The following is a 144,179-nucleotide window of genomic DNA, read 5'->3' as shown; positions in this document are numbered from 1 at the left end:
ACATATTCATGGTATCTGTCATTAGCTGAGGGCACAGTTTAGAGATATTTAGGGAATATAACAGTTAATTAATTCCACCTTCTGCTCAGCCCATAGTCTGAATTTGAGGAAGGCGATAGGAAAATCTAGAAATTAGTTTCAGCGAAACTATGCCAACAAAAAGAAAATTAAGCCAAAAGCAAGTCAAATGCGAGGCAAATGTAATGAAGACAGTCTGGGAAATTATCGGATGAATTAAATGATTAAATACAATGACTATTGGCGTGGAAGATCTTTCTGAACTGAAGAAGCCAATCTAAATTCTCTTCTATGTTGATAGTTACTAAACTTCTCTGCTTATGAAGCAGATGTGCTTGATTCTCCTACTTTTAGTTCGTATTTCTTGTATCTAAAACCAAAAATGAGCACCTATAAAACCAAATAGAATTGCTTTCAAGAAGATGCAACCCAAAGTGGAAGTCTTGAGTTTTAGTGCTTTTGAGAGACATGCCTCTAATGGAACCCTGCATTGTTTTCCCCTGGCTCGGGCACAAACGATGAGTAATACACTCAGGGCAGCCTTTAGGTGGAAAATACAATCCAGAATCCCAGATAAATTCCGAGTTTTAAGAGAGTGCTCCAAATGTAATGAGGGGAGGTACATTTTGATTAAAGCACTAGATGCCTAGGAATGTTATAAATATCTGCCGAAAATATGTATGCAAACATATCTTCATATATTAATCGAATATTTGTCGATCCCTACTATATGCCTATGCCAGCGTGCTAATAGAACTAGAGTTTCATTTGTTTCCCCAATGTGCATGCTGATTCCACAGAGATGAAAAAAAGAATAAGGAGTGGAGGGTGGGGACTAGCAAAAAAGAGGAGAAAATGGATCACGCAGCGTGCAGTCGGGTTTATTGCCTCCACAATGCAAGTCATCCTTGGCAACAGTCTTTCACTTTCAGCAGAGGCAGGTTGTATAGGTATGTCCTTGGGAAAGTCAGCAGCATCTCCTGTTAAAATAATCTCTCCTATTTCTGGAGCCTGTGCTTTGAACAGCTTCTTGGGGGGCCTAAAGGGTTTGCTTCAGCTTGTCTTGGTTGGCCTACAAAATTCTGTGTTACAGAGAATCTCTGTCTCATTCTGTGTCTATCATAAATATAGGTATTGAAATATTCTTCCAGGATGTATTGAAGGACATGGTGGAATTTGGCTAGTACTTTTCAGAACCAGGATATAAACCGTAGGCCATGATAAGATGGCTGGGATTGTCTGTAAGGCAGAATCTTGTATCTGTTTATATGTGGCTGTAACTGGAATGGATGGAGAACCAGCACAGGGCATAATATAAGCCATCTTTGGAAGTGTCTGACAATACTAAGTATTCTTGTTGGCCCAGGAAGTAGCATGGAGTCCATGTGGATATTGCCAACAGAGTTCAGGAATCAGGAATGAAGCTAACCCTCTGGGTCTTCTATTGTCCTAGGTAAAAATATCACAGTTATTATGACAAAGGGCATCGTCCTATATGCAAGGCTTCCAGAAGTTTCTGCAGATCATGATCAATATTTTGCAGAGTAGGGTCTTAGCCAAAGTGCAACTCTGAGGTCTGGGCTCTCCTTTCCCTGGTATGTTAACTGGTCATTTGGCAGAAGAAGTCCTTCCTGAGTGTTGGGTCCTTTGGAGGATATAGAAGAGTATTTTCAGGACTTGAAATGGGGAGCTTAAATGCTTAAAATTGGGGATGGGTGGTGATGGATCTCTTGGCTTGAAGAGACCTCTGCCCTTCCTTACTCTTTCTTTAGAAGGGACAGAGAACAGAAGCAATTTAATCTTGTAAAGTAATACAAGAGACACCGTATACTTCTATTTCATGAAAAGGTATTTTTGACTAAAGACAAAACAACTCTCATGACAAAATGCCACTGCTTTTACTTTTAAAGGCCATTTAAAGGCCAAAATATTCAAATAGTTAAGCAAAGAACAGGAAAGAAAGAAAAGAGATACAATCAAGTGGCCATGTCTACTCCTTTAGCAGTGACATCTGGAAAGGCTTGGCTACCAGTGATCGATTGTCTGGGTAGGAGGTGGCCTAATAGTCTGCTCAGGGGAAGAGCTTGCTTTAACACACACACGCACAAACACACGCACACGCACACACACACGGATAAGGGCACCTGAGTGTCTCAGTTGGTTAAGCGTCTGCCTTCAGCCCAGGACATGATCTCAGGGTCCTGGGATCGAGTCCCGCATCAGTCTCCCTGCTCAGCGGGGAGTCTGCTTCTCCCTCTTCCTTTGCTCCTCCTTCTCCCTCTGCCCCTCCACCCTGCTCATGCTCTCTCTCTCACTTTCTCTGTCTCAACTAAATAAATAAACAAATAAATAAACTCTTTAACAAAACAAAAAGAAAAACAAAACAAAGATCTTGCTTTAACACACATCCACTCACACTCATAATCAGTCTCTTCCCTGTCGGCTATCCCCCTGGCCATTTACCCAAGGAGGACTTCTATACCCCAAAGTTCAATTATCACAGCATTGCTGTTTGGAGGCCTCAAGGCCCATACCAAATGAAGTAATGATCCCATTGGTCTACAGATTTCGTATACACTCCCTTTTCAGACTTATCTAAAGGACAAAACAAGAACAGATATATTTGGTTGGCAAACCAGTTGTCAGCCAAGTTAGCCCCAAAAATAATTTTTAAATTTACTGAATAGTTACTCTACATCTAGGCATACACAGTTATCTGTAGGCTCTAAGGAAGAGACATTTGTTATATGATATTTTTCCAGGAGGAAGGGGGAGCCTAAGACAGAAGTCCTCAGGTTATCTCCCCACATTATGATGTAATACCTCTTGACCTGGTTTCCAGCCTATATTAGCACAGATTAGATTTGGAATTCAAATATGTCAAGGATTGGACTCACTTTATCAACTGTGAGCTTTAGCTGTCCTGGTTTATGTCACCTTCCTCCTAAGAGAATAGTCAGATTCCATGTTCATTGAGTTCTGGATCCATCCAAGTTTGGGTCTTCGCTGCTTAGAAGTTTTTGATTTTTAGAAATGTCTTATATCCCGCTGGTAAATTTACCTTGGTCAAACCAGCCTCTTTGAGAAGCAGGTGTAGGGGCCAGTAGTAAATTGTTCCGGTGTTGGTGTTGGTATTGCTCTGGTGTACCACCGTGGCACTGGAGACATCAATTTGTTGATTTGTAAGAGTTGCATTGGAATAGGCTAAGCCCAAGGTAGGTGAGAGCAGGTTCTTTAATTCCTGTAGTTGATTTAAAGAGGTCTGTTATTAGAGAAACTTGAAAGGAAAAAATGGGGAATGGATCTTTTAGTCGATGCTTCTGGCACATCAATACCACATCCCTCTGGCCCATCTAGTTTCAGTGCATCTGTGATGGACAGTTCGGTGCATACTGCTGACATCCCACACCAAGTGCCTTTCTCAGGGTCCCTCTGCTTTGCTGACTTTGAGATTTCTCTAAAACTATGGAAATCTGCTGAGCTTCAGCTCTCTGTAATCCATATGCACACTGGGTTAAGATTCCTGGGGACAGCCCTCAAATAACTCAGACAGGGACCAGTATATAAATGTCATAGCTCCCCCTGTCTCCTGGTGGGACAATTTTGAGTTGCATCCCACACAGATCCTCAAAGAATCCCCAGGGGATTGACGCTTCCTGTCTCCCTCTCCCTCCTCTCTCGTTTCTACTGCCTGGAATCACCATCCAAGTAAACTATGTGCCCCTGAGCGAGTTCTTGTCTCAGGCTCTCCTTGCAGAGCGTCTCCTTCAGGGCCTCTCCAGGGTGTGGATACTTGTCTGGTGCATCAGTTAAAACCCCTCCAGTTGAAAAATGGCACAAAATCCAACAAAACATGTATTTTGATAAATGAGAACATATTGGCTCATTGACCTGAAAAGTCTAAGGACAGAATTTTGACTTTAGACACTAACTGCAATGTGGGGATTTCAAACCTAACATCAAGATCCAGCATTACTGTCTTTTGTCTTGGTTCTACTGTCCTCCATAGGTTGGCTTTATCCTCAAATAAGATCTCCCTCTGTGGTCGTAAGGTGACTGTAGAAGTTCCATGTCTTCTCTTCTTTAAGCTTCAACTGCCACTAGAAACAGCAAAATATCTTCCCCAGAGGTTCCAGAAAGCTCATCATGTTTATTTCACTTTGTCTGGATCACATGCAGATAGGGAATTGGATGAGCCAAATCTATATGTGGATATGTAATCAACGGAATGGGTAAGGGATGGTTTCCCAGAGGGAAAACTCGTATGGTTGTCAGAATAAAGGTAAAAGGTTGCTGGGTGGCAAAATACAACTAAAGTCCATTACAGTTCACTCTTCTGGGCTTCTCAGAACACACACACACATGCACAGGCATGCATGCTTCCTCCCATATCTTGCAAAGTCCCTGCACCTCCTTAAAATACATACACCACTTCTCCAAAAGGAGATATTCCAATTCTAATCCAGCACCAAACCCAGGATCTCTGGAAGATATGCAATCTTGTCAATCAAGGCAAAATGATCGTTTCAGCAACCCCTCACACTCAATACACAATGGTGGGGCAAGAACGAGATACCTGCCGTAAAACCATTTGGGAAAAGCAAGAATTGGAAATTACTGAGTGGTCACTAATCCAAAGCAAATATCATGTTCCACTGGACAGGAATAACAAGGCTTACTTCCTGGCATTGGATTTTGATCCTTGGTTAGCCAATCTGGACAGCCTGGGAAGTTCTCCCTCATCTGTTTTCTCCCATGGCTCATGGTTTCTCCTTCTTGGAAGATCTCTTTACCCATTATCCTCCATAGTCATATCTGAGATGGTCTTAAGAGGTTATGCCTAACTTAAAAGCTATACTCTATCGACTCTTTTCTTAGTGACAAGAATTTAGGCTGAAGAGTGTCTTCAAAATCAAGCAATCACAAACAGTACTTGGCTTAGGCTTGTATTTTTATTGTAAGCCCTCACTGAAACCACAAAAAGTATCCAGCACAGTCTAACACCTGGAATTCTTCCTACCAAGTACCCTGGTGTTACCTTTGGTAGTCCATGGTGTGAGTGCCAACACACAGCAGGTGAAAATATGGCCAGCATGTTTATTACTGCTTAATTAGTATTGTCAGCTTTATAGCCTGGGATAGAGAATTCCTTCTGACTTCCATTCAGCATTGACCCAGCCAATTCCCTATTTCAGAATCTGCTACTGGCTAATTCTTACTGCTGGTCCTGATTCATCGATCACTCATTTATTCTGCAAATATTTCTTGAGTGCCTATTATGTGTCAACCATTGTTCACAGTTCTGTGGATACAGTCAAGATCCTGCTTACATGGAACATAGAGTTAGAATTCATTTTCAAAAGACACACACACACAAACACACACACACACACAAATCCAGCCCTAATAGGATTAAGCCAAAAATGTAATTTATTAACTAAGATAACTGAAAAGTTCAGGGGTAGTAATGGCTTCAAGCATAGCTTTGTGTAAATGCCAAACAATGTTGCCAGGACCCAGTTTCTCTTCATCACATGGTCTACTGGCTATGATCTATTCTGTGTTTTGGCTTTATTTTCAGACAGTCTCTCTCTTCCTGATCACAAGATGTCTACAGAAGATCTAGATTGTATATCTTCCAGGCTTTAAGCCCAATAGGATTTCATTTTATTCACTCTGATTGAGTCATATTGGGTCCCTAGCCAGGGAACTGAGACATGCTGATTGGCCAGACCTGAGTCATATGTTCTGCAACTCAAAGGAGCCAAAACAACCAAAAGTAAATGGAAGGAAAGCGGATTAGGGGTGGTTCCCCAGAGTGATACTGGGGTGTGGTTATCAGAGACAAGTGAATGGATACTGGGCAGCAAAATGCATCCACCAGATCCAGAGGAGTGTGGACGTCCTGACTCACATGCACACCCAGTCCAGGAGCCCCAGGAGTTGACCAGGAGTTGGTGGTGCTACATTCAGTTGGGAAATATCTGAATCAGTGATTCATAAGGGCCAGTGAGTACATGAAGTTGAAGTCCCAAGCTAGAAAGTGATTGAAAGAAAGTATGGGTGTTGCTTGTGCCAATGTCTGTCCTGAGCTTGTCTGCAAAGTTTGTTCCCCTTCATCACCCTCTAAGATCTGGGTGAGGTTGTATGTCCCAAAAATTCAGTTTTACAAAGGCTTGGTCTCCTCCAAGTTGCTTCAGAAGGTTAGAGATTGGAGGGGAGGGAGTAGTAAGGCTGTAATGACATATTACCAGGCTTCTCAAGTGATTGCCAAGAATTACTCAAAGCTCAAGAATAAGAGGGTAACAAGATGAATGTGACACATCTTTTCAGAAAATATATTTAGCCCAATAAGAAGTAATTTAAAACGTTACTTATATATAATGGAGTAGGATGCAAAATTTACATTAATTTTATGATAAACCATGAACTTCAAAGAAAATTTCAAGCCTGCTGGGGATACTCAAAGGAAAATCACTTGCATAATGGAGAGAAAAAACCCAACTCTTTTCCCCAGACAGAGATTAAGAAGCATGATCCTTATCTAAGAAGTTAATCCAGCCTTTCTAAGCAGAAAATTCAGTACATTGGCAAGGTCTTTTTAGTAGCCAGGGAAGCAGCCATTGAATACGGCTGAGTAATGTGCCTGTTTATTATCCCCAACAGACCCACTGAGAAACCATTTGAAATCCAAAGTGAACATTCATTGTGAGTAAGTAGGCCTTGCAATTACAGAACTGTGAGGACAGTATTAATCTCTTTCTTTCTGCTAGACCATCAGGAAAATAAATATGCACTTCCACAACTCATGCTGGTGGGCAGGGCAGAAAGAACAACCTTGAGAAGTCTGCCATGACAGTGTCCGAGAAGAGTCTGATATAGGATATTTTGGAGCAGAAGTACCAAAGTCCACTGCCTGAACAACTCTGGGGGACTTGGAGTGGCAAAGACCACCATAGCCCATCCTCCCAGAGCCCCTGGGATATTTCTGGACTGGCTGGCTAAGACTCTGGGAAAGTACTGCTGAGATGAGAAAGGTGGGTCCTGGGGCATAACATAAACCCATCATAGGGTTTCCCTCATTCTCCTAATGGCAGGGAGAGAGTAAAGGTGAAGCTTAGGGGAAGGAGGCACATGGTACAGAATTTGAGGATCGCACACAGAAACTCGGTGTATCAGAACAAAGTCCCTTGTGGGAGGCTGACCATTTGGCACGCTTGTCCTCAGAATTGCACACCCCAGGCAACGTCAGCATATGGTTTGCAATTCTTTCTGCCAGAGGTTGTCCTTCCCTTGAGTTTTTCCGAGCCCTCCAATAAAATCTGATCCATCCATACATCTATGTGTGGAAGGCTGTAAAGACAAGCTCCACAGAGCTACCAAGAGGGGTGTGAAGCCTGTCTCACTGTAGTAGAAACAGTTTGAGAAATGAGGTGACTGCCCAGCTCATCATTCCCATGGCGATCTTGCCTTTGTCCTCCTTTCTTCTTCGAGGAAATCCCTTTACTCTTAACACGTGGTCCACCTGTGTGCTTCATGGTGCCACCCCATGCCACACGGAGTTCAGGGGAAGCTCTTGGCCCAAGCTAGGCTCTTCCAGCTGGACCAGGATGCAAGCCAGGCCAATAAGAACCCTTCCCTAGTTAGAAGAAGCCCTTTCTTCTTAAAGGGAAAAGTTGGAAAGATGTGTGCCCAGTGCTACCATTACCCATGATTCTAACACTAAGGAGAACAATATTTTAGGAAAATGATGGCGGGTAAAAAGAAGTGAAAGAGAGGACCTCGCTCTTTCTACCATTACTTATCTGCATTAATACATTCCCCCTTTCCCTAAGCTGCTTGATATTGGATCATTATCACTTGAAAATAAAGATCCTGTTCAATCAGTGTCCTTTATACCACACGTGTACACGGATACACACGTGCACACACACAGTCAGTGGATTCCAGACTGAGACCAAGGGTGAAGAAAATGGAGTCTATAGTAGAAAAGACAGACACATAGCTCCAAGACGCCACAGCAACACCTTGAGAGCAGATGGAAGACATTCATGCCTCTTTCCCAAGTAATGTGGAGAGAAGGAGCTTTTCAGGTGGGAGAATTCACAGCTTAGATTTGCAAGTCCCAGAGCTAGAGCTAGAACCCAATCTTGAAGCTGCGTAGACTAGACCTCATGCCACTACACTAAGTGGGCCCCACAAGTGAAAAGGAATTTTGAATGGTAGTAAGAATAGGTTTATAGATATAATTTCTCCAAAAAATTGTAACAATCATTAAAAATCTATGTCGGATTAACTTCTACATCTAAGACATCAGAGTAGATCCGGTGTTCCATGATATGTAATTGTTATCTAAATAAACTTTGGCATTTCTGAGAAGTTGCTGGTAAGAATCACTTTTCAGATATTAAAACCAAGATACTGAGAAGAATTCTCTTCCTGAATATGTCCCGGAAAATCAGAGCTCCTATTCTATTCCAGAAGAAAGGTAATTAAGGCAGGTTGATATGGACTGAAATGGGTTGCCCCCCAAATTCATATGTTGAAGGCCTAGCCCCCATTGTTAAAGAGAGTGTCTTTGGAGATGGGGCCTTGGGGAGGTAATTAAGGTGAGACCATGAGAGTGGACCTTCATGATGGGATTAGTGCCCTTGTAAAAAGAAGGATTAACTCTCTCTCTCTCTCTCCCTTCCTCCCTCCCTCTCTCCACTATGTGAGGACACACCAAGAAAGCAGCTTTCTGCAAGCCAGGAAGAGAATTCTCATCATGAGCCAAAGCGACTGGCACTCTGATCTTGGACTTGCAGACTCCGGAACTGTGAGAAATAGATTTCTGTTGTTTAAGCCAACCAGTCTATGGTGCTTTGTTATGGCGGCTCTGGCGACTGACTCAGAGCCCGAGACCACGGATACTGCAACCTCCCTGGTTTTCTGGTTTCCAGTGTGGAATAGTGAGGTAAGTCACCAGATTACTTGCTCCCTTTTCTTTGAAAAAGAAGAGATGGGAATGGATTGTGTCTGAGGGTCTGGATGTGGTGAACTATGAAGGTCTTTATAGAACCCTGACACCATCCTAACCATCCACAGTGACTTTTTATTAATAATAATTTTTTCTTTTCTTTTCTTTTCTTTTCTTTTCTTTTCTTTTCTTTTCTTTCTTTCTTTCTTTCTTTCTTCTTTCTTCTTTTCCTTCCTTCCTTCCTTCTTTTTTTTTTTTTTTTCAGAGAGAGAGAGAGAGAGAGAGCACGGGGTGGTGGGGAAGCAGAAGGAGAGGGAGAGAGAGAATGCCAAGTAGGCTCTATGCCCAGCATGGAGCCTTGATGCAGGGCTCAATCTCACGACCCTGAGATCATGACCTGAGCAAAAATCAAGAGTCAGAGGCTTAATGGACTGAGCCACCCAGGCACCCCATTCATCACAATTCTTGACCTAAAGAATAACTTCTGAGATTAGATTTTTTAAAAATAGGCAACATTGTTATAGATAAGATTCATTTTTAAGAGAAGGAAAAAAAATCCTGCAAAATTAGAGTCACAACCTTAGATTCAGAAAGTTCCTGGCCACTGGCCTATTCAGAGCCTGTCAAAATACTACCTTATATCCAAAAGTCTGTTTTTATTCTATTGTGGAGAAGTAAAAGGTTGATTAAAAAAAAAAAAGCCTAAGTTCTAAAAAATGAGTAAGTTACTTTAGTCAAAAATCTTTTTGTACAACCCGAAATAATTAAAATGGCATGGATAGTCTGCTCTTGTAAGCTTGTGTTTTTGAGTCATTCTCCTGACCTTGTGTGCTCATTTTGAAGTGCAAAAATTACTTCTGAAAATTGGTTGTAAACACAAGCAATGAAGGGGTAACCAACCATAAAAGTAATTAATTAAAAGAGTTCCCACGTAGTTGCGTGCTTTCTCCAGTAAAAACACTTTCAGAAAATTGCTTACATTATAGACTCAGATGCACTATTAGCTAAATCTTAATTTAAGAAAATTATAACCACGTACAGTTACCCTAAGAAGTTAGCATCCGTGTGGCGGCCACCCCTAACCAGCAGAGCTAGTTTTCTGGAAGCCCCAGGGTATGGCTTAACTGGGAGAAACGTTAAGGCAAAAATAAGGTGGGAAGGGAGAAATTGCAAGGAAACATGTGACTGCCATCATAATAACACTTTATATGCACAAAAATCAAGCAGAAAGACCACATAGGGGGTAATTAAATTACCAGTGATATTTTTTATTGTGGCAAAAACACATAAGAATGTCTCCTCTGAACAAATGTTTCAGTGTGCAGTACAGTATTGCTAACTATGGGCCAAATGATGTACAGTAGATCTCTAAAACTTTTTCATCTTGCAAATTTGAAAGTCTGTCCTCACTGAACAGCAACTCCCCATTTCTCTCCCCTGCCCCAGCCCCTAGAAACTGCCATCCTACTTTCTGTCTCTATGAGTTTGACTCCTCTAAAGACCTCATATAAGAGGAATCATACGGTATTTGTCCTTTTGTACCTGGCTTATTTCATTTAAAAAAAAATTTTTTTTTGTTATGTTATGTTAGTCACCATACAGTACATCCTTAGTTTTTGATGTAAAGTTCCATGATTCATTATTTGCGTATAACACCCAGTGCTCCATGCAATATGTGCCCTCCTTGATACCCATCACTGGCCTATCCCATTCCCCCATCCCCTCCCCTCTGAAGCCCTCAGTTTGTTTCCCAGAGTCCATAGTCTCTCATGGTTCATTCCCTCTTCTGTTTATCCCCCCTTCATTCTTCTCTTCCTTCTCCTACTGATCTCCCTGCTACTTCTTATGTTCCATAAATGAGCGAAACCATATGATAAGTGTCTTTCTATGCTTGACTTATTTCACTTAGCATAATGTCCTCAAGTTTCATCCATGGTGTGGCTGTGTCAGAAGTTCCTTCTTTAAGGCTGAATAATATTCCGTGGTATGCACAGACCATGTTTTCTTTATCCATTCATTTGTCAATGGACATTTAGGTTGGTCCCACCTCATGGCTATTGTGAACAATGCTGCAGTGAACGTGGGAATGAAAACATCTCTTCTAGATTCTGATTTAAATTCTTTTGGAGAAATACCCAGAAATGTAATTGCTGGATCATATGGTAGTTCCATATAATTTACCAATGAGATTTTATGTATATAAATCTATGGTAATGGTTCTAAGATTAAGTTATAGTTATCATGTTCTAATAGCTAGAAGCCTTTCATAATTCTCCTTCTCCTGCTTTTGGTGAAATGCTTGTTTTTCTTTTTTACAGATAATGAGCATGTAGATTTTTTGCATTTTTGTCACTAATGTTATGAAGTGAAATGTTTCAACCTTGCTTTGATTCTAGAGACACAGAGCAACTTGTGTGTTTGAGAGGCTTTGTGTAGCCCTTGTGCACGAAGGTATTTCTTCTTCAGCCCCTTCCCACTACCCAGAGTTACACAACTTGACTGGCCCAGCATCCCTTCAAGGCAAATCAGGAGCTGTCAGCAGCTCTGATTAATGTCTCAGCTCCCTCTCTCCCACAGACAGGAGAATATGTTCCAAGTCCCAGATTAGATTTTCCTCATCTTCCTTCCTTTCTCCCAAGTTTTAGTGGAAAAACCTCTCTTCCTGATCTGCCACTCCCTATATATTCCTTTCTATCCCCAACCTCCTGATTTTATCCTTTTCCAATGCACACACATAAAAAATAAAGTTCTTGCAGTCGACACAATGCTATGCAGAAGTAAACCCCTGCATAAAGCAACTGTGGTGGGGAAGGAATTGCTACTTCTTTCTGAAACTGTGTTTGTTTTTTGTTTTTTAGAGAGAGAGAGTGAGAGAGAGAGAAAGAGAGAGCATGTATTGAGCAGGGAGAGGCAGAGGGAGAGAGAGAGACTCTTAAGCAGTCTCCACGCTCAGCAAGGAGCCCAATGTGGGGTTTGATCTCATGACCTCAGGCAAAATCAAGAGTTGGATGCTTAACCGACTGAACCATCCAGGGGCCCCTCTTCTGAAAACGTATCTTAAAGAGGTTAGTTGAAATTTGAAAGTAAGCAACAGCCATGGATGTCTACAAGCAACTGCCTAAGCTATTAGACTAGGTGTTAATTCTGTTTTAAAGATCTCAAGAACCCACCAATAACAGAAGTATAGAAATTGTGGCAGACTGTATTTTTCAAAGATGACCACAATGGTATCTCTCATCCCACACCATTTACCTGCAGTTGACTTTGATAATCCTCCCACAGAGATGTGGAGTCTATGTTCCCAGCTCTGAAGCCACCATGCTGGGAGGAAGCCCAGACTAGCCCATGCAGGGAGACCATATGGAGAGTCTCTGAGACTAAATGAAGAGAGATGTCCTAACCCCAACTATCCAAGCTCTAGCCACTGTCTGATTAAAACCACATGAGAGACTTGAGCCAGAACCATCCAGCCAAAACTTCCTGAGTTCCTGACCCACAGAAATCACAAAAGATAAGCCATGAAGTGTTGGGCTGATTTGTTACACAGCAATTGATAACTGATACGGAATTACTTACCTTTTCTCTTTCCTCTTTAATAATATTGTCTCACATAATCTTTCTTAAGATTGAGCGTGGAATGGCCTTGATGTTTACTCAAATGATTTTTATTATGAAGATAACTAGATATGTATTTAGGGGTTAAGAGGGCTGACTCTGGAGTCAGTCTGCTGGACTTGATCCTAGCTACCACTTATTAATCACATGACCTTGGGTAACTTACTAACTAGAATGAAAACATCTACCCTCAACTCCATTTCAGCAGACCCCCATTGTGTGGCAGCCATGCAGTTTTGTGGGACTCAGTCTCCCTCAATTCCATGGGTAGACTTCCATGGGTCCATGGAGCCAGACATGATCAAATCATCCCCCCAGGCACAGTGATTATCTCAAGCCTAACCCTATCAGCACTAGGATTAGCTACAGAAATTGGGTTGAAGCAAAACAATCGTAGCAAAGCCAGAAGGAGGTGTGGAAGTGACTCTTTCCCCCTACGTGTGAATGAGGAAACATGTAGTCCTGGCGGATGAAGCCGCCATCTTGTGATCCTGATGGAAGCCAACCAGAAAATGAAGCTGACACATAATAGGGGCTGAGCCAAAGTAATTACAGAGAAACTGAGCCGGATCCCTGGCCAAACTCTGTCTGAGGCTCACTCTCCCTCTGGACTTTTCAATGATGTGCTTTGACAGAGCTCTATTACTATTTTAAAAACATTGAGTTGAGTCTTGTTACTTAAGATTTACCTCGCTGTGTCTCGATATCCTCATAAGTAAGATGGGGATAAGACTACTACCTTCTTCACTGAGTTGTGTAGGAAGCAAAGGCAATAAGACATGTCAAGTTTTTAGATCAGTGCCTGGCACAAAGAAATGAGCTTAATAGAGTAATATATGTGCACACTATAAAGCTAGGACTAAAGCGACAGGTATAGTTCTCATGCAACTATAAATTAAAAACAAATTTATAAATTAAATTCAAGCACACAGAGGCCCTGAAAGTATATGGAAGTACTTGGTTACAATGTAGCCATTCTGATGATTCTGAATATGCTAATATTCATTTTCTTATAATGTCATAGAAATTAAAACAAAAAATAATAAATCATCACCAAGAACTCAGGCATCTCCTAGAACACATACACAATCCTAGCAGAACCCAAAACGTCATTTCATTACAAATCCAGGACATTCCTACTGAATGAAGGAGCATAACAAATGTGATTTGAGATCTTTTCTAGGGAAATTTAGCCAGTTGAGTTTTTTGCTTTGTATCCAGAAATCCTTGAAATCAAACTATCATTCCATGCAGAAAAAGTCTCCAAAAATGAACTTCAAAAAATTGCTTGAGAGAAAATTTAGTTTCACACTGCATTTCCTAACAATGGAAAAGGTGTTATTAAAATTCTAACATACAGTTCATTATACTGATGAATTTCACACCATTTTCCTTATTGAAAGATAGGCCTCAGAAGTAATGCCAGCCTTTAGGATTTTTTCACACAGTTTCACAACAAGCCATTACATTCAGAGGACCACCTGACAAGCACCACACAGTTAAAGGCAGCTTAAGTTCAATTACACGTCCATGGTTCTAGAGCCAGGAGTTATTCACGCTGAGTAAATAACATTGATTTTGTTTATTTCATTGTCTCTGTGATATATTCCGAGGCTTGAGCAGCTGGTGAATTTTGTAACTTGTTGAGATATTTTTTACTCATATCTACAAAGCTGCATTCCACTGAGTTCTTTTCTTTCTCCCAACTATAGCTGTACTTTCTATGAGAATTCTCATGGTGAAAGTTTCCAGTGAAAGACAATGGTGATATAGATGAGGTTTATGTTTGGTGGAAGACCAACCTCAACCATCACTCTTTTGTCCACATGATAAAGGGGGAGGAGTCATTTGATCCAGGGACATTCTTGGCAGATCAGAAATGCTGACCTGGGGTACAAGAAAGATTCTGTTTTGATAGCAGACTCTGGCTTGAGTCCAAGCTACATAACCAGGAAGATTCAGACTCGCACCGTGTGCTGGACCACAGAGGCTGCTCCATTGGAAGTCTACTGGCAGGAGTGCTGACATGTAGCAAAAAGCAGAGTCTTGGGCAGACATGCAATCTTGGGCCCAAGTTGAATCTGGGTCCCTGAGGTGTATCTGTGACTCTCTTCTGGAGAGAGGGGAAATGTTTAAAAGAATCCCTCTTGCTGGGTTTATTTTTTTACAGTGCAACCCCCAGGAACGGGCTCTATGAAGTGACCGGGACGATGTCTGCAGAACTCCTTTACTTCCTGGGTGGCCGCTATGCCTGCCCCAGTTACCTGTTACCATATAAACGAACGATCCAAAATGTAATGACTTAAAACCACAATTAGCACTCACAATTTTGTGTCAGGAATCTGGGCAGGATTCAGCTGGGCAACACTTGTGTTCCTTGTGCTGTTGCCTGGGGTCACTAGATGCTGTCCAGTCTGGGTCTGGAGGGTCTAAGAAGACTTTGCTCACATGCTTGGTGTCTTGATAGAAATGTCTGGACTCCTGGGCTCAGCAGGATCCATCCCCTTCTCCATGGAGTCCCAGGGCCTTTCCATGGGGTCTTTCCAACAGAAAAGTTAGACTTGTTCTCTGACATCTCAGAACTCCGAGAGACCAGAGTGCAAGCTGTAAGCCTCCCTAAGCCTAGGTCTGGAACTGCCATAGCATTGCTCCTGCCATACCTGGTTGTTGGAGCAGACATAGGCCAGCCCAGAATCAAAAGGAGGGGGGGTAGACTCTAACTCTCAATAGGAGAAATCCCAAGGGAATGATAGCCATCACAATATCCTCCCTCTGCCCAACAAGCACAGACCTGGAACCCGAAAGAGGATTGAGGTACCAGAGAATCCTAGCGCAAGGGCACTAGTAACGGAATGAAACTTGAACTATCTTCTTCCTTAGGAGCTGGGTGGTTGGCCTCAGCCAGAGCCCATATTTGAGAGGTCGTGCTCTTCTTTGTACCTCACTGGGACACTCTACATGTTCTTATCCTTGCGTTGCTTCCATTATTCTCCAAGGCTCATCTGAATTTTCTCTGAGTTAAACAGATCATGGGCCTCTCCGGCAATCTTTCACCTGCATAGAGGCTTAACCAGTAGAACAGGTCTCTAGCGTCTTTTAAAAAGCCTCACGAATATTCAAGCAAGGTTTAATGAAGTACCATCAGAAAAGCAGATTTTTTGGCCACGCCTTGGCAGCACAAGGATAAGAAGAAGGAGGAGGAGGAGGAGGAGGAGGAGGAGGAGGAGGAGAGGGAGAGGGAGAAAGAGGAGAAGAAGAAGAGAAAGGAGAAGAAGGAGAAGAAGGAGAAGAAAAAGAGAAAGAAGAAGGAGAAGGAGGAGAAGAAGAAGAGAAAGGAGAAGAAAGAGAAGAAAAAGAAGGAGGAGGAGGAGGAACTTCATGTTTGAAAAAATATATAAATATTTGGTCAGCTTCTGAAGAGCATTTCAAAGAAAGAATGTTTTGTCTAAATCAGAATCTGAACATAAAAGTTCAAAAGATAACATGCCTGCTTGGCAACCCCATCTTCCTGATGGAAAGGCAAACAGGCAAAGGCAAAGCTTCTTATTCAGAATGGGTTGTAAACACTAGGCCCTACCAACATGCTAATTTGAAGATTATTTTATTACTGTGCACTTTTTGGGGCTAAATTGGAAACATCTGTCTTCCTGAGAATTAACTGGAAAAAGATTACAGCTGAGCCTGAGATGGCAAAGCCCATTTCAATGGCCTCCTGCTGAAGATAGGCATCCCTATCTCCTGGATGTTGGAAGTGTGTTTTGTGTGGGTGCACCCCATTATTTCCTAAACTGTAATTAATAACATACTAAAAGTGTCTAATGCACCCAGACTCCTCTATATGAAACATAGTTAATTTTTTTTAATTTCCATTTTTCAAAAAAAGCATCTGGAACCAGGTAACCCTAGGCCTTACTGATTTATGCATTCAAATTAATCATGTTCTATTGACTCGATATCTAGACACTCTGATTCTCCATCTACTTGATTCTCATTGCCTTGAACCACAGGAAAGCCTGTCTTTTCCCAGAATCCCCCTTTCCAATAGTCTCTAAAGTCCCCATGGAAATTATACATGTACCCAGATTGTTCCCTAGGCTTTCTTCCTATCTGTCTCAAGGGAGCTTATTTATAGTCTGACTGTCACCTGCAACTCTCTAGACCCTCTTTTCCTGGGTCAAAAGCCCTCTTCATCCTTCTGCCCCATGGGCTCTCTTCTGCCTCCTTCATGTTGCCTCTCCCACCCCTACCACTGATCCTGGAACCCCTTCACCTCCCACTACCCACACGTCTTCCACATCTCCATCTTCTCTGAATCTCCTCCTCTGACCTATGGGAAATGCTTCCTCATCCTCATGACCTGCTCTTGCAGAGGGACTTCCCCCACCAGAGTTGTTGAGTTCCTAAGCTGGATTTGGTTGTTTTCTTATATGGAAGCCCTCCTCTTCCTAGAAGTTGGGGTGAGGTCTGCTTAAAGGGGAGCCACTGAGTTGGGGATGGGTTGAGAACAGCCTCACCCTATACCTGGAACCATTCGTGCCTTGATCAACTGAGCTGTGCTATTCATCCTGTTAACTCTTCCAGCCTTCTTTCTCATCTATTGTTGGTTATGTTTTTCTCGGCAGCCAAGATGTTACTCCTAGAGGCTTCCTTTAGGGACTCCCCAGTCAATAATGGCCATTAGACTCAAGCAAAAAGGCCGTCATCCTGAGCCCCATGTTTTAGAGGGCTCGGCTTCAGCTTTCTAGACATGTTCCACCTCAGATAGGGAGGAGTCAATAGGACCAAGGAATCATGCTCACTTAGAGACTATGGTCTTCCATGCTCCCAGTACCCAGGATCCTGGAATCCCTGCCCAAGTGACCCCATGGTATCTGGAGTTTGCACACCCTCTTATCTGGCTGTGCCTCTAGTACATGCAACCTAGACCTGGGAGGTGGACCAGAGACAACTGTTTGAGGGACACTGTGGACAGAGCTTGGAAATGGGGTCTAGGGTGTCCGCATATGTGAATTTGAACCTTCTTGCAGTGACAAATAGAGCTGTTTGTGCGAACAGAAGCCGGGCAGCACACAGACCACACTGGCTCTCCCACACTGTGATGTTTAGAAGGGCAAGTCCAAAAAGTCTAAGAATTCTGAATCTGATCTTAGCTGTCCAGGTCATTATGAAAGTACATTTGTCAAAGTTGAAGAATATATTGTATTGGATAGCTTGTTAGCTTAATTTATAATTTTGAAATATGTGAACATACAGTTGTGGGCCTTCATTGACTCCCTTGTCCTGATCCTGGCCCACGTCCCTTGAACAGGTCCACACTTGCTTGAAGCTCATCTGTGGATAAGGCTCAACTTATTTCCTTTGAGCTCCTGAATCACCACCAATCAAGGGATGTAGTTGGGTGTCTACCTGTAACAGGATACATTGTGATACCTAAGATGATACCCAGGATTGTGTGGTTGAGGGAACGTGATCAAGAGCACCAGAGGACCTCTAGGGGGCAGTGTTGCCTAACCCTCAACCTTGGCCCAGTTGAGGAACGCTGGTATATCCAGAAAACTCAAAAATGGAGACTGTGTAATTCACCTGCTCCTCCCAGATTTTTCATGCTGCAGCCAGGTGAAATCTTGGCTATTTCTGAGACTCAGTGTTACAAGATGAAGTTCAGTGGAAGAGGAAGGGCCAGTTTCTCAGCCTTCCTAAGGACAGATCTGAGCATCACTTCTCCTTTTCAGGAAAAAATACCCCTCTCCATCTCCCCCACGCACCCACCCACCAGGAAAGACAGCGTAGGAACCAGGCTCCATAAGGACACAATGGGCCCCAGAAGGGAAAAATCTGTTGAGCAATAACTTTCATTCACCCTTTGGTCAGACAAACTCCATGGTCCTGGGGCTCTGAGCTCCTCCAGAGTCTGCCCTAGGTATCATCAATGCTAGCTGCTCTGGGTGAAGTGCCAGGAGGCCCATATTTAAAGGAATCACCCTTCACCTCCTGTGTAGACTGAGCTATGGGTTGATCTAAGCACCAGCTACAGGGACGAAGCACAGAAATGGACCGCAAGTACTATATCAGGGCCTTGGAAACAGGGGATCCTATTGCTCTTCCGAAAGCTGACATGAGAAGTAACTTTTCCAGGCAAGTTATTCCCACTAGCCTCAATTAACACCTCCAAGAGCGTGGGGTCAAGTGGGAGCGAAGAGCCATTGGCTGAGCATCTAGTCCATCCCAGACACAACCAGCACTTGTTTAGATAACTCCTTTAGTCCTCATGGCAACCAAAGGGCTGATAGGCACAAATCTATGTTTCCTACTTTACAGGTAGGGGACCAAGGTCCAGAGAAATTGTAACAGGATGTTAAAACACGAATTTTACCCAAACATGAAGACGACACATACTCTATTTCAAAGAAATTTGAGAAGCAGCAATACAAATTTTTCAAGATTGATTCATGGCTCTTGGATCCCTAAACCACATGAAGAGAAGGGAGTGGGGGCATTGACAAAGAGAGCTGTATAGGGAGAGAGTTCTCAGTGTGCTGTCCGTCCTCCCCTCCCCCATTAGGGTGGGGTTGGGATGTTTTTCCCTCATCTCAAGCCTATGGAAAAGGGCTAGTGCTACCACTTAGAAAGCACAATGTGTGTCCCCTGTAGTTTGGGGGTACCCGGAGGACTAGTGTCTAACTCCTGTCTGATAAGTCTGAAGGGGGCAGGACTGGTTGGTTCCTGAACTGTGGGAAGAGGCTATTCCTGCACTGGGTTTTGCCTGACTAACCTAAATGTCATGATAAATGATGTGTGATGGGCAAAGGATGGGCGATGAGAGAAAGCTGGGGAGGAGATGTCTTAATCCTGCCCTACCAGGGATTCCCTAGAGGAGCAAGGGGACCCCTAATAGGAGTCCAGAGAGGCACATCCAGATGCCTAAGGACTTGTGAAGGGGGTCACAGAGAACCAGAAATGACAGAGATGTATTCACTCATGTCAAGAGAAAGAAGATAGATATCCTAGTGGATGAGGGGTCTCCCAAGAATCCACAAAAGAAATTTCCAGAGAAATGATCAGCTTTAAAATTTGCCAAGTCTAGAACACACCAGTACTAGATCTCTAGGTCAGTACCAGTCAAGATGACCATAAGAAACATGAATCCTGCCTGAATGTTCATCCAAGGGCAGGGCCAGAACCAGCCTACTACTAGGGGCCAAGGGACACAAAAATCAACCTACTTCTGGGGTGCCTGGTTGGCTGCATCTGTGAGCCTGTGACTCTCAATCTCAGGATTGTGAGTTTGAGCCCCATGATGGGTATGGAGATCACTTAAAAATAAAATCTTTAAAAAAAAATCAACCTGCTTCTGATTACCTCTCAAAATGACCACGGCGATTTTTCCCCAGATAGGGAACTATAGATTAGTGTAACTTGTATACATTTATTCAATCAGTTGTTAGCACTTTCTGTGTGCAAGGCATCGTTTATTTCATTTTGTTTTTTCATGAATTTTCTAGAAGGCTAATATTAGTGATGCAGGAAAGAAGTCCACACAACTGAAGCTGTCCGTGCCTGTTCCCTTGGCAAGCAAAATGGGAGCGAGGATGTGAGTGTCAGGAGTGAGCACTTGGCATAAACCAACTCTCCACAGGTCTCATCCAGAAAACACAGCTGCATAAGGATGATGTGCGAAAGCAAGACCTACTGGAAACATCCCTAAGTGTTAACATATGTGACATAACATACAAAACTTGAGCCTCAGACTCTTGACCCAAGAATCAAGAGTTTATGAGAGCAGACTCCAGCAATACGAAAAGAGGAATGTTTGCATCTTCACGTCTTTTTCTTCTACGGTGCATTGAACCTATTGTCATGTCAGCCATGTAGCTTAAAGCGGGAAAGCGTCCCACCAACAGACCCTCTCCTCCCTAAATGTAAAAGTACGCACAGTAGTCCCCCCACGGTCACCATGGGAGCAGACACAGGTTCAAATATTAAAAATGATCTCAAGTATTCACGCTTGTGTCTCTAGCCCTCTCTGCAGCTTGCTCTTCACACACACACACACACACACACACACACACACACACACACACACAGAGTCTCTCTCTCTTTCTCTTCCCATTCCTCATCCCTCCCCCTTTCCCTGCCCCACGGGTCAGTACAGTAAATGTTTTCTCAGTTTCTTGGATGCATCACACTCTCTTCAGCTTCTGTACGTACCCCCAGCGCCCTTTACCACCACAAAATCCCCCTTAAGCCCCAAATCAGAGTTAGGTACCAGCCCCACACATAGTCTATTTCTACATTTGAATTGTCTATCTTTTTGCGTCTCCTCTAAACTCTAAGTTCCATGAAAGCAAGGAATGTGTCTTCCAAGCATGCACTTAACAAATAAATAATGAGGACTCTCTCTCTGGGCCCTGCTCAATTCTGAGTAAGACATCGCCTTGCCCCCTGAATGGACTACTGTGGGTGTCTCCCCCAACCTGGCTGACTAGGTGGATACATAGATGAGTAGGTATGACAGTTAGGAACGTGTCAGTCAGGAATGTGGTCAGCTATGGCAAATAAAGCCTACACACGGTGGCTGAAATTAGGAACTTATTTGACTCACCCAAGATGGCGTAGGAGGCTGTCCAAGGGTGGTAATCCCACAGAGCTGTCGGGGTCTTCGATCTTCCTACTGTCAATGTTTAGTGTGCTTTATGACCCCCCCCCAAGTGTGTCCATGTCTTGACCCCTGGTACTTGTGAATGTGATCTTATTTGGAAACAAGGTCTTTGTAGATGTAATCATGTTCAGATGAGGTCATGCTGGAGTAGGGTAGACCCTAAATCAATATGACTGGTCCTTATAAGAGAAGAAGAGACACAGACACAGAGAGAAGGGCATGTGACAACAGAGGCAGAGACCAGCGTGACGCTTCTACAAGCCGAGGAGCGCCAAGGATCACCGGCAACACCAGAAGACAAAAAGAGGCAAGGAAGGATCCTCTCCTAGAGACTTCAGAGGGGACATGGCCCTCCTGACACCTCTATTTTGAACTTCTAGCCCCCAGAACAGTGAGAGGATACATTTCTGTGGTTTTAGGCCACCCAGTTATGGCGGCCCCGGGAAATTAATAGTGTGGGACTTTCATCTTCATAGATATAGGACGACAGTATGTTTCCAGGCATCTGTGGTCTGCTCAGGAGAAAAGGGGGGAAGAGCAAAAGTCTGATGGGTCATTCTAGTCTAGACTGGGCCTTTAGGAAGCTGTACCGAAGTCCAGTCAGTGATGACGATGAACATCTCACGGAACAGGACTGGGTCACGTGGTCACCCTCCAGCTGCACAGAAGTCTGGGAAAGTGAGTATTTTTAGTTTTCAAATTCTACAGTTGAGGAGGGCAAGTGAGACTGTAAATGTCTGTGGGCTTGCCAATTCAAAATGACATAATTAATATAATAAAGCCTGTCATTGCTCCATTCAGGGCACGAGTGTCAATACACCTCCCATGTCTCTCCTGTCCCCGCTGTATCCTTACTTAACAAATAAATACTGCCTTCACGAGATGGGTGCCATGGCATGGCTGACAGTGTAGATTATTGCAGTTAGGAAGAGGCCTCTCATAAATGGTAACAGGTGAGAAATTTCCCTCTTTTCCCACTCGGCTCCATGACCGGGGCTGGGATGAGTCCAGCGAAGGAGCCCCACTTGAGGGAGAGAGCTGCCCACCCATGGCTCCCGCACCCTCAACCATGGAGGTCCCTCTGCCCACGAGCTGCTCTTCATCCCCTGGTAAAACATGGAAACAATCCCTGAGCCACAAACTAAGCTCTTCAGAGACCACGTCAGAAGTACCTGCAACCCCTTAGTATTTGGCTTTGACCTTTGAAAAGGATACATGTCATAAATATCATATCTTAAAAAATCAACGATGAGAATATAGACTAGAATAGAACAGCAAGTAGAATATAGAACAGAAATGAGAGTCTGCTTTTACCAGCACCCCCTACTCCCGGCCCCCAGTCACATGTCCCTCAGCACATGCAATCAGTAAGAACAGTCGGGGGGGGGCACTTAGGTGGCTCAGTTGGTTAAGCGTCTGCCTTCGGCTCAGGTCATGATCCCAGGGTCCTGGGGTTGAGTCCCTCATCGGGCTCCCTGCTCAGCGGAGAGCCCGTTTCTCCCTTTGTCTGTTGCTGCTCGTGCTTGCTCTCTCTCTCTCTCAAATAAATAAATAAAATCTTTAAAAAAAAAGATAAGAACGGTCTGTGTGTTTCTTCCACTTTGCCCTTTTCTGTGCATTTACACACACACACACACACACACACACATACAGTTTGCATATTCCATAAATGTGATTACTCTGCCACCCATTTATTTCATTTTACAGGGGGTCTTGGTATTGCTTGCAAGGATTTTCTCTGATTTATTTAAGCCCCTCTATACTGGATGTAGGTGGTACGACAGACTTGTGCCAGACCGCCTGGGGTAGCAGCCCGTTGCAGTTCTGCCTCCTGCTAGCTCGAGGCCATGAATAAACTGCCTCTTTGCTGTTTCGTGTCCTTCATCTGGACAATGAGGCTCATGAAAGCACTGACAGGGTTGTCACAGGGGATTAAGTGAGTTCATTTATGTAAAGTGCTTCTGCAAGCGCTGACCCAGAGAAGGCTTTCTGTAAGTATTAGCTGTTATTCATAGTAATGGCAATATTTCCCATTTTTCTACGATAATATTTTATCAAACAACTTGTAGGCAGTTCTGTGTGAGCACGTATGAGTATGTCTGTGGGACAGGTTTCCATTCCTAGCGGTGGAATTGCTGTATTCAAAGACGTACATCTTTTAACTTAGCTAGACAGTACTAAGTCGTGTCTCCAAGAGAAGATGCGTGCCCGAGTGTATATATATTTGCACCTGAGCCGGTACAGATGTTATCTCCAGTCTTTGGCAGCCTGTGGGTTGAAATGGTGTTCAGATGTTTTATTTTGCACTCCCCAGATTACCATGAAAAGTGTCGATACCTTTTCACAGGTCTGTGATCCATTCTCCACCCTTGGTCCCCTTTTTCTTCTTCTGTGAGTCCACCAGCCACAAATTTTACCGATGTTGACGAGTTACTTTTCTTTTTCTTAGTGATTTGAATTTGCTTCCTAAATGTCATGGCTATTAACCTTTAGCGATTATACATTCTACCCAGATTTTCACCCAGTGAGTTGCGGGCCTTTTAATCAGTCTGCCACGCAAAATTATCACATGTTTAGTGGTCAGTTATGACAGTCTTTTCCTTTGGCCTTTTGTGTCTTGCTGAGGGAGGCTTTTCCCACCCCAGCATATGGAAAACAGTCCTCATTATCCAAGGATAATGGTTATCAAGGAAACAATGAAAAAAAAAGTTTGGGTTGAAATTTTATCTGGAACAGTAAAATTAAATAAGTGTTTCTTGTATCTAACAACATTTCCATTATAATTTGAACCATTAGCTGCTTTTCGAAATGAACAAGAAATAAATCAGGCTTTTACAAAGGAGGATCATTTTTCTGATTGAAATCTGCAATTGTGTAATTACAGAATTCAATCAGAAAAAATAAAATTTTACAAAAATATCTGCAGACTGCATCAACTCTCCCAAGGGATTCTCTCAACCCTTTGATGTTTAAATCATCCCATTTTGAAGAATCGATCCTGATTTGCTGATAAACTTGCCCTTCTTCTTCATTCCTTAACTGGCCTCCTGCTGCCAGAGCCTCCTTGGCTCACGGCTCTGCATGAGATCTGAGCGGGGATTCTCCATCATTTTCATCAGCTGCATGGAAAGCCCTCCCTCTTGCCAAGTTTGCATTGTCACCGTGCAGCCCGTTGGCTTTGGCACCAGATCCCTGAGTGTTTACACCACCAGCTCCAATCAGAGGTATTTGGTCTCTGGGACAGATGTTTGAGCAAAGGAAGATTTTTACATGTGGCCAATCCATTACTTAATATTTTCATGATGTGTCTATTTTTGCTTTTTGGTGTAACTCTATAACTTCAGAAACTCAGATAATGAGGACTGGAAAAACGAGGACTCCTGGAGCCTGCCATTCCATTTAAGTGACCCAGTACTAAGGGTGTAGACTGAACACTATTCGAGCCACAATAAATAAGGTACTGTAGCAGTCAGGGTTGTCTGGAGAAACAAATATAGATATTTATAGGATAAATATAGATACATAGATACATAATAGGTAGATACATAGATAGATACATACATACACGGTTAGGTACATAGATACATAGATAGATGATAGATAGATAGATAGATAGATAGATAATACATATATACATACATACATATTTACTCTGAGGAATCAGCTCATGATTCTATGATCTACTGTCTGCAAGCTGGAGAACCAGGGAAGCCAGTGGGGTAAGCCCCGTCCAAGGTGACAAGAAGATGGCTATCCCAACTCAAGCACTTGGGCAGAAAGACTGAATCCTTCCTTTCTCCACATTTTTGTTCTGCCGGGGCCCTCACAGATTGGATGAGCACCACCCACACTGCTTTGCTCGGCCCCGGATTCTGACAGTAATCCCTTCCAGAAACACCCTCACAGTCATACCCAGAAATAATGTTTAACCAGGTATGGGAGCCCCTGTGGCCAGGGGAGAGGACGCATACCGCTAACCATCACAGCATGTCTGATAGCTGTTCCACACCTGTGCTGTGCACTTCCTCTTCTGCTGAACAAACAGTACACACCAAACGACCTTTGCCCCAACCCCACCCGACATCCCCCTCACGCTCTTCCCTATATACCAACACCACCAGCCTACTTCCGCCTAATCACTTCTATGTAACCTTGAAAGGTTATTTCCAAGAACATCAGGGACAAATCAAACTTCATACCCGTGAGAAAGTGAAATCCTGATCGGGGCAGGAGGAGAACTCAGAAGTGCATTACATAATGAACAGATGGGCCTCATTCTCTCACCTGACAAGCAAGCAGATGGGGGTCAAGCTGGAAAGAAGACAAACCCCACCCTGTTCCAGCTCCAGCATTCTACAGTTCTGAGTCTCTCTGTCCTTGGCCAGGGACTGACTCGAGTTAGACCAAGTTCCCAAGTACACTGTGTTCAACAACTGGCTCTGAGCCCTTGAGGATGTCAAAGGTCAAAGACAATGAGCTCTCCACCTCCAGCCTCCATGTCGTAGGTCCCCCTGTCATCTAGACCTCTGGCTGGGGAAAGGAGATCACTCCCCAAGTTTGACACCTAAGCCTAGGTGAGTGTAACTCTGGGTCAACTTGGCTGGCCCACCATCCCCAGATATTTGGTCAAACATTATTCTGAATGTTTCTACGAGGGTGTTTTTGGATGAAATTGACATTTAAACTAGGAGATCATGAGTAAAGCAGATTATCTGCCGTAATAGGGGTGGGCCTCATCTAATCAGTGGAAACCCTGACTAGAGCAAAAAGACTGACCTTCCCAAGCAAGAAGGAATTCTGTCAGCAGATGGAGTTTTGATTTGAATTACAACATTGGCTCTTCCCTGCGTCTCTAGGCTGCCAGCCCACCCTCTAGATCTTGAATTTGACAGCCTCCATAATAGAGTGAGCCAACCCCTTCAAAGAAATCTCTCTATATAAATCTGTACATTTCCTATTGGCTCTGTTTGTCTGGACAACCTTGACTGATACTGTGAGTCAGCCAGGCCTTCCTGTCCACTCACACGGGTCTAGTTTGGAGAAGGATATAGGAGGCCCAGGTACATTCTGTAATCTGGCATTGCAGGGCCAGGCCCTTGCATTGTCGTCAGTAATAAAATCAATTTTTCAATCCTCATTTGGGTCCTTGCATCTGTTCTCTATCAATTAGAGGAGGGAGGAAGATAAGCAGTGGGCAGCCTTACCCTTCAGCATTTATCCCAACTGGTTTCAAAAAGGGTCTCAAATTCACTCGCATGACATTATATGAATGACAGGAGCCTCACGTATTATTTTTTCCAAAGATACCTGAATTTCGAAAGGGAACAAATATCACTGGTTCTCCTAGCGGCTTTGTTTTTCTTCTTTATACTTTTGTGATTCTTTCATACGTTCTTCAGTTAGTGGGTATAATTTTTGCATTGGAAAATTAAATATAACTTGACTCTGTTTCACCACCTCCGCCTCCCCCAAATCATTGTTATTTTCCCCTTGAGCTGCCTGGGATCCCAATTAAAGCTGAGCTCAAACTCTGTGCTCTCACAGATTCATGCATTCCTCAGTAGAGTCACTGAACACATTTTTTTTTTTAAGTTTTTTTTTTTTAAGATTTTATTTATTCGACAGAGATAGAGACAGCCAGCGAGAGAGGGAACACAAGCAGGGGGAGTGGGAGAGGAAGAAGCAGGCTCATAGCGGAGGAACCTGATGTGGGGCTCGATCCCACAACGCCGGGATCACGCCCTGAGCTGAAGGCAGACGCTTAACCGCTGCGCCACCCAGGCGCCCCCACTGAACACATTTTTATGCAGCACCCTGTGCTCATGTGTTCCAGGAGTCTTAACAGGTGCTGGGCCCTCTGGACTCAGTTTGCCTGAGTTCAGACCTCCGTTCTGCCCAGGAGGAGTCCTGCGAGCTCCGTCCGGTCACTCAGTCTCTCTGTGCCGTGAGGTTTGTTGGTGTAAGTGAAAAAAGGCCAAACAGCAGATGAAGTGAGTTGGCCAGTGAAGCATTTAGGGCAAGGCTGGGTCATTGTAAGCTCGCACTTCATATTCAGTTATTATCATTCCAGACGTTGCAAAGGGAATAGCTTTGGTGGGGAAAGTGAACGATGTTTCCGTCTGTCGGTCTCCATTTTCAGAGTGAAGGGGAAGTGGTCAAGCTGTCGTTGTGAGGGAAGCAAACAACACGTGAAGAGGGAAGTTAAAGGGATGGAGGGGTAGCGATGGGGGCCCATCCACCTCCACCAGCACCAGGCTGGATCTCGTGGTGTCCTCCCGGGCACAGGGGTGGGAACAGGGAGAAAGACCTGGATCAGTCCAGGCTGGGTTTCACCTGGGTGTGATGGAGGGCCATCAGAAACAAGGATGTGAGCTAGAGAGTGGGCAGCTGGACCGACAGAGGCAGGAATGTTGTGCCCTGCAACATTGTTTCTGTAGAGGACACCAGACTCTTCCATAACCAGACCGAGCCGCCCCACCGGCTTCGTGCACGAGGAGCCAGCACTGCTTTCAGTTTTCAAACTGAATTCGGTTCAGGCTGCAACATGCCCGATTAGCAGGAAGTTCAACATCTCCCACTTGTGGCTTCCCGCCAACGTCTTAGCATTGTCCAACCCCCCACACCCCTGTGCTTATTAGTGTCTCCAAAGCCGGTCCCCTCCGGTCGCATGAAGCAAAACTGAGACAGATGCCCTTGGGGCTGAAGGAAACCACAGCCACCCCCAGAACTGGGCTGCTCCCGATTTAGCTGCCCGGCCAGGCAGTGAGGATCCCAAAAGCTACAATTAACCACTCATCTTGTCTGATTCAAAGAAATCACTGGTGCTACTGTGGGTTTCAAGACATAGCATTTCTTCAAGGCAGCAAAATCCTACTTTTCAAGGGTATTTCCGCACAGGAAGCCACACACCCAAACCAGCTCGGGCTCCCAAGGTCCCCCTACAAGCATGCACCCCACGGCAGGCAGACGGGTGTCCCCACCCATCACTACTTCGGAACAATCTTTCCCTCATCACAACCAAACCATCCTTTTGAGCCCAGGTCACCGGACCAGACTCCCCCTTCCCTTCCCTCGTGGCCAGTGGCCTGAGGAAGGCCACAGAGGTCCCTTCTCTCTGTAGAACTGCCCTCAGCCTGAACCCATCTCAATCTGTAGGTGTCCAAATAACATTCAACCTCGAAAGGGAAAAGACTGGAATTTCCATTTCTTTCCTCACAGAAAGTTTCTTTCCCTTCTACGCTTTGGTGACCAGAGGAATGAGTAGCTTCAATCAAGCCATCAAAAGGGCCCTGCCCCATCCCCGTCCCCGCAGGACAAGGCTTGCTGCGCATTTCCCTTAAAAAAGGGGCTCACTGGACCCTTCCTGGAACAGAGAAAATCTGACTTGCTGTCTGCATCTCCACAGAGAAGCAATTAGCAATGGCAGCTTCTTTCCATGAAAAAAAAAAAAAAGGTTAAAGATTAAAACTCAACAATAAACAAACTGATCTCAAAAAGAGCCAAAGACTTTAACAGACAGCTCACTAAAGAAGATAGACAGACAGCAAATAAGCATATGAAAAGATGCTGCACATGATAAGTCATCAGGGAAATGCAAGTTAAAACAAGAATGAGATACCACTACGTGTCTATGAGAAAGGCCAAAATCCAGAACACTGACAGCGCCGAACCCTGGTGAGGATATGAAACCATGGGAACTCTCAGTCATTCCTGGTGGGAATGCAAAATGGTAGAGCCACTTTGGAAGACAGACTGGTGGTTTCTTACAAAGCTAAACATAGTCTCACCATATGATCCAGCAACTGCACTCCTTGATATTTACCCAAAGGAGTTAAAAGCTTATGTCCACACAAAAACCTACACACAGATGTTATTAGCAGCTTTATTGATAGTTGCCAAATCTCAGAAGCAACCAAGATGTCCTTCAGAAGGTGAATGGATAAATAAACTCTGGTCCATCCAGACAATGGAATATTATTTAGTGCTAAAAAGAAATGAGCTGTCAAGCCATAAAAATACACGAAACAACCTTAAAGGCGTATGACTAAGTGAAAGAAACCAATCTGAGAAGACCACGTACTGTATGTGTCCAACTCTATGACATTGTGGGAAATTCAAAACTAGGGAGACAGTCAGAAGATTAGTGGCTGACAGGGGTTGCAAGGGTGGGATGAATAGGGAGGGCACAGAGGATTTTTAGGGCAGCAGGAATACCCTGCCTGATGCCATAATGATGGATCCATTTCATTATACATCTGCCCAAACCCAGAGTGTGCAGCACCAGGAGTGAACCGTAATGTAAGTCATGGACTTTGGGTGATTACGGCGGGAAGTGCAGGCTCATCAATCGTAACCTATGTTCCACTCTAGTGGGAAGTGTTGAAATGGGGGAGGCCGTGCAAATGGTGGTGCAGGGGGTATATGGGAAATCGCTGTATCTTCCTCTCCATTTGGCTGTGAACTGAAGAATGCTCTACAAAACTGAAGTCTTACAGATATTTTTAAGTAAAGAAATTGCTCGAAGATAGTGTTGCTGTTGCTTCTTTGAGCAGAAGTAGATGAATTAGAGAGAATACATTCCTTCTTTTGAGATTGGATCACCTAGGACAGTGACCCTCATTCATTCATTCACCCAAGAAATATGTATTGTATGCCTACTGTGTGCCAGCACTGCTGTAGGCTCTGGGGATGTGGCATTGCGCTCATGAAACTCGCATAAAAATGTAAGCTATATTAGGTAATGAATGCGACAGAACTAAATTAACACAGTCAGGAGAAAGGGATGAAAAGCAGGTTTCAGTAGGATGCTCTGGAAAGGCCTCTTTGGTAAGACTTAAAAGCAGAGAACTGGAGGATGTAAGAACCAAGCTTTTCAGGCAGAAGGAAGGGGGAGGGCAACAGATGGGACCAAGCCTCTCATGCTTGAGGAGGCTGGAGCAGGGTGAGTGCAGGAGACAATGATGGGAGGTGAGACCAGAGGCTTGGGTGAGGCACAGACCCTGTAGGGCCTTGAGGATCTCAGTGAGAATCTTGCGTTTTACTCCGTGATTTTGGGGTGCCATTGGGTGATTTTGAGCAGAGAAGTGACATGGCCTCATTTCCAGTTTTAAAGGACCATGCTGGCCCCTGGCCCCTAGGTGGAGAAACAGGCCATAAGAGGGACAAGGCAGAAGCAGGGAGACCGAGTAAGAGTTTAATGTCTAAGGGTGATGTGGGCTTGAACGAGGCTGATGGGAGTGGTGGTGGAAGGAAATGGTAAAATGCTTGATCAAGTCAATGGGATTTCCCAATGGGTTCGATGTGAGTATCAAAAAAAATAGTGCAAGATGAGCCACTGCAAGCATGATATTGCAGTTTACTGAGATTACGGAAACTGGAGGAGGGCCGGTAGGATGGGGATTTGGGAAGAAATCAACAGTTCAATTTTAAATATGCTTGATCTGAAGATACGCATTAGGCACACAGCGGTGATGTCCAGTCTGAAATTCAGGGGCAAAGGCAGGAGTAGTTTGGAGTGAACAGCATATGAGTGGTCCTGAATGGGGGTCTGGACGGGAGGGCCTGTGAAGTACATGTAAGTAAGGAAGAGGCCAGAAGATTGAGCTGTGGACATTACAATATTTAAGGATTAGAAGTAAAAGGAGAAACCGGTAATGCGTGCTGAGAAGGAATGGCCTGCAACATGGGAGAGCCAGGAGAGAGTGGAGTCTGGGTGTGGGGAAAGTGTTTCAAGAAGAGACTCAGCAATGACGTCAGCTACAGTTGGGTCAAGATGAGGACTGAGACTTGACTACTGGATTTGGCAATGTGGAAGTCATTTCTGGCCTTGACTCAGCTGTCTAGGTAGAGTGCTAGAGGCAAAAAGCCAACTGGGAATAAACTCAAGAGAGGACAAGAAAAGAAAAGAGAAAGTGAGGACAGCACGTAGAGGAAATCTTTTTGCAGCGATTTGCCGTAAAGGAGAGCAGAGAAATGGGGTGGTCACTAGAGAGGAGTTGGGGGTGGTGGAGGTAAGGCATTTGTTCTGTTGTTTTGTTTTGTTTTAAGATCGTGAGTATCAGGAGTTTCGAGTCCTGATGGGAGGTGTCCATAGGGAGAGGAAAATCGATGATGTGGGACAGAGGGAAATACTAGGAGCACCGTCTTTGGGTGAGTGAGAGAGGACAGTGTCCAGTGCATGAGAAGAGGTGGTGTTCTTAGATGGAGCACCGAATAATTCATTCATTGTAACAGGAGCCAGGATCAGGCTTCAAGTTAGCAGAACTTTTTTGCGTGGGGCTTTCTTTTCAACTTTTTGCCATAAGGTGGCAGTAGATGGCTTCATATAAACCTAACAACCTTTAAAGAACGCCTTTGGGAAAATGGCAAGAGCTTACGTCGATTTTGAATTTTGTTTTTTAAGACTCAGTGGGTGTTGGGAAGGACTACACTCGTGCCTCGTGGTCCTTCCAGCCCCATCTTAAATAGTGTCTTCTCAGTCGGTCCAATCTTTCTAGGTAGACCTGTAAGCCTTCCTGGAGGAGGTGATAACCTGATCAAACTGCTGAAGGATGTGTGGTGCTATCCCCGGAAGAGCACGGGGGAGAGAGCCCAGGCCATTGCCCAGGTGTCCACAACTGGGACTGATTTGAGAATCGCCGAGAACAACCAGAAAGTGCTTGCAGCAGTCAGAGCAAGAGAGGCTGACTGCCTGGACTCGAGCCGGGTGGTGAGTATGGGAAGGATGGGCACTTAAACACACATTTAGGAGATCCTGTCTAGTGGTAAAGAAGAGGGAGAACTCCAGACTGGCTCTCAGATCTCTAGCACGGGTGAACAGGAAGATGGTGACATGAACTGAACACAAGGGACAACACAGGAGGCAGAGACCACGGTTTTGCACGGCGGAGTCTGAAGTACGTGGACAACATTTGGGGAAGGTGTGCAATTTTACGCATAAACATGGTGCTTGCCAGAGAGCTCTAGGCTGAAATCACTGAATTGGTTACTGTCAGTAGTTAAAACATAAGAGTGGGTGACATCTGCTGGGCAGAGCATATAAAATGAGAAAGGTTATTTACCCTGAGAATCACCAATATTTAAGAAAGGGCAAAGGACAAGAAGTCTATCCAGAAAGAACAGTTGGAAAACCAGGTGGAGCTGAGGGAATCGAGGCAGTATTAGTAAGTTTCCAGAATGAAGCTAAGGCCTGCCATAAGACAATGCCACAGACAGGGCTCGAAACAACAGAAATTTATTTTCTCACAGTGCTGGAGGCTGGAAGTTCAAGATCGAGGGGATGTCAGGGTTGGTCCCCTCTAAGACCTGTCTCCTGGGCTTGTGGGTGGCAGTCTTTTCCCTGCGCCCTCACAGCGTCTTTCCTCTCTACCTGTCTTGTGTCCTCATGTCCTTCTCTTAGGAAGACACCAGTCCTATTGGGTTACCATCCTAATGCTCCCGTTTTAACGTAATCATCTCCTCAAAGGCCTTTCTCCAAATAAATAGTCACATTCTGACATGCTACAGGTTAGCAGTTCAACATGTGAATGTGGGGGGACACAATTAAGCCCACAACCATGGTGTGAGAGGTAAACAGGGCACAGAGGCCCAGTAATGTAAAGATGCAGGGGCGCCTGGGTGGTTCAGTCCGTTAAGCTTCTGCCTCTTGATTTCAGCTCCGGTCATGGTGTCAAGGTCATGAGATCGAGCCCCCTGTCGGGCCCCAGGCATAGAGTCTGTTTGAGGTTCTCTGTCTCTCCCTCCCTCTCCCTGTGCCCCTCCCCCTCCCACCCACCACAGCTCACACACGTATGTGTGCACGCGTTCTCTCTCTCTTAAAAAAAAAAGAGAGAGAGAGAGATGTAAACTGCCCTTTGGACTTGGCAATGCCGAAATCATTGGTCTCAGCTGTGCTTGCTGACACGGGACAGCCGGGCATTACAGGAGGCCCCTGAACGGAGAAGTGCGGACAGGTGCATATGCGTGGGCTCTTTGGAAGAGTAACGTCTCTGCTCACTTTTCTGAAATCATCTCCAGAACAGAATAACTTCATTTACTGAGCACTTTTTATGTGCCAGAAAATATCACTAATCTCACAACACACTGAGGAACAGAGTCTGCTGGGGGTTAAGCAATTTGACCACGGTGACACGGCCGCAGGTGGCCGGGCTGGGAGTCCCCTCACAGCTCTTTGAACACTTCAAAGGTCTTGTCATCACCCACTTCGTTCTGCTGTCTATATTTAAAGTAGACAGTCAGCAAATTAGAGATGGGATATTTACTACAAGTTCATTTGTAAGTCATCTGCTTGGCTCTCGAATACGTTTTCCCATAGAAATGCGATCCGTGGTGATTGGGCCCCCGCGAGCCCACAAGTGGGCCGTTTCAAGTATAATGTATGAGAAATGCTTTTTATATACTACCAAAAAAAGAAAAATCTAAGGCTTTTGCCATACTAGTGATTAAATAAAACAGCAAAACAAGAATATCATTGAGCAAAAAGCTTTTGAAAATTATCGTAAATGCTAGGCCTTGATTAAATGTCGCTAAGGGAGTAAGGAGGGGAAGGCTCTGGGGCATTTTTTTGAACATTTGCTTTTGAAATGTTTCTTTATTCTGTCCAATTTACTTCAAACATATGGTTCCCCTCCCTGCTCTTTGATTCAAGTCCTTCATTGGCCATGACTGGGAAGTTTCTTGACTCACAAATGTAATTTTAAGATGAATAGAAATTTTTTTCAAAACTTAGTTAATATATGTAAAATATAGAATGGCGCCTGGCATGTACTAAGTGGGCCGTAGCACTGGGCGCTCTTCTCTGGGCTCCTTGGATGTATTAACTCTCTTAGCGTCAGGCATTTAATTCTTGTGTAGCAAGCCTATGATTGCCCCACATTTATATTGGGGAAATGGAGGCCCAGAAAGACAAAGAACTATCCCAAGGTAACACAGCTAGCCAAGAGCAGAGCAGAAGGGCAAACCCAGACTTTTAATAGCCTTAAACGGGAGGAAAGAGGCTAATGAAGATGTGTGATGGTTAATTTTATTTGTCAACTTAGCTAAGATAAGGTAACCAATTGTTTGATCAAATACCAGTTGCGATGTTGCTGTTGAGGTATTTTTTAGAGGTGATTAATATTTCTTTTCTTTCTTTCTTTTTCTTTTACAATTTTTTTTTTTTAAGAGAACAGGATAGTGCAGGGGTGGAGGGGCAGAGGGAAAGGGAGAGAGAGAATCCCAAAAGTCTCCATGCCCAGTGCAGATCCCACCCGGGGCTTGATCTCAAGACCCTGAGACCATGACCTGAGCCCAAATCAAGAATGGGGTGCTTAACTGACTGAGCCACCCAGGTGCACTGATGTGATTAATATTTAAATCGGATTTTGGGTAAAGCAGATTACCTTCCATAATGTGGGTGGGCCTCATTCAATCAGTTGAAGGCCCTAAGAGCAAAGACTCTGAACACTCAGAGAAGAAGGAATTCTACTTCTAGACTGCCACATAGAAATTCTGCCTGCCTTTCCAGCCTTCAGACTCAAGACTGCATGAGCTCGTCACTGAGTTTCCGGCCTGCTGACCTGTCCTGCAAATCCAGACTTTGTAGTCCCAACAATTACAGGAGCCAACTCCATAAAATAAAAGTCTCTCTCATTCTCATTCCTTTTCTCTCTAGAGAGGTAGATAGACAGACAGACAGATGATAGATAGATAGATAGATAGATAGATAGATAGATAATAGATAGATGATATAAAGATCTTTGTTGGTCTGTTTCTCTGGAGAACACGAATACACATGGGATAAATATTGTGCACAGTCAGCAATAAAGCTATGGAGCAAAAGCTAGGCGAAGGGAAAGCTGAGCATGCACCCCTCTGCCTACTACAGAGGAAGGGCTCATGTTGGCTCATGTTATACTGGGAGCCAGACACCAGTTAGTAGTGTTGAACCAAGGCAGCCTGGCTTCTCACAGTGAAAGAAGGGGTGATGGAGAAGGTAGAGGGCGTCCTCTGACCGGAGCATTGGGGTGTGGGCGGGTGGAGGGAGTGAGCAACATGCAACTCAAAAGCATTAAAGAAAAACTGGACATCAATGGGCACCTGGGTGGCTCAGTTGGTTAGCTGTCTGTGTTCGGCTCAGGTCATAATCCCAGACTCCCTGGGATCGAGCCCCACATTGGGCTCTTTGCTCAGGGAGGAGCCTGCTTCTCCTTCTCCTTCTCCCTCTGACCCTTTCCGGCTCGTGTTCTCTCTTGCTCACTCTCGAAAGAAAGAAAGAAAGAAAGAAAGAAAGAAAGAAAGAAAGAAAAGAAAGAGCAAGAGAGAAAGAAGGAAAGAAGAAAGAAGAAAGAAAAGAAAGAAAGAAAGAAAGAAAGAAAGAAAGAAAGAAAGAAAGAAAAGAAAAACTGGCGTGAGCAAGCTGGGGAGTCTTTACGCAGATCTCTCAAGTATCCAGGAACTAGTTATTCAATATCTTCATTACTTTCTTTTTTTTTTTTTTAAAGATTTTATTTATTTAGTTGACAGAGAGAGACAGCCAGTGAGAGAGGGAACACAAGCAGGGGGAGTGGGAGAGGAAGAAGCAGGCTTCTAGCGCAGAAGCCTGATGTGGGGATCGATCCCAGAACGCCAGGATCACGCCCTGAGCCGAAGGCAGACGCTTAACGACTGCGCCACCCAGGCGCCCCCAATATCTTCATTACTTTCATCTGTACTCCTTCTTGAGGATTTCTTTCAGCTTTTTTGAGCTTTTCGACATATAATAAAATTCACCAATTTTTAAAGTTACAATTTGATGGGTTGTGCTAAATGTGCATAGGCGGGTTACCAATTCCCACAATCAGTATATGGAACATTTCCAGCACTCCCGAAGCTCCCTCGTGCCCCTTTGCAGTCAATGCCTCCTCCTCGCCCCCCCTCCTGCCAATCACGCGGCAAGGGCAGCAGAAGCCTTCGCTGCAGTTTTTGTTTTGTGGAGAATTTCGTATGGGTGGAATCATACAGCTCACACTCTTTTGTGTTTGGTCGCTTTCACTTAGCATTGTACTTTCGAGCTCCCTCCATACGGTCGCATGTATCAATCATTCATTCATGCAGTTTGCCGAGTAGTGCTTCATGGTACAGATATACCAAATTTGGGTTCCGCATACCAGCTGGACGTTTGGATCTTTTCCAGTTTTTGTCAATCATGAATCAAGTTGCTATGAACATTCGTGTACAGGCCTTTGTGTGGACATATGTTCTCATTTCTTTTGGGTAAATACCTAGAGTGGGATCGCCAGATCATGTGGTAAGTACATGTTTAATTTTATAAGAATCTTCCGAACTCTTTCAAAGTGGCTGTAGATGATTTTTAATTGACAACGAGAGGAAAGGGAGAGAGTAGGAAAAATCATCTTGCTGTTGTTTGGTGAAAAATCAACAATGAAAGGCTCTAAAGGAGGAAAAGCAGTTTGGAAGTAGCAGTGGGTTCCATTTCTATGTGCCATTCTTTTCCATGGGCCACAAGATCAAGAGCTGGCTTTGACTTCTTCAAGTTAACGTAGTGTGAGACAGATATGACCGTTCTCGGATCTAGATTCAAGTGCGCCAGGAAAGATGCATTAAAAAAAAAATTTTAGGGGCACCTGGGTGGCTCAGATGGTTAAGCATCTGCCTTCGGCTCAGGTCATGATCCCAGGGTCCTGGGATCAAGCCCCACATTGCTTCTCCCTCTCCCTCTACTGTTACCCCTGCTTGTGCTTTCTTACTCTGTCAAATAAATAAACAAATAAAGTCTTTTTTTTTTTTTAAAGATTTTATTTATTTATTTGACAGAGATAGAGACAGCCAGCGAGAGAGGGAACACAAGCAGGGGGAGTGGGAGAGGAAGAAGCAGGCTCACAGCGGAGGAGCCTGATGTGGGGCTCAATCCCGGAACGCGGGGATCACGCCCTGAGCCGAAGGCAGACGCTTTAACCGCTGTGCCACCCAGGTGCCCCTAAACAAATAAAGTCTTTAAAAAAAAATTTTTTTTAGATCAAATTAATTTTGACTTGTTGCCCACATTCCTGGGCTGGAGGAAAATGCAACCTCAATCATTTTTAGGGTTCTTTCCCTATTTCGGTGAAGTGAAAGGTCGCCAGGGTCTTACCTGGACCAAGGCCAAGAAATGAGTCCTGCTGTGTCTTTCATCAGCTCCTCTGAGACACCGACTGACCAGTCCTCTGGTCACCTGGCTATGCTGGAGAGTCACTAAGATATTTCTCCAATCCTGGAGGATTGATGACAGGAGGCCCCTATTGGTCTAAGTACTTCTAAATGTCAAGCACCCGATACACCTATGAGATTCTTGGGGCCCAGGAATATTTTTTTTAAAGATTTATTTAATTATTTTATATAGAGAGAACACGCATGGGTGCACGTCCGAGTGGGTAGGGGGGAGGAGCAGAGGGAGAGGGACAAGCAGACTCAGCTAAGCATAGAGCCCGACACGGGGCTCGATCCCATGACTCTGAGATCATGACCTGAGCCAAAATCAATTAGATGCTCAGCTGACTGAGCCTCCCAGGAGCCCCAGGGCACAGGAATATTTGACAAGGCTAGGGATTCCACAACCCATTTCTCCTTGAGGTGTTGCCACTTCTGGGAGCAGGACACGGTGCCCAAAAATGCTTATAAATAAAAATCGGGGCAGGGAGGGAAGTCTTGAAAATAGCTTCTACTTTCCACCCAAGTAACTTGTTAGCTACTTGAATGGGAGAAGAGAAAGAAAAATACACAGGAAGGAAAACATAAATTAATGCTACAAAATTATCCTGCCAATACAGAGCAATGTTGGTGACATGTTAATAATAATTCATGTGTTTAAATGATGACAAAATGAACACACAAACCTAGAAATATTGACTGGAAAAGCGATTCCCTGTCAGCTCACATTCTGCCTGGCAGAGATGAAAATCTTTCAGGAGACCCTCTAGCTGCGTGAGTGACTTTCAAATTGCTCACCCAGAATCAGCAAGCGTCCTTGACTCAAGGCAGACAAAGCTCTCAGGCCCTCAGACCTGGTTGAAGCTGGGAGGAGGACGTGAAGACCAAAGGAAGCCACTCCTAGAAGGGGGTGGGTCATCTCTGGCAATGACAGCCGACTGCGCTGGGCTTCGAGGCTCTTCTCCCCTCTAGGCATGTCTTCTTCAGCTCAGATCTTCGGCTTTGTCATGCGACGGAGAGGAGAAGCTAGACTTTGCGGAGACACGGGGAGAGCTAGGGAGGAGGCGGCTGTGGTGCGCGTATCACGAGCGTGCTTACTGTACGGCAGGTGGCCAGTCGTCCGATTCCACGGTCATGACGGTGACTGTGAACTGTGCTTGTGATGCTGTCTCAACAGACAGTCACTGGGCATCTCCGCCAACCACTGTAGATTGATGGCAGTGGGACCCACTGGTCGAAGAGACTTTCAAGGGGCCTGAGTGTCACGAGCTGGAGGAGGATCTGACCATTCAAAGCCCTCCAGGTGAGGAAGGTCTCACTTCCGCTGCTAGAGCCAATGACAGTGCTTAGTGCTCCCCCCAGGGCATCTCTCCCTCGCACTTATCACAGCAGACTGACCCTTCCTCTTGCACACCTCTTCTCCCAGCTTCTCGACATCCCTGGTTTCCCCCTTCATCTCTGACGACTCTTCTTCTTTGCTGGCCCCTAATTCTCCATTCGACATCTAAACGGTGGCCTCCGCCCAGCTCAGCCCTCCCTGCACCTGCCTGCTTGACAGTCTCCTAGGTCACCTGTTGTAGGCACTGGCTCCCCTGCCAGGCCCCAGAAGCCTCTCCTCTGCCTCGCTACAGTTTGGAGGTCACTTGTGCCGTTTGTCAGGGTTTCACGTGCGCATTTCTCACAGATAGTGCTTCCTTGGAGGGCAGTTAGGCACTCAGGGGACCGGGATGGAGCTGCTGAGCTGTTTTTTGGACATTCATTTCTCACCTTGTTACTGACAATCACCCTTTCCTGACTCTCATTCTTTTGTTATTCACACTGTCAGGTTTTGGAAGAAAGAGGTTTCCAAGATCAGAGTTCCCTCTGTCACTATCCATCATGGGTCTGACACCCAAGGAACATGTTTTCTTTTTATTTAAAAATCTCAATAGAGGACGTATATGTTTCTGTTGTGTCTCATACACCAGCCTGTCTACTATTTTCTTCTCCAGCTCTTATCACAACTTGTAATTATGTATTTATTTGAGAAGTTATTTTTTAACTTCTCCCCCATTAGCTGGAAACTCCAGGGGGGCAAGGATTGTATCTGTGTCGGGGTCTCAGTCATTAGCAAGATTCCTGACACATGTATAATGTGTATAAAATATTTGTTAGATGAATGAATTAATCAAAAAATCAGTCAGTCAAGCAATTAATCTGTTAGTAGGACCAGGTTACCCTCTCTCACTCATAGTGTCAAAGTAACAATTAATCATGCCCCCACACGCATTATTCTAGGATGTGTGTGTGTGTGTGTGTGTGTGTGTGTAATGTTACCATTAACAGACTATTTGAGTAATATGTCTTTATGTTATGCTAGCTTCCTGCCATATGGCAAGGTGAATGAATTTAAAGTATGAATCCTTAGTGTCTTTGTGTCCCCGTGCAGTTTATAGGCTAACAGAGACAGTAGCTGGTAAGCGCTGTATCAAGAGTATAGGCCAGGGAAAAGGAAATGCAAATCAAAACCACAATGAGATAGCACCTTACACCTGTTAGGATGGCTAGTATCAAAAAGACAAGAAGTAACGATTGTTGGCGAGGTTGTGGAGAAAAGGGGACCTTGTGCACTGTTGGTGGGAATGTAAATTGGTGCAGCCACTATGGAAAACAGTGTGGAAGTTTCTCAAAAAATTAAAAATAGGACTACCATATGATTCAGCAATCCCACTTCCAAGTATTGATCCAAAGGAAATGAAAACCCTCACTGGAAGGGTGATCTGCACTGCCATGTTCACGGCGGCGTTATTTACGAGAGCCAAGACCTGGAAACGACTGAAGGGTCCACCAATAGACGAATGGATAAAGAGAATGTGGTATGAATGGAATATTACTCAGCCATTAAAAAGGAGGAAACCCTGCCATTTGTGACAACATGGATGGACCCAGAGGGTATTATGCTAAGTGAAATAAGACAGACAGAGAAAGACAAATACTGTATTATCTCACTTCCATGTGAAGTCTTTCTTAAAAATTGAACTAATAGATACAGAGAACAGATTGGTGGTCTCCAGAGGTCAGGGGTAGGGGGAGAGAGGAATGGATGAAGATGGTCAAATGGTACAAACTTCCGGTTATAACACAAGTAAGTCCTGGGCATGTAATGTACAGCATGGTGACTATAGGTTAATAATAGCGTATTGTATTTTTGAAAGGTGCTAAGAGAGTAAATCTTTTTTTTTTTTAAGATTTTATTTATTTATTTAACAGAGATAGAGACAGCCAGCGGGAGAGGGAACACAAGCAGGGGGAGTGGGAGAGGAAGAAGCAGGCTCATAGCGGAGGAGCCTGATGTGGGGCTCGATCCCATAACACCGTGATCATGCCCTGAGCCGAAGGTAGACGCTTAACCGCTGTGCCACCCAGGCGCCCCAAGAGAGTAAATCTTAAACTCTCTCATTAGAAGAAAAAAATTGTACCTATGTGTGGGTGTGGTAATGCATGTTACCTGGACTTAGTGTGGTGATCATTTTGCAAAATATACATGTATCAAACCATTATGTTGTATACCTGACACTAATATAATGTTATGTGTCAATTAAATCCCAATTTAAAAATGCATAGGCCAAAATCGTGGTATTTAGATACAGTGGAATATTATCAGTCTTAGACAAGAAAGAAATTCTGACACAGACTACAACACAGATGAATCTTGAGGACATTATGCCAAATAAAATAAGCCAGACACAAAAGGTTAAATACTATACGATTGTGGGACACGTGGGTGGCTCCGTCAGTTACTCAACCCACTCTTGATTTCAGCTCAGGTCCTGATCTTGGGGTCATAGGATCGAGCCCCACGTCAGGCTCTGCGCTCAGCAGGGAGCCTGCTTGAGGATTCCCTCCCTTTTTCTTTCTCTGCCCCTCCCCCAGCCTCTCTTTAAAATAAATAAATAAATTCACAAAGAGAGAAAAGAGAATGGTGGTTGCCAGGGACCTGGGGAGAGGAGGGAATGGGGAGTTATTTTCAATAAGGATAGAGTTTCAGTTTTACAAGATGAAGAAAGTTCTGGAGATGGATGGTGGCGATGGCTACATAACCATGTACTTAATGCCACTAGACTACACACTGAAAAACAGTTATAATTGTACATTTTGCTGTATTTTTACCACATTAAAAAAATTTGAAAAGCATAGGGTAAGTGCTGTGGGAGCTCAAAGTCTCCTGTGTCTCTCCTAAAAGGATCCTCGTACCAACTGCTAAGATAATGTAGTTTTTCCTCCCTAGTATAGACTAGTAAGATCATATGGATGGAGGGGAGTGTTTACGAAGCTAATGAAAGATTGGGTAACACTAACGAGAAGTAAAATGCATTTGTTAAAGCGTTTTTGTGTGTGTGTGTGTGCAAAGATGTTTGGAAGCTCTTCCCAATCCGGTGTGGGGCCCAGACTCTCAATAGCGGTCTCAAACTCTGATCCTGATCTTGAATCACCCTGACTATGGGCCACCATTTCCATTTCAACATGGATCCCAGGACTGTTTGCTTCTGGAGAAATTCACCAAATAGATTTGCTGCTTCCCAATAGTGGAGTTTTCTTTTCCATTTTTAAAAAGCGAATTTCCGGTTACTGCCAGCTCCAATCAGTACTTAACCACACAATGACCTCAACTCTCTCAAATGTTCCAAGAGGATGGAAAACTTTCCCCCTGCACATATGTACGTGGCTCTGAGGCTAATGGAAAACACCAAGAAAGAGATGCTTTCAGGAGAGGACGGCAGGCTGTCTAGACCCCTTCCATGAGGGCCTTGCTGTGGTAGGGAGTGTTATTTCAAATGACTTCCCTAGAGCCTGGCAAATAATAAATACCCCTCTTACGTCTTGCCCCTTTTTGTGGTTTACCCTCTCCTTCACTCTTCGACCCCGGCAAATGCTTTGCTTATTCCCACCGAGATGGCTGTTCGAGCCACAGGGATGGGAGAGTGGGCAATAAGGGAGCTGTCCCACAAGTAGGGACCACCAGCCCAGCACGGCCATTCAGGAGGGGTCTCATGGGAGGAAAAAACCACTAGACCTGACTAGTCGCATCTGATTCTGTAGCGTTCCAACCATGGTGCTCCATTTTAGATCCTTTTAGTATTAAATGCCCATCGAAGTTAATAGAAAATCTCTTCTAAGGCACCTGGTCTTTTTAAGGAACACAAAAGACCCTGACAGATTTACAACCTGATAATTCAATTTTTTTAGGCATGAAATCAATGTGATTATCTTTATTTTTTTGAGAGAGAGAGAGAGCCTGTGAGATGGGGGGCGGGGAAGGGAGCAGGGGCAGAGGGAGAGGGAGAGGGAGAAAGAGAATCTCCAGCAGGTTCCAAGCCCAGCACAGAGCCTGACTCGGGGCTCGATCTTACGACCCCAAGATCATGACCTGAGCCAAAAGGAAGAGTTGGACACTTACCTGACTGAAGCCCGCAGGCACCCCAATGTGATCTTTACTAATATGGAATTTTCATTTATTTTCTACTTTGTTTTTATAATCTATGGGATAAAATCTGAGCGCTTCCTATGTATCCAAGACCGCCTTTTACTTGGGAAAAAGCTTTTATCAAATGAAAAAACATTTGAAAATATTTCCCCCTTCGGGGAAAACTCCACTGCCTTCTTTTTGCCATTTGAGTCACCTTTCGTTTGCTGTTTATGGTGCCGCTACCGTGGAAGCTCTGGGGTCGGGAAGGTGAGTCAGCACAGAAGCGCCAAGCCTCCCAAGACTTTTCTGCTTGTTTGTCGGCTCTTGAATAACCTGGAACCCAAAAACTGTTGACTCTTGCTGCAAACTGATCTCCGTATTGAAGACCAGCCAACCACTACTGTTCTTGGTTAACTTATTTATTTATGTATTTTAAGCAGTGGAGCCCAGCATGGGGCTTGAACTCACAATCCTGAGATTAAGACCTGAGCTGAGATCAAGAGTCAGATGCTTAACCAACTAAGCCACCCAGACGCCCCTTAGTTAACTTAATGACTGTTTTATCAGCCAACTAAGTAGAGTACTCTAGGGAGGAGGCAGACCGTGATGGAGATTCAGTGAAGATATGTCTTTAAAATAGGTGATCCCCTTTCCATGGGGTATTGGACCAGTGGATGAGGGACTGAGGTCCCACCACTGGTGACTTCATAGCCATAGATGCCCCGCAAGTTCCATGATCCAAGCGTCCCCCCAAGGCTCTTGGGTTCTGTGGCTCTCCCACCTGGCAGGGTGTCTGGGGATTGGAAGAAACGATGGTAATTAATTTAGCTGAAGCCCGCTGTTTTTAGCAAATGCTTTTATCAGATCATATGGCAGTCCCGCTGTTCTAATAACCCAGGAACTCCTGAGAGGAGAGTACCCGGGGGGTCAGGTGACAGAGCAGCTCCAATGCTTGTGGGTTGCAGCTGCTCGTCTGAGATCTCTCCCTGCCTCCACCACCTGGGCTCCTGCTGCTCCCGGACCACCCAGCTCCTTGCTTGTTCTTAGCATAGGTGAGGCAGCCTGGTAATAAATCCTTAACAGATTATAATGCCGTAATATATGTGAATAGACAATATACCATATAACTTTATATATATATATATATATATATGTCTATAAAATAAGTCAAACAAAAGGAAATATGCAACTAGTAGAGAAACAGTTTGGCTTTACGCAGAAGAACAGAGTAGAGCGGTGCTTAGCAAGGGCTGGGGGGAGGGGAGATGGGGAGATATTGGCCAAAGGCTAACGTCCAGTTATAAGATTAACAAGTTCTGAGGAACCCAATGGACAGCATGGTGATTACAGCTAACAATATTGTATTGTACACCTGAAAGCTGCTAAGAGTAAATCTTAAATGTTTTTACCATGAGAAAGAAATGGTAATTATGTGACAAGATGGGGCTCGTGCTGGGGTGGTAATCACTGTGCAATGTATAAATGCATCAACTTACTCAATGCTATATATTGATTATATCTCAATAAAGCTGGAAAAAATTTTTTAAATTTAGTTCAAAAAAATTAAAAAATGGTTCAGCCTCAAAGGTAGAAAGTTCTGGTCCCATTCGAGCTTGCTTTATTTTGGGTCTTCTCCAACACCACAGAGAATCCCCCAGTATGAGGTGCCACAGAGGGAACCCTCTTTCTAAGACTGAAGCTCTTCCTGCTGTTTCTTAGCTTTTTTTTTTTTTTTAAAGATTTTATTTATTTGATGGAGAGAGACAGCCAGCGAGAGAGGGAACACAAGCAGGGGGAGTGGGAGAGGAAGAAGCAGGCTCTTAGTGGAGGAGCCTGATGTGGGGCTCGAACCCAGAACGCTGGGATCACGCCCTGAGCCGAAGGCAGATGCTTAACCACTGCGCCACCAAGGCGCCCCATATTTCTTTTCTTTCTTTTTTTTTTATAATGATTTTTTATTATATTATGTTAGTCACCATACAGTACATCCCCGGTTTTCGATGTAAGGCTCGATGATTCATTAGTTGTGTATAACACCCAGTGCACCATGCAATATGTGCCCTCCTTACTACCCATCACCGGCCTATCCCATTCCCCCACCCCCCTCCCCTCTGTAGCCCTCAGTTTGTTTCTCATAGCCCCATATTTCTTAGCTTTTAACATAACAAATAACCTCCTTCCTACCCATTAGTACCTGGGAACTGGCATTTCCAGGGCAGAGCCAAGAGGTTTTTGTTTTTGAAAAAGGTGGTATATGTTTCAAAGTTTATATAGTTGATTTTATTTTTTTAATAATAATTTTTATTATGTTATGTTAGTCACCATACAGTACATCCCTAGTTTTTGATGTCATGTTCCATGATTCATTATTTGCGTATAACACCCAGTGCTCCATGCAATACGTGCCCTCCTTACTACCCATCGCCGGCCTAGCCCAATCCCCCCCCCCCCCGAAGCTGGGTTTTAAGTCACTTGTTATAGGGTTGTAACTCTCTGACTTGGAAGACAGCTATAATAGTTTAAAATAAGGTATATAGAAAAAAACAAGAAAATAAGGCATAGGAGCTCAACTGCTCATATATAACAAATACACTTTCTGGAAAAAATTTTTTTCCAAAGGGAAGTTTTATTTCAGGTTCCAGCCCAGGAACACAGGTACCCCTGACTCAAAACAAGTTCTTTGTAAGATACAAAAGAGAAAATACACACACACAAGGTGTCATATTTACAACAAATTGAATTATCCCTCCTGGGATAGGCATATGTTTGTAGGGAGCAAGCACCGTTTTGCACAAAGATAATTTCCACTCTCACTGGATAATGAGGTGAACGTGGGTTCTGTCTCTGCATCTGGTCCTCAGCGCCCGATGCACGCAGACACCGCCTTCAGGATGTCCCACGTCATGTGTTTCCTACGTGTGAATTGCAAGTGTGGTCCCCTCATTGCTGAAGGCGAGTGACACCATGAGGAAGGGCATGCCCATGCATTGGTAATTGGGTCCCAAATATTTACAAATCCATGAGAACCACTTGGAGCAGTGTATTGTGGATACCGTGAAAGCAAATAGCACTGACTAGATAAACCTGCTTGATACTATATTCTTTTAGTCTGTGACATTTGCATATACGCTTCTTCTATAGCTCAGGACCTAAGTCAAATATTCACTAGCCATCTGACATTTAACAGAGTTTAACACATAACCTTGCTTAAATGTTGGGGCCACTGCAAGGTCATATACAATGGGTTCAATATTTAAAACCAAACTCGTTTTTCTTTGCATGTCACTCTTGTTCCTCAACTTCTGTTTCCACCATCCACATATTGATGGTGCAAAATGCCTCTTAAGGCTGAGATGAGGGGTCTCCATCGCAAGGAGTCCTGGGATCCTTCCACTTAACTAGTTGATTCCAATTTCCAGTAACCATCACGCGAATTCCCTCCTGGACAGGGTTCAAAATATCTTAGTTTCTCTCCAAAGCAGACCTTGAGATAAGAGTGTGGATCCAAAGAAATCCAAGGGTCCCTAGAGGATGGATGGATAAACAAAACCTGGTACACATCTACAATGGAATCTTATCGAGCCTTAAAAAGAGGAAATCTTGTCATATATTGCAACATGGATGAAACGTGAGGACCTCATGCTCAGTGAAATAAGCCAGCTATAAAAGGACAAATACTGTATGATTCCACTTGTACGTGGTACCCAGAGTAGTCAAATTCACGGACACAGAAAGTAGAGTGGTGGGTCCCAAGGGGCTGAGACTCGGGGAGGGAGAATGGGGAAGTTAGTGTTTAATGAGGACGGAGTTTCAGTTTGGGAAGATGAGGAAGTTCTGAAGATGGACAGTGATGGTGGCGACACGACGATATGAATAAGCTTAATGTCACAGAACTGAACACTTAAAAATGGTAAAATGTTACATTATGTATATTTTATGCACGTAAATAACACAATAAAGATTAAAGACATTTCTTAAAGATAAAAACAATATGGATCCAAGTAGTTCCTATAGGAGGAACCCCAGGCAGCACCACGGGGAAGAAAGAAATTCCATCCAGGGTATATTAATGAGTTCCCGCTGTAGGCAAGTGGGCTCCATTTCTCTGAGTGGAGCCCACCTCAGAATGGTCCCTCTGAGAGGGAGGGAGCTGGGGTATTTACCCACCACCTGCAGTCCCATGCTTGCTCCAGGAGCATTTAACTCTCTGACCCTTCTAGGCTGCCTACACCAGAGGCCAGCCAACACTCCGGGGCAGAGAGGCTCCCGGGCCATGGGTGTGTGAAGGACCGCTGGCAGGCAACCTCAGGGACAGGCCGGCCAGATGTAGGTCAGGCACCAACAGTGTCTGCCGTGGACACGTGGCGTCCCGATAGCTCAAAATTCATGTTTCACTAAAAGCAGGTCTGGTTTTGCTTCATCACACAGAGCAGCATAATATTTTGGTTGGGGGAAGAGACTCTCCAGCCCCATATAATTTTCCAAGTCATCAAAATTTTCTATGTATTTTGTGTAGGGTCTTGGAAAGTGTCTTTATTTGTCCCTTCATTCACGATAACCAGCAACATAGCTACGCTGGAAACATGTTTCGTTTTCACTCCCTCATTTCAAACTGCACCTCTGAAAACATTTCCTTTTCAAGATAAACATTTCCATGACCAGAATATTCCATCTGAGTGTATTCCAACGAATTCTGGAAGGACTGAGGAATACTCCTTTAAGCCAAACAAATTTGTTTCACTCTTATTAAGTGTGGTTATGTTTAAACTTGAAGGCTTCACACTGGAAATGCTGGGAACTCCTTTGGAGAAAGAAGTTTGCTTTTTTTTTTATCGGGGCAAAATATACATCACATAAAACAAAGCATTTTAACCATTTTTCAGTGTAGTTCAGTGGCAGGGAGTACATTCACAGTGTTAGGCGAGCATCACTACCATCAGGACTTCTTCCTCTTCCCAAACGGAGACTCTGTGTCCGTGAAACACTGACTCCCCATCCCCCACTCCACCCCAGCCCCTGGCAACTACCTTCTGCTTTCCGTCTCTGTGTTTTTGACTCCTCCAGGGACCTCACCAGTGGACTCATGCAGTGTTCGTCCTCTTACAAATGGCTTATTTCACTGAACATCCTGTCCTCAAGTTTCAGGCATGGTGTAACATGTGTCCGAACCTCCTTCCTTTTCGAAGCTGGACCCTATTCCACTGTATGTATAGACCACGTTTTCTTTATCCGTTCACCTGTCAACAGACGCGTGGGCCGCTTTCACGTGTTGGCTGCTGCGCTTCTTTGATAAAGAGACTGCTAAGATAAAGACCTCACATAGATTTACTTAATGCTCTGTGCTTCCTTTTTCTCATCAATAAAATAAGACTGAGAGTCATAGTGCCTTCCTCCCAGAGATTAGGAGAGATGAGGCCTGGCTGAGTTAATACATGCGAAGCCCATGGAACAGAGGCTGACACGTAGTAATCACTTCATAGTAACTGTTCTTGTCAGCATCTGATGACTATTATTGAGAATCTGCTGTAAACCTACTTGTTCTTTTTTGTCTGCTAGTCTCATGGGACCTTGAGAGTCCAGCGTGCGGTTTCTCTTTATCATCACAAATCAGTTCACGAGGCTAGCGTGTTTCAGGGTTCCATACCAGTATAGTTACTAACCATTTTATAGTGGTGCCTCGAAGATCATCAACTGGCAAAAAATGTGTTCACCATATGAGTAGTGAGCTTAGTGGTCGATTGGAAGTTATACGTACAGCACAATCTCATCCAAAACTATATTAAATTATACAAATACATTTTATAAACGTATGTCTATTTTTTTTTCGAAACACTGGAAGAACAGTGGTCCTTGGTTTCTCATCGGGGCTCATGCAATCCCCTCCTGATTTTCTCTGATCCCTCTCTGGCCTTCATTCATTCTCCATTCACAGACCAGAATGTTTCAAATATCTAAATCAAATCCCAGCTCAGGGCCATAGCCTGTGAGGTCATGCTCTGCCTTTTGAGGTCTGGCCCTTCATGACCACCCAGCTCACCCTAGCAACTTCTTATCCGTCTGGTCTTAGCTCAAATGTCCCCTGCTCGGGGAGGCCTTTCCCACCTCCTGACCACAGCCGTCACCCAGCCCCTCGCTATCACAGCAGGCCAGTTGTCTGCACAAAATTGTGGCATCACTGAATGTTCTCTTCTTTGTCCATCAGCTCCTTGCTCCCCTCTGGCCTGTGAGTTCCATGAGAGCAGGGATCTTGTCTTGTTCATTGCTATGTCCCCAGAGTGGTGCCTGGAACAATACACAGACACAGTGGGTGCCCAATATGGGTGCCGAAGGAGGGAGTGAGTGAATGACAAAGACCACACCGGAAATAGCAGGAGAATCTCTGAGTGGTAGAATTAGACTTCAAATGATTCTTTTTTCTTCTTCTTCTTCTTCTTTTTTTTTGGCTTGCCTCTATTTCTCACATTTCCTACAATAACTAGAAAATGTGTTTGTGTCATGTAAAACTCTTTTGTATTAGGCAATCAAAAGAAGGTAGTTTGCACAAATAACTGCTTCTGTGGCATAATAAAACCAGCGCGATAAGAAAATTTTGAAAAAAAAAAAAAGAATACAATTTTGAGAAATCCTGCCAAGAGAGCTCACCCACATTGTCAGTTCCTTTGCTTGGTATTTGTGTCACCTCTCACATCCTCCACCTCCTTTTGGCATAAACGGGGACTCTGCCTCATTCTGGGACTTGGGACATCAGCAGGGACACAGTACCTGGGCACAGTCACTCATTCTTGCGGAAATCGGCACTGAGCATCATCGGGGTGCAAGACACGAGCCAGGCACCGAATCTGTGCAGTGGGGACAACACCCCTGCTGGTATTCAACAAATAGGTAGTGAGCGTGAGGATGAAGACTTGTTCGGGCACCATTCTGATTGGTGGTGAAGACACTACAAACAGGAAGTGACTCCGCCAGGAAATGGCTCTGCTGACAGGATCAGGCATCATTTGAGAAGACCCTCCTGGGAGAGTTACATTTCCATACTGGAGATGTTTCATGTTTATTTAGTCAGAGTCAGAGGGAGATTGGAGAGTCGTTTTCCTCTGGTCACACTCAACCCATTCAGAATACGGAGACTGGTGGGTCTGAAAATGTTGTTTGGGAAGGGAGTAGAGGCAGAAAGAGAGAAGTGCCACGGTAGTCAGAGGAAGAAGAGAAGCATCTGTTCCCTTACCATGATGCATCTGGCACCTTATCGTGAATCCAGCCTGAACTCGTATCTGTAAGATTTCAATAAATCTGCCAAGTAGTGTATGTGAGTGTGTTTTTGTGTGTGTATACATTCACACACGTGCACACACACACATGCACTGACATGGTGCCCTTGTACCAGGGTAGGAAGGTGAACCTTGAATGTAAGGGGTGAAACACTTCATATTTAATACACACATTAATCCTGAGTACTGTGTGTATTAAATATTAAAACAAAACCAAGCAATTACAGAGGTTGAACCTATTCTGATTTGTAGGAACAGTCTCGGTAACTGTAGGACGTAAAGGCGGCGTACAAACTGCAAAAGCCCTCAATCAGGAAACAACATGCACTGTAACTGAAGCGGCCTCAAGAACTGCGCCATAACTCCGGGAAACCAGGAAGAAGATTGCTTGTAAATAGAAAAAGTTAAAGTGATCAACGTTATCACAAAGTCTTGCATTTTTAAATTTGTGTGAAGAGTCAGACTTTGAAAGATGTCTCTTTGGCTCATGCCCTATGATTGGCAATTCCAGAACTCATGGTGAGGAGACATAGGGGGTGAGTGGAGATAAGGGGCATGAATGTGGAGATGATGGGAGATGGGGGAGTGTGGAGATGACGGGGTGAGTGTGGGATAGAGGTGAGTATGGAGATGATGGGGGGAGTGTGGAGATGATAGAGGTGAATGTGGAGATGATGGGGCTGAGTGTGGAGATGAGGGGGCTGAGTGTGGAGATAATGGGGAGTGAGTATGGAGATGATGGGGGGAGTGTGGAAATGGTGGGGGGGGAGTGTGGAGCTGATGGGGGTGAATGTGGAGATGATGGGGTGAGTGTGGAGATGATGGGGGAGTGTGGAGATGATGGGGGAGTGTGGAGATAGAGGTGAGTATGGAGATAATGGGGGGAGTGTGGAGATGATGGGGTGAGTATGGAGATGATGGGGCTGAGTGTGGAGATGATGGGGGCAGTGTGGAGATAGAGGTGAGTATGGAGATAATGGGGAGTGAGAATGGAAATGAAGGGGGAGTGTGGAGATAGTGGGGGGGAGTGTGGAAATGATGGGGCTGAGTGTGGAGATAGAGGTGAATATGGAGATGATGGGGGAGTGTGGAGATGATGGGGGAGTATGGAGATGATGGGGGGAGTGTGGAGATGGGGCTGAGTGTGGAGATGATGGGGGTGAGTGTGGACATGGTGGGGGTGAGTGTGGAAATCATAAGTGTGGAGACAATGGGATGTGTAAGAGGTAAACCAGACTTCCTCTCTTGTGCCTCACTTCTCTTGCTACTACCGTGATTCCAACACCCAAGAGACAAAGAGTCTTTGGAATTATTGCCTCAAGAGAGAAAATCATTCCCTGTTTTACTCCCCCTCACTCTTCTTTATCAAAGCAGTCCTTCTGGAAGAACCTCACTGCCAGGGCAGGAATGACCTGAGACCTGGGTAATAACTATGTGCAAATATATAAATCCCTGTCCACAAAATCAACCCCGATAGGCTCTGTTAGGTATGGCAATGTTCGCTTTTAGTTCTGGATTTTCGTCCAGTCGTCTGAGATCAGCAGGTGACTGCTTTTTCCTAGCCTGGGTCAGTACTAACCTGGGAACAAGATAGAGCAGGGATGAGGATCAACCACTCAGTCGCCCGCTGGGGGTGAGCCTGCAAAGGACAGAGGGTGGCGAGCTCCTGCCCCTCCTGCCAGCTGTATCATCTCTGAGGATAGAGAGGCCTCGAAAGAGAATCCATGGCTCTGAATGGAATTCAAACCATTGGCTGAAGGTGTCGTGAGGAGAATGAGGTCCCTGGATCTTGGAGCTCGGGGCAACAAGGGAAGGGGGTCCTGGCCACAGATGGACCTGTTGCCCTCGCTTTCGGAATGTGGATTGCAAACAGCTTGGAGGAAAAAATATTACTGCACCATGGCCAGAGACTTTTAGAAAGACTGCAAATCAAGACACATGGGAAGTTTTAGAAATGAAATTGTCATTTTAGTCATAGGGTAGAGGGGCATGGCCTCCGCTGCTGAGGTAGGGCTCCTGTGAAGCCTCCACCGGAAGTTCTCCTGTCCCCTTCCCCCCCTTCACTCCTCCTGCGGACAGGCCTGGCTGATGGGTGAGTGTGTAAGGAGGAGCTGGGGATTCTCAGCCTGCAGAAGGCAGCCATGCTGTGCTTCCCGCTGCCACGTAGGAACGGGGCCTGGGGGGGGGGGTCTGCATTTACCCAGCTGTGCCAGCAACTGGGGGGATGCCTCGCTGGTTCCCAGGATGAACGTCGGGGTTCCCCATACTTTAGCTGAGCATCAGCATTAGTAAAGCTGACATTACGGTTCCATCCTCCGTCCATCCCGTTCGGAATTTGGGTAGGGAGCAGGGGTGTCATAAATCATACCAATTATGAAACAGCGGATGTCCAGTGTTTCTGTGGAAACAGAAAGCAGGTTAGCGGTTGCAGGGGTTGGGGGAAGGGAGGAAGGAATAGGGAGTACTATGGACTGAATAATGTTCCCCAAAAATTCATAGCCGGAAGCTCACCCCCAGAGTGACTGTATTTGCATATAGGACCTGTATGTAGGTAATTAAGATTAAATGAAATCTTAAAAGTGGGGCCCTGCTTCATAGGATTAGGGCCCTTATACCAAAAGATGCCAAGGAGTTTGCTCTCTGTCCCCAAGCATGCACAGAAAGGTCACATGGGCACACAGGGAGAAGGCAGCACCTACTAGCCCAGAGAAGAAGCCCCAGAATGAAATCTATTTGGGAGGCACCTTGATCTTGGACTTCTCAGCTTCCAGAACTGTGAGACATAAATTTCTACTTTTAAACCACCCAGTCTGGGGTATTTTCTTACAGCAGCCCAAGCTGACTCATATTGGGAGTGAATGACAACGGGTACAGGTTTCTTTTTAGGGTAATACAAATGTTCTAAAATGATTGTGGTGATGGACACACAACTCCACGAATATACCAAAGCCGTTGAATTGTGCACTTTAAATGAATGAATATATAGTATGTAGATTGTAGCAATAAAGCTGTTTTTTTAAGCAGTGATAACATTTTATACGCAGATTTTTTTTTTTTTAAGATCTTATGTATTTGAGAGAGAGAGAGCACGAGAGTGAGAGAGAGAGAGCATGAGCAGGGGGAAAGGGCAGAGATGGAGGGAGAAGCAGACTCCCTGCTGAGTGGGGAGCCTGATGCAGATTCGATCCCAGGACCCTGGGACCATGACCTGAGCCCAAGGCAGACGCTTAACCAACTGAGCCACCCAGGCGTCCTACACAGATTTCTTCTAGAGCTTACAAATAAAACGAAAGAGAGTTAAAGTCAACACATGGCAGATTCCACCTGCAAAATAATGGGAGTAAGCACATCAGACAGGAGGTTTGGGGCTGCACGTGACTTTACAAGAAGGACATTTCATCTTGCACACTGAGAAGTCCAGATGAGGGGCTTTTCCAGGGTTATTCAGAGTCTCAACAACCAAGAACCAAAGTTCTCTTATGTTCCAAGCATCATACTTCACACAGCCATGTGCTGAGGTTCAAAAGTGAATGCTTTTTTATGAGATCTCTTTCTAAGAGCAAGGAAAGCCTTTCCCAGGAGGCCCCCAGGGGACCGCCTCTTACCTAGCATTGGCCAGAACGGAGTCACATGACCACTCCAAGATGGATCGCTGCCAAGGGGGTTGGGGTCACATGACTAGCTTAGACCTGGGAGTCCAGGGAAGCCCTTCCCTGAGCACCTGGGCTCTCTAAGCAAGAAAAAAGGGTGAGGAATGGATTTAGGTATGCAGCCAGTGGTGTCTGCTAGTGAGCTGAATGATCTCTAAGGGTCCTTGCAGCTCAAATATCTGGTCACCATGTGAAAAACCAACATGTAACGCTGGCTAAGTAGTGCTCCTTATTTCCAACATGCACATGTCATGAGATTTGCCTCTTCGTTCTTTTACGTCAGCTCAGATCTTCCACCGAGAACCTCAGGCTTCATTCAAGAGCCCAGCCCAGGACAGGTATTTACAGCCACACCAAAAATGTACCCAAAGTCACTACATTAGTTAGCATAACCTACGATGCGCTATGGTAATGAATTAATCCTTAACTATTAGTAGCTTCACATAACAAAGATTTATTTCTTCCTCATGTCTCACAGCCCACGTGGGTCAGCAGAAGGCTCTGTGGTCACTCAGCAATCCAGGCTGACGGAGGATCCGCCAGCTCCTGATGCCGCCATATTAACACAGCTTCAGAGTCTGATGGGACACGGAGCATTCCCATCTGCTCATCCGTGCCTTCTGACTGGAAGTGACCCTTGTTCCTTCTCACAACCCATTGGCCAAAACCAGTCATATGGCCCTCATATAACTGCTAAGGATCTGGGAAGTCTTCTCATGTGCCCAGAAAGTAGAGGAAAATTAAATGTGATGAACACATCTAATCTGTATCATAGACACTTTCCTTCTCAAATCATCAGAACCTGGACTCTTTCTCTGAATGTTTCTATCTTCTAGTTCTACATTGATATCTACCATCGAATGATCAATTAATGCTCTCGCATTCATACCTGATGACTTAATACATTATTTTTTAAAAGCAAAACCATTTTTTTAAAGGGGGAGGGATGGGTCCAGGAAGAGGCAGAGAGAGAATGCCAAGCAAGCTCCATGTCCAGCATGGAGCCCAGCACAGGGCTTGATCTCATAACCCTGAGATCACAACCTGAGCTGAAACCAAGAGTCAGATATTCAAACGACTGAGCCACCCAGGTGCCCCAAAGCAAAACAATTTTTAAAGTACTCTCTTAGTTTTATTTCCTTATTCTTTTTTAAGTCATGCACATACTATGTAAGTAAATGACCAAACTAAGTGAACATAAACTAAAGGTTGGGTATCCATGAACAGAGTCTGGGACTGTAATCAAATAATTTTATATTAACTGTATAAGTTCACATATTCAATTACAAATATAATCATTATTTGGTTCTATTGAAATAATGCATTAAAGTGGGATGTTCATATAAAATATTATAATTCATATTAATTCTACGCAAACTGATAACAACTTTCCAACACCGAGTGGGTGTCTTGCAACACAGTCTTCATACTAACTACCTGGAGTAAGTGTCACCTAACATAGGCTTAAAGGTGCCATCCTCCACCAGACTGTCCTCATTTCAGATGCCAGCCACAAGTGGGGTTCCCAGGCCACATGCACTTCCAATCAACCAGCAGCACATTTAAGGATTCCCATAACCCCTTCAGGTTCAATAATTTGCTGGCGTGACTCACAGAGATCACTTAAAGCTTTAGTTGTGATTACAGTTGATTATATAGGATGCAACTCAAAAATAGCCAAATGAAGAGACACATGGGGCAAGGTCTGGGGGCAGGAGGAGGGGGCAGACAGGAGGGGGCACAGATCTGCCATGCCTTCTCCTAATGGAATCTGACCATGCCACCCTCCCAGCACACCAATGTGTTTGCCAACTGGGAAGCTCTACTGAACCTCAAAGTCCAGAGATTTTATTGGGGCATCATGATTACACATGATTACACAACATGATTGATTAAATCATTGACCACTTGACTGAACTCAATCTTCAGTTCCCCTCTGTGGAGGTTGGGCTGGCCCAATGGTCCAACCCTTAAGTGGTTGGTTTTTCTGGTGGCCAGATCCTGAAGCTGTCTCAGGATCCACCCTGAGTTGCCTCATTAGCATAACAAAGACACTCTGGTCATTCAAGAAATTCTGTGGGTGTTTGAAGCTCTGTGCCAGGAACTGGGGGCAAAACCCAGATGTATTCTTTATTATACCATACAAACAAACCACATTTTCAGTCTTTCTCTTCAGGCTCTGTTAATCCTACAGCATTTCTGATCAGTGATGATAATGACCATTTTCCTAATAGGATCATAGACCTAAGCTAATATCATTAGGAAGGATCTTAGAGATTCCCCTTCTTTACAGATAAGGAAAGTAGGATTCATAGAAGTTATATCACTTGTCTAAAGCCAAACTAGTTGGTGAAAGAATTGGAATTAAATCCTAATCTTCTGTTTGGCCTGCATACTTTATAGAAAGCCACAATATCTCTTAATGCCATGTAGCTAACACAGGTTTTTAGAGAGGCCCAACTCCTCCAATCCAGAGTTCCCTACAAACCTACCCCATAACCCAAGAGTAAGCTGCCCTTGGTCACAGTTAGTACCAGCCCTAACTGGCTTCTACTTCTTGGTGCCCCAGCAGCCAAGTGTGTCCCCGACTTCTATCCTGGTCTTTTCACAGAAGCAGAGAGATGACAGAGGAGAAACCGGTCCAGTCCCCCACCATCCCTAGGTACCACAAAATAACTAGAGCAGTCTGAGAGCCAGCCTAAGCAAGGGTATAAGGTAAGCAAATCCTTTCATTTTATGATGAGGGATATGTTCCAAAATTTTAAAATCTTGCAAGGGTAATACATTTATGCAAACTCTCCCTAGAGTGTGATTGACTGCTGTCTGATTTTGGGTTTTGCTTTGCATTTCATTTTAAAGTCAGAGAGCTTTAACACCTACAAAGACATTGAGTATATTAAGTGCATCCTGAAATTATACTCTGAGCTGATCCCAGCAATACGTAATGTACTTGTGTTTGATTTCTAATCCCTTGTCCCTGCTTATGATGGAATGTTGATGAGGTAAGCAATGGGAGGAGAGGCAGGAAATGTATATCAACTATAAATTGACTAGTAAAATCTTGAACTGTTTAATAATGAAGAATCATTGCTTAACTGCCCCATAATCAAGAATCATCGTCCAACTGCCTATTAATTAAGAATAACCAAGAATCTTCATGAATCATTGTCTTCTTCCCTGGAAGACCAAAAAAGAAAGAAAGATATGAGCTTCTCATATTAAAGTAAAACTCAAAATCCTTTAAAAATTAACTCATCTAGGGACGTCTGGATGACTCAGTTGGTTAAAAGGCTGCCTTTGGCTCAGGTCATGATCCCAGGGTCCTGGGATCGAGTCCCGCATCAGGCTGCCTGTTTGGCGGGGTGCCTGCTTCTCCCTCTCACTCTGCCTGCTGCTTCCCCTGCTGTGCTCTCTCTTGCTCTCTCACTCTCTGGCAAATAAATAAATAAAATCTTTTAAAAAATTGACTCATCTAAACATGTTTGTTAAAAGCACAAACATAAGGGTGCCTGGGTGACTCAGTCGTTAAGCGTCTGCCTTCGGCTCAGGTCATGATCTCAGGGTCCTGGGATCAAGCCCCGCATCAGGCTCCCTGCTCCGCGGGGAGCCTGCTTCTCCCTCTCCCACTCCCCCTGCTTGTATTCCCTCTTTTGCTCTGTCTCTTTCTGTCAAATAAATAAAATCTTCTAAAAAAAAAAAAAAGCACAAACATACCATGTTTATTCATCTAGGTCTTTTATCAAATGATATCTTCTCTATCTGTTATACATCCCTTCCCTCTAAGGAATAAAAGAAATAAGTTGGTTTGTCTTGACAATTCTTTCCCCTTCTCCCCCAACCTTTAATCAAACAATTGTCTCAAAGATCACAATTTTCTTTTTAAAGATTTTATTTTTTTAAGTAATCTCCACACCCTATGTGGGGCTCGAACTCATGACCCTGAGATCAAGAGTCACATATTCCACCAACTGAGCCAGCCAGGCACCCCTCAAAGATCATAATTTTTAAGACCCCTAAAGAAGGATGAACTGTATTAAAACCTGATTGCTTTAAGCTGATGGATCAATGGATGGACTGTGGATCAAGCCGTAGTTCTTTAAGGCCAGCCAGTGAACAATGATCAGACCTTTTTATCAGAATTGCCTGGGGGGCTTTGTGACAGTGAGATTCTGAGGGTTTATTATATGAATGTGTAAATGCGCTATGCTTCTGTTTGGGGCATTTATTTGACCTGTAATATACCAAAGTTGTCATTAAAAACCAATTGCCAGGGCGCCTGGGGGGCTCAGTGCGTTAAGTGTCTAACCCTTGATCTCAGCTCAGGTCCTGATCTCAGGATTGTGAGTTCAAGCCCCAAGTTGGGCTCCATGCTGGGCATAGGATAATAAAATAAAAATAATAATTAAAAAAATTTAAAAATTGCCCTTTAAGTTATGCATAATTCGTTCAATCAAAACTAAATATTTTTAAACTTCTCTTCATTTTTTTCTCAAAATAGTAAAGTCATATAACACTTGATCATTATTGGATGGAAAGACTATAGGAAGAAACATTTATTAAGTATCTGTAATATGACTAAACTCTGCCCTAAAAGGAAAATTCATAACTTTTGATGATGTTAGGCTTTCATTTCCAAATGAATGCCTTGATTCTTTGCCAAATAAATATTAAAGAATGTTAGTAAATCAAAAGAGTGATTATTTTAAAATGTTAATATTGGGAGTGGAAATAAAAGAGCAAAAACAAGTGTAATTTATTTCCTGTTTTCTGTGCTACAACATTCTGTAATTTGGGCAAATAGTTCCTTATATTCAATAAAAGCCCTAGGTTATGAGTCATGAAAGCAGAGCAGCCACATAATTTGCAGGGCCCTGGGAAAGATAAAAATGCAGAGCTCCTTGTTCATAGAGCAGGAAAACAAAAATGATTTTTTTCCTCTTTCATGGTCTCTTTCTTGACCTATCATGGTGGTTTTTATTTGCTTTCATGACATTGAAGCCCTCCATGCACAAGGCTGGTCACAGGTCAAGCGCCGACCACCATAGGAACACCGGGGTGAACGCACCCACGCTCCCGTGGGGCCAGGGTGGGTGTGTGGGGCTGTCCTAGTGAGGCAGGAGGTGAGAGAGACCACATGTGAACCAAGGCTCTAAACCCCATTACATGCTCCAGTGACCCATAGGACTACACTAACAAGACACAGATTCAAAGATAAAAGCTGTTAAGAATTTCAGAATAGCAATGACAGAGTATTGAACCCCAAGCACAGATTCCCCTTCTGAGCACGGGGCTCAGTGTGACATCCCTGAGGCCAACCCCATAAGAGCATTGGGGTTATAGGAATACACTACATGGACATCCAGAAAGGACATCCAGAAACTTGTCAGAATGCAAGCTGCAAGACGCTGTTACTTATTTTAACACACACACGATTAGTCATTGTTTTGGAAAAGAGAACAAAACCCCGCCTTTTTGATCAGGGGCCGGCAAATTTTCTTCAAAAAAGGGGCAGATAGCGAGTGTTTTAGGTCATCTGTCTCGGTTGCAACTCCTCGACCCCACTGTTGAAGTTCCCCACGGCCGTAGACAATACGTAAACGATTGGGTGCAACGGTGTTCCAAGAAGCAGTCGTTGTGGACACTGAAATTTGAATTTTATATGACTTTCATGCATCATGAAATATTCTTCTTCTTTTGATTTTTCTCCCAACCATTTAAAAATGTGAAAACCATTCTTAGCTCAGAGACAACAGAAACAGGTGGCCTGTTGGATTTGGCCTGTGGGCAGTAGTTTGCCAACCCCTGCTTGAGAACATAGATTCGGTATGGATGATTAAAGAGCCTATCATAGCGGTGCCTGGGTGGCTCAGTCAGTTAAGCGTCTGACTCTTGATTTCTGCTCAGGTCATGATCTCAAGGTCAAGAGACTGAGCCCCACGTTGGGCTCTGCGCTCAGTGGGGAATCTCCTTGAGGATTCTCTCTCTCCCTCTGCCCCTTCCTCTGCTCCCACTCCCTGTTAAATAAATAAATAAATCTTAAAAAAAAAAAGAAGTCTATAATACTCCCTCAAATGTATAAGTATGTGTGATCAAGAGAAGCAATATTTATGAGTGTTGAGAAGAGAGCGGGAATTCAAGTTAGAGAGTTTGGATTCAGACCTGATTTCTCTTCCACGCCAGCCAGATGCTATGGACTGAATTATGCCCCCCCAAATGCGAATGTCAAAGCCCTAACCCCCAGCGTGACTGTATTAGGAGACAGGGCCTGTAAGGAGATGATTACATTAAAAGAAGTCATATGAGTGGGGCCCTGATCCAATAGGATTAGTGCCCTTGTGAGAAGAGACCCCAGCCCTCACTCCCTCTACCTTATGAGGACACTGAGGAGGCAGCTGTCTACAAGCCAGGAAGAGAGCTGCCGCCAGGAACCGAATGGCCGGCCCCTACATCTCAGACTCCAGTGAATTTCTGTCGTTGAAGTCTGTGTATTGGCATCGGGGGAGACTAATACACTAGGCAATCTTAGTTTCTTCATCCTATAACATGAGGGAAGAGAAATGATCAGATACATTTCAACAGCTTTTCTGGCCCTAAACATTCTAAGATGTAAGAGAGTATTTAATAAAGTCTTTTAAAAAATATTTTTTAAAGCACTCCTTTCTTTCATCCTTTCCAAGGAAAATCCCTGAGGGGTAAGCACGGGGCAAGGTCATATGTTCCCATCTGCAAAAAATGAACCCAAGAGCTCTTCCTGGTCATCAAAAAGTTTTCCCTCCTTAAACTGTATTATTTCTGTGAATAGTACGCATTGTGTGTGAAGGAGATGGGGGGGTGTGAATTGCAGCTTTTGTAGGAAGCGCTTTCGAAACATGGAGTTTACGTAAAAATTTGCATTCAGTCCCTTTAGAGTCCCTGAACTTAAAGAACACCAACAAAACACACAAGCTGTGTGGCTGACGATTACCATAGAATCCCGTTTCTCTTTTTCCTTTCTGTCTGCAAGTCTCTGACACAGAGTCAAGAAAAATCATCCCGATCTTCCTGTACCCTTACCACCCTCTTTAATTGGCCCCTTTGTTCTCTGTGCTTTCTTAATCCAGGTAGTTTATAAATTTAACTGCCATCAGAATTATCTGGGAAATTTGCTTAAGTACAGATTCCTGGGTCCTATCCCAAACCTGTAAATTGAGATCTTCGGAGAGAGAGAGAGCCCCCAAATCTGTATTTGTTATTAACTCCCAGTGTGATCTTGACACAGCCAGCCCAGTTCAGGTTTCTGGGCCAACAAGTGGCACCAAATCACACAAGTCCAGTGTTCAGGGACCAGGGCCCTAAGGCTGCGCTGGCTTTCCTGTGCACTGACATCCTGGGTCACAGAAGTGTGATGACCACAGGTCATTCATCCGGTATTTACTAATGACCCACTGGAGAATCGGAACTATGCCAGCCAGCACCTCCAGCCCCTTGGAGGGAATTCCAGTTCTACCCAGAGACCTAGGACATGGTGAGACATAGGCAGAAGGATGGTGTCTCTTTACCTTGATTTTCTCATCAATTAAGTAGAGATAATATGTAGACGTGTGCCCCATTCCTGCGTCCCCTGAGGGGCGGGCCTGCCCCCCTCCTTGCAGGTGATGGCCCTGCTTGAGGAGGCTGCTGCAGGGGGCCGAGGGAAAGGCTGCAGGGGTGTGACAGGTCACAGAGGCAGTGGGGAAGGAGCACAGCCCGGCAGCGGGGTCGAGGTCCCAGAAGGAGACGAGTGGCTCCCACAGCCCTGCAGGGAGATGAAAGCCGGGGGCAGAATTGTCTTGAAAAGAGATAGCCCCAAGCGGTGGATGGATGTCACTGCATCACACAGCCCCCGCCCCCCCTCCGACGGGCGGTGCAGGGGGCATGCTCAGCACCTCCCCGGCGACCTGCAGAGACAGCCACGCAGGGGAGACTGAGGTAGTCACACACGCACTCGTGTTTGGCTTTGTTCAGACCAATGGAAGAGAAGTGACTGATGTGTATAACGATGGCAGCAGGGGGCATCCCATGACCAGCCCCACCGCCCACTCCCGACATCATGCTGCTGACCGCGGGGGAGCAGGTAAGCCGGGCCAGCTCGGGAAGGGCTCTACAGAGACCTTAGCACTAACCAGCCTTCTTCCTTTGATGTTTCTCAAGATCGCCATTCATCATCATAAGAAACAGCAACTACACCTGCAGTTTGTCATGACTGTCCCTTACCTGCAACGGCGTCCCCCCTTCAGACACTAGGGAAGACCTCACTGCTGGGAAAAGGTCACGGTCTCCTGAGCCCGCCAGGCAGGTGCACAGAGCCAGGCCAGCCCAGCGGAGGACAGGACGGGTGCCTGTGTGGGGCAGAGAGCATCGCAGCTCAGGAGGGAGTCGGCAGAGGCGGGAGGGTGGGAGCGGGGTGCTTGCGAGCACAGCTGAAAGCTGGTAGCGCGGAGCTGCTGGGGTCTGGGGCCCACCAGAAAAATGTATCACATTCCCAGGGGCCAAGGGCCTAGAGCCACCCCTGGGCGGAGAGGCACATTGGAGAGAATCCTAGGGCTTCCCCAGAGCACTCCACAGAGCTGAAAGTCCCAGCTGCTCTGATCTCACTGCCACCATTTGTGATCCTCACCGCCGCACCCTGCTCCTTCCTGCTCTTCTCGAACACTTCCTAACCCCGACTCAGATGGCCCCAGCGGCTGTGGCGCCTTTGAGCCGGGAGAAAGTCGTTCTTTTGTCTGAGCTGCAGTCTGGCTGCCCGCGGCTGCCACACGCCGGGTCGCAGTACAATGCGTGTGTGTGGGTACGTGTGCGCACCAGCGAAATGTGGCGTGAGCATACCCCTTGGCCAGCCGGCTCACTTCTAGGAATCTGTCCAACAGACACGAGCACAGTGTGCAAAACAGAAGCGGCGGAGGATTCTCATAGGGAGCTGTGATTGTGCCCCCCTGCTGTCCAAGCACCTGACTGCCCCTGGGACCCCTGGCACGGGTGCCGCGGAGGGGAGCCCTCTCTGCACCACACCGGACTATGGACCTGTCACCTCAAAGGCTCTTCCCTTACATGCTCTCGAGGTGAGATGCTCGGGCCTTGTTCTCTGTCTTCTCTACCTCATTTCTTTTCCTTCTTCTTGGAATAAGCCGAGGGCTCCATGGAGAGGGGATAAAGGTAACGTTGAGTTTCACATGCTCTCTGAGGTGTCTGAGGCCGCCTCTTCTGGCTGTGCTGGAAGGGGGGAGTTGGGAAAGCGGGGAGGGAATCCACATGCACCCCCATAGACTGCACCTGGGACCCCCAGTGAATCCACCCCGCCCGCAGTCACCAAGCCCGTGGCTGTGGCCACGATCCGCACGTGAGCCGCAGCAGGTGCGACCATGGGCCCTGCAGCCCCCACCTCTGCAGGCACAGGACGGACAAAGGCAGCAAGGACAGCAGCAGCCCCGCGGGCCCAGGAAGGGACTGAGGCGGTACTGCCCAGAGAGCAGAGGCACAGGCCCCCCAGGGGTCCTGACGTGGTGGCTGTGGACGGCACACGGGGCCCTCCACGGAGGCGGCACCAAGATGGGGCCCCTGCAGGGGTAGAGACGCCAGCAAGTGGATGGCGGAAACAGCTGAAGGCCAGAAGCAGGAGCCCCGTGTCCCCATTGCAAAGGGAGGCGACAGGAGCAGCTGAGGTGGAAGCCAGGGAGTTTCAGCCCAGGAGGGAAGCAGGAGGGAAGCAGGGGGAGATGGGGACACCCAGATGGGGAGCTCCCCTCACCAAAGGGCAGGGGTGCACACGACCACCGAAGCCATCCTCTGGCTGCCCCACCTGCGATGACAAAGGGAAAGGCTGGAGCAGCCCGGGGGCAGCCGACTCAGCTGTCTGCGCACAGCACCCCCAGCCCCCCAAGTCTGGCCATTCTCCAGCTGGGGGATGCAGACACCACCTATCCAGGCCCTGCCAGTAACAGGCCAGCAGCACGGGCTCCTCCTCGAGGAAGGTCAAAGCCAGCCCGGGGCAAAGCAGTCACAGACCCACCACGGGCTTGAGGGCTGGCGACAGTCTGAGGTCGTGGGGCTGCACATGGGCCAGCAAGGTGACAGCAGAGGGTGGCCAGCACTGACATCCGGGACCAGAGGACGGTGACCTTGGACCCCACAACAGGAGCCAGAGCCGGACTCAGCAGCGGCCAGGTCCAGAGATTAGGTGCTCACGAAACCACAGAAAGGGCTGGAGGAATAGGACCTAGGGTGGCCTTTCAGAAATAAACCCCACACCACCGTCACCGGAGACTCGGCCTGCCTTGAACTGCACCTCTGCCACAGCCAGGAGCTGGGAGTCAGGAAGCTGCTGGGTGACAAGGATCCAGGGCCACACAGCTTAGCAGGGATTCGATACTAAGAAAGCTACATGCCCCTGGCTCAGAAAACACCACGAAGTCTCCCCCAAGAACCACCCCTGCAGAACACGTGCCCTGCTTCCAGCCGGGGTGGGGGTGGGGGGTTCTGCTCAGGCCTTGCTCACGTGTGCCTCCCGATGGCCCACAAGCTCCTCTGACAGTCTGCCCACCATCCCATTATCAACCCTTGCTGCGACCCAGAAGCATGGCTTTCAGCCTCCACAGTGCAGGAAAACAAAGAATTAGGAGGGTAGAATGCACGCCAATCCCCCACCCCCACCCCAGGGAGCTTCGGTAAAGAGCCTAGCACTGTGCCTGTCACCTAGGAAGTGCCCCATACATTTCCGGCTAGAACACACAATGAACACCGATCCTCGACTTCCCTCTTAGTGTTGGGAAGAGTCAAATAAAAGGGGAAGGCTAACCTGTTTCTTTTCTTGTGGGTGGCTTTTGTCCCCAAACCGGAAGGACTCCCACTGTTACCTACCCAGCAATAACACAGATGGGTTTTTTTGAAGTAGCTGGTTTGCAAAGCAGCTGAGGCAGTGAAACTCCTAGATAAAGTAAAAGAATGCTCCTTTCAACTAAGACCATTGCCTCTTAGGGCTCTCGCAGTGCATTCACGGAAAAGCTTTATTTTCCTGTAATACGCTACTCCGTCTTAATGATTAAGCCAACAAAGCCCTAGAAATCTCAGGAGTTTTCTCAAATGCTTTACTTTTTGCTTCCCACGAACAACTTCAAGACTGGTGACATTTGCTTCTGCAAGCAGGTGAGGAGATGAGTGGTTCATCTAACTGTCACCTGCCCTACTCCCCTCAGAGGTAAAGGGGACAACGTCTCACTCTTCTGCTAAGAAGCCTCCACTGGGGGGACACCTGGCTGGCTCAGTCGGTGGAACATAGGACTCTTGATCTTGGGGTTGTAAGTTCAAGCCCCACCTTAGGTGTAGAGATTACGGAAAACTAAAATCTTCGGAGAAAAAAAGGAAGATGCCTCCACGGGGATGCATGTGGGGAGTGCAGGGGCAAGGTGACACATCTGTGCCCTGGTGATCAAGTCATGCTTTTGCATGATTCTGGGCAAACTACCATCTTCCCTGGCCTCAACGTTCTCACCTCTAAAATGGGGCTGAGCCTACTTTCTCCAGCACCTTCCATGAATATGAGGGCAGACGAGAAAACACCGGCCTAGACTACAGAGCAGTAAGCTAGTCTTGCTGCCCCCCAACTTCATCACCAGGGTGGGAGTCCTTGCTAGCTCTTCTGCATTTCTGGGTAAAAATTCTTACGAGGGCTGGACAGGCACATTTCCCTCTTTCTTTCTTAACAAAGAATGCAGTCTGAGCTGCCAGGAGTGCAGCCCCCAGGCTCCGTGGTTAAGAGCTGGGTCTTGGTGTCAGGACTGGATTTGAATCTCCTGCAACTGGCTGTGAGATCTTAGGGGAGCCGCTCAGTCTGTCCAAGCCTGTTTCCTCATGGTCACCCTGGGTGCTGACGATGACGGTACCTCCCACAGGGTGAAGCGTGAACGAGGTAACACGCTCTAGAGCTTACTGTGGTATGGCATCCAGACCGCCCCACATGGAGCTAATTTTCCCCTGCTGCTAGATGATAGCCACTGTCTGAGAAACTCCCCCAAACTGCCCTTGGTCAAAGGGAGACCCCACCCAAGATGACAGCCCATTAGGGTGTTGGGTAGAAAGTGGGGCTTGCATCCAATGAGCGGTTGATGGGAGAGTATAAAGGCCTGCTTCCTGCTTGCCCCAGCCGGAGACGACTCTGAAGGATCGTCCCAGTGCCCGAAGCCCTACTCCCCTGTCCTGACCGCACCGTAGTTCAATCTCCCCTTCCGGCCCGTCCAGTTTCCTTCCCCATCCCACGGGTGCAGATCCAGAGGGCCCTCTCAGCAAACTTCCTGCATCAAATCTCAGTCTCAGAGACTGTTCCCAAGGAGCCGAAGACATGGGTGCAAAGTGCTTCACGAATAGGAAGAACTTAGTAAAGGGAAACTCCGTATGTCATCAAGTCTGAGTCATCGCTTCGATGCCATCACAAGAGGCCCATTGTTTTATGTGCTAAGAAAGCAAAGTACCCCAAATGGGAAGTCTAACAATAGGTGACCCCCACATAGAGCCGAAACACCAACCCGTGTCCTTCCGGAGCAAGGCTCAGCCACAGGCCTGGGTGAAGGGAGGGGGAGAACTGCCCTGATAATTTGCCCTGAGCTCTCCTCAAGCAAAGAGCTGAATCTGAAGGAACCTCAGATGGGGAGCACCCCTATCGTGCCGGCAGAAGCAAACACAAATCCTCTCTGGAAAAGTTCAACGTCTTTCCTTGCCAGCAGTGACCGCAAAACCTGTGCAGTTTGCAGAGATGTGAAAATAATTAAGAGAGGTATTTATACGAGAATCAGTGATGTACAGAGGTATGCCGTTCACAGCGGTGTGAGCACGCCGGCTGTCACTCAGCAGTGGCAGTAACTCTAATCATCGCCCCATGAAGTTCACATCATCAGAGCTACCCTTAGGAAATGACCCGCTTTCCTCTGAACCCTGAAGCTGGCAGACCCGAACCAGAAATCACTGAGATGAAAGCATAACCCACTATGGGCAGAAATGACACATTCCAGTAAGCCTGATAATGGCAGGGAAGAGAGCAGGATGGAGACTTGCGGGGCCTGGGTCCCAGTCCCTTCCTACTCCTAATTAATTCACTCTTTGAACCAACATAACCCACTTAACTTTCCCGAGGCTCGATTTTCTCATGCCTTCCCATCCATGAGAGGGGAAAGAAGACAATAAACTATCCTTTCTGCTTTGAAGAGTTAATAATTATTATTAAACGTGTTATTTATGGAACACTTCATACATGTCTTAGATCCGGGAGATAAAACGTTTTACACATAAAACAAAATCCCTGCCCTCCTGGAGCTTACATTCTAGCAGATTCTAGTGTCGCTACTGTAAATTGTTCTCGCTTCTGCCCCAGGACTTGCCATCCTCCTAGACCACAGAGAAGGTTCAGTTCCTCACGGGCAAGGCTTTGGACAAGCTTCGAGAAGCGGAGTATGGTAAGAGCCTTCTTCCGCACATGCTATTTAAAAACGTGTAAATCAACTGCACATTTGAGTTCTGATAATGAGACATTTATTTGCTTGCAGGTCACGCTGGGAAGACGGGAATTTGGGGGAGGCGGAGGCATCTGGAGACGGAGAACTCCCCTGACTGGCCGTACCCAGCCCACATCCACTGCCAGGGACATTGAGTCCTTCCTCACTCCGGAGCCCCTTTCCGTGGTCCGGTCCCCCCGGATCTGAAGCACAGCGAGGGATCGCTTTCAGATGACCGCAACGGGGAGGCAGTAGGTGCAGCGGACAACTTCCTGTGTTGGGATCGCTTCCCTGAGATGCAGCAGCTGGGCAGTCCTGGACATGCTCTTGGAGCTCTAAGTCTGGTCCCTCATCTGCAAAGTGGGAATGGCAGTAGCTCCTACCTCATATGGTGTTGTGGGGATTAAATGAAATAATGCGTGTCAGGTGCACTGAATTCGGACAGTACAAATGCCCAGTAAATGACGGCTGTCATCAGTGCTGTCACTGTTGTCATCATTGCTATTGTTGCCAGCCCCCACCTCCGGTCTAGATGTACGTCTCAGTGACGTTCCTGACATAGCTTCTGGAATGTTCCCACAGCTAGAGAATTTTGGGGGAATTGAAGAGTTCACTGTGGCTTCCTGTTTAACACCTGCCTGACCCTCTAAGGCGATGCCAAATCTGGAGGTTTGCCTATCCTGCCTGCTCTCTGAGAGGGTGTCAGCTGCTGTCCGCTCACCTGTACCCCCGTCCCTCCATCAATTCCCTCAGGCACCCGGATGATACCTGGTGCTGCTCAACCCCCACAGGCCCTACAATGACAATGAGACAGATGAGACAGGTAAGGAAGGACGAGAATGGCCGGGGGAGGGGGGTGGCTGGGAGCAGCTATTCCCTCCATCCGAGAATCCAGCTCACCAGCTCTTCCTAATTCAGAACGTCCGATGCTCTGAAATCTACACTGCCTTCTTCATTTTGCCTTTGAATGTGCTTCCATTTGAAAGAAGCCAGTCTGGAGCCAGGAAAACGTGGCACACCGCCCCTTTCACGTTTGCGTTTTACCCAGAAAACTCTGACCTCCTAGAATTTTTTAAAAATTCCAAATCTTGATTCTTACCCTGTCAAACAAAGCCACATTTACAAATACTCTTTTTTAACAAAAAAAATAGACTTTATTTTTTAGAACACTTTTGGCTCACAGCAAAATTGAGCGAAGGTACAGAGTTCCCATACATCCCCGAGACACCCCCCTCCATGTGCACAGCCTCCCCGACTGCCAACCCCTCCCTAATCATTGTCTTTCATGATCACCTCTCATAAAATGAACTCTCTAAAGGTGCAGAACCTTTTCTTCATGAATCTCATGGAATAACTTGCCTTGTGTATATAGTCACACTCTAACTTGGCAAAAAATTATGGGAAATGTGTCTATTCTTGATCAAACCATAATTCAACGAAGCTATCAATGTTGCCTCCTTCGCTCCAAATTCTACTTTTTCTCTGAAGAAATCAAACTCTTTAAACATGCAGCGATATGTTTTGGGAGGTGGGGTTGCTGTTAATTTGTTTTTCAAGTGGGTTGTCCACATAGATCTTCTGTAACAGGGAGAAAATTCTTTCCTTTCACCTCTTCAGGACGCATCTCAAATTCAATCCCTTTCCCTTTGTGGCCTGAGTTCTCTTCTTTCTGCTTCTTTCAGGTTATTACCAGAACCACTAGGTTTGACACTTTGGCTCCAATAGTCTGCTACTCAAAACCCATGGCCCACAGGGCTATGTCCACAAATACCCTGCATATGGAATACCAAACTTGTCTGTATGCAGTGTCCGTATTCACCTTCACTAGCAACCTTCTGGTACTTCTCCAGTGTTGGTTTTTATTCTCCCAATGATCGCCCTAGAGTCTGTTTCTTTCAAATTCCCAGGACCAGGCTGGACACAGTGTGTATTCTAGTTGAAGTACACTTGCTTCACGCTGCCTTACACAGGGAAGAATCCAGAGTCTTTCCAGATTGATAAAAGTAAGATGGGAAGGCCCACTCTGACTTGTTACGAAGAAAGCCTCAGTTTTCAATTCCTTCCTCAAAGGAAGCTGGCGTTGCTTGCCTCATTCTCATGGCATGGCCGAGCATTACTGATCACCAGCCCAAGGCATGGGGTTACAACTACCAACCCCGGGTGTGATATCACATGTTTAATTGAACTATACCTGACTCCTAATCACTCCCTGCCTTAAGTTTTTTTTCCAGACTATCCTGACTCCCTACATAGACTGGGAGTTCCTGGAGGGGAGAAGACATCCTATTCTTTCTTTCCTTTTTTTCTTTTTTCATTGCTGAGGTAGAATTTTACTACAATAAAACTCACCAATCTTAGGTGTATGATTTGGTTAAGTTTTAACAAATGTATTCAGTCTTGCAACCAGCACAATAGTGATATAGAACATTTCCATCATCCTAAAAAGCTTCTTTGTGCTACTTTACTGCCCCCTCTCCCCACCCACAACCCCTACCAACCACTGATTTGTCAACAGACAACTCTTCCAGAATTGTATATAAGTGGAATCATATACACTCTTTTATGTGTGGCTTCTTTCACTTAACATGCTTTCGGGATTCATCCACTGCTGTATCAATAGTTCACTCCTTTTTATGACTGAGGGGTATTCCACTGAATGGATAGATAGTTTGAATATTCATTCACCAGCTGATGGACATTTCAGTTGTTTCCGCTTTGGAGCTACTATGAATAAAGCCGCTTCAATATTTGTGGACAGGTCGGTGTGTGGACAAGTTTCCTTTTACCTTTGGTAACACGGAGGCAATCTAGGAGTAGTCTAGGAGAAAGACTGCTGGGTTGCATGGTATGTTTAACTTTAAAAAAGAAAAACTCACACTCTTAAGTTTTCTAAAGTGACTTTTAAAGTGATACAGTCCTGCCAGCAATAAATGAGAATTCTAGCTGTTCCGCATTCTCACCAACACTTGGTAGTACCAGTCTTTTAATTTCAGCCGTTCTGGGGTGTGTAGTGTTACTTCATTGTGGTTTCCGTTTGCATTTCCCTTAGTAATGCTGTTGAGTATCTTTTCATGTGCTTATTTACCATCCATTTATCTTCCTTTGTTGAGTGTCTACTCAAATCTTTTGTCCATTTTTGGGAGGTTGTTTTAAGAGTTCTTATGTATTCTAGGTTTGTCCTTTGTCTGCTATATGCTTTGTGAATACTTACTCCCATTCTATGGTTTGCCTTAACAGTGTCTGGCAAACAGCAAAAGTTCAATTTGATGGAATCCAATTTAGTGGTTTTCTCTTTGTTTTCTCTTTTATGCGTTCTATTGAAGAAATCTCTGCCTAACCCAAGGTCACAAACAACTTCTGCTATGTTCTCTTTTAGAAATTTTATACTTTAGCTCTTACATGTAAGTTTATGATTAACTTCGGGTTGATATTGGTATATGATGGGAGGTAAAACTTGAGGTTCCTTGTATTTCCTATGGTTATCATGTCGTTCCAGCATATTCTGCTGAAAGTACTATCCTTTCCTCATTGAATTACCTCAGCAGCTTGTCAAAAATCAACTGATCACACATCTGTGCATCTGTTTCTGGATTTGCTCTTCTGTTCAACTCATCTACATGTCTATCCTTATGCCAATACCACTCTGTCTTGGTTACTGTAACTTCATAATAAATCTTGAGATCAGGTAGTGTTAAGTCTTCCAACTTTGTTCTTTTTCCTCCTAAAATGTTCTGGTTCTTTCAAGTCCACTGCATTTCCATAGAATTTTTAAATCAGACTGTCAATGAAAGAATGGAAGGAAGGAATCAAGGGGGTAGGGGAAGGAAGGGAGGGAGGGAGGGAGGGAGGGAGGGAGGGAGGGAAAGGTACAAAGAAACAAAGAAAGGAGGCCAGCCAGTCTGCTGGCAGGCTACAACATGGAAGAACCTTCAGGACATTATGCTAAGTGCAATAAGCCAAACACAAAAGGACAAATATTGTATGATTCCACTTACATGAGGTTCCTAGAGTAGCCAAATTCATAGAAACAGAAAGTGAAATGGTGATTGCCAGGGGCTGGGGGAGGGGAAATGGGGAGTTGTTCAATGGGTACAAGAATTTCATTTTGGGGAGATGAAAGTTTTAGACACGAATGGTGGTGATGGTTGCACAGCAGTGTGAATGTACTTAATGCCACTGACCTGTACATGTAAAAATGGTTAAAATGGTAAATGTTATATATATTTTATAATAAAAAATATATTATGCCTTTTTTTAAAAGGGCCTGCTGGGAATTTATTGCAATTGCATAGAATCGGTTGTTCAATCTAACGAGAATTGGTACCTTAAAAATAGTGCTGATTGGTGGGCATGACCTCTCTCTTCATTTATTTAAATGTTCTTTAATTTCTCTCAGCAAGATTTCTAGTGTTCAGTGTACAGGTCTTGCACATGTTTTGTTCAATTTATCCCTACAATGTTTTTTGATGCTATTTCCAATTTTCCTTACTAGCATACAAAAATTTTAAGAGTTCTGTATACTGACTATATAGCCTTGTTAAGTGTATTAGTTCTAGTTGTTTTTTTGAAAATTCCTTAGGATTTTCTACATAGATGACTGTCATCTATGAATAAAGACAATATTACTTCACCCTTTCCAATCTATACATATTCTTTTTTTATTGCATTATTGCGCCAATTAGGACCTTGGTACAATGTTGAATAGAAGTGGTAGAGCAGACGTCTTTGCCTTGCTCCCAATCAAAAGAAATTATTCATTCTTTTACCATTAAGTACGATCTTAGCTCCAGGTTTTTTGTAGATGTCCCTTACCAGGTTGAGGACGTTTCCCTCCATTTCTTGTTTGCTGAGAGTGTTTTGTTTTTTTAAAGCACGAACAGGTATTGAATTTTATCATATGCTTTTCCTGCGTCTGTGGAGGATCACGGGAATTTTCTTTGTCAATATGGTGAATTACCTGGATGTTCAATGTTACATCATCCTTAAATTCCCGGAATAAAACTTACTTGATCATAAGGTGGTGGTTTGTTTTTTTTTTACTGTGTCGCTGGATTTGTTCACAAAACATTGCCAAATTTTTGTTGAGGTGTCTATGTTCACAAACTCTGTTGGTTGAAAGTTTACTTATAATATCTTTGGTTTTGGTATCAAGAGGACGGCTGGGAGTTTCCTCCCTCCTCTATTATCTGGGTTTGTGAAAAATTATTATTTCTCCCTAGACATTCGGTAGAATTTACCAGTGAAGCCATCTGGGACCAGCTTTCTTTGTGAGAAAGTTTCTAACTGAATTCAATATGTTTATTGAATAGATATGAATATTTCAAATGGTTTCTTCTTGAGTAGGTCTAGGTAATTTGTGTATTTCAAAGAATTTATCCATTTCATCCAAGTTGTTGGGATTTATTGGCATAACACTCCCTTTTTATCATTTTAAAGTCTGTAGAATCTATAGCAACTTTTCCATGTTCATTTTTTTTTTTTATGTTCACTCTTGATATCAATAATTTGTGTCTTTTTCTTTTTCCTCCTGGCTAGAGTCTGGTTAGTTCCATCTGCCTAGAGGCTTGCCAGTTTTATTCATCATTTAAAAATTGTTTTTTAGTATTTATTTATTTGAGAGAGAGAAGACAGAAACTTCAGCAGATTTTTGCGGTGAGTGCAGAGCCTGATGCAGGGCTCTATCCCAGGACCCTGAGATCATGACCTGAAACCAAGAGTCGGATGCTTAACTGTGCCACCCAGATGCCCCTTGACATTTTTTAAAAATCTGCTTTTGGTTCCATTTACTTTCTCTATTGCATTTCAGTTTTCTATTTCATTGATTTTTGTTGTTTCCTTCCTTCTGCTTAATTTGATCTTTTTCTATACTGTTTCAGAGTGGGAGCTTAGATCATTAATGTGACACTTTCATCTTTTCTTAGTCAAACATCTAATATAGTAAATGCCCTTCTAAGCACATTCCACAAATTTTGATATGCTGTTTTTTTGTTCTAATTCAGTTTTAAATACTTTCTAATTCACCTTACAATTTTTGGCCCATGAGTTATTAGAAATAGGTTGTTCAATTTCTAAATATATGAGCATTTTTTAGGTATCTTTTGTTGATTTCTAGTTTAATTCTGTTGTGGTCCGAGTAATACTTTGTGTGATTTCAATCCTCTCCAATGCATACAGAGTTGTTTTATGGCCCAGAATATGATCTTGGTCACCATCACAAGTGTGTATGAAAAGAATATTCTGCTGGTTGTCCAGGTACAAATGTCAGTTGTGCAACTCTTGTATCTCTTTCCTGATGTGCTGTCTGCTCATGCTGTGAATTGCTAAGGGACAGGTGTTGAAATCTCTCCACTGTAACTGTGAACTTGCCTGGTTCTCCCTTCAGTCCTGTCTTTGTTGTAGGTATTTTGAACTTCTCTTATGAGGTACACATATATTTAGGATTCTTGTGTCCTCTTGATGAACTGAATTCTTTGACATTTTGAAATGTTCCTCTTTATGTCTGGTAACAGTCATTGTTCTGAAGTCTGATTGTAAAATAGCTTTCTTTCTTTAGTTCAGTGCCTTCGTGTAGCGCTAGCATGGCACATTTTCCCTTCTTATTATTTGTACCCTAACATTTAAAATGGGTTTCTTATAGACAACATACACCTAGGTCTTGCCTTTTTATCCAACCTCTGTCTTTTGAGTGCTTAGAACATTTACATTTAATGTTTAATAAGGTCAGTATGGATGGGTTTAAATCTACCTTCTTGCTGTTTGTTCTTTCCTTCTCTTTTTCCTCCTATCTTCTTCTTTAGGATTGTTTTTAATGATTCTGTTTCCTCTCTACTATGGCTTATTAGCCATTCCTGTTTTATTTATTTAGTGGCTTCTCTAGGGTTTATTATATATATTCACTTATCATAATCTGTATTCAAATATTACACATGTATAGTGTGAGACCCTTAAAACAATATTACTTCTGATTCCTCCTTCCACACTTGTGCTACTGCAGTCTACAGGGAGCTGTGGCTGATTCAAGTGTGTGTAACCATGTCCAAGATCAGTATTCCCACAATATAGCAACCCGCACACAGAGCCCAGTATATAGGGCGAAGTAAGAAATGGAATAATACCCCATGTTAACAATGGTATTACTGTTTGGAGGAAAGGCTGACTACATAGTCACCAATTAATCAGAACAGCCACCAACCAGTCTTAGCTCTGGAGCAGGGGACTCCAAGGCCTCCAGCTGTGCTAGATATCAGCCCTTTATTTGCTGGATCATGGTAGTGCCTAGGAGAGAGTCAAGAATTTCCACGGCAAAGAGGGGAAGATGGGAGGTGGGGCTTGGGACAGCAGTTATTTACCAAGCAACTTGGAGGTATTTCAGTATTTTTATGCTGGTCAGCCATTCAGGTGCACGCCAGCTGTGTATATGCCCTGGAGGTAGGTAATGAGAAGCACTTCCCTATATACACGTCTCTACGGAATCTTCAATGATGTATGGCATGTGTGCTAATATTATAGTAGGATAGAATTTTCTGAGGGCATGAGACAGGTATCTAGGTTGGTCCCTAAGCAAAGCCAAACATAGGAGGCAGAGCAGAAAGAAAATATTCACAAGTGTGTTACAAATAATGGCAAGTATTTAGTACTTGCCATCGACCAGACACTATGTGAGGCAAGTCGCCTTCATCATCCCTAAACCTCACCACAACCCTTGAGAGCATGTTGTTATTCTCAATCTACAGATGAGGAATAGGAGGCATGGAAAGATTAATTTGCCCCGGGTCACAGTGAAGAGGCAGAGCTGTATTGTATACATCTCACTCATCCCAGCACCCTCTTTGATCAAGGCTATTCCTCCCATTATGTGAAGAATTTGTTCCTAACAAGTGCTTCATTTGCATTAAATAGTGTCTGCAATAGCAACTAAAGCCCAGGCTCCCGCTTCATCTCTCTGGATTCCTGAAACTCCGCTTAATTAGCTTTCTCATTCTAGAAGAGGAATCATGGCTTGGAGCTGGAGAAACAACATGGGTTACCAAAGTTCCATGATTATGGGAAATTAGCCTCATAAACATAGTACTCAAGCAACCCAACCCCCAATCCCTTAATTGGTGCCACAAGGTATGATCCTCAGAAGGCACAACTCTCCGCAGCCTGAAGTATTCCTTCACTTGACATTGTCCAGACGCTGTGTAAAGCAACTTTTCTTTTTTCTTTTTTTAAAGATTTATTTAGTTATTTGACAGAGAAAGACACAGAGAGAGCACAAGCAAGGGGAGAGGCAGGGGGAGAGGCAGAGGGAGAGGGAGAGGGAGAAGCAGACTCCCCACTGAGCTGGGAGCCTGATGCAGGGCTGGATCCCAGGACCTGGAGATCATGACCTGAGCAGAAGGCAAGATGCTTAACCATCTGAGCCACCCAGGAGCCTAGCAACTTTTTAAACTGGAAGTGCCTCCTGCCTTTTATTACTAAACCAAAGGACTAAAAGCAAGCTTAGAAGTTTATATTCTATTTTATGGAGGCATCCTTTCTCTTAGGTGACCATACTGGGTTTTTAGATGGGAAACTGACTCAACTTGCTCAGTAAAGATGAATTCAGCTTGCAGCCCCTTGAACCTGATAGATACTACTTTTTTTCTTTCCTGAAAAGGAGCAATAGAAATTACTGGTGGCAATCCAAATGTCTAAAAGCTGTGATGACTTTCCATAACACCAAACTCTCAAATTTGTGACCAGAGTAGGAAATACAACCACAAATGTAATGAAATAAGTGAGGTTTAGTTTAATAATTAATGTACCTGCTGGCTCAATTATAACAACTCAAAAGCAAGCTACATAAAAAGAAATTAGCATCATAAACATACTCAAAAACTACATGTAGATTTTGTTTTTTTATACTCAATGCAACAAAGCTTCACACCAGAACTCTCGGACCTTTATGAACTCACTAAACATAAAAAGAAAGTGTCCTCAAAGACAGATAAAGACCCTACACACACTTTTATAGTGTTAATACTTTTGTGTGACATAGTATATATAGGAGATTAAAAAATATTTTTCAAAGCCAATTTAAAACATTTTATGTAAAATTTACCATTTGACAACTTTCATTAAAAGGCTTGAGATTATCCAACCAGCTTTACTCAAAAGTAAAAAAAAAAAAAAAAAAAAAGACTTGGAAATCATTGATCTAATTAAATTTGAGTGACAAATTCAGTTTCCTATTGATTGTAATCAGTACCCTGGGCCCTCCACAGCAGCCACCCTGACAACGTGTAAATTAAAGCAATCAAGACCATCTAAATATTTGAGAAGTTTCTTAAGTTTTCTTAATTTCTTTTTGCTCACAAATACCTCTCTCTTAAACTTCAGCATAAGCACTATTCTCCTATTGCCGATTAAAAAACATACGCACATCCTCTTCAGAGATCTGTGGCTGCCTAGAGGTAGGGTAGAGAAATTGACTGGTAAAAGGGGTATATGAGAATTTTGGGGGGTGATGGAAGTGTTCTCTATCTTGATCAAGGTGATGACTTCTTGCCTGGGGTATAAGTTTGTCAAAATTCAATGAAACGTACACTTCAAATGGGTGCATTTTATTTTATATAAACAGTACCTCAATAAAGATGATTTACATAAAAGAAAATGACATTATATTTTTAATTTTAATTAAAATCTATTTTTAACTAACAAGTGAAAGATGAATGCCTTTTAAAAATTAATGTATTATGGATAAAGCTAAAGATTTCTTTGACCACTCTCTCAATCCTGGTTTTCATTCCTCATCTCTCCCACCTATACCTCCTCCCCCAAATAATTACTCTTTTAAGTTTGGTATGGGTACTTCTGAACCTTTAAAAATATATTTACATAAATATAAAGTCACAGAAAATGTACAGTATTATATTGTACATAAATATAACTTGTATATATCTTTCTGCAGTTTACTATTTTCACTTAGCATTATGTTTCTGAGATCTATCCATATAAAGTTTATTTCTTTTAAATCCAATATAGTAATCTATCAGACTATATTGTATTTTATTTAACCAGGCCATTCCCCTTCTCACAGAGATTTAGGTTGTTTTTCCCTATTACATTTCACCAGTGTAGTGTAAGTAGTAGTTACTGAGGTGGCCACAGGGATTACAGGTTGTGTTCCAAGGAGACGTTAACCTTAGCTGTAAGGTTTAATTTTTTAAAATGAAAATGTATTCATGTATTATTTATACAGTTTAAGTACTGACTTTAATTAAAGAATTTTCTGATACATAAATTACCACAAAGGATGAAACAAAATCTGTAATAGGAAGCAATCATCTATTAAAATATAAGTAAAACAAAGTTATAGGACATAATAGTGTAGTCATGGTTTGAAATATAAGCACTTACTGAAAATTAATGGTCTGAGCACTAAACAAATCATATAAACATTCTCCTACTCAAAGCAATTGTAATTAAAATGTTGTCAACTGGTTATCATGGCATAAGCATAATTAATACATGCACAAATACCTCATTTATATTTTTTGCTTTCTCCTTTTATGACTATGATGTCTTTCCCCATCCCTGAAATGACAGGAGTGAAAAAAACTATTACAAATGATGGACATTTTAATATCAGAACTTTAAAATAGTAATTCACCAGTAATATACTTCAGAACAAGTTAAAACATGCATTCAGAACTAAACAGTATTGGGGTTTTTTTTGTTTTTTTTTTTAAGATTTTATTTATTTATTTGACAGAGACAGCCAGCGAGAGAGGGAACACAAGCAGGGGGAGTGGGAGAGGAAGAAGCAGGCTCCCTACTGAGAAGGGAGCCTGATATGGGGCTCGATCCCTGGACCCCAGCCAGGATCATGACCTGAGCCAAAAGCAGACACTTAACCGAATTAGCTACCCAGGTGCCCCTATTTAAACTCTAAATATATCCTCTCTAAAGCCAAATTATTTCATTTTACATTTGAGGCTGTCTAATGTATTTAAGTCAATAAAAACCGATCGGAGATGCCAAAAATTACTTAAATGGAAGAAGCATTAACAAACCAGAAAGAAGTAGCACAATAACTGATAATTAATTTGTGTAAAATTATCACAAAATATCATTTATTATATGACTCAAAGGGACTACTAAGCAAATATTTTTATGAGAAGACTAAATCAGAGCTAGCTTAAAACCAATGAACTAAATGAGAGTAAGATGCGTAAAATTATTAAACCAATAAGCATTACTAATTCCTGATCACCAGTGGCCCTGGAGAGGGACAAGATATCATTTGAGAGGCTATTATTAGACAATACTGTGCACATACTACTAAATCAGACATGGACTTGACTTCAAGGAGCTCAGTCTAGTAGGGAGAGTAATAACTTAAGTTCAATAAAAAACACATGGTAGGCAGAGTGCTGACAAAATCAGAAAGATCAGCTCAGCCTCAATGAGTGAGAAGAGGTTTCATGGAAATGACTAGCTGGGTCTTAAAAGACCAAGCAGGCTTTAAAAAATAAAAATTAGGCAGCAGAATCTGATAGAGAAAGGCATAAATGTGGCACAGCACAGATGAGGATTCAGGCTAGCTAAAGCATAATTCAGGCATTTCATGGGGTAGTGACAAAATACAAGGATGGGTAGCCAAGAGTCCTGATCCCGGAGGTTAAGAGTGAAAACTCACTCTGGCACTAAAGTAGGGATGACTCCATATGGGACAAGTTTACAAGTGGTTAGAACAATTAGGAAAACTATCATTTCCCAGGGGGGCAGCAGTACGGATAGAGCAGTAAGGATAGATCAGTAAAGACAGAGGAGGTGCATGTAAAGGTATCCTCCGGTAGAACTGATAGCAATGAGGAACTAACCAGATGGTAGGAATAAAAAAGGAGCAACCAAAATAACTCCATGATTTCTGGCTTAGGTGAACAGATGATGGTCATCCCATTAACCAGAATATGGAATGCTGGGGAAAGAGGGTCAGTATGAGAAAGAGACAGTTCAGTTAGAGACCTGACTAACATTGAGATCCAGGTAGATGCCCCATAGCAGCTGGACTACTGGAATAGATCACAACTGATTTAAATTTATTATTTTAGTATTAGTTCATATCTTCCCAGCTGTCAGAATTCTATCAGTGATATTAACAAGGGCAAAACTGACTTGATATTAAAGTTTGGACTTCTCTCTGAACCTATAGACCCTTTAACTCAGGAATTAGCAGGAGAAAGAAATGAGAAGAAAAAGGAGGGAGGAAGGAGCAGAAGACAGAGATCTGAGCAAACACCTTGTTAACAGAGTTAACTTCCTACCTAAACATTACTTCCCTATGTCCTGGCTAGGAAACAAGGAGCAAAAGAGGGAAATCCATACCCAATAAGGCATGTAGAGAACTATGCCAACAGAGCTATGGTTACTTCAACTGAAATCAGACAAATGATAAGAATTCTCATCAATAACTTCCTCTTACTGTAATTTACTCTTACAATCCATTTTTTCAACACCGTCTACAACAGAAGAATCTATTTACTTCTCAAGAGTAAACAATTCAACATCAGATGATGTAGTGTTAGACTTACCTGTCTTTCCTTCTTCTCGAGTCCCAGCTTTTATCCTTATCTTTATTTCTTTTTCGTTTATGTGGACTCCTACTCCGATCCTTCCTATGTCGTGAATACTCGGCATCCAAATGACTTCCACCAGACTGCCGCGAATCTACTGAAGCTGATCGCCTTTCTTCATTCCTGAAACACAGAAACAACAGTTAGTTTTAACCACTAGTTTCCACCAAACACACAGACACACCAGCTTAAAGTTGAATACTCTATATCAAAACAATGAGAGAGTCAATATAATTAGGCATAACCTCATATTCTATATGACTGGGCAAAGAAATGTAGCTCTTATATGTTTTATGTCTTTACTATTTCACTAATATATTTATCTCTTCAAATTGTCGAAGAGCAATGTCAACAGAAAAACTCTAGTATAATAATCTTGAGCAATGACAACATGAAAGAATTAAAGTATTTTAATGAATTATGGTGTGCTATTATTAATGGTCTTGGAAATGCTAAAATTTAGTTAAAAAATTATTATGGAACAGAATAAAAAGAGAATATTTTCACCAGTAAACACCATGACATACTTTTCAGCATCATCCTCTGCTCTTTCCTGCTCTTCTTGCCAATGACTACTGAGTTCTTCCATGTGCACATTTATGACATCCCGAATCACCTCAGGAGAGATAAGCACCCAATTTCAGATAAGAAAGATTTTTCAAAAAATTATATAAAACTAGAAAAATCACTGTTAACAATCTTCCAAATACTTGGATGTCATCCAAATATTTGGATGATAGAATAGACTGTGGGACATGAGCAGTTTAGAGAACATAAAAAAGTCAATGGTCAAACTGCGGTATGAATGGTAGATGAAAGTACTATAATTATTGATAAACTTGCTCGGTGATCACTATATTATGATTTCATTAGGAAAACTAACCCTATTCTTAAGAAGTAGTCAGGGGTATGTAACTTACTCTCAAACAGTTTAGAAAAAAAATAACATACAGCTAGAAATCAAAAGAGAGAAAAATGTACATAAAAAGAGAGAGTGCAAATGACAAGCAAATGGGACAAAATATTAACAGATGATCTGGGTAAAGGATATTCAGGAGTTCTTCGTACTATTTTTAGTTTTGCAACTTATTTGTATATTTGAGATTATTTACAAATAAAATTTTTCAAAACTTTTATAATTAAGTCAAGATGACAGACAAAATATGAAACATTCTAGTCACTTCACAGATACTTTCCTAAGAGACTATATAAATCCCTTACCTCTAAGAACCACTTGGAAGTTTTTTCTTTCCTATTTATCCATGCAATCAAGCATAGGGCTGGTCAACTGGGAGGCACAGGTGAAACTAAAATAGAAGCTTACATTTCCCTCATACCTAATTAGGAAAAGTTTTAAGAAGGTACAGGGGATAACTGAATTTAAATTAAAAAAGAAAAAAAAAAGAAAAGGGTTCCTGGGTGGTTCAGTTAAACGTCTGCCTTCAGCTCAGGTCATGATCCCAGGGTCTTGGGATAGAGTCCTGCATCAGGCTCCCTGCTCAGTGGGGAGTCTGCTTCTCCCTCTACCCTCTCACTCCCCCTGCCCCCACTCTTGATCTCTCAAATAAATAAATAAATAAAAGGTACGGGGGGACAAGGGGCAATCTCAAAGACACACACTATATAGTTCAGGACTGGCTGAGTTTCTCCCCTCTTTAAAGAGACTTTCAATGGCTCCCAAAGTAAAATGGAACAATGTCCAAAATCCTTGTAGAGCCTTTGAAGCCTTTCATGATGTTACTGCATCACGTAATTGAAGCCAGCCTTATCTCTTATTGGATAGTTCAGAAACCCTAAGCTCTAGCCACCTTGGATTACTGATGGGTCTATGGAAAACTCCTGTACTTGCATATATTTTTAGGAACACTAGCCCTTAGACCTGGAATATCTTTATCCACCATTTCCCCTCCTCTACCATATTCTCTTGTGAAAATCTAAGACATGTGACATGAGTCACACACACACCTAAATTCCCACTCCCAGCTCTAGCGCTTCCAGAGTAGCAACATGACTCCCTGACTAGCAGCAGCTCTACATGAGCTCCACGAGGCCCGAATACTACTGGATAGTTTCCAGGTTCACCACATAGGAAAGAGCCTATGAATAGACATTCTTTACCGTTCCTGCTTCTCCCTTTCCTTCGAATGCTATCTTCTCTATAAAACCTATACCAATTCTATCTTAAAAAGAATCGCTCCTTTCTCCCACATACTTTGATCTCACTTTATTTTGCAATCTGTATTTTGAAAGATGTTTCACTTGATAAACTATACTAAGCCCCTTGCAGGTGGGGTCTGTGTGCCATTTATCTTTACCCACCCAACAGCAGTGCTATGCATAGTAAGTACAGGAGGTGATAAATGTTTTTCTAAAATTTGACAAAGTTTAGGTTCTAGTCCAAAGCAAACAAAAATTATAAGGAGATGAAGGAAGCTAGAAAAAGATAAAATGTTGAAAAAGCCATGACCAGAAATATGGTAAGTCACTGAAAGATTTGTAAACACTGAAGTTTTTACAGATGAAAGGTATTTCGTATCTGCTTCCAAAACTATCAGTGTGGAGGAAGGAGAAAGTAGGAGGTAGTGAGTGAGGATATAAATAAAATGACAAAGCCATATGCTGATAATTGTTGAGGCTGAGTGACAGGGACAAAAGGGTTCACTATTCCATTTACTTTAGTATATGTTTGAATATTTCCATAATAAAAAGTTAACCATAAAACTGTGAAGAACACTAGCAGCAACACTTACACTTGATTACAAGGTAACAAGACTAGAGAAGAAACAACTGATACCACCAAGTATTTGAGGGACTAAAGAATACTTAGGTAGTATGACATGGTCCCAGACCTCTACTGGAAGAGAAAGTCTAGAACATATACTGTAGAACATATATTGTAAAAAGAATAGCATAAGATTAGTACTAAGCTATGTGGTACAGAGAGCATAAAAGCAATCAACCAGTGAATGGCTGGGTCAACTAGCACCTTATGGAGCCACAGGCCTTAAATTTCTCAAGATTTAAAAGAGCAACGACAAAGAACATTTCAGGTGAGCAAACAACATATTATTTGGACACAAAGATAAGAGTAAATTTGTGTAATCAGATATAGTTTAAGAGACAAGCTTGACTAAAGCAAAAGAAAATATTTGGTAAAATGAGGCTTAGATTATAGACAGTCTTAGAAATCATAGAGAGAAGTAAGAAATAATGTGGTAAGAATTTAGAGATTCAATGAGGAAATTATTTGTAGAGTTTGGGCAAGGTAATTCACGTACCAAAAAATTCATCAACTCTATCCACTAAAAGAAGTCTGAAAATAAGTCCAGATATATATCAAGAGATTAATGTATAAATAATTTATGACAGATATTTCTCAAGCCCAACTATTTAACAGAGTACATAAAAGCACACTAAAATTTCTGTAAGGAAAAGACAAAGGCTATTTGTTGACCAATTTCTATGTCCACAATGCATTATCTCAATCAATTCTTACAACAACCCTACAAAGTCTACATAAGATGTATAAAACGAAAAAAACTGATACTTAAATGCTCAAATAAGTTGTTTAAGTCAAACAGCCAATGATAAACAGCAGGATCAAAACTCTAACTCAGGTCTAAGGCCAAAATCTATGCTTCTATCATGATGTAATGCTACTTTCTCAAATATAGGTATTTTTTTAGGATATAGCCTCTTTACATAAGATTTTTGTACCCTGAAAAACCTTTGCCTAGGACAGTGGATCTGAAAGGAATGGAGCAAATACAAATCAGGTGTGGCCGCGTTGAAGGTACTTTCTTTCAGATAACCTCTAAGGAACTGTGGACATCCACACAGCGGACTTAGAAAACTAAGGGAAATTTCTGTTCTCAACAAAGCTCTAAAATAATATAAAACTTACCTCAGTATAAGATTTCTTGGTTATGTGAACATTCTTAGCTCTATAGGACTGGCGTCTTCGTTTATAATCTCTCACTTCTGCCAGGATTTCAAGGTAAGATTTTGGACTTTTTCGACTATTATCTAATAAAAGAATAAAATAAAATTATTATATTTTTGGAAGCTTTTAAATTCTTATGAATTAGCAGGGAGAAAGACCACAGTCATCCCATATTTCAACATGTTTCCATGCATCTAAAAACATCCTAAAAATTTTATATTATAGAAATAGGCTGTTTTATATAATTCTTTTTCTCTAGCCATTAGTTGAACCTAAGATTGTTAAGGTACAAAGATCCAGCACAGCTCTAAGTTAACTAACAATCTTACAGAGGAAGGTATGCTTAATGTAAAAGTCAGGGAGCAAAATTCCATGCACTGAGTAAACATCTTAACCTATATGTGAATATGAGATAATGCAAAACCATCCTATTCCAATTCAAAGTGGTCTGACAACTAAATCTTAGTAACACACAAAGAATGAAATGACAATTAAGAAATATAAAACGACATTCATCTCAAACCTTGATTGACTTTGGCAGCCAAGTCCACAAAGAGATCACTGTCATTTTCAATAATTTGTGAATCAGAGCGCTTTTTCTTCGTCTCCTCCATTACAAAATCATAGAGGGCAAGACGATCAGCTTGGGTTAGATCACAAACACACCGTTTGTGATTCAGAGGAACTTCAACAGGTAATGAAGAATAAATCCCTAAAGTAAAAATAAAACCACAAGAATAAACAATACATGAAGCACTGTGGACTTAAAATCTACTCCTTATCTTTAAACATGCGCTGAAATAATGCAATATTAACACAACTGTTTTCATAGTAATCCCTTAATATGCAAAATATCCATCTATGTGATAAACGGTAAACAGTGACTTTATCCTCAATGCTATATCCACAGAAAGGATGTACTGTGGATGTTTGCTATTCTCTCCAAAAAAGACAGATCCCATGAAGGTAGGCAGTAATAACCATGAGATAATTTGCTCATAAGAAAACCTTCCAGGTAACAATTTTTAAAAGGCTACCAATATTATAAAAGTAGATATTAACTTTCTTTCTGTTTATATGCTTTTCCCCATAAAAGCTGGGGCAAAAATGATTTCAATAGGTAATATACATTTCAATAGGTAATATACATTGTAGTCCCTCAGAAAATAAATTACTGAAATACAAAAAACGTGTAAAAAATGTCTTTTTTTATATGAGACATTAAGTGTTTCATATTCAAAATATATCCCACTTGTCAGAGCTAGGGACCAAATCACAATTACTTAAGTAGCAGAAATCCCAACCTTCCTCAGACCAGAGAAAGACAGATTAAACTGAGACTAAATTTTTAATTTTCTGAAGAGGAAGCATATTGGCATAACCAAATTAATTTTAAAAAGTTAACAGCAGCGCCCCCCCAATAGTCACAGAACTTTCTAAAATCTGTTCATTAATGAAAGAAAGTAAATACAATACCTTGATATGATGTATTAAACATTGAAGAAAATTTTTGTTTTGAGATTCAAATTTTCTCAAAGAAATAAAAAAAGTATTGTAACTGTAAATAAAGCAATTGTTTTAAAACAATTCTTTCTAGCCTTCATTATTCACTGATGCAAACAATGAACAGGAGCTACTAATGTTTCCTAGGTTACCCTAAAGTAATAACTCTGGTTCATAGAACAAGGTAAGATCAGTAGCTCTTCCCAGATACTTTTATTTGATAAAGTCTAATCTCAATGACTTCCTAGGTAAAGAAGCAAAAGAAAAATTAAAACAAGAGCAAACTATGAACTAAGCACCACAACATACAAAAAAGAGGTGACTTTACATTCGTCTACAAATTAAGAGGAGTGCTACATTGAATATGAGTTCGTGAACAGCCATGGATAACAATACATGGTCATCTGTATTAGCCGAAGGGTTCTGAATTAGTACAGAAGGGTTTCCTTTCAAGTCAATCAATTTCGTTCTAATTCTGGTAGACACTAGGAAAAGTGTTTTTATGCAGGCAGGTGTTAAAACAGTTAACTTTGTACTGTAAAAATGACTTAGCTTTAATAAGCCTAATTCCCTTGAATATAGGCTATAAAAAGCTGGGAGAAAAATACAAAGATTAGAAAACACTGATATATTATAAACAAGCTCCACATAAACCTTTGCCTGTTACTTTTAGAGAAAGAAATGTAATTTCCTCCTTAAAATATTCTGGAGTTGTCTTACTCATCTTAAATTTCTGTATGGTGAAGATTGATACTTAAATTCCTTGAAATTCAACTAAAATTCCAAAGACTATAATATTGTGACAGTGGTTAAGATAAAGTTTAGAAATTTGAGTGATACTTTTAAAAGGATATCATTTGCAAAAAGGATACTGCATATCTTTAAATAGGGAGTATATTCAGGTTCCTAATTCCTCTTTATACTCACCCCAATTACTGAAAAAGAAAAAGTACAGGAAAAGTTAAACAACAAACTGCATTCAAATCATTCAGAACATAGATATTTCTGACAAAAAAAAAAAAAAGGATAAACACAAATAAGCTTACATTTCCATAAAAAGTTAATTTTCAAACATAAGCTTCTATATGATTTAGAAGTATATCTGAATGTGTTGTGATCATATTAAATTCTGTGATCCTCTATCTACTTTTTTTTTGTAGTAGCTTTTTTAAAATTGTGGTAAAATATACATTACATAAAATGTACCATTTAACCATTTTTAAGTGTACAGCTCAGTGGCATTAAGCACATTACACTGTTTTGCAACCATCACCTCTATCCATCTCCAGAACTTTTTCATCACCCAAATGCAAACTCTAATCTAGCTTTTTAGTAACTCTAATTCTTTCTTTTTAGTCACCTTTGCCATGACAGAGCATGTTAAACATATGACATATATTATTAAATACTCATAAAAAGTACTGGTTCAAAGCTACAAATTCAGAATTTTACGGAGAATCATACAGAGTCAATTTCCAAACATCACAGAAAAAGAAATTAAGGCCCATAGAGGTAAAATGACTTGCCCAAGTCTCACAAGTGGTAGGAACAGATTAGGCCTAGAAACCATTCTACTTGGGTCTCTTGAGGGTTCTTTAGTGTAATACACTGATCTTCAAATCATGGCCATGATTCAAATATACGTCATGAAACTGAAGTACAGCAAATAATACTGAAGGAAAAAGATAAACCACTAAATATAAAATGACTGTTTATGATTAAAATTAGCATCTTGGTAATAAAATTAACCAAGGTAATTATATCTGAAAATAAGTAAGTAGATTTAATGGTTGTTTCAAGCTTTCACAAAGGTTAATGAATTGAGAATTCTGTACACTGTGTAGAGACCTGGTATGAGTGACGAAATGGAAGCATAAATATAACTCATCAAACTTAAAATTTAGTACATGACAAACAAAATATTAATTAAATGGGAAACTGTAAAATTGCTCGTTAGTCATTCTTCCTTCAGAGTAAATAAATCAGTTAGATATTAAAAGAGATTCTTGTTCTGGGCTGTAAGATTTTAAAATGTCTAAGACATAAGTGGGCCACAAAAATAAGGTCTACTGAGAAACCGTAGAACTCTATACAAGATGAAAAAAAGTTTTAAAAAGAGGGTCACAGATCATATAACAAATTCTTAAGTTAAATCTTAAGAGAGCGCCAAAACAAAATAAAAGTTCCTCTTAACTTTCTACTGAAGGAACTATTTATTCAAAGTAATTCTTTGCTTTTGTAAAGAACTAAACGCAAGATCCAAATCTACCTTATTACTTAGTCATATAAATAAAAAAACTTGAGAACATTCTCTAAATTACTCACATATATAAAATTCTCACCCATCTCATTATCTTAATATCACTTTCTATATATTAATGTGCTTAGAAATTAAATTGCTTAGACATAAGCAGTCAATTATTAGAGCTCAGGCTAGTTTAGCATTCATTATCTCCGTTACCCTAAACAACACTACAAGACAGTTTTATACCACACGCAAGGAAACAAAACCTCAGAAAAACTGTCCTTTGTACCAGGCCAAGCAACTAGTTTCTTTCTTTAAAGTAGGCTTACACAAACCATAATAAATAAAGAGCAGTACTAATAATAGCAAGCAGTTAGTAGGTACAGATTTGAAGTTTGTGGTATTATTCTACTTAATTATAACAGACATAATAAATAATGAATATATTTAAGCAGTGATTCCTAGTCCATAAATTTCACTTAAATGTAGTTCCTATCAGAAAACAGAATAACTCAGTTCAGAGTATGTACCGAATCCAACACTTGGTTCTCAATCCAGTGCAGCTATTACCAAGTCTTGCTATTATCTAGCAAAGCAGTGTTAATCCGTTTCTGTGTGCCTCTATTTCTTCACCTAATATGGAGGGGAAAATAGTTGCCCAGCCTATGTAAGTACATTATGAAAGAGAAATGAATACATAAAAGAGCTATGAAGAAAGAATCTCTTTTAAAAATCCCAAGTATTGATAGCCTTCAGAACAAACACACCAGAAACCTTATCGTTACTCTCAGACAGTGTGTGTTTCCTCAACGAAGACGCTGGATTAGATGATCTGCCAGTTCTTTTTCAACTCCAAAATAAATTCAGTGAATCTAACTAGTTACATCAAAAAAGGCCTCTAACTATTAACCCCTACAAAAAAACAATAGCAAAAATCTTCTACTTTATTGGCTCATTAGCTAAACAGGAGTAGGGAGTAGAATCAACAACAGGAGCCAAAAAAAAGGCTTGACTGATCGTAGTTCAGTAATCTCTTTGAGCCAAATGTCTCCCTCAAAGGGAAAACAAAACAAAAAACTTGGAATTTAGCAAAAAGTACATAAAAATGGGAGTTTTAAAACAGGAAATACAAGAAATGTTCTGTCTATGGTATGGAACCACTGTAATGTACACTAAGGTAAGAGAGTTCTCTCCTGAAGCCACAGTGCAACTTAGGAAAAAATCAAGTCCAGATACTGGCTTAGAACAATGGGTAAAGACTGAACTTCAACAAGGGAGAAACAAATCCTAACTATGGACTAATGAATAGAATTCACCCAGAAAGAATAACGAGGGGGAAGAAAAGGTAAAGATGTCCAGGGAAAGCTACCTTCAGAAGGTTCAAAGACAACTCAGAAATCCTTCTAAGACGAGCAAGTCATGCTCTGGCTACATGTTATCCCTAGGTTCAGAAATCTATTAACTCTGTTTACTCATTTACATATATGCTTCCAGTGGATTTTCTTTTCACTACCTAAAAGCTCATACTTAAAAATTCTAACCTGTTTTCTGCTGAAGTAAGTCCCAGGCAGAAACTCTTAACCCAGCTTCAAAGCTAGGTATGAAGGGATCCACAAACTTTCTGACACTCTTTGTAAAACTTTGTGTTTGGGCTTTATTTGAAGGGGCAGCTGTGGAGACGGCTCTCCTTTAGCATAAGTCCTTCCTTTTACAGTGCATTTCAACATTCTTAAATTTAACAATAGACTAATTCTCAAGAGAGAGAGGAAATCTCAGAGTAAGACAGTCTCAATGGGACTCAGTTACCGAATAATCATAATAAAAATTATCTACAAAGTAATTTCACCTATCAGGTGATTCCAAAGCATGAACCCCTAGCTAAGACAGTAGCTAAGATTGCTCAAATACTCTGCTGTATTTGAGCAGAAAATATCTACTAAATGAGGCTGGCACCAAACATACTGGTCTAATGTTAAAGGTAAAATGTAACTTTCTCATGTAACTATTTCCACAAGATTTTTCTTAAAAATTAGTAACATTTGCTAATGGAACAAAAATAGTTCAGATAATTAATTAGCTCAAACTATGATGCCACTTACTTTGATTATAACAATCACCATCTTTTCCAACAGCAGTTCTAGCTTGTTTAATTATCTGGAATTGTGAGTCCTTATCTGTCAAAAAAGCACCCATAAACACAATATGAATCATCAGTGTTCACAATTAAATTATTAACTTATTTCCAATTCAAGCTCTTTGGGCACATTGAGAAACCTTCCAGAATCTTAAAAGTGAAAAAATCTACATTGCTTCCTAGGGAATCTGAATGCAGAATGCTTTCAGATCTAGCTAGAACCCAGTAAGTAACTAGATTTCAGGCAGTTTACAAAACGTTATCACCAGGCATGATGCAGTAGCTGCTGCAAATTTTAACAGCCAATAACAGCTATCATTTTTTTTTAATCCAGCTAAGTGTCAGGCACTATTCTAAGCGTTTTACATATACTACATCATTTAATCCTCACAAAGGTGCTATTATCATCATCCCCCGTTTTATGAAGAAATTTAGGCAACAGAAAGGTGTAATTACTTGCTGAAAGTCACAAACCTATTAATGACAAAACCAGGAGTTGAGTCAGGGCATTCTGATTACAGAGCCTGGAATTTTAACATCCACATATGCCATGAACACTTGGAACACACTTCCATCATCAGTCTGCAAACTGTGTTGTGTGGTCAGATTTTTGTTATATCCAAGAAAGAAGGTATCCGTCTTACTGTACAAACCTTTTCAGGGTTTTTCACTGCCTATTAATATAAGCCTGGTCTCTACATTCCAGATTAAGCAAACTAGTTTCACTGTACATTAATTAACCCTATATTCTCTTAAGGTACGAAACGTCCTTCTTAATCACAAGCATACTTATAAAGTCCATTCTTTTGATAATTCAAAAATGAAATATCAATGCCTATACTAAGATATTTTAAAATTATAATCTGTTAAATTAATACTTACTCAAAGTAATTGAAGGTACCTTCACATTCTCATAGAAAAAATCAGAATTATACATTTGATCCTAAACAGTAAAAACAAAAAACAAAAATTAGTATTCGTGAGTGACCAATAATTGACTACTTTAAGATCTGACACCAACCAACAAGAGATTACTATCGTTTAAATATTTCTTACAAAAATTTGTGAAATTAGGCAAATACCATTCTACCCCACAAATGACTAGTATTTTATGGCAGAAAACTTGACACTATACCTTCCAAATATTCTGAATTTATTCACACATGAAGTACATGACATATACATAATAAACATATGGTACCTCTTCTTCTTTGGTATAGCCCAGTTTTCTCAATCTACAAGACACCATGTGCTTTGCTAAAGATGATTTAGGCATGTGATGATTGGAATCATAGGGGCATATCACAATTTCATCCTATAAAAAAAGAAAGAGAAGCAAAGAAAAAAGAATTTTTTTTAAAGATTTATTTGAGAGAGAGAGAGAGAGAGCGCACGTGGGGAAGAGGGGGAGAATCTCAAGCGAACTCCTTGATGAGCCCTGAACCCAGGTGGGGCTGGCTCCTACCACCCATGAGATCCTGACCTAAAGCAAAACCAAGAGTCGGACACTTAACCAACTGAGCCACCCAGGTGCCCCAAAGGAACGTAATATTCAAATGATTATACCATTAAATGATTACTACTTGATTAAGTAGTACTATCCACTTATCTCCTCTTCTGGAGGCCTCTTTCCCAACCCCCTGTATGATGTATGTTCATATTTAAAAAAAAAACAAAAAACTTCCCTCAATCTCTCTCTCCTTTATAGCCCTCTCTCCACCTCTTCAAAGCCCAACCCTTTAAAAGATTTGTTTACAAACTACCAGTCAGTAGATCACTAAATCTTCTTGCTAAAGAAGATGTGTCAAAGCCCATGTCAGCCTCTTTAAAATATTTGACCTCTTAGAAGGTCACAATACAATTGCCCATTTCTGTCATCCAGATACAGTCTTCATGTTCTACCTCTCTAGTTCTTCTACTTGGTCTTCTCTAAAGATGCCTTCCTTGTTCTACCTGTACGCCTTTAAATGTTGATGTTGCACATAAGTCAAACCAGTGACATTTTGCCATTTGATACACACTTACTGGAAAATCTCATGGCTTCAATTTTCACTATAGAGTAATGGCTCCCAAAATCTAGATCTGTAGACCTTGTTTCTCTTTTGAATACCTTATACTAAAAACACTAACAATTCAATATAACAAAAACAAATTCATTATATTCATGGTCTCCTGACCCCAAACCTGTTCCTCTTCTGTCTCCCAGTTTCAGTAAAAGGTCCCATTTCCTAATGCAGAAAACCACCTCTTCTCCCTCATTATTGACATCTAATCAATTACCCGGTCCTTTTTACTCCTAAGTAACTCTGAAATCCCTGCACATAATCGATCCTCACTGTTACTTCCCCACTTCAGGACATCAGCTTCGTTCTCCTGGATTACAACAGCCATTGCCTAACTGCTCTGCTTCTAGACCTGTTGTCCCTCCCATACTCCACACTGTGGCTACTATGAAACCCAGGTCTGCCACTTACAGACTATGCGAACTTGGTCAAGGTATTTTACCTTTCTTTGCCTCAGTTTCCTCAACTATTAAATGGGTATAATAGGACTCTTGTCACAGAGCTATTATGAAGATTAAATAAATTATACAGGAGTTTATACACATAAAGCAATTCAAACAGGGCCTGGTACACAGCAAGTGTTCAAATATAAGAAATTATTAGTTTATTAAAAGGCAATATGATGATATAGTCTGGCTTAAAATACTTCCATGCTTCCCCATTTCCCTCAATTAAACAACAACAACAACAAAATCCAGATTCTTTAATACGGCTGACACAAGGACCTTTAAGATCTGGATCCTTCCCACCATCATTCCCCTTCTTCTCTACAGCCTATGCTTAGCTATCCTTAACCACCTTAGGTTTCCTGATCTGGTTACACCCTTTTCTCCTGACTTCCCCTACCACTGATGCTTCCTCTGTGCTTCACCTAGCTAATTCAGCACACTTTTATCAGCTTAGAATTGACTTTATCCAGGAAACCTCTACTGTCCTACCACAGCCTATAATAAACAGCTATTCCAACCCACCCTTCATAGACTTTATCACACGATAATGTAGGCTGGTTTCTCTGGATTTCCCCTCACTATGACAAGATGGTAAGATCTATGACAGAACCTGTAACTGTTGTTCACTGAACTTCAGTATTAAAACACTCTAGCAAAAAAGTGAGGCTTCATTAACTATGTGGACTGCACCTATTCCAGGAATGATGGATGTCAACTACTGGGATTTTTAAACTAGTCACTCTCTTGAATATCAGATGTTGATTCTGTAACATTTAGATGTACACTCACAGCTCTTTGTCATAATTTTGGAATTTTACAAAGAAGCTTTAGAGAGGCAGCATAGCAATTAAACACAAATTCTCAGGAGCCAGAATGCCTGGGTTCAAAATCCCAAATGCCATTTACTAGCAGTGTATCCTTGGACAAATTACCACCTCTCTGGGTTTGTTTTCTCATCTATAAAATGCTGCTAACAGTACTCATAGAGTAATTACAAGTATTAAACGAGGTAACTAAGGTACAGTAAGTGGCATAAGCAAAGTGCTATTTAAGTGCTAATACAAGAAATTTCAGGTTACTACTGAGTAAACAGTGTTAAGGAAGGCCATGGTAGGCCCCACTCAATGAAATTCACAGTTTCAAACACCCCTCTAAACAAATTTTAAAATTTCCACGACGCCTTCAATACAAATAAATGTGAATAAATGTGAATTGTTTGCGTATAAGTCAAATATGCCTTAGGTGTCTTTGGGGAATCCATCATGTAATTTAAACCTGGGAGAAATTATCACAGCGTGATGAACCCCGAAAGAGCATTAGAGATTATGAATTATCCCACACTGAAGCGCTTCTCTTCCTCCCATCCCAAAAAAACAAACAAAAAATCAGGATTGTTCACTCTAATACACCTACCTACATTTTTTAAAGCAATTCTAATGTTCAAAAGAGTTGCTAGTCAGCATCTCTTAGTGATACCCTCTAATAATCCTAGAATCGATGCTGTCCCAGTAGAATTTTAAGGCAGAGAAAGGTGAACTGAACTCCCAAGCTCTCTTGACGCCGGATCTGGCGCAATTGCGGTATCCATGTGACAGATGACAAAGCAAACGGCCAACACCTCTGCTAGCAGCACTCTGAGGCCGATTCACCTACTCTCGAGTTAAAGCCCAGACCTGCCACCCCTCCTCACCCACCGCATTTTCACCTTTTCCTCGAGCCGAAGTTCCGCGGAAGGAGCGCCTGTGCCCCACCCGAGGCCCGCCGGCGTCCAGGGCGCTCCAGGCCCGGTCCCGGGAGCCCAGCACGCTCCGCAGACGGGCGGCAGCTCCCACGCGGATTCCTCCCCCGCCACAGAAGACCGCAGGCTGAGGGCCCCCAAAAGGACCCGCGCACAAGCCCCCCTCACCTCTGCCGCCTCCTCCCCGGGGTCCAGCCGATCCAGGCTCCAGCCCAGGGACGCCGTCACCTCCTCCAGCGTCCGGCAGCAGCTCTCCACGAACTCGTTAAGCTCCTGCTGCAGCCGCCGCCGTTCCTCCACCGGGGGCGGCTCGCCCTCCATGGCCGCAGCCGACCCGCCAGAAGGAAGCCGCGGAACTGCCGGCGCCGCGCGCGGGCCTCTGGGAACTGTGGGCGGGACCAGGCCGCCACGTGACTGGAACCGCCTATAGGGAAAGGCCCGGGAAGCTGTCCTTATGAAAGGTGTTCCCTGGTGTCTTCCAGGCGGCGCTACTGGTGCCACTGCTCCTGGATGCGTTTTCGCCTGGGCTTCCCTGAACTGCTTTCCCTCCCGCCCCCCCCCCCCAACTTTTCAAAAGATGGTTTATATCGCCTTTCCTCAGCTGCCGCTAAGATGCATGGTCTTTCCGATGAAGCTAGGCCACTTTGGGATGAGGTCTTCGCTTCAAACGGCGACTAGCACAGGCTTCCGGCAGGGCACTTGCCTCCACCTCGGAGCTCCCCGGCATCCTCACCGCTCTCATGCTGCACGACGATGAGGTGGTGGTCACGGAGGATAAGATCAGTGCTCTCATGAAATGTTGAACCTTTCTGGCCAAGCCTCTTTGGAAAGGCCCTGGCCAGTGTGAGCTTTGGGAGTCTCATCTCAACGTAGGGGGTGGTGGACCTGCCCCAGCGGCTCCCGCTGCACCAGCCAAGGTGCTGCCCCGTCCACCACTGCTGCCCCTGCTGAGAAGAAAGTGGAAGCAAAGAAGAATCCGAGGAGTCTGATGATGACATGGCTTCGGTCTTTCTGACTAAAACGTCTTTAAACATGTTCAGTAAAAAGCTGAACTTAAAAAAAAAAATAGTTCATATCTACAGAAAAGCTTAAAGAGAGTAGTACAACAAGCATTTGCATAGCCATCCACCAGCTCATTGTTAATATTTGCCCACGTTTGCTTTCTCTTGCTCTACACACACACACACACACACACACACACACACACACACAGAGCCCCACATATTTATTTTTGCAGAATTATTTGAAAGTCAGTTGCAGCTGCTTCAACCGCCAAATATGTCTGTATGCATCTCCTAAGAATAAGGACATTGTCCTACATAACCACCATACATGGTCAAATCTAAGAGAATTAATAATTTCATAATATCAACCAACGTTCAGTTTATATTCAAATTTCCCTTATTGTCCCCCAAATTCCTCTCATATCTATTTCTTTCGTTTTTTCAACCCATGAGCTGTAATTAGCTATTGTCTCTTTTAACCTAGAACATCTCCCCAGCCTCCTTTTCAAATTAAGTCACTGAATTTTGTCAGGAGCTGCAGTCAATTGTCTTGTAGAATGTTCCTCTTTCTAGATTTATCAGATTTTCCCCCCTTATGATTAAGTTTTGCTCAAGCATGTTTGCAAGGAGATGTGTGTGACTATTACATCTTATACAGAACACATATCTTAAATTCTCCTTCTATTAGTAATGCTAAATTTGATCATTTGGTAAAGGTAGATGGTTATATCACTCCTTTGTAAGACATTTCCCTCTGTGGGATGATACTTCGAGGCCAAATGAATGTCCTGTTCCTCAAAAAACTCACACAATCCTTCCACAAATCTGTCATCATGTAGGAGTTACAAATGATGATTCTCTAATACTGTCATGGCTTCTATATTTGTTAATTGGCATTTGTACCATACCTTCATTTTGTTGTTCACTATGGAATCAAGGGATTTTAAAAATTATTATTGATATAAGGTTTTTAAATGAACTATTACAGGGTCCCTGGGTGACTCAGTCGGTTAAGTGTCTGTCTTTGCCTCAGGTCATGATCGCAGGATCCTGCACCTGGCTCCCTGCTCAGTGGGAAGTTTATTTCTCCCTCTCCCTTTGCCCCTCCTCCCTGTTCATGCTCTCTCTCTCTCTAAAATAAATAAAGTCTTAAAAAAATAAATTCGTTATTACATACTCCATTACCATCATAATTCTTGCTGAAGCTCAAATTGTCCCAAATTTGACCTGTGGAAGCCACTTAAACCACTTTGTGTCTCTTTGACATGTCCCATCAGTCTTTGAGTATTTCCTTTTCCTTGGTTTGATTAACCCAAGCTTACTTTGTACATTTCCTATCCAAGACCTGGAATCAGCCCTTTTAATTTCTCCAAGGGGTTTTAACTCCCAGAACCTAATCCTTCTTATATTATTTATTTTTCCTTTTTTCAAGCCTGATGCCAAATCTTTGCTTCCTTTTGTACCTGTTTGTATCAGATGAAGAAATCATGGAGGGAATTTTTGTGAACAGCTATTTCCATAGGCAGCTAGTGCAATTCTCTCTCTCTCTCTCTCACACACACACACACACACACACACACACACACACACAAGTGATGAGTATAAATAGGCCAAAAGATAATACCCCAAAATACAGAAATAGTCCAATAGCTGCAAGCAGATGTGGGGTAAGGGATGAGTACCAGTTTAGTCGTACTCTGCCCACAACATCCCTACTTTTTATCTGCATTTACATGGTTAGCCCAGCAGCACTCTAGAAAACGTGAGACTTTTTGGATGTGAAATGATGACTTTCATTGAAATATATATATATATATATATAGCTTTTTCTGTGGAGGCACACTGTAGGTCAACCAAATCAAAATTAGCCAAGGTCAAGGATGTCCTCTCTCCAGCACAAAGCCTATCTCACCTCAAAGCTTAATGACAACTTTGGCAACAGCCTGGAGGTATACTCTTTCAAACTGAAGAACTGCTTTACATTGATGCTTATTAATCTATTTATTTATTTTTTTAAGATTTTATTTATTTATTTGACATAGAGAGAGCACAAGCAGGGGGAGTGGGAGAAGGAGAAGCAGGCTCCCTACTGAATAGGGAGCTCAATGTGGGGCTTGATCCCAGAACTCCGGGATCATGACCCGAGCCAAAGGCTGAAGCTTAACCAACTGAGCCACCCAGGTGCTCCTTATTAATCTGTTTAGTCACCATTTTTCTAGAGAGAACTTCTGACCCATTCTAGATTGGGCCCCGATTATAGGCTGAATTGTGTGTCATCCCCACCCCACCCCCAATTCATATATTGGAGCCCTAACCCCCAGTGTGACTGTATTTAGAGACTGGGACTATAAAGGAGGTAATTAAAGTTAAATGAGGTCATAAAGATGGGGCTCTAATGTGATAAAACTAAAGTCCTTCTAAGACAAGAAAGACATACCAGAGCTCCTTCCCTACCCCTCACTGCCCACCATTCAGAAAGAGAGCTTTCACCAGCCACCAACCTGAGAACACCTCTACCTTGGACTTCTAGCCTCCGCAACTATGAGAAAATGAATTGAAGTCACATAGCCTGTGGCATGTTTTTATGGCCGCCCAAGCTGACTGATACAGTCTCCTAGCTCTAGCATAAAGGTCTTCCTTCATTTTGCCCAACACAGCATTTACCCCATATTTTTCTCTTCCTTTTTATATTACAAGGGCTATTTTTGTACATGTGTTTCTATCGTGGGATTCATAGCTTCTGGCACAATGTGTAGCACACAGAACTCAATACTTGGTGAATGAAGTTAATTACAAGTCCTCCAGCTTGGGAAGGGCGCAAGGAGAAGAAAAGGAGGTAAGACAAGGAGGAAATGAATGCTGTTTTCACCCGAAGTCCCAAAAGCCCCCAATAACTTAAGCATTATTTTACATATGATCTTTTCTGTTCTTCACAATTAGCACCTCATTTGTTTTCCTATTTTCTAATCTATACAATAAGACGTTTGAGTACATTACTACATACTGCTGATATACGAAAGTTGTCCTTCTGATTGCTTTCTATGTGTCTCCTGTCCCCAGACTACAAATGTCTTGAAGTTAGGGGGCTTGTAAATTCTATTGAATCCTCATAGTACCTAGAGTAATACTAGACATAACAGGTATTCGATAAGGTCATGTTGATTTAATGACAAATGTCTGAATTTCAGAAGTTTCTCTCTGATACAAAGAATAGGCTTATATCTCATTGTCCTTCAACAGAGAGCAAAGGAAGAACTCTTCAGGACTCATTTTTATAGATTCGAAGACAATTCTTTCCTCTAAGAGGACAAAACGAAACCTCCATGTATTTGGAGAATACCCAAATGGAATCTGAGCCACTTCATTTTTTTAAGGGTATTATGGTGACTTTTGCCCATGCTACTCAGAACTTACTGTCCAGAATAAACAAGAACTGGGTATTGACCTGTGGCCTCGCCTCTTTACACAGGCTGCTTTCCAAGGACTCTGCCTGGCACACAAGTACTTGAGAAATGTTGAAGAAACTACAGAAGACCAACTTCTAGCAAGACTTCAGAACTAAACTAGTTTTTTTAATGGTCTTTCTTAATAGGTACTTAGTAAACAGAAGGTTTTAGACATATTTTACAATTAACAGAAAGATGCTGATAAATGCCTTGTGCAAAGTGTATGAAATCAAAACGCAAAAACTTCAAAAGTCTTAAAGTTTATTGCCAGAATAGCAAACTTCATAAAGACACCTTTTTAAAGTACATAGTAAATGACAAGCAAAATAAACAGAAAAACTTTGACCAAAGAGAAGCAAAGATTGCTGCTATCACGCACATATAGTCAAATTAATGCCAAACCAAACAGGTGCATTTAAGAGTATATAGGTTACACAATCCACAATCTAAAACTAAAGGAGACTCATTCCAAAATGTTTGGGTTTGGGGTGGAGTATTCTAGGGAGGATGGGAGGGATATTTTATCCTAATACAGAAAATGGAAGTATTTAGATGAGAAACAGAATGATGACTAAAATATCCATGATCAGCCTAATTTCATCTCCAAGAACAGAAATCTGTATTATTGGCTAAAAGAAGTACAAGAATCGATCAGAAATCTAAACACAGAAGGAACCAACTCTAGATTCAATTTGTGCTATCCTTACAACTGATTACCACCTCATACACACTACATCTGCTCTAGTATATACTTCCGGTGAGCTAAGGAGATAAAAAGCCAGAACAGCCTTTACTATTTGATTTCAACCAAGGTTATGTCTTCTTAATCATAGAAATCTCTATCACTCTACTGCAAGCACTAGGTTTCCTTTTAGTAAAGTATTTAGTAAAGTGAAAATTCACATAAATGAAGCCAAGGAAATAGTGACTAAGTGGCTACTAGTGCCCAATAGAGCTACTGCTAAAGGAGTAGGAGTAAGAGTAGGAAGAATTCCCGGTGGCATCGAAGCTTCCTCTCCGGGACCCACTGCGGGAACCAGAGCGAGAGCCGGAGCGGGATCCAGAGCGAGAGCCGGAGCGGGATCCAGAGCGGGAGCCTGGGGCAGAAGACATGTTGTAAGGGCTAGGCAAGCCCTTAGATGAAACAGAAGCAGCCTCCAGAAGGCGAAGCCCGGTGATATCTTCCACCATGGAGCGATTCATGGCATCCTTATAGGATATTTTTAATTTGGTTTTGGGGCAGGTCAGGATTTTGGCATAGCTGCTGGTGTCTTGCAGCCTCTGAGCTGCTCTGCCATCGATGAACCCCTTCCTGATGGCTTCCTCTGTGCTTATCCTCCCATGCACTTCCGGGTCAACAAGGCCTCCAGTGAGGTACTGGAACTCCAGGAAGCGCTGACCAGCCTCGTAGGGGAGCCACTTTTCTTTTACTGCCTCTGCTGCTGACATCTTCTTCTTTCCCTTCACACCTTCAAAACCAATGAAGGCTTTCTGAGCAGGCTTCAGCCTGGTGGCCATATCTTGGTCAATCAGGCCCTGGGAGACTGCATCCTGAAGTGACAGCTTCTGACCACTGGTTGGGTGGATGATGCCGCCTGTGCAAGCCTGAGCCTCCAGAAGCCTCTGACCAGTGATGCTATCGACAATGCCCCGCTCTATTCCTTCCGTAATGGAGATCTTCTCTAAGTTTTCTGTGTCAAAGATGGCTGCAATGGGACTCGATTCTTCCAGGGGGTCAGACAGAGAGCTACTCCTGATGGTTATGTTCCTGACACTGGAGATGGTAGAAATCTTACTTACTGTCTCGTGTCGGGAGTTGCTAAAAACATCATCACTGATACCACCACCTATGCCACTGCTGCTGCCGACACCATTTTTCAAGGAGATCATATCAGCAAACTGAGTGAGGCTGAGGCTGCCAGATCGGTACTGATCAAAGAACTTTCTGTCAATGAGGCCCTTGTCAACAGCGTCTTGAATATCATACTGACTACCTGTCTTCCTATCTACCAGGACCACCCTGGTGGAGCCGTCAGACCCAGTGATGGTTATTTCTTCCCACTCACACTCCTGCTCACACAGTTCTTTGAAGGTTTCATAATCTATCAGGCCCTTCTTGTAGGCCTCCTGAACAGACATCTCCTTGTTGGTTTCTGGGTCAACGATGACCACTCTACGCTTTCTGAGAGTATTCTTTTGTGATGTTTGCACCTCTTTCTTCTTTTCTTTCAGGGGCAGGAGACAGAGCCCTGTCTCCTCATCCTTGATACATCTTTCTTTTAGCTGCAGATAGGTAAGATTTTCTTCAGTGTTGGGGTCAAAAAATCCTTTTGTATCGTCACTTGGATCTGAGAGAATCTCACTGAGCTCCTCATTAAAGTAGCCCCTCTTGTAAGCCATGTCAACTGGCAAACGATGGCTCTCCTTCGGGTCGATGATCCCGCCCGTCGCGATCTGTGCTTCCAGTAAACGAATGCCATGGCCCTTTTCAATGAGTTCCTTGTTCATGGCTTGGAACAAAGAGATGATGTTTCCTGTTTCGGGATCGTTATACCCAGTGACAGCTCGTTCTGCAGACAGGAGCTTCTCTTTGAACTCAATACCCACCAGGCCTCTTTTGTAGGCTTCCTCCACTGGTAACCTCAAGTTGCTAACAGGATCCACTATGAAGCCAGTGGCTGCTTGGGCTTCCAGCAACTCCAGAGCAGTACCAGGTCGGACCAAGCCAATTTTCATGGCCTCATAAATGCCAAGCTTCTGTTTCGTGGTTTCATTGTATATGCCTGCTATGCAACTTGAACCCTGAAGGAAGTCTTTAATTCTCTCACCAACCTCGTCATAAGAAATCTGACCTGATTCCAGTTCATTTACAGTGGATGGTCTCAAAATACCGGAATCTACCAGCTCAGAGACGGTCACCTGTTGTCTGATTCCTTGGAAGGACATACTTCTCTTCTGCACTGACAGCAAGAGCAGGCCGGTGTGTGGTTCGATTCTGCACCGTTCCCTCAGCTGCATGTAACTGACTTTCTTTTTGGTGACTGGATCCACAAAGTTTTTCTGACTATCTCGGGGATCATTCAGGGACCGATACAAATCTCTGTCAATTAGCCCACGGGCCAACGCTACATCTTTGGGCAAAAAGACACTATTTACGGGGTCCACCACACCCCCTGAAGCAATCTGGGCTTCCAGCAGGCGCATTCCGGTTTCTCTGTCGATCAGATTTTTCTTGATGGCTTCCGAAACAGAGACCGTCTTGCCTGAAAACGGATCATCAAAGCCAGTGACAGCTTTCTCTGCTGTGTATATCTGTTGACGGTCATCAAAGTCGATGAGGTCCCGAGCGATTGCATTGTCGACAGTCAGCTTCTCATTCCTGTGGGGGTCAATTATACCGCCTGTAGCTGCCTGGGCCTCCAGGAGCATGACTGTGGATTCTGGGGTGATGAGTTTCTTTCTCTTGGCCTCCACCAGAGAGTACTTTTCCTTAGGGGAAGCAGATGCTCCAGCGATAGCTCCTGCCCCCCGAAGGAAAGGCTGGATTTCGGAGGCAACTTCTTCCACTGACTTTTTCCCCTTCAACAGTTTGTCCAAGGTCGTTTTGTCAATCAGCTGGCATTCGTAGAGCTGCATGGCCGTCACCTTCTTCCTCAGTCCATCGAACACCAGCTTGGAGGAGTCAACGGTCCACTCGTACTCAGTCTGGGTCTCCCGATGGGACCCGTAGGGGCGCTGCTTGAGCTTGTCGATTTCCCTCTGAAGGCGGGAGCGCTCTGTTTCCAGCTGCGACTGTGTCTCCCTGGTGGAGTCCTCCAACTTGCGCCTGTACCGCTCCTCGATCCTCTTGATCTCTGCCTGCAGTCTCTCGATTTCGCTCCTGAAGCTGTTCTTCTCCCTCTCACTCTTTTCTCTTTCTGACTCGATCTTCCTAATGGTCTCTTCCTTGCGGGAATACTGAGTTTTCCACTGATTGAGGTCATTCTGGATTTGCTGTTTCTCACACTCCAGGCGTTGTTTCAGCCTGCTTTCTGCCTCTAGAGTTGTTTTCAGGCGAGTGAGCTCATCCTCCAGCCTCTGCAGCCTGCTCTTGTCCTGCTCCAGAACTTTGATCTTCACCAGAAGGCTCTCTCTTTCCTGCACCACCTGAGTGCACTGGTTCTTTGATTCCTGAATCCTGTTAGATGCCTGGAATTTAAAAAGAAAGAAATGGGAAGAAATAATGTTTTGATCGTATCATATGGCGATCATAATTCAATCTTTTTTCCTACATTTAAAACAAAAAAAAAAAAACCCTTATTTACTTATTTGCCCTTCCTTTGTGTTCCCTGGATATACTGCTATTTTATCTTATAAATTCATGGAAAAAAATCCATAGATATATGTTGCCACTTTGATAAATGGCTTCATACTACTTTTTTAGAAGGAATTAGGAGAAGTTGTAGACCTCTCTTGTACTTAACAGAAATTACGGTTTGAAAACTATGGGCAGTTTGTTCCCGGGTATCACACCTGCTACACCTACATCCCACCTGTTACATCTATACTAACATGTTTAATAAAGCAAAACAAATCTATGGACATATACGCACCCCGCACCCAGCCCCACACAAATATTGTCTCTAGAAGTCAAATGTATTAGAACTTAAAGAAGGTATTTTTAAATTAGGGGTTAAAAGAAGAAAAGGCAAACAAAAAGAAACATATTGGCGTCACAATCAAAAAAGAATAGAATAATGCATGCAGAAAAATCACGTAAGCAAGAAAGAAAAAGTGATTTTAAAATTGCATAGAAAACCCCTTTAACATGGCTTTTATTTAGAAAAATTTTCGTGAAAAATGCAGGTCGGAGCTCACTGAGTGAGAGCTATCTTCCAGAAAATAGAGCGGAACATTCGGAAGACAAGCTCTGAGCTGTTGTACCCGTGCTAATGTTAGAAAAGCGTGGCCAGACAGAGGTTCCGCACAGACTGGCATCACTGCGGGGAGAGAACAGAAGGGCAAACAGCACTGAAATTACTTGAAAGCAGTGGCCTGGGTTACGACAGATAGCAGTACAGCAATGCACAGAAAAAGGAGACTGACTGTGAGCCTCCAATGCCAGGGGCAGGAGCACAGATGAGATGAGAAGAAAGTGGAGGGAATGCTTTAAAGGACAGTGAAGCTGCGATCAAATATTTGTGAATACCTCTAAAGCCTGCTTTTGGAATTTCTCAATTTCCTGTCTCAAATTTTCCCTCTCTCTCTGCAAATCATTAATCAGCCCCTGCAGTTCCAGGGTCCGGCTGTTGCTGATCTGCAGCTGGCTCCTGAGTTCGGCGATGGTCGTGTTTTTATCACTGTCCGCTTCGCTCCGGCTCCTCCGGAGCTCGTCGTACTCCAGCCGCAGGTTGCGAAGCTCTTCCTCCAGCATCAGGTGCTCCTTGGTCAGGTTCTCTGTGAGAGACTGCAGCCTCTCGATTTCGATTTTGCTTTCGTTCAAGCTCCGGCTCTTGTCCTCTATCGCCTTCTGGAAATGCTCGTTCCTCAGGTGAGCCTGCTTGAGGTTTTCCTGCTCCTGGAGCAGCTGCCGCCTCAGCGCCTCGACCTCGGAGGAGAGCCTCCTGAGCTCCTCCTGCGTCCTCTGCTTGTCCCTCAGGTGGCCGTCCAGCACGTCCCTCTGCTGCCGGAGGTCGTCCTCGCTGCGTTTCTTCACGATGGACGCCTGCTCCAGCTGCTGCGTCAGGCTGGTGATTTTTATCGCCTGCTCCTTCAGAGACCTCCTCATGCCTTCCAGCTCCTCCTCCAGCTTCTTCCTTTTCGCCGAGTCTTCCGAGGCGGTCCTCCGCAGCCGGGCCAGCTCCTCCTCCACCTTCTGCTTCTGCAGCTGCAGGTCCTTCAGGGAGCTCTGGAAGCGCGCGATGTCCTGGTCCTTCACGGTCCTCTCCTGCGACACCCTGTCGTAGTCGAGCCTCAGGCGCGTGAGCTCCTGCTCCTGAACCTTCAGCTTGCCGATCGTCTCGGTCGCGCTGCTGTGCGCTTTCTGCAGCTCGTACTGGGCCCTTTGCAACTTTGCGTTCTCCTCTTCCAGGCATTTCCGCGCGCTCGTTTCTGTGTCTATCAGTTGTTTTAATCTTTCGATCTCCTTGTTTTTCTCCTGGATCGTCTTGGCGGCGTCATCGAGCGACTGCTTGTACCGCACGCTCTCCTCCGTCCGCATCTGCGTGACCTGCCTCAGCTCGATCTCCAGCTGCTGCTTCCTCTGCGATGCCTCGGTGCCCGCGGCCTTCTGCTGCTGGGCCGTTTCTTCCACCCGCCGGAGAGTCTCCGTGGTCTGGGCCAACGTGCTCTTCAGCCGCTTCACCTCCTCCGACAGGCTCCGGTTCTCTCTGGTGAGGCCGTCGATCTGGGCTCGGTAGCCGCTGGTGTCCTCTTCCTTCTGCAGGGTGAGCTGGTGGATGGTCGTCTTGGTGATGTTGATCTCCGTCTCGAACTGGTTCTTCAAGCTAATGATCTCCTCGTCGTAACTGTTTCTTACCTTAGCCAGCTCATTCTCATACTCCCAGCGGCGCTTGGCCTCCTCCTGGAACTCAGCTTTGAGTCTCTCGATCTCCTTGTTTTTGTCCTGAATGGTCTTGGCGGCCTCGTCCAGGGACTGCTTGTGCCTCGCGTTGTCCTCGGAGCGCTGCTGGATGAGCTGCTTCAGCTCGATCTCCAGGTGCTGCTTCTTCTGCAGCATCTCCGAGCCACAGGCTTTCTGCTGGAGGGCGTCTTCCTCCGCCCGCCTCCGCTGCTCCGTGGTCTGCAGGATGCTGTCATTGAGCCTGACGATTTCGTCCTTCAGGTCGCGGTTTTCCCTCGAGAGTCGGTCAAGCTGGTTTCTCAGATTCTTGGAATCATCCTCCTTCTGCATGGATATCTCCTTGATGGTGGTCTTCGTAATGTTAATCTCTGTTTCATACTTGTTCCTTAAATTACTCATCTCCTCATTATAGTGGTTTCTTACCTTTGCCAGCTCATTTTCATATTCTCTCTTCCGGGCGCCCTCCTCCTGCAGAAGAACCCTCAACCTTTCTATCTCGTACTCCTTCTCCTTGATGGCTTTGTCAGACTCCATTTTCTGCCAGCCGAGGCTCTCCTTCTCACACTGCCTGGCCTTCTGCAGCTGGTCATAGTCACTCTTCTGTTGGTCAAACCTGTCTTCCACAGCCTTCCTCCTCCGCTTCTCATCTTCGATCTCGTAAGTCAGCCGGGTGATCTTCTCGTTGAGTTCTTTGATTTGGCCGTAGCATTTGTCCAGGTTTTGTTTCGCTGACTTTCCATCCAGCTCCGCTTGCCTCTTCAGCTCCTCCAGGCTCACGAGCTTGGCTTTGAACTGGGAACATTCCGCCTGGTATTTCTGCAGGTTCTGATCCAGGAATTTGTTCTTATTGCAGTTTTCAGAGTTGGCATCCCGGGCCAGTCTGAGCTCCTCTTCCAAAACTTCAATCTTGGTATTTTTCAGCTGGGGAAGTGAAAGCAGAAATGAGGTTGAAAGAAAAACACCTCACATTGTGAGACAGAAACAGCACGTCTCCCCTCCCAGCCCATCATGTGGTCTCATTTCTCTTTATACGTTTACATATGTGCACGCACACACCACACACACACAGAAGCACAACTATAGAGCGATACAAGGCGAAAGCTGCTAGACAAGAATTCACGAAATCTGTATTCTCGTCATAATTCTTCCGTCAACCATCTCTATGATCTTAGCAAATGATACACCTTTGAGTTTCCCCTGCCTTACCTGTAAATGAGACAATCTCTTCCAAGATCAAAAGCTTGAGATTTCACAAATTATGCTTCCTTTATTTCAAGGTATAAAGTTTCCATATAAACTCAATGTGTGTATTAGAAATGAGGAGTAAAGGAAACAATCATTCAACATAAAAAATCCAACTCCAGCCAGTCCAGGATGGTCTCTCCCTTAATTTAACACGCACACAAACAACGCAAATTCCTTGACCAAACAGTAAAGGAAATTATTGTTTTTTTCGTAAGGTGAAGTAGCTAGAATTTTGTAAATATTACCTAACTCTATTCAGAGCAGTGTCCTCGATCACAGAACTAACACCTGACTTATGAACAAACTATATACCAGTGAATGTATACCAGTGAGTATGCCCAAATCCAGGTTCTAATGAGGCAATAATAATAAGGTTCCATTCCATTTTCTTTTCTGACCCTCCAAGGAAACAAAGTAAGTAAATTACCTTCAGATCTTCCAAACTCTTCAGCATCTCACTTAAGAATCTATAGTAGTCTCCAGACCTTGTAAGTAGTTCTATATACCGAGCGTGCATATCTGCAGCCTTGCAAAAAAGGAGTAAAAGAAATTATAATTTAAAATTGAAATGATCATTTAAAGAGCGAACTCCCTTCATTCATGTGTGCTAATTTCAAAATCTAGAAGTACAACAAAGCAAAGGGCTGATAACATTGTATTCTAACCTCATGACTCTAGGTGTTTCTCGTAAGCCATCCGACAGGTGATGCTCTCTGACATCTTTGGGAAGAAGCTTTTAAATATCTACTAGACATTTTTCCACTTGTTAAAAGCCTCCCTCATTAAACCTAGAACTTAAGGCCAGTTTCTGCAAAGATTCTAGCATATAAACACTAGATTCAGACTCCCATGGACCATTTCCTAAAATGCATCATGTATTGAGGACCCACACTAAGGGAGCATACCCTGCTATTAAACCTGTTTTGAGTGGATACCCTGTAACAAGGGGTGAATTCTGGGTCTGCAGGAAAGACAGGAAGGGGATAGGGAAAAGGGAAGATGCAGGAGGGGCAACTAAGGAACACGTAATGACATATCTACCTCTTGCAGAATCACCCCAGAGGGAGACTGGACCATGGTTCTCTTGATAGGTATGTTCAGAAGAGTTTCCAGGCCTGAGGTGTACGATGCCAGCTGGAGTTCATAATCCTGCCAAATAAAAAAAAGTTTAAGATAAACATACCTAACGGACTTAAAAGAGTCCCCGACAACTACAATTCCATGCTTTCAAATCATCAAGCTGCATTTCTGATGACCAACCCCAAAGGCTATCATGTACTGATAGTGTCCAGGTAGCCGATATTACATTATTAAGCCATGTAGGACATCTTTATATACTAAATGAAGATTTTTGCGCATACTACCAGCATAAAGAATGAAGACCAGCCCATTCCCATAGATATTGCCAATGTGCAGTGAATTCAAGCTAATGGATGACAAACTTTTTATGGTCTGTTCAGGAAAGAATACATAAAAGCCGTAACTGTTATTCTCAAGAAGTTTATAGTCTTTGGGACACCTGGGTGGCTCAGTTAAGCATCTGACTCTTGCTTTTTGCTTGGGTCATGATCTCAGGGTCATGAGATCAAGCCCCACATCAGGCTCTGTGCTCAGCCTGGAGTCTGCTTGGGATTCCCTCTCTCCCTCTCCCTCTGCTCGTCCCCCTGTTCACGCATGTGCATGCACATGTGCTCTCTCTAAAAAAAAAAACTTTAAGATTTAAAAAAAGAGGTGTGTACTCTTTAAAGTAAATCAGAAAATAATGCAATTAATAGTATAGATTTTTAAAATATGGAACACTTCACAAATTTGCATGTCATCCTTGTGCAAGAGCCATGCTCATGTTCTCTGCATCATTCGAGTTTCAGTACATGGGCTGCTGAAGCGAGCACAGTTAATATTATTCTTGATGAAGTGCCAACATTCTTTTGAAACCAACATACCTTAATTGAATTTGCACAAAGTTCAGCAATTTTTTGTACTTCTTCTGATTTGTCTCGTTTGCCACATATTTCATTGTGCAAGTTCTATACAAAAAAATAAAATATTTATAAACATCAGAGTGTATAAATAATTTTACATAAATGTTATATCACTGTTGAACAACTGTTCTTCCTCAGTTTATTACCACATTCAGTGACATCACATTCTCACAGTTAAACCTTGAGCGATGAGCACGTTTTCTAACCAGAAAAGAGAAGCACAATCTTCAAGTTTTTTTTTCTCTAAGAGGAAACTTCCTAATCTGTGCTCTTTTCTGATCCTAACACACCAATTTATAAAGATATTTTACTACAATGTTACACTATTTCTAGTTCTTAATAGATTTCTTTGTAAGTATCTCAATTGTTTTTTCCTTAGGGCCTTATGCAAGCATTCACAAAATGAACCAATATTAAATATCATTTCAAACCTAGGTACTGCGATGAAAACCATAGGAAAATACAGCTCACACCCAGTGTTATCGAAGAGAATGACAAACTGACTTGTACCTTCTGCTCATTCAAAAATCGCATGACCGTGTTGGAGTCACCGAACTTCATGGATTCTAAGGAATCCTGGCGGCGTTTGGCATCATAGAGCCACTTGCAGAAAGCCTGATAGTTATCACGGTAATTCCTCAGTTGCTTGATTTGTTTCTCCAGGTCCCACAATCTGGAGAAAACAGATATGATAAAATTATTAAAGCAATGCTATTGTCCCTGAAAGTATTTAACAGAGTTATCACATATCACACGATATCTCCCAGTAATTCCACCTGCTCCACGCTCAGAACTAAAAACACACATCCATACAAAAAGTTACACATGAATGTTGCTAATGACATCTTTCATGATAGCCAAAAATCATCAATGGATGAAGGAATAAATAAAATGTGGGATAGCCATACGATAGAATATTATTCAGTCACAAAAAGAAATGAAGTACTGATACATGGTACACCATGGAGGAACCTTGAAAACATTATTTTGAGTGGGAAAAACAGTCACAGAAGACCACACATTGTCTGATTCCAATCACACAAAATGTCGGAATAGGCAAATCTACAGAGACAAAGGGAAGACAGGTGGTTGCTTGGCGCCAGAGGGTGAGAGGTAATGGGGAGTAACTGCTAATGGGGGATGGGCCTTTTTTGGGGGGGGAGGTAAAGAAAATGTTGTAGACGTAAATTGTGATGATGGTTACACCTTTCTGATACACTAAAATCTACTGGGCTGTACATTTCCAATGGGTGAATTGTATGACACGTGAATTAGTTATCAATAAAGATGTCTGTTCTTTTTTTAATCAATAAAGATGTTTTTTAAAAAGCCATTAGTAAAAGGAACTACATCAAAATTCAGGATACTTTCAAACCCCATTTGGAGGAAGGCATTTCTTTTGTATAAGATGTAATTTTCTTGGGAGACCTGGGTGGCTCAGTCTGTTAAGCATCTGCCTTTGGCTGAGGTCATGGTCCCAGGGTCCTGGGATTGAGTCCCGCATCAGGCTCCCTGCTCAGTGGGGAGCCTGCTTCTTCCTCTCCTAGTCCCCCTGCTTGTGCGCTCTCTCTCTGACAGATAAATAAATAAAATCCTTTTAAAAAGATGTAATTTTCTTAAATTTCAGAAGAACACTCACTCAAAGCATCTACTCCTTCCAACAGTCCTAACAAGAGTTTACAGAGCCCAAAAGAGCCTGATCGATGGTTTCCACTTTTTTCCTAAGAGGTTGGAGAGCACCTGGTATGGGTTGATTCAAGCTGGTCTATTGTGATGTACCTACTTCCCATTTCCGACAAAGCCGCCTCCAGGCAGTCCATGAACAGAGTGGCCCTTGTGCCTAACTTACACACCAAACCAAACCACTACTTTTACAGTGATTACTTCAAGTGACATTATCTTGGAACAACCAAATGGGAAGAAAGCAGGGAAAGAGGTTGGCACACCTGTAGTCTATCTGTTTATCTATTTTTTGCCAGCGGTCTGTCAGCTGTGTGACTTTGTCACTGAACTTGCCCAGATCCAGGTCATACAGTGGATACTGCTGTGAGGTCTGGGAGTGGATCTGCTGGGCTTTCTGCAGCTCTGTCTTCATGGTGGCCAACAAGGACTTCTTCAAGTTCAAGTCATTTTTGATTTTCTGTCACAGGAGAAAGAAAAGGGTACAAATTAATCTCTTGGAATACTTGTATTTTTAAGTGACAATCAATCCAGGAAGATATATTTACTGATTGCGTTTTCCAATATTTATGCCCATGATCTAGTTCCTTATGCTACCCCATTAATAAAAGTTTCAGTGTGGGAAATTCATTTGTTTGAGAAATGCTAACTACCATACTCTATTCCATTCCTGAATAATTAGAACACATATGAACATTCTTGAAGAGGAAGAGAAGTCCTGTAGTAAAGAAACCAGTTTAATTATGTTTAATTCTGCATTCCCCAAACTAATCTCACCACAAATTACTTCTACACATAGTTCCTGCTAGAACACTCTGGGAGACAGTGTCCTAGAGATGACGACAGACGTCAACCCTGTGTGGCCAATGAAATCCAGGAATCCTCAAGACTCATAAAACTTAGTGAAGCCTCAGGACTGGGGACTGAGCAGCCTTGCATTATTTCCCATAACCCGGGGCACTGTGATAATGGAATATAACTTCTGGTTACCTTCAGTCCACAGCGGTAAGCTTCCACTTTATCCAGATCCAGGCACACGGTTTCCTCCTCGGTGAGTCTGGCTTCGTACACCTTCAACATGTCTTCTGTCTGCAGGATAGCCTGGAGTAGAGCTCTCACTGTGCATAAGCTGTAAAGAGCCAAGGGGGCCAAGAACATTGCCGGTGACATAATTAGACTCTGAACGTCTGGTTCTGGCCACTATTAACAAAAGAATGTGAAAGCCGGTAAAAATTCATGTTGCCTATTTTACAAGCTGCAGGAGCAAAAATGTCCCTCCCTCCACCCCTGCACCATGACTCAGACAGCAATTCTGCATTCACTGAAGATTTCGAAGTCCCGGCTCTTACAGATATACCGTAGGTATAAGATACATTAGATTTCACCACGGTGAAATTAACGCCGAGGCTACAGGACCCTCTCTCAGTAGCCCAGAAGAAAGTAAGTAAGCCTGTAGTGAATCGAGAAACTGGAAGACAAGGCCGCAGTGAGCCAAGCATAGAAAGCGGATGAAGTCTGACAAGATGAAGCTTGAGAACGGCAAAATGTCTGTGACCGAGGTCAGTCGCGTTTACCTGTTTAAGTAGCCATCGGTAACACCATTGATATTTTCCAGTTTCTGGAACAGTCCAAATACCTCATTCTGTAAATAGCAGTATTTTTCTGAACCTCTGAAGTTAGCTAGCATATCTTTCAGCTGGTTGAGAACTTCAGCAATTGCTTGAGAATCATTCTGCACACTCTGTTCAAAAAAAGAAGGAAAGTGCTGGATTTAACTGTGTGATTCTTATGATCATTTTTTGTCCCGAACAAGTCCACTAAATGGAAAAGACTCAAGAGACACAGCGGACATTTCATTTCCTTCTTTGGGGAGGCCTTATCGGCACTGTGTAAACATGGCCCTCTCCCTTGGGAGATATCTCTTGCACTTCCCAGTGTGGTGCCCAGGCGTGGCTGAGCAGAAAAGATAACGGAGTGCGGAGTCAAAACACCGGGGTTGCAGTCCCAGTTCTGTCCACGGCTTTGAGCTTTTACCAAACACCTCCGCATCAAATCTCTCTGCGTCAGTCTCCTGTCTATAAATAAAAATAATTCGGGGCGCCTGGGTGGCTCAGTCGTTAAGCGTCTGCCTTCGGCTCAGGGCGTGATCCCGGTGTTCTGGGATCGAGCCCCACATCAGGCTCCCTTCTCAGTAGGGAGCCTGCTTCTTCCTCTCCCACTCCCCCTGCTTGTGTTCCCTCTCTCGCTGGCTGTCTCTCTGTCAAATAAGTAAATAAAATTTAAAAAAAAATAATTCTACCTGTTTAGCCCATATCATAGGTGGTTTCAGGCAGCAACCAAATTAATGTTTCTGAAAACTTTAAAAACGAACAAAGTACTAGGTCGCACAAAGGGAAAACACTGTAGCCTGATTCAGCCACCCATAACCAACACAAAGGTGGCTTAATCCCCAGCCTGGAAACTTCTACAAATCTGGAAGCATGGGAAAGAAGAAAGGAAATCCCGCCAGAAGCCTGTTTTCTTGAATATTCATGCATCTTCTCTATAAATATTTAAACCAGCGTGTTTTTTAAATTAGTTTGCAGATAAATACGAATATAGCTGGAATGGGGCAAAACGGTACTCGAAGCCTACCTTTAGCTCATTTATTTTCACTGTGATGTGGTGCGTGGACCCTTGGTCTGCTAGAAGCATGTTTTTAAGGGTCATTCTGCCCTCACAGTGCTCCATCTGCCTGCGAATCTTCTGGAGCTCCATCAGCATCCAAGTTTCCTGCTTGTCATTTTCTCTGTTGGTTTCAATCACTTTATTATGGTTGAGATCTTGACAGGAACTATGATGAGTGATTTCAGTTGTGGTTACTGTAAAAATATGTTAGGAATGCAAAAATCAGAGAGTTCCGAGCTAGAAGGGTGCTCCGCCTCAAAAAACATCCATGCTGCACAAACTGTAGCTCCCTCCGTTGATTTGATTCTGAAAATATGTGTATAGATGACTTTCGATATGTTATTTTCCTAATGAAGTGATTCTGAAACTCGTTGTACGCAAACTACTTTCTGTTACAGCGCAGCGGTGTGTGTGGTGGATGCAAAGAGAAAGAGGCTCCGAACCTGTCTGGTGCTGGGGGTGGCCAGGGAGCTGTATGACCAGGGTCTGGTAGTGCTTCTGGGCATCGGTGAACTGAGACTGCATCTTCCGCTTGTCATCATCCCCGAACATCTCCGAGCCCTGGCTGTTTCTGATGAACTCTTGGTAGTGCAGCTCAAGGTCAGATATTGTCTTCATGTAATCTTCCTGCCGCATCGTTTTCAGCTGCAAGTAAACCAGGCGGGAGTGTTTGATTGTCCCCATAGCATGACCAAGAAAAGTGCCGGAAAATGCCCTATGCTAGAGGGGGCTTAAAGCAATACTTGTCAAAGGCCCACTAAGATATAAAAGGTCTTTGGGGTGCCTGGGTGTTGCGGTCAGTTAAGCATCTGACTCTTGGTTTCGGCTCAAGTCATGATCTCAAGGTTGTGAGATCAAGCCCTGCATCAGGCTCCACGCTCAGCGTGGAGTCTGCCTGAGATTCTCCCTCTCCCTCTGCCCCTTCCCCCTTTCGTGCTCTCTCTCTCAAATAAATAAACATTAAAAAAAAAGATACAAAAGGTCCTTGAGGATTCCAAGATTGCTCCTCACAGCCACAGCCATGGGCTGTCTATTTTTGTTCTTACCAAATTTTATTCGCCAAAGGAAATATTACTCAAAAGTCGCAAATCTAAAGCAGATCATAGCAAAGCTACTCTGACTGAAAAGAGAAAAGGGGGAGTAAGAGGGAGCCCAGACTTCTCCATTCTGTGTCTCTCTCCTTTCTGCTGGCCCTGTCATCCCTAGAGGACCCCCTTAAGCAGGGATTCTTCAGACCACAACTCGAAAACCACTGATCTAGAAAATGAATGTTTTGGGTGTTATTCCAAGAATTCTATCCCACCTTTCACTTCTGTGATATCCAGTTAATAATTTATGAACTAGTTTTCCATTACATCAAAGGAGAATAAGATCCAGGGTATTACAGGACCGCATGCCTTTTCCACGGGTACTTCTGGCTTGTCGGGCAACTTTCATTCGTACTTCTGTTTGTAGCAGAGCCAGCCACATGTGACTCCCTCCCCTTCCATGTAGGATGGACCCTAACCACTCAGGCAAGCTGAGCTAACTCTCCCAATGAGATACAAGAGCATCAGCTGCACTGCTAGAAGGTCTGCCTGGCAGAGCCAAGTGCCACAGGGAGCAGCGTGGCACCTCTGCAGGCAGCCTGAGTGGTCCTGAGGATGTACCTTGGCGATCGTCATGGCCCTGATTTTCTCGATGTCGATCATGCAGTAGTGCCAGGACACCAGGCTCTTCATGTTGATGTACAGTTGGTTCCACAGAGCCAAGATGGCCTCGTAGTATTGCTCGATCCTAGAAGGCACAAGGGGAAAACACGCCAGAGCCCCGGCTTTCAAATTCTGACCCAAACAAGAAATCCGGCCATGCTTACACCCTGCATAAAAAACTAAAACAAGAACTAACAGCAAATGTATACTGTTTAAACACTCAACATGTCAATGGATCTGGACTAATTTACTCCCCAAAAGTTCATTCTCAATGATCTACATTAGTAGAGATAATTCACTTTGGGTCAAAATACACGTTTCTTTGTTCTTGTGTTGTTTGTCAGCAACTTTTTAATTGACAGAGGTCTAACACCATGCAGGGTGACAGGGAGAAACCGGTCATGGGATGCTGACGGCTACTGCAGCTTGGAAGTGAGCACGTGAGCTCGTTATGCTTCCCTCCCTACTCTGTGTATGGCTGAGGAATTCCATGATAAAAGATGGACAAGAATCTGCCACGGAAAATCTGTACAATGAATGCTCTACCTGCTTGTTGAAGAGCAGGTATTGATATGAAGGGCATTTTATATTTGTGGCTACCTGCAAAATTACTGATCCTCTTAGAAGGGAAGAAGAACTTTGAAATAATGCCTTCAAGGTACATGGTGGGAATTGTTTCCTCACAGACATCCAGATCCAGGAGGCACAGAGAACTCCCATCAAAAGCCAAACAATAGCAGGCCAACACCAAGACATATTGTAATTACATTTGCAAAATAGAGTGATAAAGAAAAAATCTTAAAAGCAGCAAGCCAAAAGAAGTCCTTAACTTATAAGGGAAAACCCATAAGGCTAGCTGGAGATTTCTCAACAGAAACTTGGCAAGCCAGAAGGGAGTAGCATGATATAGTCAAAGTGCTGAATGGGAAAAATCTGCAGCCAAGAATACTCTATCCAGCGAGGCCAGCATTCAGAATTGAAGGAGAGATAAAGAGTTTCCCAGACAAACAAAAACTAAAGGAGCTTATGAACACTAAACCAGCCCTGCAGGAAATATTAAAGGAGACTCTTTGAGTGCAAAGGAGAGACAAAAAAGTGAAAAAGACAAGAAAGGATCAGAGAAAATCTCCAGAAACAATGACAAAACAAGAAATAAAATGGCAATAAATACATATCTATCAATAAGTACTTTGAATGTAAATGGACTAAATACTCCCATCAAAAGACATAGGGTGTCGGACGGATTAAAAAAACAAGACCCAGGGGCGCCTGGGTGGCACAGCGGTTAAGCGTCTGCCTTCGGCTCAGGGCGTGATCCCGGCGTTCTGGGATCGAGCCCCACATCAGGCTCCTCCGCTACGAGCCTGCTTCTTCCTCTCCCACTCCCCCTGCTTGTGTTCCCTCTCTCGCTGGCTGTCTCTATCTCTGTCGAATAAATAAATAAAATCTTTAAGAAAAAAAAAAAAGACCCATCTATATGCTGCCTACGAGAGAGTCATTTTAGACTATAAGATACCTACAGATTGAAGGTGAGGGGGTGGAGAAACATTTATTATGCAAATGGATGTCAAAAGAAAGTCAGAGTAACAATACTTATATGAGACAAACTAGACTCTTTTGTTCTTGTATTATTTTTATCCTGCTTTGGTCAGGGTAGTAATGGCCTCATGGAATGATTTTGAATGTGTTTCCTCTATTCCATTATTTATAAGAATTTGATAAAGATTGTCATTAATTATATTTTTTTTAATGTTTGGTAGAATTCACCAATGAAACCATGTGGCCTTGGGTGTCTCTGTGCTGGGAGATTTTTGATTCCTAATTCAATCTTCATTCTTGTTATTGGTCTAAGGAGATTTCCTATTACTTGGATTCAAGATTCATGATTCAATCTTGGTAACTTGTGCGTTTTTAGAAATTATCTGGGTTTTTTCCCTAAGTTATCTGATTTGTTAGTGTATAATTCCTCATAGTAATCTATTAACACACTACGTATTTCTGTGGTTAAATGTTGTACTGTTTTCTCTCCCATTTCTCACTTTGATTTTTGACTCTTGTTTCTCTCTTTTTTTTTCCTTAGCTAATGTAGTTAAAGCACTGCCAATTTTGTTTCTCTTTTCGGAAAAACTGGTCATTACTTTTAATGTTATGTTATTGTTTATCCTGGTCTTTATTTTACTTATTTCTGATCTTTCTTTGTTCTTTCCTTCCTCTACTAAATTTTGGCTGAGTTTCTTCTGTTCCTAGTTCCTTGTGGTATAATGTTGTTTATTTGAACTTTTTTTCTTAATACCAGCATTTATAGATAAATTTTACTGTTACATTTGCTTTGGCTGCATCCCATAGGTTTTGGAACATTGTGGGCTTTTTTTCTTTTGTTTTGAGACATATTTTGATTTGCCATTTGATTTCTTATTTCCCATTGCTTGTGCAGTAGTGTGTTAATATTTACATATTAAATATTTACTATTAAAAAAAAGAATTGTTTCCTCCAGCCCCTGCACACAAACATTCTCTTTTACCTTCCAATAAAAACTATAGCATCTTCAAAATAAAGTTACATGATAGTACAAGGGGACCCTCCTAAGGCTTTTATTCCGGAGGGAGGGGATTTTAGTGAAAAAGGGTGTGTCTGTGTTTCTCATATAAGCATTTGCCCTATTTCTCCACATTCGCATTCACATTGTGGCTACTAGGGACTTCAACAACTTACTTGCATGAGAGGTCTACGGCCAGAGGATTTGGAGGAGGGATAATCAGACCAACAGAAGGCACGAGCATGTCCACGCCTCCGGGACCCGTCACATACCACTTGCTGCGCTCATTATTGTCCTTCAGGATGCACTCATCCCCTTTGTGCACAATTTTCTGCAAGGCAAACAACCCCGAGTTTTGTCTTTACTCATGAGTACACATTTTTATCTTTTTTTCTCAAAGAGAAAAATAGAGATAAAACCGTGCAAACCATTTGAGCTTTGACATTATTATTTTCCTTTATTTTATTCTATTTTATTTTATCTTTTTAAAATAGGCTTCATGCCCAGCGTGAAGCCCAACATGGAGCCCAAAGTGGGGCTTGAACTCACAACCGTGAGATTGAGACCTGGGCTAAGATCAAGAGTTGGAGGCTTAACCAACTGAGCCACCCAGGCACCCCTTATTATTTTCTTTAAGTGAAGATGATCTTTATATATCCCAACAATACTGATACTTTAAATAATGCACAAGAGCCTAAAAGGTGTATATAAAGTGAATTAGGTAAAGTAACTTTCCAAAGACAGCCTGGGGAATCCATCAGTAAAGTGAGAAATCCTTTTGTAAAGCAAAAACTCACCCCATGGCTTTCCTAGTTTTGTGAGTTCATATTTCACATATTAGATTTACTATGTGGCAGTCACTTGTCTCATGCACTGACTCTTAAAATTTAGAAGTAAAAACAAGAAATTCTGGCACCAGGTCCCCAGAAAAACAACTTTCTAAATTAATTCCATAGCTTCGTGAAAGTTCGACTATGACAACTATCCTCACTGGTGAAATTTAACAAGCTTGATATTCATGTATTTTGATATCCATTTCAACTTATTTCTCCTCTCCCTGCAAGTTCTTAAACATTTCTTCCTGCCAGGATAAACTCCATTGTTTTTATAACATTTATCCAAGCATTTATCTTAAACCCTCTGTAATTTTTATAAGAAATCAGAGCTGTGGAAATTATATAAATAATTAGTAAAACCAAGTCATCTTTCCACATAGATGCTTGTAGTTACCACAGAGCCTGCAGAATTGATGGGTTCAGTGACTGCAGAAAATCTGCAATGACAGTCACTTTACATGCAGCATAATGGTCACATTTCTCCTTTCTTTTAGGTCAGAAATTTAAAGATCTTTCAAGAAATTTAAAGATTTTAAAATTAAAGATTTAAAGGGTAATCACAAATAAAGTTTTGCACATTAGATGAAGAAAAGTATTAAGATTTAAAATGAATAGTCTAGGGACGCCTGGCTGGCTCAGTTGGTTAAGTGTCTGTCTTTGGCTCAGGTCATGATCTCAGGGTCCTGGGACTGAGCTCCTCGTCGGGCTCCCTGTTCAGCAGGGAGTCTGCTTCTCCCTCTCCCACTGCCCCTTTGTCCCGCTCCAGCTTCCTCTTTCTCTCTCTCAAATAAATAAATAAAATCTTTACCAAGAAAAATAATAAAAAATAAAAAACAAATAAGATGAATAGTCAATAAATAACCACTGTCCTAATTATTGAAAACTCTGCTAGGACTCAGAACAGAGCGCTGCATTTCCACAGCTTGCTGCTTCGTGTATAAAAGAAAGGCATTTTCTGTGCTGCTCACTGGAACCGGGATTAAACTCTGCTCTCTCTATTGGCAAAATTCTCTGTGCAAAGAAAGGGAAAACTTGGGCTTCATTCTGAATAACCGAGTGCACACCTGGTCTTGTTTGTAGTCACAGAGAGCCCTGAGAATAATGGGTTTGTTGCTTCTATAGTCTGGGTTCCGTGGTTTCAGCTGCACGATCTTCTTGGACTTGTTTACCAAGTTCTGTACCTGACGCTTGTATTCGAGGATTTTCTCGCGTTCTTTCTGCAATTGCAAATAAGATCATATTTTCATCACATAGATACTCTGTGAATTTCAGCTAAGACCTGCAAGTAACATCGATATACCTGCTAGGACACGACAAATGAGATATTGCGATAGTTGCATGAGCTCCAAAAAGCTACCAATTCCTCTATGGGCAGGGACTCTAGGGACCTGTCGTAATGAGCCACTTCGGAAGCTACACAGCTGTGAATTAAGCGGGCAGCAAAGAATATCATTGTGTGAAAAGCCTACGTGGATAGAATGCGAAGTATGCTTTTTCCAAAGGAACCCTCACATCAAGTAATCAGTATTCTCTCCGTTTTTGCTTTGTGACGATACCTCCAGCTCCTTGATCTGTTCCAGCAGGCGTTGCAGGGGCATGTTCTTATCACACGGGTACTTCTTTCTGATGGAGTCTTGAAGGCCCTTCAGGTAAGCTTCGGTTGACTGGGCCTCTTCAAAAAACTATTAAAGAGGAGCGTGATCGCGTGTTAATGAAAAGGCAGTCAGTAAGCAGCGGCATCTAGTGTTTCCCAGTATTTCTGTGTCAAGGACCATCTTCCCGGAGTCTAAAGAAACGATATTGACTTAAGTGACAGCAAGAGACATCTGAGCGACTGGTGCCCAGGTTACCCATCCGTGTTCCTCTAAACTGAAAGCCAGGAAAGGGTATTTGTAAACTATTTTGAAGGTTGTTTTTGGTGCTTTTAAAAAATGCATTCAAAAAATCAGGTATTAGGACCCAAATGACAATGAAATTACTACTAAGCATAAAAACCTGAAAGTAGGCAGCATTTTCTTTGAGGTGAACGTCAATGCACTTGGTGATCTGAAGAATCCAGCTCCACTGCGTCTGAAGTGTATCCATATAGGCCTGAAGCAAGAAAACATCAGCTGTCACATCACCACTCAGGCATTGAGGACATCCATTCTTGGACAGATATGTGAGCCCGAATGAAAGTGACGAAACATTTTTTTATCGAATACCAAATCAAACAAACGTTTTTTCTAAAACGTGAAAACTGAATTTCCCAACAGGGTCCCTCCACTGCACCCTGTTCTTATACAGCTGCTAGAGGATGGGCAAGTCCGAGGAACCCGTACAGAGGGCTTGAGGGTCTTACGGCAGTGATTCTCACCAACTGATAGGAAAACACTTAGTTTTTTCTTTAACAACTAATATGGCTACACCAGTTGATGTCATACCAGCTAATGTCAGCCTTGAGCACAGCCCACAGATGGCAGCCTAGGGCAGAGGTTGGCAAGCCACAGCCCGAGGGCCACCTCTGGCCCACTGCCTGCGTTTATAAATAAAGTTTTATTGGAACACAGCCATGCTCATTCACTTACATATTGTTATGGTTGCTTTCACACTATAATGACAGAGTTAAGTAATCTGGACAGAAGCCAAACGGTCTGCAAACCTAAAATGTTTATTATTTGGTCCTTTCCAGAAAACCTTGCCAACCACCGGTCTAGGGTGTTGATCCCAAAATATGTAAAATAAACTTGTCATGGCTTTAGATAAAAATCATTCATCTGTATAGTCTTTACAAAAAGTTCCCTTTTCTTCTCTAATAAAAATATAAATCTCATGAAGCCTACCTCAATTTTGTCTGAAGCTGGATGCTGATTGAGGACAAGTTGGTCGCTTTCTTGTTTAAGTTTATTGAGCTCTTTTTCCTTAACTTCCAGTTGGCTCATGCGTATCTATAAATGAAAGAAAAACAAACCCTTCAGAGCAAGTCACCATTAGCATTTCCACTGTAGGAAGTTAGAACACAAAACTGCACTGTGGAAATGAACAACGTCAAAAAATTGTGTTATGGTTTCCTTAAGAATCATAGGATTTTTAAGACCAAAAAGAATGTTTGAGGTCATCCAATACATGGCAGAGGCCACACTGGTGACATTCCTTGTCCAAATCCACACAGGTAAAGTAGGTAAAGTGACAGCGACAACTAATGCTGGGATTTTCTAAGGCTAGATTTTAATCCACCACCCTCCTGTGCTACACACACTCTGGGATATCTGAACGCCTTCTTCTGACCCTGTCTACTGGCTTCCAGGATGTTACGCAACGCATTGCCCCTCTAAAGTCCCAGAAAGGCTCCCAGAAAGGAATGGCTCTCCACGACCACTTCAACAGAAGCTGAATTATAAGTAGCTGATTAAGATTTGCAAGGCCATTCATCCCCATCTCGGGGCCCTCCCAGGCAAGAGCCTCACGTCTACAACCAGGAGGGGCGAGCTTACAGAGAAGGCCTCCTGCTTCTGGGCGATGTTGGTGTTCCGGTCACTCCAGTCGTACAGCAGCTCCTCCTCCTCACAGTCATTGATCCACATGATCTCTCGGGACGTGGCCTGGATGATGTTCTGCAGCTGTCGCAGGTGGTCCATCCTCTCGAAGGACGCTTTCTGCACAGAAGTCCAAAAGCAGCATTAGGATAACAGTATGCACATTAATGGTGCTCTCTGCAGATTCCAGACATAAGTCTGTGTGGTCCCTTTTACAAAAATAATAATAATAATAATAAGTCACATGAATCAGTAAAATGTTCACTGACCACCTAGTATGTAAAAAAGTCCCATCCAAACTTATGATGAACACAGAGCAATTTTAGATTCAATGGAACAGCCTAATTCAAAAGGTCTTGATTCAGACACTGATGTCTGGGTTCAATAATTAGTTTTAGATTACAAAGGGAGAATTAGGATCTTCAAAAGATAAATCAAGTTTTTCCTGACCTCTTCTGCACCCCAAAAATTCAAGGTACCGTCAGTCACGCCCAGACCTAACTGGACAATTGTGTCACAGCTAGCCACATAATTTAAAAAGGATCACTGCTGGGGCGCCTGGGTGGCTGAGTCAGTTGAGTGTCTGACTCTTGATTTCAGCTGGGGTCATGATCTCAGGGTCCTGGGATCAAGTTCCGGGTCAGGTTCCGTGCTCAGTGGGGAGTCCGCTTGAAGCTTCTCTCTCTCCCTCTCCTCCTGCCTCTCCCCCAACTCAGGCTCTCTCTCTCTCTCTGTCTCTCTTTATTTAAAAAAATAAATAAATCTCTAAAATAAATAAATAAATAAAATGGATCCCTACCAACAAGGAAATACTGAAAAGGTGAAGATAGGGTGATCCAGAAAGGCCAAAAAAAAAAAAAAAAAAAAAAAAAAAAAATGCCATAGCTCTTCTTCTTACCAGACCAGTGAATTGATTTCCACTTTGTCATAAAATGGTGATGATGGTCTAAGAAACCTCTGTCTGGGGAAAACAAGTCTTATTTTTGCTTATATTTCATAAAAAGGCTACAATTCAAAAGTGGATAAGCTTTATTTCTTTAACTGCAGGCATTTAAAAGAGGTGCTATCCACGGGACACTCAACCTACAGACAGAACAGCACTGGTACTGCCTTCAGAAAACGATCTTCTAAAACTTCTAAAGGAAACCCAGCAGTAGAAGTGAAAGTCGCATCACAAGCCCTGAGTGTATTTCCAGGTACGCCCACGCTCCTTAGGTGCCTCACACATAGGCGCGCTCCATGTTAATGAAACGGAACGAACTGAACACAGAGATGTCAGAAATAAGTCAGCTTACCAGCAGGTTTTCATACTCCTCCTCCAACTGGTAGATCGCAGATTTCTCACGCTGGAAGAAGACAAACAGTGAGTGATTAAAATTTAATTCCCCTTGTGGGTGTGTATACAAACGACAGCCCTTCTAAACCTCGTTTGTGTCAGATAATGACTTCAGACCACTCGGTAAAAAGAAGTATTTGCTCTATAAAAACTTTTACATGCGGGGACCTTTGCCCAGCTGGATTTGAAGGCAACCACCGCCCCCTCCCCGGCCCCAGCCTGGTGGCATCATCTCTACAATGTAAAGGGCTGATCACTGTCACTTAAGGACTCACTTGTTTAAAAAATGTTGTTTGACGATACAATTTAGGACTCCCCAGATCTTAGAGAAAGAGGGAGAAATTTGGTCACATACTCAATGGATAAAAGGAATGGGAGAAAAAAGGCAGAAGAAGTGAGGATGAGTATCTCTGATCTAAGTAAAAAAAAAAAAGTGAGGGATTTAAATGCATGGAGATCTGGCGGGAGCCAGGCACTTAAAACCGGGTGATTATTTCATGCTGCCATTCTTGACCCCGCTTCAAGTCAGTCCTTTCAGCAAAGGAAAAGTGTCAGAAAGAGACACATAGGAAAGCATTCTCCAAACACACAAAACTCTATGATTGCTGTGCTTTCTCTATTTGAAGGATGCTCTGCTTTCTGAAAAATAAAACAAAAAACAAAAACACAAAACCCTACCACCCCCAAAAGTACTCATGTACAAAGTACACACACATCGACGTGTGTGCGCCCCTCGCCCTCTGTTTCCCTCTTCCTTAAGAGTTAACACAATCTCTACTAGGTCTGTCCGAGTCCACTTCCCCATTTATGAAACGGGATTCTTAGAAATTTCCAGTCCATTGGGGAAGAAATCTTAGACTAATGTTTCAGACAAAATTGCCCAGGATTGAGGAACTACACAATCCTTTGGTATGCTTATGCAAGACTCTAAAACCGAAACATCTCCAAGTACCAGGTCAGCCTTGATTTTGTCCAGCTGCCAGCGGTAGTCCCCGATGGCATTGTGGAGGCTCCTGTGGCTGTTGATGTGCTGCTCCACGGAGGCCAAGTCCACGCCCCAGGCCACCATATCCATCTCCGCCTGCAGAAGGAAAGACCGCCCGGTCACATCCGATCCTTTGCCTCTGACTCACCTTACCCCCAGCATCAGGGCTCAGAGCACCCAGGGACATACGTGGCTTCCATTCAGATAAAAGTGAAGATGTAAATATTCAATATTTTTGAAACCAAAAAAAAAAAAAAATGTGTAAAGGTCTGGAATTCTCCAACAGCGAACGGGCTGGCCCAAAACTTCTGCAGCTTGTTGAACCCCAGCTCAACACGGCTAAGGGGAGATGATGCAGGAATGAGATGCTTGAAAGCTAGATTACATCCTCTGAAGAAAAAAAAAATCTACCTGGGTACAAATGGCACGTGTGTGTATGTGTGTGTATAATAGGTGTGCATGTCTACATATGACACGATGTTAGAAATCACTGATAGAAGTTTCTAGATTCAGTCATTTTAAACTGTGCATCAGAAATAGTTCATTAAGCTCAATCATGTACTATGTCCCAAGCTAAACAGCTGACCTAAACGTATTTTTCATTGTTTATTCCATTAAATTGTTCTGATTCCTGTAATTGTCGACTCTTAAATTCAGCATTTACCATTACCTTTCAGGATGCCCAACTCCCTATAGCCCATTTCAAAGAGAAGTTACTATAGAGCGTACTCAAAGCTCATTTCAATTAATGTTGGCAATATTACGACGGTGGATTCATGTGAGCTCTTTAAAAATTAAATCTGACTGCCTTTCTAATTTGAGTCTCCCCTACCTCAAATTTAAGAACGCCACATAATAAGAATCACGCGTTCTATTCCACAAGCCTGTCATCTCATGTTTCTTTTGCATGAGCTCATGTAAATTTCCAAATCACCTGTGTCATCTCTTACACATGCCAAGGGCAAACATTCCAGTCTGGTATTGCAGCAAGAACATAACACACATTGTTCTAAGCCACATCCACGTCCTAACACACTTGGCGAGCTTTCAGAGACGGGAGCCATTTCAGCCAGACTGCCGAAAGTTGCCTAGGACTTTGACCTTTCTCTGCCTCGGCTCACCTGGGCTTTCAAGCAGAAACAAGTGAGTGCACTGGGAAGCTAATGAGATGACCAGGCTCCCGAGCCCTCCCCTCATTACCAGCCAGGTGTACGGTATCTGGCCTGTCCATCAAGAGAAGCACAAATCAGGGAAACAAAACAAAAGCCTGGCACAGGAGATGTGTGACTGCCTATGATCATGTGGCGAGGGACACTGCTCTCTTATCAGCTCGCTGGGCCTGCAGCTCAGTCCCTGGGGAGTGAGAAAGAATGCGGGCTATGCTGGGGGGGAAGAAGGATAAGAGGGAAAGGGCCCCAGAGAATCCCAGAGCAAACGGGCAGCAAGTGATAAAACGACTTTTAGTTCCTTTGAAACCCTGGGGGCCAGCTGATCGAAAGTGCAAAACTCATCAATGGCACCTATTAAAAACATACTCCCCCGCCGCGACACAAAACGGAGTCCACGAGATACTGCCATTTTCCAAAAGTAAAAAAATGCTGAGCCTTCGCAACAAAGGAGTCTCACAAAGCCACACCCGAGGTGAATGCAGAAAATGACCAATTACGAGCTGTCCCTTTATGTAACTGTCATACAGACTAAGAAGAAATTAAGGGATTTGATGTTTCGTAAGTAATTTGGTTCAAAGGTTGTCTCACCTAACATCACTTACGATGTAGTTCAAGCCCCATCCGCTCTGCCAAGCCTTCTTTTCAGGGCTCCATTCCACAGGGACTGGACACCGCCCCGCCCCCAGCCCTATCTGAGCAGGATTTTATTACAGCTCAAACAGCAATTAACCCCACACTGCTCTGGACAGAAATGTGGCATGTGAGTGTACACGTCTTCTTTTCTTCAATAATACTTTCAAGACTAGGAAACATAATTTTTGAACACTCACTTTCTGGTATGGTGCCAATACATATAAAAAGCTCAAGACGTGTGTTGCAAGATCAAAAGGGAATTTGAAAATGTGCAAATAGGACTGTATTTAGGTTTCTGGGATAGTAACTGACTTTTCTCTGCTACAAGCCCGGCCTTCTGCAATAGGATTGCATAGTCGTTGTAACAAGGGGGAGAAAAGCTTAACTGACTGCATGAATGAATGTGTAGACCCATAAACCCTCACCACTTAGGAAAGAACACACACAAAAAATCCTAAGTGGTTGAGAAACTTTAGAACCACTGCTCAACTGGTCCAACAACAAGCAATAAGACCAACACTTCTTACAACCACATGGCGTCACAAACGACGTCTGCACAATTTTTCAATCTAGCACGTCCGCCTTCTCCAGAGAAGGATGGTTCACTAGCATGAGGTTTTCATTATACAATTCCCATCTACGTGATTATGGCATATTTCTAATGCCACCTGTTCATGAAAAGGCATAATGACTACATAAAACAACAAAACAATAATTAGCAGGGGAAAACGCTTTGTAGAAACTGCAGTTGTGGAGAAAGGCTCAGTATATATTTTGGCCGCCATTATTTCACTCCCCTCCCACACCCGTGATGTAATGATTGCACAAGAACAACTGATACCTCAAAAATATAAGGTAAGCAACCGATGAGCCCAAACCAGAATATCCAGTTTTACTGTGTTTCCCGCGCCTCCAATTTAACATTTTAAATGAAACTCCACGACATTTTTTTTTAAGTACCTATCAGTAACACAGATGAGGTCACTTACCACTCAGGTGGAAAAATGAATTTTTTGAGCGCATAAACTCCAACACATTTTCAGATTGTGAATGGTAAGAGCTAGATATTCAAAATCTGCTAATTAAATTACACCTGTTAAATGTTACCTGTGCGATAAGTTTTGACCAGAAAACAATGAGGCTCATTCCCTAAGCCACAAAAGAGAAGGGGGGAAAAAAACTGTCTGAAGTTTTATTTATTTCAAAATAGAAGCCTTCAATTTAAATTGTATATGAGGCAGGGCACCTGGGTGGCTCTGTTGGTTAGACATCCGACTCTTGATTTTGGCTCAGGTCATGATCTCAGGGTTGTGAGATCGAGCCCCACATCAGGCTCCACACTGGGCATGGAGCCTGCTTAGGATTCTCTCTCTGTCTCTCTGTCTCTGTTCCTCTGTCCCTCCCCCCACTGGCTCACGAGCACGCACACACCCTCTCAATCTCTAAAAACTAAAAAACTTTTAAAAAAATTATATATGAGGAAAATATGGAAAACAGCAAGTTTCTGCTACCAGCAGAGATCCCAGACCACTCTGTGTCCAGACCACTGGGGCTGACCTGCCACGTTCTAGACACCTGACCCACTCAGGCTTGGAACATTCCAGAACCAACCTCATCTGGAAGCTGCTTACCCTCTGCTGCCTCATCCACCCCAGACATTCACTGGTGAGACGCTTGGTGAATTCATCCCACCCGGAGCCACTCTGACATGTGTACCCTCCGCCACCCTTGGAGCTGGCCCTTCGGACTCGAGGGACGCTGATGGCTTTATAAAGGGCTCGCATTTGCTCCTGGAGCTGAAGCAGTCTGAAAAGAAAAAGAAAACAATCGCACTGTTACAGGAAAACAGCCTATGACCACACGTTCTGGGCAAATGTCCCCCTTTCTGAGTCTCCTTTGTTGTCAGGATGGAGGTCACAAATGTCTGATTTGAAGAATTCTTTACCACATGACTTGAATCTCAATCACATACAAAAACCTCAAAATTATGATGCTCAGAGCCTGAAATTACAGAAAGTGTAGCTGGCATTGCCTAACCTGGGAACGCCTTCTGCTTTCCCCCTAAATTTCACCCTGGGAATTTGCCTCGTATCCAGGGCCCCGGGGACCATGACAGCAAAATCAAGACTACCCGTCTCTGCTTTAAACTGCTTTTCCTACTCTACAAGTCCCATTTTGTATGCATGAAAGTGACCTTGGCTTGGTACTGGACTCCTGAAAGTCGAATGCAGTGTCAAAGGCCATTGCCGCTCCCCAGATGGAGGTCTGGTTAACATCTGGTAACAGACCCAACCCTTCAATACAAGCCCGCTCCTTTGGGTGGGTCTGTTCAATTCTTTTCATGGCAGCTTTGTGATTCCACATAAGATGGAGGCCGTGATTTTAGTCAATTTGTACACAGGAGCTACAAAATACTGACTGAGGCAAGCCTTCCCCCTGGAGTAGCTTTGCTCCCTTCAAGGGAAGATCTGGGCCGTGGGATCGCGCTAAGTGGGGGTATGACATTCTTCTTCGGGAGGAACGCCTGCATTCGTGCTCTGTGGTAAAGGCAATACCTTTTCTGATAAGCATCACAGGGCTGGCCCATCTGGCGCATCTCTCTGATCAAGCTGTCGGTGATTTCCATCTGATCGTTGGCCTGGGCAAAGCATTCATCCAATTCTCTGCTCCGAGCCAGCTGTATTCCATCTCCATATTTCAGTTCCTAAAGGAAAGAATTCACATGAAGGAAACGTGGAGAGAAGGCTTCATTTCGTGTTCATGCTGGAGAGAAATGCTTCACTTGTGTTAATGGAAGCAAAATCTTCTGCTGTTAACTTAATAGTGTAAGTTTCCGCTTTGCAGGCGACTGCAAAAAATTCCTAACTGGAAATGACCTTATTAATTTGAGACAGGTAGGTAAATATAGGAGGATTCACGAAGCGAAATTTGTGGACTGTATTTTAAATTTTTACTAGGCTTTTATAAGCATATTTACGGAACACTGACCTTTCCCTTCCTTCAATGGGTTAAATGCTATCTTCCATATTTATAAAGAACGTTCAGCCAATGGGAATTTTGCTGGGGTAAGAACACTGCACTATTATGCTGGATAAGGTCTTTTACACACAAACTGAGCTTTTCCTCCGTCCGACAGGAACATAGCTTTTCAGTTCTTAAAAAGGAAGCTATCTAATTCTTGGGCCAATTTCCTACTTTTGATGATGCATGACCCCTAGATGAGATGTCACCATTGGGGAAGTTGGGTGAAGCACACAAGAGCTCTCTGTACTATTTTTACACCTTCTTGTGAGTCTATGATTATTTTTAAATTAACAAATTGATTTAGAAAAGGAAACCGTCCTCTTTTCACATGCAAAAGGCTGCTGCTTCAGGACCATATAGCTTGCCCTAAAATTTTACATTTGCTGCTTTAATTGGGTTTCAGCCAAACGAACCTTCTTTTACCAGAGATGGTAGCAAATACATTACATTTCCCTGACGTTATTACATTTCAGTGCATGTAAGTAAAAAAACACTGAGAACACGATGCCATGTACATTTTTGGAACCACATGTAAAACGTTTCCACAGCCACTACACATCGTGTCCAGGTCCGGGGTGTATATGTGTCAATATTCAGTCGCTGGATCCTCCCATTTTGCTTTAGGTAAAGGAATCACGGCTCTGTGATGAGGAGTGCATCACAAATCAGAGACTTAAAACACCAGAACTAGAACCAAGCTAGTTTGCTGAGGCCCAAATATCCTTTTACACGGACTAAAGTGATTTTTTTAACTGGGTAAAAGAAACCAGAACCCACCCAAATCTCTAAAATTGAGAAATTCAAACGTTAAGATATTCTCCAAACAGAACCCATAAAATTCACTCAGTTAAAATCCCTCTTTATAGTCAACAGGGGTACTTTGTAATGGGCCAGATTCCAGGTTTAACCCCTACATGAATGCCTGCATCCGGGAGACTGGAACTCAACCCCTTCGTGGGGAGTCTACAGCCCCACCATTCTCTACTCTGTTTTTAGCAAACCCACAGCAAGTTCGAATGCCAGCTACGGTGTTTTAAAATAAAAACTTTACACATACAACATCAGAGTGCCCAAGACTTCTACGCCTGTTTCAATGAGAACCTAAGCTAATATCCAGAAATAGCATGAGGCTTTCATAAATGCTACCATTTTCCTCGATTTTCAATTGCATATTTCTTCTTTCTTTCTCTTTCTTTTTCTTTCTTTCTTTCTTTCTTTCTTTCTTTCTTTCTTTCTTTCTTTTCCCTTCCTTCCTTCCTTCCTTCCTTCCTTCCTTCCTTCCTTCCTTCCTTCTTTCTTGTTTCTCAAATAGAATTATTCTCACAATATGGTCACTTCTCCTGAAGAAAAAAAAATAACTTCTTAAATGGATGGTGTACCGTACAATCCCATGACATACACGTCAGGTTGCATTTTTAGGAAGAGAAAGCGTTACAATGATCACACAAATAATAATAAATGAGGGGTTGTTGCAAACGAAAGGGTGACCATCTGTAGTGTAAACATTTGTTGGGGAAAACCTGGACGAGCACTGGCTCCCACTGTTAAACCAACATTACGACTAGGTTAAGAAGAAACACATCCCTCTCTAGTCCATTTTGAAAAAGATCGTCTCTAAACCCTATGTATGTGGAGGAGGGTGACTGAGGAAGCACAGGTCAGGACGGTAAGTCGGTAAGTCGCTGCTAACTGGGAACGAAGCCAGGAGCGGCTGACGCCGGAGCAGGCCAGGCGAGCTCACCGGCTGCACGATCAGCTCTGCCCGCATCAGACAATCCGAGCAGTTCTGGAGAAGTTCCTGGATGGTGTTCTGGTTCTGGTGTCTGGACATCGTACCGGTTTGACTGATGAAACAAACACAAAAAAAGCAGGCATGAATTTTTTTCCCATTTCGAAATAATTTCAAACTTTCAGAAAAGCTGCAAAAAATGCAACAGAAACACTCCCGTAGACCCTTCACCCAGTTTCCCTAATTGTTAACCTGCGCCCTTTATCCCCCTCTTCCCCTCTCTGTATGTGTATTTACGGATGGATATATACACTCGTCTGAACCATTTGAAAATCACCATAAACTTTTACGCCAAATGTTTCCTAAGAATAAAGACACTCAATTATATAACCACAGTACAATTATCAAAATCGGGACATTTAAAACCGATTGAATACCATTTGCTAATCTATAGAACATTTTCCAGTTTTACTAATCAGCCTGATAATTAGTAAAGGTTTTTTTTTCCCCCAGGTCTGAGATCCAACCCAGAAATAGTCCCTTGAGTGGTAAAAACACATTTCTAGCAGCTTATCTATCACCTTTCCTGCTTCATCCCGCAATAACCCACAATATGGATTATCTGCACAAGTCCCTCCAAGGGAGGACCTCCCGGGATCAGACCCAGAGCATGAAAGTTTCACTGGCGAGTCTGGCTGAGGAAAACAGTAGGAGGCATGAGACGAGCTTACTGTACAAAAATATTTTCTGCAATCAATAATGATAAATATGATGTCAGGAAAGTGATGAGAAAGGTAAACAACTTTAATGCAAAAACAAGCCACTCTTCCTTTCCAGGTGACCCTATGGAATATTTTTCTCTACAATGATAATCACCTAAATGTACATCTCAAATAAAACACTTCTTTTTTTTTTTTAAGATTTTATTTGTTTGAGACAGAGTGAGACAGAGAATGAGCTGGGGAGAGGGGCAGAGGGAGAAGTGGACTCCCTGCCGAGCTGGGAGCCCAACACAGGGATCCCAGGACCCCAGGATCATGACCTGAGCCGAAGGCAGATGCTTAACCGACAGAGCCACCCAGGTGCCCCGAAACACTTTTCTGGTAGTTGCACGGCAGAACCCTTGAAAGAAAGGTGGTGCTGTAGATGTGCCATATTTTAAAGAAAGCGATTGCAGGAATGTAATGTGTTCCAGATAGAAGTAAAACGAGCGAGGTATAATAAAAACAGTCTTGCTTGTTAATTTGCCAAGATACATTATGCCACGGCACAGCCTCCTATAGTTTAGTTTATGAGATATTTAAAGCATATTAAACTATTGTTTAATGTTCAGGAAGGCCTCCTGAATACGCTGAAACCTGAGTTCCTCACCGGGCCCCAGAGCCCCCCAGGCCCCTACAGCCAGGCCCGGCTGCACCTGCAGATAGAACTGTTGGACGCCTGCTGGGTGTACTGCACTTTCTCCTACCTGGGTAAGCACCTGCGTGTGGGGCTGGTGTGTCTGTGTGTGCTATCAAGAAAGATTTTCACTGTTTTAAATAAAAGGTGGGGGAGGGAGTTGTAAAACCCAGGCTATGCTATGCACAGATGGGGTAAAATCGCAAGAAGTTTCTCCCACGGCGCCTGCTTCCGCATCTTTTCACACTGGAGAAGCACGGACTTTCCCTGCCACCTCTTTGCCGTCCCTCCCTGCAAGGAAGGCTCCTCGACAAGCCAGCACTAGCTGATGTATGTGGGTGAGGACCCAAGCTCTCCCTGGGAACCACTCCCAGATGATGACACGGCTCCTCCAGGCAGGCCCAGGCAGAGCGCTGCCCGAGCTGCCCACCTACCAAAACCAGCACGCCCCACCCCTCACCTCCCATGAATGCAGCCTTCTCTTCCTTCCACGCAGAGTTATACAGGAAATCTGGCACATTACATCGCTGAGATGTAAACAGGGCTCCATCAGTTGTTAAAACTTGCGCAAAATTCCAATTGCCTTAGAATCACAGGAAAGAAATTCAAGAGACAAAGGGGAAAAAATAGGAAATACAGAAAGCTCATTTAGAACCCTAGGATGGATAAGGAATTAGGAAGGTCCTGTGTAATTATCTTTGTTTTCTTTCTTGAACGGGGATGAGAGTACTTTGTTGGGAAGCATTTCGTGATCGTTTTCAGCAATCTGGTTCACAGAGTGATTCCCACAAAGAAAGCCGGTCCCCAGTAGATAAATAAAAGGGCTATCTCTTAGCTCAATGGAAAGTCAGAGTCCCTTAAATGACTTGATAACTCATACTATTGTAAAAAGTATCACAAACTGAGCTGAGAGACAGAGCTGATAGGGGAAACTGGGTGAAGGGGTTGTGAAAACTCTCTAGTAGCTTTGCAACTTTTCTGTAAAAGTGAAATTATTCCAAAATAAAAATGTATTAAAAAAAAAAAAAGGCAGGGAGGCCAACTCAGCTGTGAATGAATGGACCACAGTGTACATACAAGCCTTTTTAAGAGTGAGTTTATGACACTAAATTCTAAATTCATTTGACAGCAAAATATTAAACTCACCAGCTTCTTTGAATCCAACTATTAGTTACATGACACAGAAATGAACTATATCCAGCAAAAAGGGAGGTGAGGAAGTTAAACGTTGGCTTAAAATACGGGTGGGCTTTCTACATTTTTTTTGTTCCCTCCTACTTTTAGAAGACATTTGTCTAGAGAGTGGTTGCCATCTCCATAAATTTAGATGTCATCTTAACTGCTTCCTCTCCCCTACGTACATCTGAACTTAAAACAAAAACCCCAGGTAACTTCATATGCTGCTGACAATTCTAAAAAGGATTCTTCATGCTTCCCTAAAGGACCTGCCTATGTTCACCGCACATGCCCTAGAAATCCACTAACACCCTGTCTGTGCGCTTGGCGGTTAAGTGAATAGATTAACAACTCTACGGGAAAGAGAAAAGCACAAAAATCTAATCCTTTTAAGGGTCAACAAAAAAGGAAAGCTAAGTGTTAGAACAATGTAATGAAGAATCTTTGGCCTTGCTCTTCGTCTATAGGAAAATATGATCTGATTAACCAAATTCCATCTGACACACAACTTCTCAAGACTTCGTCTGGCTCTTAAAGCAAGATCTACGCATCCCATCTTGCACCTGTAAGAATCTCACTTCGGTTTGAGGTGTGGCCGAGAACAACCTTTGGAAACACAGCTAGGTGAGAAAGGGACCCAGGTGTACACTTTTCCTAACAGGTCGGTCCGTCAAAACCAGACAGAGGAAGGGAGACTCGGACCCACTGGGGTTTGGTGACTGGGGAAAAGAGAATCCACTTTCATGTTCAGTTTGAGTGTCTTTGGCCCAAGGGAGGATCCACGTAGAAGTGGCTGTGCTTAAATCAAGGAGGCAGTGCCGGCAAAAGGATTGTGACTCATGGAGTCGGTCTGGCGTCACTCAGCCTTGTGTAGTGCTGGATTCTCCAGCATGACAGCCAGGAGAGCCGGCTTTTTTTTTTTTTTTTTTTTTTTTTTTTTACAGTTGTGTGCCATTCAAAACTTTTTGAGTCCGGCCATATTTTTTATTGACCACATAACAATTCCAGAACTTTTTTTTTTTAATATCAGAAATGTCTAGACCTGGGTTTTCTCATCTGTTAGGCCTGATGATACCTAAGATTTCTTTAGCTCACTCTTCATGGAACTACCAAACGAACTCACTCCTACTGAGAATAATATAAAAGTCTGTTCTGTCTCGTGGCCGTGAGGTTTCCTCTTCAGTTCCTACAGTGACTGGGAAAATGCAAGATTCTAGCATAGGTGAAGAAATAATTTTTAAAGATTCTAGCATAGGTGAAGAAATAATTGTTTTTTAATTTTACTTATTTATTTGACAGAGAGAGAGACAGCCAGCGAGAGAGGGAACACAAGCAGGGGGAGTAGGAGAGGAAGAAGCAGGCTCCCAGCGGAGCAGGGAGCCTGATGCGGGGCTTGATCCCAGGACTCTGAGATCAGGCCCTGAGCTGAAGGCAGATGCTTAACAACTGAGCCACCCAGGGGCCCCATGAAGAACTCATTTTTAAATAAATGTACTTATTTAACAAGCATAGAAAGACTTTAAAAATCCCTGGCCTCAAAGAACTTTTCAATACTGGTACGTATAGGTGTTGGGGTGCAGAGATTTTAAACCGTGGTGGGAATTGAACTAAGAAGCTCAAGGTTCACGTTTTAAATCCCATTTCAGTGACATGGAAGATGAAAGATGTCATGTAAAAAAAAAAGAAAAGAAAAAAGAAAGAAAAGAAAAGGCCCACAAGAAAACAAAACTCACTTGGGGCAAATCAATAAAAAAATATTAACTTCTAAACTAAAATTCATAGCCGTCCTAGAAAAAATAACACTTGTTCTCAAAAGTTTTTAACTGTTCTGAAATTCTGGATTTTATCTTTAAATTTACAAAGGCAAGCGGTTCATCCAACAAAGAACCTGCCTGCACAAACATTTTTTTTAAAAATTCATTCTAAAACTTGTTTAAACAAGTAATGGGCCTAGCAGTTTACATAAAGATCCCTTCAACAATGGCTAAAAGGAAAACGCGTTCTGGATTTTAATCCAAATTTTAAGGACAGAGCACACAAATATGTGAACAATACCAGGGCTTTCTATGTTTTATTTTACTATTGCCAAGTAACTTTCTTCTCTTAAAAAATAAGACTTCAAAATTAGCTATTAGAAGACATTAGTTTAACACCTATTGCCAAGAATATTATAGGAAAAAACTACAAGACAAGTATTTTGGACAGAGGCATGCAGCATTACAGGGTAAATTTTTTTTAATATTTACTTTTTGTTTTTAAAAGTCATTTTATAATAATCTGTACTGTTCATTACACACGTGGCCCATGACAACTAATTGTGTATTTCTTTTTGGGAATATACTTTCTCTCCTATTGAATTCCTTCTTTTCTTCCTTCCTCTCTCTCCCTTTCTCTCTCTCTGCCACCATCTTAATCTCTTGCCTTTCTTTTGTTCATTCCGTCAACCGAGGGTCCTGAATGGGTAGCAGAATTGGCATTTTCTGTCTTTTTATGTGTTCAGGTTCATAGAACAATGGCCTTAGAACAGCTCAATAAATAGTGGTTGGAAATTATAATCATGTGATGCATTAATATTGATCTTCAAGCCTATTTGCTTAACTCTTTATAATTTTCAAAGCATTTTAATGTATGCTGTTTTGAGTTTCTTTAAAGGATCTTAAGTAAAAAAGGGGAAAAGTGATGTTTTTACTGTTTCACTGAAGGACGATATCAGACCTCCAAGACACACCAGACACACATCAGTCGAAATGTCATGTATCCATCCTTTGGAAGTCACACACCAAAGGCTGCCTCCTCCTGAGCTCTTGGGTTCCCACCTCTGCCCTCACTCTGCACTAGGTATTTACACACCTGTCTACCCCACTCCTGGAGAGCAAAGTCCCACATCTTAGTCACCGTGACTCCTACATGCACCTAACAACCCAGTTTCACACACAGAAGGTACTTAATGCATGTTTGTTTGGTTTAGTAAAGGAGAAGAAAAACAAAGGTAAATAAAAGACTGATCTGAGAATATAACCACCATCTCATTACCCTCATTTCCAAAGCTAAGTCAGGTAGCACACCTGTCCTGTCCCCTACCCCCCATTCCCACCCCAACAATGTACAAAAGAGTTTTTTTTTCTATAAATTTTAGAAAGGGGGCCTGCTTGAGGCTTCATTCTGTCCTCACCCAGGAGCTTTGGAAGCAGTCTCTAATAAAAATTCCACTTCCTTTCCATTTTATTATTTTCACACTGTTTTCAGTGGATTGGAGCGTTGTGGGGCAAACGGATGACATACCATTAACTTCATGAACACTTTGAGGTCGGGTGGACTAAGAGTCCGTTCCCTGCTCGGCCACTTCTGCTCCTACAGCCTGTGACTTTGAGCAAATGACTTAGACTCGCTGTGCCTGGAGTTTCTGCATCTGTAACACATAGCAACACACCCACCTCCTGGGGTTGACATGTTGCTTAAGAGGACCCGGGAAGGTTGGCAAAGCCCCGCACAAACCCATCCTCACTGCTGCTGCTGCGAGGATAGGAGTCTCAGATTTCAGTTTTATTTTTCAGGGTGTGTTTTTGTCTCAGTGTATAATTTTGAACTTTGCCCAAGGATATTTTGCATCAAATTGGGGTAGGGTGAGAAGAAAAACAAAAACAACAAAAAAAGATGAAAAAGAAGAAATGGATTAGGTATTAAATGTGAGGCATTTCAGAGGTTCCCAAAATTATCACAAGACCTGAAAATGAAAGTTTGAGACGATTCAAAGAGAGTGACACATTTAAGAGTACAAAACGTATTAAAGGGATAAGAAAATTCAGAAAAAGATGCCCTCTTTTCCTTCATTAAGTGGGGATGATACATGAATATTTGGTCCTTACAAACTCAATGCCACAATAAGGATTTCTATTTTGAATTATTCCCCTATAAGAAACCTCCCATTCATTCTGAAGCCTAAAAAAAAAAAATTTTTTTAATCATTTACAGGTTATCTGGTTTTTCATCAAGAAGCCGCTCCTTCTTAACTTTTTTCAGGTGCCAGATGAAGCAAGGGACGTTATGTTTGCGTGTCAAAAAATGTCATTCCAAGGGCACCTGGCTGGCTCAGTTGGAAGAGCGTGCAACTCTTGATCTCAGGGTTGTGAGTTTGAGTCCCACGTTGGGTATGGAGATTATTAAATAAATAAAACTTTAAAACACAAATAAATAAAAAGTTTTCAATGTAATTCCAAGCAAGACCTATTTGCTAAACCGTCCTCATTTTCATGAAATGTAGATTTCACATTCGTGAGGTCCTTGCAGGTCCTGGACCCGTCCAGTCCCAGGTGTTGGTGACACGATGTACATTGTTGGGCTGCACTAGCATTTTCCAAGATGTTGCCTCAAAGGAGAGGCTCGCTGAGTCTTAGGGTCCATGCGGCAGTGCCTTCTGTGTCAGAACCACACCTACCATTTCCCACTGAGTGCAGGACAGAGAAAGAGAAAAGTGGAGGGTGGGGCAGTGTCCTAAGCACCATGGCCTCCAGACTGAAGCACTCCTTCTAGAACTTCCTCATCTGGAAAGACTGGTTGGCTGAGGGTTGAGTTAGACTCCCCAGGTCACACCCAAGCCCGCCTTTGCTCCACCCCAGGCAGTCAGCTGTTAGGATCAGGGGCATCAGCAGGTTTTTTTCTCTTTCCCAAGACATTTCAGTCACCTGAACAATGATGAAATTATGCCCATATTTAGAGAAAAAATTAACTGCTGTTGAAAGCTGTTTTGTAGATCTGACCTACATGAGTTGGTAGCATCATACTATGTTTTTTCCCAAGCAGATGGAAACCCTACTGGAGTAATAACAAAAGAATAGGATGGTTATGAAATAAATATTTCACAGGAATGCAACAGGTTAAAAGAGTTTGAGATAGAAGAGTTTACAAGTACAAAAGATGCATTCTGATAACCAAGGGTTCATCTTTTCTTGATCCACTGTAGTATACTGGATTCAAATGCAGCTCAACCACTAACTAGCTGTGGGACCTAGACCAAGTCATAAAGTCACTACTTTAACCTCAGTTTACTATCTGTAAAATGGGAAGCTTGAGATAACGTGCATAAGATACCTGGTACGTCACAGGTGTTTGCCAGGTAATGGTAACTATTATGAACCACTGATCTGACACTTTTATAAAAGATGGAACTTACTCAAAGTTAATAACCATGTTAGTGCTATCTGCCCTCTATTAAGCTAAACTGAATCTTACTTTGCAATCGCTTCCCAGAAAAATATTTGAAGATCCCTGCTGTGAGTCACTGGACTCCAAGCCTGTTTCTCAGACTCTCCCTGGCCTCGCTCATCCAGCTCTCAGCGGCAGCTGCCACCCCACCTGGCCACAGCCACTTTCCTGTCCCACGGCCAGGCCACCACCCACAGTCAGACTTTCATCACCTCTCTCCTTCACTGCCTGATTCTTCCCTAATCCAGCTCCCTCCGTACCCTGCACATCGCTGCCACAGAAACAGTCCTACTGTTTCTCAGGAGGACGGTCTTATTTCCCTGCTCCTTCAACGGAGGACACGCTCCCTGGCTGCGGCGAAAACCTGCAATGGCTCCCCTCTACCTATCCACATTCCCCACCACGGAGTCAAGGTGTCCCAGGCTCTGGCCCCAACCTGCCCTTCCTCCCGACGTCTTACTGCTTCCCACTCAGAAAGGAGACCGCACTACAGGCCTTGATTTTGCTCCTGGTTTTTCACCTCTCAGACTTTTCTCAAGCTCTTCTTCCGCCTGGAATGCTCCCTGCCCACCCATCTTGACCAGCCAAAACACTCCCAAGTCTAATTCAGCACCACTCTCTTTATAAAATCTCACTAGTGCCTGCACAACAGATGTTATCTTTAGGAAGCCTTGGAGTCATTGATACCCTCCCGTCTATTATCCTTTTGTATTATGGTGCTTATTTTCCCTTAAAGAGCTATGTTCCTTTCAAGAAGTCTTTGTATTTTCACCTCTGACTCTCCTTGACACCTAACACATAGCACATGTTCCGTATTTGCTGAATGAATGAATGAATGAATGAATGAATGAATGGAATTGAGATACTTTCATTGTTTAAGTACAGGACTCTCCAGTCTACTACAAAACATACCTGGTCTACAGGCACAGGCCAACAGGAGGGCAAGGGTGAGTAGCCTTGGGTTCTCATGCCGACTTAGCCATGAGTGGACTCGGGGATTTAGGGCAAATCTTACTCTACTAGTCTCCAAAGTGGAAGAATGAGGCTTCTCTACAAATTTACACTCTCCCCAGCTCTAAAATTCAATGCAAATGGACCCCGTATATCTCTTGCTAAGAAAGAGGCTTCTTTTTAAGAGATGGTTTAAAACAAACTTTATATCAAATAGAGATCACATGTATTTTGGCTTTGAAATCACGAGCTCTGGAGAAAAGTAAGCATTAACTTTATAACCACATATTTCTGAAGCTTAATGACTATATTTGGCTTTTAATCCTCCAACAACATCCACGCTTTGATCAGTGAAAGATCCAACTGTGGGACTGTCACCTGGCCACCAAATTTCACTACAGATTTCTCCGTTCTTCTAACCACAGGAAAAAGGCTGTGGTAGTTCTGCCTTAATTGAAAGCCATACTAATGTAACATCCTGTAAAAATAAAACCCACAGTTTAAATTTTCAAAAATATACCTCTTACATCATCAAGCACATAACTTTTACCAAACTTTAAAATATTAAGTAAAGCAAAAGAATTGACAGTAGTTGTGACTCCATTCAGCCTACAATAAACAACATACAAAAGACGGGTGGGCAGGGAAGGAGGGAGAACCAGAATGAGAAAACTACTGTCTGAAGAACCGACAAGTGTGATTAATATAAAGCACAGACACAGGAAGATATTTTAAAGTCATCCGAAAAAGAAAAATAAGATTTGGGCTCCTTACTCAAATTAGTTTATTTAGGGAAAGGTTAGATATAAATATCAATTATTTAAAATGCCAATTATTTTTAAAAAATGACTCAGACAATAGGGTGGCAGTTTTTTAAATAAACAAGCTTAAATTCAATCAACAGTTTTCATGCCACTTTTTGTGCCTTAAAAAGAAACGAAAACCTTTATTTGGAAAAACTCTGGGGCAGAAAAGTACTTGTTAAATTCTTAATCCTCATTCATCTGGCAGAGGGCAGCCGGGTCAGAGACGGCATCCTATTCTACAAAGTACACGCTCTGGGACACCAATCCCTCCGCACAAAACCATTACAAAAACACCAGAAAAAAAAAAAAAAAAGGTGTGGGGGGCAAGCCCCCCTCTCTCCAGGCAGCCATCGTTGTTATATTTTAAGATGCAGAAGTCAGCAGTCGCGGGCAGTTTTTGTGTGTGTGCTCATTCTCTAATTCAAGAAGGGTCAGCCGCCCCGCTGGCTGGCCGCGCGTGCTGGGAGAACCCCCATTACTGGATCAAGAAAGAATGGCCCCACGCTGACTCCAGCCCCCAGCAGGACGCCCCGCTGCCCGGCCGAGCAACATCAAAGCGCAGAAAGAAACACCCGTCCCCCAAATTACGTAATCCAAAACTTCAGTCGGTTTTCCCTTCCCAGAGAGACGTAAAACTTGACATATTTATAAACAGCTTTTAGGTTGGAAAAACAGAACACGAGATATAATACTATGCGAAAACACTGAGCCTCCTCAAAACTTCGTGTTTCCGCGAAGAATCCTTATAAACCACGGATCTTAACGCAATTCGTTAACCGATGTATTAATCCATTACAAATTTACCTCTACAGGAGGCCGAGGGAGTGAAATATTCCATTAACAGTAATGTTTATTGTCAATTAAAAAAAATAAGGACTCTACATGAACAGAATCATATTTTTAAAAAAAAAATACAAATCAAAATGAAATACTTGGTTCATAAAATGACAGGGAAAAAATTGCTTCTTAAGAATCCTTGCAAAATTCTGACTTGAGTATAAATGTGCGGATTAAAAGAACGCGCTTCCCAAACACAGGAAGACTGGGAGGGAAAAGCAAAGTTTCAAATTTAACCGGTTGGCCAAGTTTTAAAACAAACTTAAAAACCAAAGTGCTAACTGGCAAAACTTTCTCCCCATTTTTTCTAGGACTTGGCACATTTCTCCTGGAAATCCCCGGGGTGCATTTTGTTCAGAAAACAGCTCCAAGATTGAGACAATTCTTCGCTAACTCAGAAAGAGAAAATCAATTGTCAAGATGCTCGGGGAAAATAAATACATAAATAAATCGAAGCAGAAAACAGGTCGCAACTCGAGTAGTCCCTGCCTTCAAAACTACCGGTAAAACAAAAAACACTCTGGAGTGTATTCAGGTTGCTCCTCCCCAGCCTAAGGCCACAAGGCAGGGTAAATAACTTTCTGGAACGCCGGCCAGTTTCCCAAAAACCCACTTGGGAAGGGCTTGCGGAGGGGCGGGAAGGGCGCGGACCACAAAATTCTCACGGCTCCCGTGGGCATCCCGCGTCCAGCTCTGGGGACCGAGTAAACGCAGCCTCATTACCTTCCCCCAGCCTCCCAAATGACCCTCGGGATCGGTTTCCGCGACATTCTGAGAAGCAGACCCTGCCCACATCCCGGGGGGGGGCCCCACGGGGCACCTTGACCGGGACAGGCCCCCAGCGTCGCGGGCTGGCGCGGAGGAGAAGCAGCTCCCTCCCCGCCGCGGGTCCCCGCTCCCACTCGCAGACCCGGCGCCCGCACTCAGATACTAATAATACACTGAGGGCCTTCCTCTCGGGCTTTTGTAAAAGGAGGAAACCAAGGGCGCAGGCGCAGAGCCACAGGTACGCTCGCGGGCGGGGGCTGCACGGCAGCCGAGCAAGGGGGACAGGCGCGTCCCGGTGGAGCTGGGACCTGGGGTCGGGCGGCTGCCCCTGCCGGGAAGCTCAGTTTGAGCAGCAGGGGAGACCGAGGCGGGGCTTTCTCGGGACCCGACCCCGCGCCGCCGAACGCGCAGCCTCTATACAAAGGCCCCCAGGTGGCGAAGCAGCCCAGGCGCGCGAGCGGGGGTGGTGTGGGGGTGACCAGGAATTTGGGATAAGCCCTGAGAGGCGGAGGAGCCCCGAATCCGAACCCTGGCTACAGGACAGGCCGGAATCCCCGCTCCTTTACTGTTCTACTTTTGGTTACAGTTGGTTAGGTTAGGTTTTGTTGTCGCAGCCCCGCCCGACCTCCCACCTGCCGGCCGGGACAAAGGGGATGCCAGCCGGGGCCGGCCGCGCAGGGGGCAGTCCTGGAAGACCGCTCGCCCGCCGCGTCCTCCTGCACCCGTCGCTGGCCAGCCTCCTGCCCCGGCTCGCGGGAAGGGAGGAGGGCGGGACCGAGAACCCGTTTGCAAGGAAGGAACAGCTCCTCTCCCAGCTCGCACACACACCCACCCGGGTGTGAGCAGCGCACGGGGAGGGAGGACACCGGGCTCCTGCCCCAGCGCCAACAGGAAATGCTTTCATGAACTGGAGCAAAACCCCTTTCCTGCTTCAGGACCTGGCTTTTCTCGTAGGTCAGAGGAGGGCTCGATCCCTCCCTTTCCCAACGTGCTGGGGTTCGGAGAGGAGAGCACGGAGACCCCATGGCCCCGGGCACCCGGTGCTTGCCCGTCGGCCGGTACCCACCAGTAGCCGTCCGAGTTTTGGTCGGTGACCGTGCAGCGCCGGGAGTAGTACATCCTGCTGGTGCCCCCGCCACCGCCGCCGCCCCCGCCGCCGCCACCGCCGCAGGTCACCTCGTAGCGCAGGTCCGGACCGGACTCGGCGCGGGTCATGCGGCCCAGCGTATTGATCCGCGGGTGGGAGCCTCCGTTGCAGCTCATGTCGGCGGGCACTCAGAGAGTCGCTCAGCTCCGAGGCATAAGCGAGGGCGGGCCGGCTCGGAGAAGGTGGAGGGGTTCAAAGGGAAGGCCCCAAACCGGGAACCGGGGAGGGCGCGCAGATGGGTCGCGGGGACGCTCCTGGCCACCAGGGCCGTCCCGGCCGCTGCGAGCGCGGCGCGGCGGGCGGAGGTCGGGCGCGGGGACGACGTCGGGCGGGGAGCAGGAGCGGCAGGAAGAGTGCGGCTCGGAGGGCGGCGAGGGCGCAGAGGAGCTGGCTCGCGGCTGGGTGTTGGTGTTGGTCGGCGGGGGCGCGAGTCTCCTCCCCGCTGGCACCCGGCGCCCAGGCCACACCTGGCCGGTTTCTTCCCAGGGCGGGGTGCGGCCGCCGCGCCTCCCCGCCCCCCGCGGGTGTTACCGACGCGCTCGGGCCGCCCCTCCCCACCTGCGCCCGCCGGCCCGCGGCTCCGCCCTGCGCCTCTGAGGCCGGAGGAACGCCGGCAGGGGCGGGGTCCCCGAGACCCGAGCGCCCCGGGCGCGGCGACCGAGGGGAGGGCGTTCGCTGGAGGGGGCCGTAGGCTCAGTGCTTCGGCTGCGACGGCAGGGAAAGCGAGGCCCCTGCTTTTCAGGATTTCCTCGGTCCCCGGGGCGGAAATAAGCCGAAAAATAAGGGCCTTTCGATTGGACGGTTACTTGTTAAACATTTACTTTTGCTAATCCCTGGAAACTGTGCCAGCCAAGCTTTGAACAGAAACATAATTGAGAAGAGCATGCTTAGATGGTGAGGTTTCGTTTAGGGAGTTTTATTTTTTGAATTTTCTTTTATTCCAGTAATCCAGAAAAGTTGTCTCAGAAGTCCGATTTCCGACGTGTGAATCGAACCACCACTTTCTGGGGAAGTCTTCATTCAGCATGAATAATGAATTTCCTTGGTGTGAAGATTAAGAGGAACACGCTACTCATTTTCCATGAAGTAAAAGGAAAATATACATTGTAATTTATTTTATTTTGTCTGTTGGTGGTCATTTTGAACAAGAAATTGCAAAGACTTCCACATCCAGACCCAGTTTTCAAATTTTGTAAAAGAACCTTGGGAACGTTTGTCTCAGGCCCCTGAGCACCTTCTCCCTCCACTCATCCCTTTCGAAAGTGAGCTTTTCCCACAAGTCAGTGGCCTTCCTGGGACTTCAGTCTGAGAGCAGCAAAGAACCCTGGACAGAGATCATCCTCTCGGTACAGATGAGTAACTGAGCCAGAACATTCCAGCAACTTGCTGCAGGACCCCTCCCAGTTACGTGTGAACCACACTGTAGTCTCTGGGATCAGGGTTGAGGTGCAGACCCAGTCAGACTATCCACAAAAAGCTGCCTTTATAATTTGGAAAACTGTTAAATTACTCTTTAATAAACACCATTTAAAGATCTTTATAATAAATATTTGTGATCTTCCCAAGCAATGCCCGTTAACTTACCTTCTTACACAATATATTCCGAAGTGTTTGTGAACTGAAAGGAACAAAAATGGAACTAAATTTGCATGTCCTAAAGGGAGTGGGGGAGTTTTCTTAAAGTTCCCATATTACAGCACCCCTAATCACACCTCCCTTTTCAGGCACAGATCTTCAACAAAACATGCTGTTCTTTTTCCTGCCACTTGACCACAGAGTTGACCAGATTAAATACAATGAGATAAAAGTTTGCCACTGTTAGCACACTCAATAATTCCCATCACTGTTTCAATTTCCACTCCTTTTTAATAAATGGGAACATGATAAAGTTCAAATTCAAA

General features: G+C 43.4%; 2 protein-coding genes, 1 non-coding gene and 1 pseudogene across 5 annotated transcripts; 1 reads left to right on the top strand and 3 right to left on the bottom strand.

Moving 5' to 3' along the window:
• Nucleotides 1–76,025: 76,025 nt before the first annotated feature.
• On the bottom strand, nucleotides 76,026–94,336 carry SNRNP48 (small nuclear ribonucleoprotein U11/U12 subunit 48). Its single transcript, XM_026511453.4, has 9 exons — nucleotides 94,121–94,336; nucleotides 90,904–91,017; nucleotides 90,585–90,645; nucleotides 89,668–89,742; nucleotides 84,344–84,532; nucleotides 83,782–83,903; nucleotides 80,405–80,493; nucleotides 79,836–80,000; nucleotides 76,026–77,835 (listed from the first exon to the last, which is right to left on the bottom strand). The coding sequence occupies exons 1-9, from the start codon at nucleotides 94,271–94,273 to the stop codon at nucleotides 77,787–77,789; spliced, it is 1,017 nt and encodes a 338-aa protein (XP_026367238.2). The 5' UTR covers nucleotides 94,274–94,336; the 3' UTR covers nucleotides 76,026–77,786.
• On the top strand, nucleotides 94,272–95,044 carry LOC113264238 (60S acidic ribosomal protein P1-like; annotated as a pseudogene).
• A 3,605-nt stretch (nucleotides 95,045–98,649) lies between these two features.
• On the bottom strand, nucleotides 98,650–142,743 carry DSP (desmoplakin). Of its 3 annotated transcripts, none has more exons than XM_026511451.4 (24): nucleotides 142,198–142,743; nucleotides 130,006–130,108; nucleotides 127,796–127,944; nucleotides 126,872–127,046; nucleotides 123,406–123,534; nucleotides 122,413–122,463; nucleotides 121,076–121,237; nucleotides 120,425–120,529; nucleotides 119,598–119,693; nucleotides 119,159–119,284; nucleotides 118,667–118,819; nucleotides 116,943–117,097; nucleotides 114,188–114,314; nucleotides 112,982–113,183; nucleotides 112,506–112,732; nucleotides 111,446–111,612; nucleotides 110,862–111,000; nucleotides 110,138–110,331; nucleotides 108,702–108,864; nucleotides 108,153–108,236; nucleotides 107,251–107,358; nucleotides 106,637–106,735; nucleotides 103,591–105,885; nucleotides 98,650–102,590 (listed from the first exon to the last, which is right to left on the bottom strand). In XM_026511451.4, the coding sequence occupies exons 1-24, from the start codon at nucleotides 142,392–142,394 to the stop codon at nucleotides 99,342–99,344; spliced, it is 8,655 nt and encodes a 2,884-aa protein (XP_026367236.2). In that variant the 5' UTR covers nucleotides 142,395–142,743; the 3' UTR covers nucleotides 98,650–99,341. The 3 variants fall into 3 exon arrangements, with proteins under 3 accessions (XP_026367236.2, XP_026367237.2, XP_044244673.2); XM_026511452.4 differs by having other exon boundaries at nucleotides 105,388–105,885; nucleotides 142,198–142,740; XM_044388738.3 differs by lacking the exons at nucleotides 126,872–127,046; nucleotides 127,796–127,944; nucleotides 130,006–130,108; nucleotides 142,198–142,743 and adding an exon at nucleotides 125,196–125,310.
• Nucleotides 107,995–108,101, bottom strand: LOC113264530 (U6 spliceosomal RNA). The gene has a single exon (XR_003319728.1). It is a non-coding gene; the product is annotated as a U6 spliceosomal RNA (small nuclear RNA).
• Nucleotides 142,744–144,179: the final 1,436 nt, after the last annotated feature.

Source organism: Ursus arctos, unplaced genomic scaffold (genome assembly GCF_023065955.2).
Source record: "Ursus arctos isolate Adak ecotype North America unplaced genomic scaffold, UrsArc2.0 scaffold_31, whole genome shotgun sequence".
NCBI lineage: Eukaryota > Metazoa > Chordata > Mammalia > Carnivora > Ursidae > Ursus > Ursus arctos.
This window is presented reverse-complemented; position numbering and strand designations above follow the sequence as displayed.

Excerpts from the sequence above, each read along its gene's own strand:
- SNRNP48 (XM_026511453.4), bottom strand. The coding sequence starts at position 94,273 with ATGGAGGGCGAGCCGCCCCCGGTGGAGGAACGGCGGCGGCTGCAGCAG. Across the intron at positions 83,904-84,343 it reads GGCTGCCAAAGTCAATCAAG|ATAATAGTCGAAAAAGTCCA; the intron begins GTTTGAGATGAA and ends TTCTTTTATTAG. Across the intron at positions 77,836-79,835 it reads TCGAGAAGAAGGAAAGACAG|GGATGGGGAAAGACATCATA; the intron begins GTAAGTCTAACA and ends CTGTCATTTCAG.
- DSP (XM_026511451.4), bottom strand. The coding sequence starts at position 142,394 with ATGAGCTGCAACGGAGGCTCCCACCCGCGGATCAATACGCTGGGCCGC. Across the intron at positions 121,238-122,412 it reads AGGAGTATGAAAACCTGCTG|AAAGCGTCCTTCGAGAGGAT; the intron begins GTAAGCTGACTT and ends ACTTCTGTGCAG. Across the intron at positions 119,285-119,597 it reads AAAATGCTGCCTACTTTCAG|TTTTTTGAAGAGGCCCAGTC; the intron begins GTTTTTATGCTT and ends CCTCTTTAATAG.